The sequence below is a fragment of the Littorina saxatilis genome, linkage group LG1, assembly GCF_037325665.1.
Source record: "Littorina saxatilis isolate snail1 linkage group LG1, US_GU_Lsax_2.0, whole genome shotgun sequence".
Lineage (NCBI taxonomy): Eukaryota > Metazoa > Mollusca > Gastropoda > Littorinimorpha > Littorinidae > Littorina > Littorina saxatilis.
In genome coordinates, this window is record NC_090245.1 from 78,467,027 (window position 1) to 78,608,569 (window position 141,543).

Sequence of the window (141,543 nt, forward strand, 5' to 3'; positions counted from 1 at the left end):
GAAAGCATAACATGTGCCCCACATAATTTTTGACTCACATGCGAAGCAAAAGTGAGTCTATGTACTCACCCGAGTCGTCCGTCCGTCCGTCCGTCCGTCTGTCCGTCCGTCCGGCCGGCCGGCCGTCCGGCCGGCCGTCCGGAAAACTTTAACGTTGAATATTTCTTGGACACTATTCAGTCTATCAGTACCAAATTTGGCAAGATGGTGTATGATGACAAGGCCCCAAAAAACATACATAGCATCTTGACCTTGCTTCAAGGTCAAGGTCGCAGGGGCCATAAATGTTGCCTAAAAAACAGCTATTTTTCACATTTTTCCCATTTTCTCTGAAGTTTTTAAGATTCAATACCTCACCTATATATGATATATAGGGCAAAGTAAGCCCCATCTTTTGATACCAGTTTGGTTTTCCTTGCTTCAAGGTCAAGGTCACAGGAGCTCTTCAAAGTTGGATTGTATACATATTTTGAAGTGACCTTGACCCTGAACTATGGAAGATAACTGTTTCAAACTTAAAAATTATGTGGGGCACATGTTATGCTTTCATCATGAGACACATTTGGTCACATATGATCAAGGTCAAGGTCACTTTGACCCTTATGAAATGTGACGAAAATAAGGTAGTGAACCACTAAAAGTGACCATATCTCATGGTAGAAAGAGCCAAAAAGCACCATTGTACTTCCTATGTCTTGAATTAACAGCTTTGTGTTGCATGACCTTGGATGACCTTGACCTTGGGTCAAGGTCACATGTATTTTGGTAGGAAAAATGTGTAAAGCATGTGAGTCGTATGGGCTTTGCCCTTCTTGTTAAGTTTGAAACAGTTATCTTCCATAGTTCAGGGTCAAGGTCACTTCAAAATATGTATACAATCCAACTTTCAAGAGCTCCTGTGACCTTGACCTTGAAGCAAGGTAAACCAAACTGGTATCAAAAGATGGGGCTTACTTTGCCCTATATATCATATATAGGTGAGGTATTCAATCTCAAAAACTTCAGAGAAAATGGGAAAAATGTGAAAAATAGCTGTTTTTTAGACAACATTTATGGCCCCTGCGACCTTGACCTTGAAGCAAGGTCAAGATGCTATGTATGTTTTTTGGCGCCTTGTCATCATACACCATCTTGCCAAATTTGGTACTGATAGACTGAATAGTGTCCAAAAAATATCCAACGTTAAAGTTTTCCGGACGGACGGACGGACGACTCGGGTGAGTACATAGACTCACTTTTGCTTCGCATGTGAGTCAAAAATGACAGTTTCATCATGTTTAGGTGTCCAGGCTTTAACTGTCATTTAAAACAACAGATATTTAACTTTGTGATGTACAAAGTGTGACAGGCAGCTGCTCTGCATTGACAGAGTTGTTTCCCTGCCAAAGCGTTAGCTTTTGTAGCTCAACGCTTTTGGTACGTCGGCAGACAGCACATACGTGAGATGTGGAGTAGCTGTTCGTGATGGGGTCTGGCTGCTGTGGTCACCTGGTGCACTCTTGCGAAGCTTTGCGTTCCCATAGCAGTTTTTTTATAGGGCTATTAATTTAGCTCTAAAATCTCAATCCTTCTTGACTGGCTTTGCCTCCAAAGATTATTCTTGTGCTTTGGGCACTGTTACACAAGGCAAACAGAAACGGACAAGATCACCAGAAGAACTCATCCCTTGGTTTTAAATGTGCAGGTGCGCTGGCAAAAGGATGATGCTGACAACAACATGAATTTCTTCTCTGTGTCTTCAGACGGCAGGGTTGTTCACTGGACCATTGTAAAGGTTAGTAGAATTGTATTTTATTTCCAAGGGGCAAAACTCTGGTTATTTTGGTAATTTCATAAACTATCTATGCACACAATTAATATCTGCACACTTCAGAAGAAAGAAACGAAAACAGAAGAAAAAAAACATGGGCACTTACACCCACACAACTCTTTCAATTCGCATTCACAAGGATAGAATCTACTCTTCACTTTGTAGTTGTACACATGAAACCTTTCTGTTGCAGAATGAGATGATCTTCCAGGACGTGATACAACTGACACTTTCGGACGGCCCCGCAGAAGGACCGGACGGAATCAAGGTACCAACCACAGGTATGGTCACTTTTGCTGAATACTGGCTTATGTCACTAAAAGGGAATGTAATGTAGAAATTAAAAAGATAAACTTTCAAAAGAAACGTGGTATGGAAGTAAAATAACTTTTTCACTACAGGAGCAGATGAAGATCAGACTGTACGTCACACCAAACTCTGGAACAGCTTTTATTTAGAAATTAGAACAAGGAAGCACTGTAATGGCGTAGGCTCATCATGACTAATTACACATTTTGTAGCAAAATAGAAATTCCCAAGATTTATCCATTCACTGTTGCATTCTCCAAGCTTGAAAGTTAAATAATTATCTTTTCTTTGTCGGTTCTTAGGTTGTGGCACAGCTTTTGACTTCCACAAGCAGAAGGATTACCTGTTCCTGGTTGGAACAGAGGAAGGCAAGGTTCACGTCTGCTCCAAGGCCTACACCTCACATTTCATTGACACCATGGACGCTCACAACATGGCTGTTTACAAGGTGAGTAGCAAGTCTGAAATTAACCCTTACACTGGTGCAATTCTGTAACACATGTTACATAGCCACTGGTGAATTAACAGAGAGAAAAATAAAGAAAAACGGTCATATAGGTTTTCGCATCCATGGGAGGTTATCGGAACCGACCAAACAGACTGAGCCAGTAACGCGACATATGTCGTGACAACCAGGTGACAGTACACGTAAAGTAGCGCGACATATGTCGCGACAACCAGCCTAAGGGTTAAGTATGCGGTGTTCATGCTAGCTGTTTTGTTCACTGATATTACCGGAAAAATAAGTGGCACGAAAGAGTCAAACGAAAATAGGCAACTCACACAGCAACAAGTCAAACTAAGAATCACAGACTTATTCTGACAGGAAAAAAAAAGCTGTCAAATGCAGTCAAAACTGATAGAAATAGCTGGCCATTTTTTCAGATTTTTATCCGGTAAAATACCAGAATTTCCATTTATCAAGCACATTGGTATGTGTAGTGTCTTTGTGTCTCTATATATTCTGAGGACTTGAAATATACTTTGCAAATACAAACCAAAAGAGAAGTCAATCAAAAAGAAGACCTCTTCCATGTCGAACCAAATATTCTGAAGAGCAAAAGATGAGAAAAATATAAAATCAATCAAACTGTATATTTTTCAGTGTTTTGAAAGAGGGCATATCGAGTTCAGTCCCACCGTGGCCTATTGTTGCAACTGTCATGATGGCATTATCATCACCTAGCTTTGATTGTACATGCGCAGCTCGACTTTTGTATGTCTTTTTTTCTTAACCAGGTTGCATGGAACCACTACCATCCCAAAATCTTCTGTACCTGCAGTGCTGACTGGAATGTCAAGATCTGGGAAAACGGCGGAAAACCCACTGACAATGCTGAACCTACTTCCAAGTAAGCAAATCTTTGTGAAATACTCTGGAGAACAAAAATGCGATAGTCAGGTCACTTTGTATCTCTCTTTGACCACTGCTCAATGTACGACCATATTAGTACTTCCTTTTTTTATCAAAGAGTGTCAGACACTGATACAGAAAACATTCTTTTGGTAGGATAGAGAAATGGTTATAATGTTATTCTGTTTCTGCGCACATATGTATATTATTAAACAGCAAACCAACAAAACTCTACCAGTACAAGAGAGAGGGTGTCCCATATCCTGTAAAGAAGCTGAATGCTACCTGACCCCTCTGGATTTTTTTCAGAGCTAATACTATTTTGAATTGCTCTTCATTGGAAGCATCTGTTTATATTTGCCAAAACATTCTCACACTACTATTGTCATACTTGGTTTGTTTGTTGCCAGAACCACAGTTATTTTAGGTCCAAAAGCACTCACATTTTCTTACATACTTAGCTCATGTTTTGCAAGTTAGCCTCTATTCACATCAATGTTCTGCTGGCATAAATATGTTACTAAACTAAAATGAACTGGTCATTTTCTGTTTTTAGGAAGCCCCTGTTCTGTTTTGACCTGAACAATTCTGTGGGCGATGTTGCCTGGGCGCCTTACTCTTCAACAGTCTTTGCTGCTGTCACTGCTGACGGAAAGGTAATATCTCTATACATCATACAAAGTTATATGATTATCAGTTGGTGATCTGTGTAAGATACCAGAAAGCAGACAATACTATGATCTATGATCAACAAATACAGGTCAGTAAAGAATGAAAGAAAGTGACAGTATTTTGTCTAATTCCACTAACATCTTAAATAATGATCAATATTGCAAGCCATGCTGCATTCCTTCTTCAACCACATCTGGACACATACACACACACACAAATGGGGGAATATGATAGATTGCAGGTACATGTAGTGTAATAAAACGTTGAGATTATGTAGTTATAAACTCCAGATTAAGCCTATAATTAATTGGGTGAAGTGCACTTTTCATGAAGCAGACATGAAGGTTTGATACTTAATTTTTGGTAAAAAGTCTTTGTGAAGTCGACTTCGGCTCAATTTGAAGACAGACTTTATACAATGAGATTTTTTTATGGCAGGTTTGATGGAGCAGATTAGTCGGCAGCTCTTTCAGTCTTTCGAGCTCATGCAGTTGTAAGGATTGAGATTACAGTGACATTCCTCTCTACAGGTGTACGTGTATGATCTGAACATCAACAAGTACGAGCCTCTGTGCGAGCAGATGGTGGCCCAGAAAAAGAAGACCAAGCTCACTCACATCGAGTTCAACCCCACCTACCCCATCATCATTGTCGGTGATGACAGGTAAGACATATCTGAGAGAAAAGTTTTAGTGGAAGCCCCTTTTTAAGACCTAATAAAGTCTGAGAAAATCTTGTCTTATAAAGGAGAGAGTCAAATTGACACAGGTTATGAACAAGACATCTGAAAAAACAGGGTCTTAACAGGGAGGGAGTCTTAAATTGTGCAGTCTTAAAAGGGGATTAGGGGCGGGGATGTAGCTCAGTCGGTTGCGCGCTGGATTTGTATCCAGTTGGCCGCTGTCAGCGTGAGTTCGTCCCCACTTTCGGCGAGAGATTTATTTCTCAGTCAACTTTGTGTGCAGACTCTCCTCGGTGTCCGAACACCCCCGTGTGTACACGCAAGCACAAGACCAAGTGCGCACGAAAAAGATCCTGTAATCCATGTCAGAGTTCGGTGGGTTACAGAAACACGAAAATACCCAGCATGCTTCCTCCGAAAGCGGCGTATGGCTGCCTAAATGGCGGGGTAAAAACGGTCATACACGTAAAAGCCGTGGGAGTTTCAGCCCATGAACGAACAAACAAACAAACAAAAGGGGATTCCGCTGTACCACCACATCTAGACAATAAACCGAGCTGAAGGTTTTCCCTGAACATGGTTTTGTCTTGTCTTTTGAACATGTCTTTCTGACCGTTTCTCCTGAAGCAGTTATACCAAATCAAAGCTTTATAATTTCTTGACTTTTACTGATTTTTGTTAAGTTGTGGAGTCTGCACCATGCCTGATGTGATCATGTGGTAGACAAGAAGAAATTGTTTAGGACTAGGAGGCAGCCACAGCTGTGTATGAAGTTTCTTTTGGTCAACAACAAAATCCTCACAGAGATACCATTGATTTGACAAACTTATGAAAACTGATCTCTTCGGCTTTGCTGTGAATTGAAAAACAAAAAAACAAACATCATGTGTATATTCGCGCATTTGGGACTCGGCCATATCAACAAACCAGTGTCTGTTACTTGGGATGACATTATGATAATATTATAGCATGTCCACTTTTTCTTTGCAGGGGTAATGTCACCAGCTTGAAGCTGTCCCCCAACTTGAGGAAAATTCCAAAGGTAAGAATTGTGTTCTCGCTCACAATAACTCAAGCAAAAAGAGAATACATCTTCTACTTCGCCAGGTTCAATAAATATTGAATCCGGCATATTTGAGAAACAATGATTCTTTTAGTCTCTGATGAGAGGAACTCTACATTCTCCTTTGCTGTTTGTGTGATTCTTCAGAAAGCTGCTTGAAAGCTTGCTTGGTCTGTCCCTAGATGAACATTTAATTAGGTGAAGCTAAAATGGCTTGTTTGAGTTCACTAGTCTTTTCAGAAGTCTTAATTACTGTCCAACACACCAAAACTTGCGAGCAGAGTCCTGGCCTGCTGACACACCGATGAGGGACAAACTCTATGGACCCATGGAGAGCCTCCGGCGTACAGCAGCCTTCATCAGGGCCTCCGGAGTTGCTGTCTGAGCAAACGACGAAGAAGAAGTCTTAATTTTTCTCAAAATAAAATGCCAATCTTTTTTTCCCACCAACAGGAAAAGAAGGGCCAGCCTGCAATGGACACCGCCCAGAGACTGGAATTTGAGAACACTAAGCTGACCAAGATCCTCTCCATGGTGCGAGAGCAGCCAGACGTCACTAAATAAACTCTTCAACACTCTTTGACTGAACCTTACGACCTGCTGTGATAAAAGTACTCATGCAGATCATTGAACATTGATATAACCATTTGTATGATTCATGACAACAATGTTTGCAGCAAGTTCTAGGCACAGGACTGTCTGTCAAAGTGAAAGATTGGAAATGCTTTAAAATGATGGACTGTGATCATGTTTTCTTGAAACTAATTTTGATGTAGCATAATTAAGTTAGTTAGGAATGGTCTGTTTGGTTGAAATTAAATGCGAGGAGTAGACCAATACAGCTGCTGAATTCGAACAGCTGAGGTTTTTTTTTAATACAGCTGAATGTCTGAAGTCAGAACATCTCAAACTAGGATAAAAATAAGACCAAAAGAACAACAACGGAAGTTTTTACTCACAATGTTTCATTTCACAAAGAGTTTGTCTCTGAAATAGTGAAAACTGTGATTCTTATTTGCTTTTCAATTCCAACGAATCTTTCATTGTGTATGTGCGTTTTGCCAAATCAAGATTCACAGATTGACTAGAGCATAGATTTTCTTAAGTAAACGATGGAGAAGTATTAAAGTGATCTATGATATTCTGCAGTCTTGTTTTGTGTTTACAGTAGCTTATTATTCTGTTTTGGGAGTATTTTCCCCTGTGATAGGTTTTATCATGACAAAAATACACCAAATGTTTAGACAGCACATGCATAGTATCAACATGTGACAAATAAATGGAAAAAAATGAATAATAAAAAAAATGCAATAAGGATGTACATTTATGCATAGAACCACAATTTATAAATTACACTCTTTTCTCTCGTCATTTTGTATGTTGCAAAGTTTTGTGTTGTTTATCTTGTACATGTATATGTTGCATCTGTGTGAACATCATCTCTGCATTAACTCAGCTTATTTTTGCATATGCACGTTACCATTCTCATAAAAAATGTAATTACTGATGTAAATGTACCCAGTATTTTCTAAGGAAATGTTCTTATTTTATTTTATTAAAGTTTTGGTTTGTGAGTAACTGCAGACTTTGGTGACTGCATTTTGATACTGTATTTTGTCTTGCTTGTGTCCAGCAAGTTATGCCTTTGTGATTGTGCTTTACATTGTAATATACAGGGTGACCCAAAAAAAGAGTACCCAAACAAAACGTCATAAATTGAACAAAAATAAAGCAATCTTCATAAAATTTATTTACACACACAAGTAGCCTCTGCATGATTTGCACAGAAAATTTTAGTGTTCTAGCTTGTCTTTCAGGAAAGTTATGCTCCAAATTGCCTCCGCGCCACTGCAGGCAAACTTGAACTCGCCGGGCAAAGTTATCAGCACACACTCCTGTTGCGAGATTCCGCGAATAGTTGTTGTGATGGCTCTCTTGAGTTCTGTGATTGTCTGTGGGTTGTTCCTGTAGACGTTGTCTTTCAGGAACCCCCAAAGATAGAAATCTGGGGGATTTAAATCCGGGGGAGGCCATTTGGAGCATGTTCTGTAGAATGAGCATAACTTTCCTGAAAGACAAGCTAGAACGCTAAAATTTTCTGTGCAAATCATGCAGAGGCTACTTGTGTGTGCAAATAAATTTTATGAAGATTGCTTTATTTTTGTTCAATTTATGACGTTTTGTTTGGGTACTCTTGTTTTTTGGGTCATCCTGAATAATAATATGCAATAATAAATTCAACATGAACAAATGACAAAAATATGGAATAGTTACTGTTTTGTTTTTATTCTTTTGGTCAATTTCTTTGTGTGTGTGTGTGTGTGTGGATTGTTTTCTTTCTAAAAAGTCTGTTTTCACAATTTCAAAATTGCAGTCCATTAGAAACTCAGTCTCACTAAAGCATTTGAATTGCAGTAAATACTCCTTTCCTCCTTATCTCTATCTATATCACACACACACACACACACACACACACACACACACACACACACATACACACACACACACACACACACACACACACAATTTTAGTTCTATACAATAACATAAGAGCTACACACTTACCAGAGCTGTGCACACAAAAAAGTTGACAAGTATACCAATCAATCACATTTCTTCTAAGAAATTTGATTTCCTCACCAATTTCTTAAAGGATTGTTCTATTTATACCAACAATACGATTACACATGAAAGATGATTTTGTGAACCTGCTACAAGTTCTTCACAAACTCTTCCACCTCTTGGCGATCCTCTGCTGTCAGACAGTTGGCCTGCAACAAGAAACACACAATGTTGTTTGTTTTGTTTTGAACTCCAAAATTGTTTGCCAATTCAGCTCAAGTTTTAAAGAAAAGAATAACAGAACAGATCTTTATCTTCATATGTATACCCTAGCAAAGGGACAATGAAATAATTAATAGTATAAAATGTGAGCATGTAATACACTAGCAGTACTAGCATACATGTACCTTTCCACAAAACTCATTCAGACACGAGTGACTAGGTGCTAAAAGTATAAATTCTTGTAAAAAGAAACACCTTCAAAACAAAAGGTAAGAAGTGCTCACATCTTTCCTTTCCCACAGACATATATATCTGAGGGAAGAAGAATCGAGTGGTCTTATGACAAACAAGCAAACAAACAGACAGATAGACACACACCAACACATGTCATTAATATTTATATATGTATATCTTTACCCCAAAGAATAATGCGGCAGGTCTTATGACTGACAATCAGACAGAGACACACTGCACACACACATTAGTATTCAAAACATGCACACCTTTCTCCAAGTGTCCAGGTGCTCAATCATGGCTGAGCGTGACTGCGTCAGTTTGGCATGTTGTTTGTTCAAGTTGCGTTGCAGCAGAGTGTTCTGGGACTGCAGCTGATCAAAGACTTTCTGCAGCTGCTGCAGATGCTGGCGGTAAATTGGCTGAGTGTGAGCACTGATGTCTTCAGCTGGGTCTCCACTAGGCCGCCTAAAAATAAATAACAAGTAAACATATGGTATAACTTATAAGTTAGCGCGAAACATGTTTCATTTCGGTACTGTATTTGTTTCTCATTATCCATTTTGAAAAAACTGCTCCGTAAGGTGCTAGCAAAATCGAAAATTTTAATAATAAATTTTCATTTAATTAATATACTTACCCAATTCACATAAATGGCATTAACTTCAGTTCATTGCTAAGATATTGAAGTAGTACTCGACCCTGGTAAGGGGGGAAGTAACTCCCAAAGAAAAACAATCCGTAGTCAAGGACGGGAGTCACCTCCCCTACCGGTAACCCGCACATGCGCGGTCCTACTACCGGCCGTCATTCCCCCACGGAAACACACACCTGTAACACATATAATGTTAGCGGGGATGGATGGGAGGGTATAAACGATGTGAGTTGAGTAAGTATATTAATTAAATGAAAATTTAGTTTTGAAATTTTCGATTCAATCACATATTCTTACCTCAACTCACATAAATGGCAGATTGCACATAAAGGCGGTGGGATACTCACATTAAACTCTTGAAAGTATCTGGCCTGCGGCAACCATGGCTGGGAGGCAGCTGGTACCGTCCGGGTGAGTGCTGGCAATGTCCCGGAGGTAGTAGCTGAGGAAGACATCTTGAGACGTCCAGTATGCAGCTTTGAGGACGTCTGACATCCTTCCAGACTTGAGGACAGCTAAGGAAGTTGCCCACGCTCGAGCCTCGTGCGTCCGAGGTGATCGAAGAGGAAGGACTGACTGCCCCCCCCCCTTGTGTCTGCCACCACTGATAGGCATGCCTTATAAGTGTGGAAGACCATCTGGTAAGCGTGGTTTTTGCAATGTCTTTATTTCGGGCTGTATTAATCGAAATAAACAACAACTTCTGAGCTGATGCTCGAATCGGAGCGGTACGCAACAAGTAAGCCTTAAGCGCGCGTACCGGACAGTTAGAAAGATCCGGATCGCCGGGGGCTAAAATGTCCCGGAGAGGCCGAATGGAAATGATCGGTGAAAGTTGGTCAGGTTTTTGATTTTTGGCGAGAAAATCGGGACGGAAACGCAGTGAAACCGAGCCGTCTCTTTCGAAAGTGATATCACGGTCTAGACCTGAGAGGCCGTGGATCTCGCTGCCCCTCCGCGCGGAAGCGAGCAGTATGAGCATGAGAGTTTTGCGCGTAAGGTCAGAAAGACTAGCGTCTTGTAAAGGTTCAAAAGCACTAGAACGGAGAAATTCGAGTACTAGCAGAACGTCCCAAGCCGGAACAGAAGTTCTCTCCGTTGCAGAACTGAGGGCCGCGCCCTTTAGCACACTCGCGATGACTCCCCCGAGGGAGATGGAGCGACCAAGTTGCTTAAGAGTAACTGAGATGGCTGAGCGGCGAACGCGCAAAGTGGACGCGGCGCGTCCCTGAGCGGAGAGCCATGCCAAGTGGTTTGCGACCTGCATTGATCGCGGGGCAACCGGGACAACAGAGTTGACCGCACACCATCGAGTCCAAGCCAGCCAGTGCGACGAATAAACAGAGGAGGTGGAACGCCTGTGAGCCTTCTGGACTAAGTCCAAAGTAAGATCTGAGGCGCCTGAGCGCTTCAGTGATCGCCGAACAGTCGCCAGGCGTGAAGATCCAGGAACTCGGGGCGATCGTGAAGAATGCCCGTCCTGGGCTGTAGAAGCTCCCCTCGCCGAAGGCTGAGCGGAATTGGCGGGCCGCTGGCGAGCCGCAGGAGGTCCGGGAACCAATGCTGACTGGGCCAGCGCGGTGCCACGAGAAGAAGACGAGGCCGCTCTAAGTCGGCTTTTCGCAGGACCCTTCCGATGAGTGGAGTGGGAGGGAAGGCGTAAGCCACTAGCCCTGTCCAGCTTATCGTCATCGCGTCGATCTTCCACGCTTCCGGGTCCGGAAACGGGGAAACAAAGATCGGAAGGCGACGCGAAAATCTCGTGGCGAAGAGGTCGACCATCGGTCGCTCTACCTGCGCCCAAAGGCGGAGGAGCGCCTGATGTGCGATGGTCCACTCTGTGTGGAGGATCTGAGAGGACCGGCTGAGGGCGTCGGCCAGGACGTTCAGGCAGCCGGGCAGGTAGCGAGCCGAGACCAGAATCTGATGGCGAGCGCACCAAGAAAGGATCTCGCATGCTCGGCTGGACAACAGTTGAGATCGGGAACCGCCCTGTTTGTTGAGGTAGGCAGCGACTGTCGTGTTGTCGGTATGAATCAACACATGGGTGCCCTGGAGGGCGGAGAGAAAATGCTGAAGCCCCAGAAAAACCGCCTCGAGCTCGAGGCGATTGATGTGCCAAAGCCGCTGCTCTTGTGACCACCGACCGGACGTCGTGTGTGTGTCTACGTGAGCCCCCCAACCCTTCTGAGACGCGTCCGAAAAGAGATGCGTGGAGGGAGGAGGAAGCGCTATGGGCACTCCCTGCAGAAGCCAAGGGGTGTTCATCCACTGAAGCGTGGTCTGCTGAAACCAGACCCCGAGCGGAACTAAAACGTCCCAGCCTTGTGAAGTCGGATTCCAGACTGAACTGAGCGCCGCCTGAAACGGGCGCTTGTGGGATCTGCCTAGCGGAATAAGGGACGACATGGACTCCATCTGGCCCTGTACAGACGCAAGCGTCCGGGCTGGAGCTGACTGAAGCCCTAAAAGGGAAGACAGGAGAGCTTGCAGTTTGTCCACCCGGCGTTGAGTGGGACGGACTGTCCACTCCCGTGAATCGAAAACCATGCCAAGGTAAGTAAAGGTCTGCGACGGAGTCAGCTCGGACTTGGTGTGGTTGACTCGGAAGCCGAGATCCTGAGCCTGAGCAAGGACAAACTGGGTATGCTGAAGGCAGAGCGCTTCCCGCTGATGAAGGATCAGCCAGTCGTCCAAGTATGCCCTGAGCCGAACCCCGTGCTGCCGAACAAGGGCACAAAGCTGGCGCACCACCATGGTGAACGCCCAGGGAGCAAGTGACAGCCCGAAGGGTAGGGCCCGAAACTGGAAGATTCGGTCCCCCCACAGAAAACGCAACCACTTCCGGTCCGCCTCGTGCATGAGGATGTGGAAGTAGGCGTCCGTCAGGTCGACGGACGTCACCCAGTCGCCCGGGCGAAGCGCCTCCCTGACGGTCGCCGGCGTTTCCATGGTGAACCGAATTTTGCGCAAAAAGCGGTTCAGTGGAGAGAGGTCTAAGACTGGCCGCCACCCCCCGGAAGCCTTGGGGACAACGAAGATTCTTCCGTAAAAACCCAAGGAGGAGTGGTCGAGAACCTCCTCTATAGCCTGCTTCTGCAGCAAGAGAAGGATTTCTGCCTGAATTGCCTCCCGAGCGTCAAGGCTGGCCGGAAACTGGAAGTTGGCCGGCGCTCTGGACAAAGGGGCCTTGCCTTCCTGCCAAGGAAGGTGGAACCCCGATCGAATCACCCCCATGATCCATAGGCTGCTTGTCCGAGACAGCCAAGCTGGAAGGGCCCGGGAGAGGCCGCCTGCTACCAAAAGGGTAGAGGCTGGGGGGGTGACTGGATCGGGGGGGTCTCATTGGGGGTTGGGCTTGCGCCCAGACCCCCGCTTCCCAAAGGAAGGTTTACGCTGGTAAGGGCGGGAACGTGAACCACCCCTACCTGCCTGAGACGGCTTCTGCCCCGAGGCCTTGCCTGTAGCTGGTGCAGAACTCCGTGGTTTGTTACTGTGCTGCTTAAGAGCAAGTTCCGTCAGTTGCACCACATGATGGTCACGAGCCTCCTCCGTTTGCTGCCGGAGGGCATCCAAAGAGCGTGATCCCAGCAACGCACCCTCTGAGAAGGGAGAGACTCTCAAAGAGTCTATGGTGGCCTTATCCGTCAGGCGTGAGCCGTTAAGAAAAGCCTCGCGCCTCCAAAACACAACCTGAGAGTAGAGCCGAGCAGCAAGGGTCATCTGACTGTCAGTGACCTTCGCGAGAGCCGCCAAGAGCATGGCAGCATCAGCCTCAATGGCATCGTCGCGGAACCTAAAAGGCTCGATGGACGAAGCTATGGCTCTCGTGAGAGACCGGATGAGCGTTTCCGCTAAGGAGGTCAGTTCGAGGGAAGAACGCCCGCTCTCCTCCAGCCCGAGTAGACTCTGTTCCGTACACACGGCAGTCCTATCTCGGCTATAACCGTCCTGCCGTAAGCGAGCCAGTTCCGGAGTCACCGGAAGTGGAGCTGTGGGCAGCGAAAACGAGGAGAGAAGAGAATGTGGCCTGCTAGGCAGCCGCGATCTTCTTGAATTGGCTGGAAGGCCGCCGCCTGCCTGAGCCGAGGCTAACCAAGGCTGGGCAGAAGGAGGGGCTTCCCCATGAGCAGCCAAGAGAGGGTAGGGTGTGTTAGCGTCTGCCAACACCTGAGCCATCACAAACGGGACGGAAGGAGATTCAATGAAACGGAACTTCACCTTCGTGTCCCCCGCGCCCGCAAAATCTGCCAAAGCAGAAGGAGGGGGTGCGACCACAGTAGAATCGGCGGAGACACCCTCAGGGAAGTACCGTGAGGTTATCTCCGCAGCCAACTCCAGAGTAGGGCCCAGTTTATTGGGAATCCGTAAGGGGGTAACAGATTCCGAACAATCCTCATCCCCTTCCTGTTCCTCTCCAAAACCTTCCTGATCCCCATCAAAAGGAGGGTCCGGCAAACCGGAAACCCACCCATCGACGGAAGAGGAAGTGGCTAAAGTCGGTTGAACAATAGACGGAAGCGCCGCAAACTGTTCACCAACAGCACCGCCGACAACCGGAACCGCCGCGGCGGAACCGGAAGTCGGGGCCGGATGTCGATGCGTAACCAGGGACGGGATAGCAGGGACACTGCCACCGGAACCACTAGTCCGCTGTCCTCCACCGGAAGTGCCTGCCACAGCACAACCGGAAGTCGAGGACGACAACCCGCGGGCAGGCCCGACCGGAAGCCGCGAGGGGCAACCAGAGGAGCCTACCCCCTGCGAACTCGAAAAAGGAACGGCGGCAGCCGGACCAAGAGCTACAGGACGATGACCGCCGACAGAATCTTGCAGGCCAGAACTGGACAGGCAAGACTCTGCTGCCTGCCCCCCAGAGGCCGGGACAGCCGAAACTGATCCCAGGGGGGCAGGCTGGCGCGCTTCGCCGCTCCCTAGCGCACCCACCACGTGATGGACGGTGTACTGCCGGGGAGGAGCCGTCTGCGAACCCGGCGACGCAAGAGCGTAACCCGGGCCCGCAGGCAAGTGTGAGCCCCCAAAAAGATGGGGACTCCCACAAACGCCGCCCAACGCCGAAGCGCTGGAACCGGGCGGCGCTAAGGCCGCGAACCCCCCTGAAAAGGCAGGGGAATCCGCAACCGAACCAGAAAAATCCGGCCCGAGATCAGCCGACGTGATCGTCGCTGACGGCCGCAGCCTAGAAAGAGAAGCCACCCCCCCCACGCCAGGCGGGAGGGGAGCGACAGGCCTTTCCGCAGAATGTAAGGCAACTAGGTCATGCTTCAAAGTAGCAAACATTGCCAAAATTTCTTCCCGAGACACGGACTCGCTAGACCGTGGCGTCTGCGAGCGCGAGAGAGGAGAAGTAGAGCGTTCCTGCGTAGGGAAAACCGGTGACGGTGACGTAGAGTCAAGCGAAACCCGTTCTGTCTTCTTAGTCACCGGGTCAGTAACCAGAATTAAAGACGTAGCCTGTGACGAAGTTACAGAGGCACGCGTCTTTGATTTAGACTTGGACCTGTCCTTATCCTTCTCTTTCCCCGGTGAAGAGAGCAGAGAAACAAGTTTGCCCTTGCTTTTAGAGTTTTTGTCCGCCATTTGCAATATCGAACACGCGCACGTGGAGATAAATTACAACAGCGAAAATACTCAAACAAACGCAACGCGTAGCGAAGAGAAGTGAAACGATCTTACCTAAAGATAGCAACGCAAAGACCAGGGTCAAATGGCCTTCCACAAAAGGCCAAGGCAAAAAAGATGCCGGAGTACAACAACACGTCTGTGCAGTAGTGTTGAAGTGGGTGGAATGACGGCCGGTAGTAGGACCGCGCATGTGCGGGTTACCGGTAGGGGAGGTGACTCCCGTCCTTGACTACGGATTGTTTTTCTTTGGGAGTTACTTCCCCCCTTACCAGGGTCGAGTACTACTTCAATATCTTAGCAATGAACTGAAGTTAATGCCATTTATGTGAGTTGAGGTAAGAATATGTGATTGAATCGAAAATTTTAATAATAAATTTTCATTTAATTAATATACTTACCCAATTCACATATGTGACCCTCCACCACGAAATGAGTCGCATGTCACCTCGCGCGGTTCTGCGCTAGGCTTTAATGTAAGTCCGGAGAGTGTCTGGTAACAGTGTGAGGGTCACCTTAGTCACAGGCTTATAACTCAAACAGTTTTTGCTCTTTTCTAAAACGGGTTTCACCACTGGATAGAGCATAAAAAACTCTTTAGAAAAATGTAAAAAGATGAAAATCATGCAAAGGTGACATGCGACTCATTCCGTGGTGGAGGGTCACATATAGCAATTTAATTCAGTTTAATGCTAGAACGCTGAACTACGCTCCACCCTGGTAAGGGGGGAAGTAACCCTAAAAATAGAACGGCCTTGACGGTCACATGACGCCAGGTCAAGGCTACCTCCCAACATGCACTGCGCACGCATGCTCTCGCCGCCATCTTTTATTCATTCGCTTGAAGCGCCCTCTTATTTTTAGGGGATCTAAAGCAGGGTAGGCGGGAGGGATTTTACCATGTGAATTGGGAAAGTATATTACCGTATTTGACGGATTACAAGACGCACCGTTTTATAAGCCGCACCCCCGACTTTTAACCAAAAAATTGGGACGAGCCACGTATAGGCCGCGTCACTATATTAGCAGCCGTCGAAAAAAATATAATCAGATCGTGTCAATCAATCAAAACAACCAGGCAAACGAAAGTACGGTATTTGGCGAAATCGGCTCCGAGAATAAACAAGTGAAACAAAGAAGAAAAGTGAAAAAGTTTGAAGAAAAATATCACACACACAACTTGTAACCAACACACACATGTAGTCCCGCCCGGAATAAGCTTTTTTGGGATGATTTACGACTTTTGCGCACATTTCGAGCAGACGAAAACACAACATGGCGGCTCTCGCTCCTCCAACTATTGCGAGACACAAAAAAACGAAATCTCGAGCGCGTGAGATCCTGATACGTCCGGTGTTTCTCTGTACGCTATCTTGTCACGACGACTTGTTGACAAACGAAGATTCGCGAAAGAAAGAGAAAAGCGCCGAGTCTTGAGTAGAGAGCTAATAAAGTACCGGTAATCGCTAATCGAGCGAAATGAAAATCCGCGGCGACTTCCATTAGGTGAATGCTATTCAAGTTTAGGTAATGTTTTAGCCGCATCTTTTTATAAGCCGCAATGCGATTTTTTTTTTTAAAAAGTCGCGGCTTGTAATCCGTCAAATACGGTAATCAAATGAAAATTTATTATTAAAGTTTTCGATTTAATTACATATATCTTATCCCAATTCACATATAGCAGATTGCTTCCTGATTTTAGTGTGACAGGGAGACTACCGTCGCCCTTCACAGCAGACTCTGCAGAGTTGTTCACCTTTGAAGTAGGCAACACCTGTGGATTATAGAGTTCTGTTTGTGATGGGGTCTGGCGGTTTTTGCTCTCTGTATGTTCATGGATTCCAAAGGTGATTGTGGTGTTTCGGCACTCGGTTACATTTGGCGTCGTCGACAGGGATGGGACTCGACATGATATGTTCAGGAATGGCGTTATGGACACTGAATCATTTTTTGTGCTGTTCCCATTCCACGAACCTGGGAGGGACCTAAGCTTGGCGGGTCCATGGTTCGGAACTTTGGGGACAAAGTTCATTCAAACGGGGGCGAGTGTGACAGGGAGACTACCGTCGCCCTTCACAGCAGACTCTGCAGAGTTGTTCGCCTTTGAAGTAGGCAACACCTGTGGATTGTAGAGTTCTGTTTGTGATGGGGTCTGGCGGCTTTTGTCTCTCTGTATGTTCATGGATTCCTTTGCGAATGCATAACAGTTTTTATAGGGCTTAGAAATAAGCTCTAAAATTCACAATCCTGTTTGATTGGACTTCGCCTCCAAAGGTGATTGTGGTGTTTTGGCACTCAGTTACATTAGCACCAACTTAGATATGTCCTTATCTCTCTTTGTCTTCAAAGACGATAAGAGTAGCTTTTCTTTGTGATTTTAACTCCTTGTATGAGACAGGAAGGAGCATAGTGATCTAACTGGTCAGATTCATAAGACTTATGACTTACGCCTGTGGCGCGAATCCAATAAAGAGGAATAACTTAGACCATCGGAGATGGTTGTCCTGACTTCTGATTCTTGGCAAAGAAGTCTGGCCGGAAACGGAGTGAGATAGAGCGTCTGAATACTACGTCACCCAGTAAGCCGGAGAGTGCGTGAATCTCGCTACCTCTGTGTGCCGTAGCTAGAAGCAAAGTGGAGAGCGTTTCACGCGTCGGGTTTATGAAGGCGAGCGGACTGTAGCGGTTCGAAATCTGTGGAGCATAGAATCTCCAGTACCAAAAGACTCAGACTTATCCTGCTGTGACCCTTTGGTATGAACGCTATCTAGCCTATGGTCTCTCTGTTGAGGGAGACCTGTTATCTTTTACTGCGAGCTAAGTAAAACACGCTGATAAGATTAGGAAGCCTTCCAGTGGTTCGTGTCATATCTCTCTGAACGCTTTCAAAGAGTACAAATAGGTCAAAAAGAATCATCCCCTGTTCCCCTGAAGCACGGAGTACCTCAGGGCTCTGTTCTAGGCCCGGTTCTGTTTACACTATACACACAGGACCTATCTGACGTCATCTCGAGGCATGGCTGCGAACACCACAAGTATGCCGACGACACCCAAATAGAGGATTCTGCTCCCCCCAGTGATTTTCCAAAGTGGTTAAAAACACTGAGCGCTGCATTGAGTCAGTTAAAGACTGGATGATAGACAATAAACTCAAGCTGAATGACTCAAAAACTGAGGTGATGCTGTCAGGCTCAAGGCATGCTTTAAATCAGATTGACTGTACTTCCCTGACAATAGGCGACACTCAGATTGTCTCCCAAACCGCTGTTAAGGACCTAGGCGTGTACCTGGACTCTGCTCTAACATTGCAAAAACACATTAGTTTTGTTTGTAAATGTGCCTTTTTTGAGTTGCGCAAGATTTCCTCTGTCAGATCATTCCTGACACTCCAAGCCACTGTTCAACTTGTCTCCTCTCTGATCCTGAGTCGACTTGACTACTGCAACTCATTGCTTGCCGGCCTCCCCACTGAAGAACTTGATCGCTTACAGAGAGTCCAGAACAGTGCTGCAAGGCTCATTCTGCAGAAGTCTAAGAAAGACCATGTCACTCCCCTACTTACCACCCTTCACTGGCTTCCTATGAAGTATAGAATCGAGTACAAGCTGGCTCTGTTAGGGTACCGCTGTTTTGAGAAAACACTTCCCCCCTATTTGTCCCATTCCCTCAGTATCTACGAGCCATCCCGTTCTCTCAGATCCTCCTCTGAAAAACTCCTTCGCATCCCCAAAACCAGGACCAAGACCTTTGGTGAAAGAACCTTTAGGTACCAGATTCCGACCGTCTGGAACTCGCTTCCAAGTTCTATCCGTGACTCCAGCAGCCTTTCCTCCTTCAAAACACAACTCAAAACATACCTGTTTCGTAAAGCCTTTGCTTAGCCTGAGTTGACTCTCCACAACTCTATTCTGTTATGAAACTCTCTACCCTGTATGTGCTTTATGGTCTATTTGTCAATGGTATCTTTGTGCGTGCGCGCATGTGTGTGTGTGTGTGTGTGTGTGTGTGTGTGTGTGTGTGTGTGTGCGTGTGCGTGTGTGTGTACTTTTAAACATTGTACGCAAAGTTTTTGCTTAGTGCTTGGGTTCTTGGTGTTATGTCTCAGTTAAATGTATGTTTTGTATGCTTGTTGATTTGTGCTAGTTTATTCTATAATGAATTTGTAAAGCGCCTGGAGCCAATTGATGGGACTCGCGCTATAGAAAAGTTATTTATTATTATTATTATTATTATTAAGAAACATTGCCTAATTCAGGTAAGGCCTATGAGTAGGTCCATGTTCTATCTCGCACAGTCTGGAAGGAGCCCAAGGGAGAACTGTCCAAGTTACGAACATGCCCCCCCCCCCCTTTCCTTTCCACCTTGTCTCATAAGACTTATGAGTGAAGAGGAAGGCCCCGTTTACGAGAGTGAGACAGAATGTCACTGATCTTTTCAAAGAAAAGGATGAAGTTCATTCAGAGAGTAAATCAAGCTCCAGAGAAAACAACCGTTGTCCTCAATGGCTACGGGAGTGGTATCAGTGAGAACTATGTACCCAAGTCACTAAGCGGTGGCTTGAAAGAAGGGGAGGCAAACTCCTATGAAACCGGCAGTGTAACCCTCTAGGGAGCGAAGTACTGCTGATGTTGTGTTTGAGTAAAAGACAGTACAATAGCTGAAGCCGGAAGGCCGCAGCTTCAATGTTAAAGAGATTGCCCGCCAGGCCCGTGTTCCAAACGGTCACCCATCCCGGTAGTAACCGGGCCCGATGCTGGTTAACCTCGGTGGTCGGACAAGACCGTGTTGTTGCCTTGGCTGTAAAACGAGAAAGTCTATGCCATGGCTGCAAGAAGCGGGTATACTTTCCCTGTTGCAAAAGCAGGGGTGAAAAGTCGGGAGTATTGAAAACCTGATTGCCTGTTAGTTCTGTGTTAATCCAGCCCGCAATTGGGGAAGACACGTCTGGGTATCGGTAACCTGATCCGCTCCCAGTCTCAGACCACTATCAATTCCCGTCCCAAGGGAGGTGTGAGTGAGTGTCTTACGAGCTTTATTATCCCGATGACTGTATGGCTAGAGGCATTACGTGGAGCTAGTTCTGAAACCTTGAAAAATATCTTCAAGGGAAGAGAACTGGCTTTGGAATAGAAGTTCACTCTGTTAGAGGAGGCCGCTGTATAGCCAAGGTTCCATTAACTGGTACGTGGGCGGGAATGTAGCTCAGTCGGTAGCGCGCTGGATTTGTATCCAGTTGGCGGCTGTCAGCGTGAGTTCGTCCCCACGTTCGGCGAGAGATTTATTTCTCAGAGTCAACTTTGTGTGCAGACTCTCCTCGGTGTCCGAACACCCCCGTGTGTACACGCAAGCACAAGACCAAGTGCGCACGAAAAAGATCCTGTAATCCATGTCAGAGTTCGGTGGGTTATAGAAACACGAAAATACCCAGCATGCTTCCTCCGAAAGCGGCGTATGGCTGCCTAAATGGCGGGGTAAAAACGGTCATACACGTAAAAGCCGTGGAAGTTTCAGCCCATGAACGAACAAACAAACAATTAACTGGTACTTCAAGTGCTGGTAACCTGAAGTTCGATATCCCCGAGGGTAAAGGTAAGCTATATATATACCTTCTTCTGCCTATGTAACTCAGACTATAATGTCGCTAGAAACCATGCAGAGGGATCTGAGTATGTATCCGAAGCTGACTCCCTGAAACTGGAGTTTCGTGATTCAGCCTTCGTTGGCTTAATCTAGAGGAAAAGAGTACTATTTTGCGATGTAGGAGAGGACTCCTGGCGCAAAGTCAAGTTGTGCAAAATCCAGGGGCCACTGCTGGGAAGACTACAGTAAGAGTGTAGTTTGTTAACTCGCGCTAGAAAAGGCCCCTGAGGGGTGTAAAGCTGAAGTTGAATCACTGAACCAGAAGGTGTGTGTTTCTAACTGTTGTTGCCAAACAAACGCGTTCACTATCTTTTGCGTCTGGGAAAAAGATCCCTAAATGCGAAAAAGCTTTAGTGCCGAACATAAGGGTCGCCACATGATGGTGTCCTTAGTTCTGTTCGTAACACTTAATGTGAACATTTGGCAGGTTTGAGAGTGCTTCATGTTGTCCGGCAATAGTCGCTGATGTGCAACTGTGAAGCCGTTTATCCTTAAACAAAGAGGCTTGTACGTCTGAAGCTAGTCTGACGTAGAGTCCTAGATTGACGTCACCCAGTCTCCTGGTCTGAGTGCGTCTCTGACTGACGCGGGTGTCTCCATTGTGAACTTGATTTGTCTCAGATATCTGTTCAGAGGGGACAAGTCTAAAACTGGGCGCCAGCCCCCTGAAGCCTTCGGCACCACGAAAATTCTCCCATGGAAACCTGGGGAGTTGTGATCCGTTACTTCGTCTATCGCCTCCTTCTGTATCAGAGACAAGATTTCTGCTTGTATCGCTGTCTTTGCTTCCGTTTTGACGGGAAACTTGAACAGCGGTGGCGCTCTGGTTAAGGGAGCCTTCCCCTCCTTCCAGAGTAGCCTGAACCCCGAACGCACTATACCCACTATCCACTGACTGGTTACCCTTAGTAACCAATGTGTAAGGGCCCGTGACAGGCCGCCTGCCACCAAAGGCGTGGTGGTTGCATGGGCTAGTGGTTCGGGGACGCATCATTGGGGGTGTGGCTTGCGTCCCGACCCCCTTGAATTGCCGAAAGACGGCTTCTTCTTAGGGTAAGGCGCGCCTCTTCCCCGTCCTCGTGAAGAAGAGCTGGCTTGTGCTGACCTGCCCCTATTCGCCGAAGAGGCGGAAGGTTTAGGCGGTCCGTAGCTCTTGCTCGAGGCTTGGGAAAGCCGTGTTGCACTCATGGCTATAGCTAAATCCCGATCGTCCCGGGTTTGCTTGTGGAGCGCGTCGAGCGACGGCTGTCCTAACAAGGCACCCTCCGTGAAAGGGGATAACTTGAGAGCCTCAAGCGTGGCTTTGTCTTGGATCCTGGAACCCGAGAGAAACGCCGACCTGGAGCGTGTGCACTGCATGTGCATAAAGATGCGCAGAAAGACGCATTTGTTCGGCTGAAACTTTGGCCAAAGTAGCGAACAGCGTCGTTACGTCCTTTTCGCTCGCGTCCTGTCAAAACTCAAACGGTTCTGGGTACGTAGCGATAGAACGGGAGAGAGACCTGAGAAGTGTTTCTGAAAGAGACGCTAACTCTAAGTTGTATCTCCCTGTTTCTTCCAATGCTACAAGGGCTGACTCTGTATAAGGAACAGATCTGTCCTTATTGTAGCCATCTTCTCTGAGCGTCGCTAACTCCGATGTTACCGGAAGTGGCGCTCGTGGTAGAACTTCCAAATCCTTGGAGCGTAGTTCAGCGTTCTAGCACTAAACTGAAGTAAATTGCTATATGTGAATTGGGATAAGATATGTAATTTAATTGTAAATTTCTCCTTGCATCTGTTAAAAGATTTTTTAGACATGGTTGGGATTCTTACGGACTGTGTGACGGAATAAATGTATGAAGAAGTTCCACCTCCATAACAACAGAGCTGGTCTCATTCGCTTCCAAGAAAAGTAAAGTTATGGAATAATGAAAAATTTCTAAAGTAAATTTTGATTTAATTAATATACTTACCCGAATCACATTAGCATTGAGTCACATGAGATGCTTAGCACTGAAAAACGCTTACCTATCTAAGGGAAGCAACCCCATCACCAAAACGAAAGCGAAAGTAGCTTAGGTAATGAGCAGTCACACTGGGAGTTACCTCCCATATTGGTGTGCACACGTCACTTCCCATAACTCCACGTGTCTACCTACCCTCATACGGCTTTTACACAAACATCAAAACCATACGCGGGGCAGGCGGGAGGGAATCCAATATGTGATTCGGGTAAGTATATTAATTAAATCAAAATTTACTTTAGAAATTTTTCATTAAATTTCATATTCTTACTCCGAATCACATTAGCAGATAATCATCAAGAAGGCGGTGGGAAAGAAAAATCTAACTCACTCTAAAAACCTTGCCAGGAAGTAGCCCCATGCCAACAAGGCAGGGAGGGCTCGGTGGAAAGAAAATTCTAACTCACACTAATCCTTAGCCAGGAACTGGCACGCTGCCAACAAATCAGGAAGGGATCGGAGAAACAAACCTGATTGACAGCCAAGGAGTCTCTAATCAAAACTAGCCAAAGGAAAACCTCAGAGGGCTAGTAAGCTGTGCCCAAACCTTCGATCAATCCCACGGACAAAAAAGGGAAAAGGCACAGAGAGAGACCAAAGCTCTGGATTAAATGAACCCGAGCTAAGTAGCGGAGGGGGAAAGACAATCTGCCACCCCCCCCCCCCCCCCCCTTTCTTCTTCTAGGAAGGAAAGTTCAACCCAACAAGAAGCGTGGACAAAGAGAGGCAGCTCAAAAAGAAGGGCGACCAATCACCACGTAAAGGAAAGAGAGAGACGTCCGAGTACCAGGTACCCGAGTCCAACTCGATGACGAAAACTCACAAAGAGCGTCAGCGTACATAAGTTCCAAGAACAAAAGAGTACGCAATTCAGTCTGCTTGTAGGAAAATCGAAAGAGAATCCAAACCCCAGACTGAAAGCGAGACTGATAAGCATCAAAAAACCGTGGCGCCAAGCAGTCGAGGAAATTCCTGAGAAAAAATTCTCCGGAAAAGCTGGAAGATACGTTCGTAGCCAAATCGAGAGAAAGCTGAAACTTGGACGAACCAACCAGAAAATGTCTGTCCGTCTTTGAGAGACGGAAGGCCAGACAAAAGGCAAAACCCTTTAGCCATTGTTGCCTGTGGTAGAAAGGTGACTGTAAAAGGAAACCCAACCCAACGGCAGTCGCTCTAACTCTCCTCATTTTAGAATGAGGATGAAGAAAGCGTCGGGTCCACAGACATAGGCACCCGAAAAAGCGAAGTCAAGCAGCTAAACGCTGCCGAACAACGCACAGGGCTAAGAGCCACAGAGCCCGTAACCCAGACGCCATTCCAAAATACCCGCTGAACACCGGCAAAGGAATGACTCAAAGGTTTCGGAATATTAGTTAGCCCTCTGCCGAGAGGAGAGGACTAATCAAAAAACTGAGAGAGAAGGTCAGCCACAAAGGATGATCGTTCGAACTGATATTGCCGAAGACAATGCCCCCTCAGAAAATCTGTATGTCACCTCCGAGGACGACTTAAGTGAAACTTAAGTTTGGACGAAACATCAGAACCAGTCCTTGCTCGAGAAAGGCAGAGCCTGACCCAGCGAAAGACCAACACCGGCCGCATAAATCAGTCATTGTTCCTAAAGCGCCGACGTAACCATGACGTCAGTAAGAGAACAACTCTCCGGCTAACCGGAAATGTGACCGGAACAGCAAATTGTGGCTGAAACGACTGTCACCCTGACCGCCAGAAGCCAGCATACCCGAAGGTCAGCCCGAAACCCACCGGAAGAGATCCCAGAAGATGCTCAAGCCGGTGGACTTAACTCGCTGTGTGAACATCGCTAAAGAGCGAAATCAAATCCCGTCGACACCCAAACGCGTGAGCGAGGTGAAAAGAGGATAAAAGCACCTGATCTTCGTTCACCCTAGGAAAGGTTGAACAAAGAATGAAGACGACATCATCGTATTGATCTACACCAAGTGTAAACAAATCAATATAATCCGTCCTGGACCGAAAAATATGATGAAGGTCTCCTAAAGATGCCAGATCTAACACGGACGTCCCATCTCCTCCTAAGAGAGAAGGATGCGTCTTGAAACAGCCACAACCGAGTCTCTCATAACTGGAAACCAGTAGAGGGAGCCAAATCCGGGTCCCCAGACAAGGCGACCGCGGAGAAGCAGAGGACGAGTGTCAGACGAAGCCCAAGTAGCCAAAACAAGCTAAGGCTAAAACTGTTCCGTAACTTGTCTTGAGGGACAGGAAAAAGGAACAGAAACGGCAGGAGTACCACTTCAGGTATGGGATGAAATAGCCCAAGAACCTGTAAAAAATGGTATGCCACAGAAGAGGAATCTCCAAACCGAAGTAGGAAAAACTCCCTCTTCCCAACCAAACGGAAGTTGTCATCGCCGTACAGGCACCCAAAGAGTGTGCCAAAACAGCTGACGTCCTTCCGGAAAACAAGTCTGTTCGCTAGCCTCAGACCCACAGTCGGGGTGGACAAGCAGGCGACAAAGACCAGTGGCATAAAAAAAAAACGATGCACGAGTAACCCGGAAACCGGAAACTCGCGTACCGGAGTATCACTTTGACTTATACTCTGACTGGAGTGAGAGTAAAGAAAGCCAAGTGAAGAAAGCCCGAAGGCCTATACCACGGAGGGCCCAGAGGCGGAAGGAAACACGCAATAACCGGAGACCGGAGCCCGTGTCTCTGGAAAACACCTGCTCATCCCTTGACTCAGAGGAAAAGGGTAAGAGGAGAGGCCATCCAACCACCGTGTCTGGAAAAGCGGAAGTCACAACACCCTCGGGGTGAAGCAAAAACTGCCCCGGCTGAAGCACAGAGTGCGACAATGCCGACCGCGTATCCAGCCAAAGCCAGAAAAGCAGCCCCTGAAACCACAGAATGCGGAAACGAGGACTGAATAGACTGAGGCCGAAGCCATAAAAGACCGGAGGCCAGTCGGCGGTACCGTACAGCACTTCCCCGTCGCCTTAGCGTACGCGTGCCGTAGGACCCCCTAATCCGGTGAGGACCGGAAAAAACGCAGCCGTCGCAACCGCAAAAGCGGAAATGAAGGCTGCATAGACTGAGGCCAGAAGCCATCAAGCCCGGAGGCCAGTCTGCAGTCCATCCCATCATCGGTGCAGAGAGAACGCATGAGGGAGGACCTATACTTCCGACCAAAACCGGAAATGCAGCGGCCGTAAACGGCAGCCACATCCAGTCCATCCCGTCACCGTTGTCCGAGCGAACGCATGAGAGAGGACCTATGCTTCCGATAAAACCGGAAACGCAGTGGCCGTAAACGGCTGCCGCTACTGTTCTGTATAGACCGTGACCACGGTGGGTAAGACGAAAGTATCAGAACAGGGGTTATGCTTCCGGTTGAGAACCGGAAACGCAGGAGCCATAAACGGCTGCCGTTACTGTTCTGTATAGTCCGTGACCACGGTGGGTAAGACAGAAGTATCAGAACAGCGGTTATGCTTCCGGTTGAAAACCGGAAACGCAGTAGCCGTAAACGGCTGCCGCTACCGTTCTGTATAGTCCGTGACCACGGAGGGTGACAGAAGTATCAGAACAGCGGTTATGCTTCCGGTTGAAAACCGGAAACGCAGTAGCCGTAAACGGCTGCCGTTACTGTTCTGTATAGTCCGTGACCACGGTGGGTAAGACAGAAGTATCAGAACAGCGGTTATGCTTCCGGTTGAAAACCGGAAACGCAGTAGCCGTAAACGGCTGCCGCTACCGTTCTGTTTAGTCCGTGCCCACGGTGGGTGACAGACGTATCAGAACGGGGGTTATGCTTCCGGTTGAAAACCGGAAACGCAGTAGCCGTAAACGGCTGCCGCTACCGTTCTGTATAGTACGTGACCATCGTGGGTGACGGAAGTATCAGAACGGGGGTTATGTTTCCGGTTGAAAACCGGAAACGCAGTAGCCGTAAACGGCTGCCGCTACCGTTCTGTATAGTCCGTGACCATCGTGGGTGGCGGAAGTATCAGAACGGGAGTTATGTTTCCGGTTGAAAACCGGAAACGCAGTAGCCGTAAACGGCTGCCGCTACTGTTATGCCGCAGTCCGTGCCCTCTGGGGAAATGTCGGTATTGGCAACAACAGGAGAATGCAAGGAGTGACCCTGCCCCAAAGAACTGTCTCCCCTAAGGGAGTGTCCAGACGTCTCACGAGGACTGTAGGACCAGTTCAACTTACCGGTAATGCCACCACAGAAGCGGCCACCGACAAGGCAGGAACCTGCTTCCCGGAAATGGAAGCATCCAACAAGGAAGCCAGGAACCGGACAACCACCACGGAAGGGAGCAAGACACTGCCGACCGCCGTGGAACGCTGCATCTCCTCTCTCCTCAATGCCGAACTCTGGGGCAAAGATAACACGAGAGAGGACACCAAAAAACCCCCTCCAACAAGAAGGGAGCACAGAAACAACGGACGTGAACGACTGCGCAAAGCACAAGTGCTAGAAGCAGAAACATGCACGGACAAAGAGGGGATTGCAGCCTAAACCACAACCCCAAGCTAAAAAAGGCGACGGCGGACGAAAGCTAAACTAGCCTTAAACGTCAGCCTAGCCAAAAAGCTAAAACCAAACATAGCTACTGATAACCGAAACGACGGACGAACTATCAGACGCTAAGAAAATACGAAAAACTTCGCACAAATTACTGTAAGCACGTAAGTCCAATGGACAGAAAACTTCAGTAATTAAAAAAGTTCAAAGAACAACAACTAACCAAGCTTGTAAACTACCCGAGTAAACAAGCAAAGGCGACCTACCAAAAACATTAAAGTCAGCAAAGCTAACAAGATGCAAATGGCGAAAAAACATACGGCTAAAATTACTGAAACACGCAAGCCGCAACGGCCTGCCAAGTCAGTAAACAAAATAATTCTCTAGAGAAACACCCAAAATAACCATGCTTGCCGAACCCAAAGGAGGCCCGCACGGCTAAATACCATTATAATGGAAGTTAGCAAGCTAACTGAACACACTAACAATGGCGACAAAGCAACAAGTCACTGACAAACAAGTCCGAACACGGACGAAAGTTCAGCAACAAAAGCGAGAAAGAGAACACAAAAACAGGAACGAGCTCACCAAACAGCAGTAGTGACGAGCAGACAGACAGGTAACATGGCCGGCAGGTGTCACAACAACACAAGAGCAGACCATAGGAGCGAAAAAATTTCAGTGACCTTTCCCTCAGAGGTGAAAAGATCGTATGAGGGTAGGTAGACACGTGGAGTTATGGGAAGTGACGTGTGCACACCAATATGGGAGGTAACTCCCAGTGTGACTGCTCATTACCTAAGCTACTTTCGCTTTCGTTTTGGTGATGGGGTTGCTTCCCTTAGATAGGTAAGCGTTTTTCAGTGCTAAGCATCTCATGTGACTCAATGCTAATGTGATTCGGAGTAAGAATATGAAATTTAAACAAGCATTAAGGACAATCCATAACAAATTCTTCTTGCAGGGATGCTGTTTGGCGTCGGTAAAACCTAAAAACGTCTTTCATATCACGCCAAATTTTGCTGTCATCTTAACAGATCCGCGGATATGTTTTGACAATGGAGTAAGGTGATGCCAAGGACAATTGCATGACATTTGTTGAAGGAAAATATCCTATCGACATCCCTGTTCATGGTTTCTGTTGTAAAGTCACCAAGTTTGAAACAAGTACATGTATACAGTGACAAGATACAGCACACATAATTAGACGACATTCGGAAATAACTCTGTCAAGTCTTTAATGTGTTGTGGAAGACTCCCAAGAGTTGTTATCCTACAATGTCACGTGTAACTTGCCTCAGTGTTTCCATGCAAAAGCCACAAAAAAACAAGGGGCAACAACTCTTTCATATCCCATAAAACCTAACAGAGTTATTTCTGGAATTTGTCTTTTGTTACTAACCAAGCTGTGATGTCTTCTGTAATCTCATCAGCCTGAGCTTTCATCTCATCCAATTTGGCCATGAACTCTTCAATGTTCTCCTCTTCAAACATGACAGATAATTCTTCCTGCAACACACATGGACAGAATATATGTATACATGTATGCCGGACATGACTTTTCAAATATTCATGACACCTCTGCTTCTGAAATAATATTATTTGCTTGGCCTTTGACCAAAATTGATAACTCATTAAGTTTAACTGCTTATTAAATGAGCTTCACAAAGAAACAAATATTAATTAAGTAGAAGTGCAATGCCAAGGCACTGCATACCCCTAGCGAAGGACAAACCGGCTCTCTCTTTCTCTCTAACACACATGCACCCGCCCACACACACACATGCGTGCATATGCACACTCTTTCTCTTCTCTCTTTCTAACGCACATGCACACACACACACACAATAACACATGTGCACACAAACATACACCTAATACACACGCCACACGCTCGAGGGAATGGCCCAAAAGGGGATGACGTCACGATGCATTGACGTCAAAACATCTTGACGTCGTCAACTTGTGCGAGCATCATGTTGTAGACTCGGAATTTACACCCGCTTAATGCGGCTTTGGGTGGTGTTTTATCAAATATCGAATCCGTAGAGAACCACCACTGTGTTTAAGTTAGTATGTTCCCAAAGTTTGGTGAACTTCTGTTCCCAACTGTAGCCACAGTTTGGCAACAAAGGATGCTTCTTTATCATGTATTATCGGGAAGAAAATTTCTCGAGTCGATCTCAGTATGCGTTTGTGCATAGCTGCCAACATTCTCAAGTCAAAATCCAGGGTCCAGGGGGACTGTTTAGTCTTGAATATGAGCAGGGAGAAGTTGTAAAATTTGGGAGATTACCGGAAAATCCGTGAGGGTTGGCAGCTATGATTTGTGGGATACCTCCAACTTCGCTGGGATTATCATGCAGGGATGTGGAATTACATCCACATGTAGGCAGTTTTTCATTTCAAATTTACGGCAAAACAAATTCTGTTGCCAAAAACATCTCTTACTTGCGTGCTTATTCAATTGGTTTGACTGATTGTCTCATCCTTGGAGATGACAGTGTTTACACAAAGACTATGGAACCGTTCTAAGGGGGAAATATTCAAATACAAGTATGTTGGGCAAATAAACATTTCATGGGTGAAACTGATCAGAATTGAAAATAAGGAAAATGAGGCCGGGGTCCAGGGGCCGCCCAGGCCCTGGTGGGGTGCAGGGGCAAAGCCCCCCGGAAGAAAACGAAAAATCAGGCTTTTAAGGGTAAAAGTAGGCCTCTCCTGGTATCTCAAACACACAAATTTGCACATTAAACAATGGTAATAAATGCCAAGCTGTAGCCCGATAATTCGCGCGCTTAGTGAAACAAAGACTAAGCGATGTCCAGTCACTGTGTTTGGGGAAATACGGATCGGATCGCCAGAAATTTATTTATTCTTTTTTTCATTTTTTTGTTTAAAGATTTTAAAAATAAGGAATTCCTTATTTGACCAATTTCATTTGGCGGATTTCCGCCCTGAGGCGGAAAAGTTTCACCCATGACATTTCTGTAGGCTAGAGAATTTAAAAAGTAACTCGCCCGTTGGGCCAGTGGAACTTCCAAATCCTTGTCAGTGTCATTGTCATGTAACAATGTACAGATGATTCAGCACAATAAAACACATATCTTTCTTGGCAATCTCCTGATTTAGCCCTGTGGGGGCTTAATTGTCTTCACATTGAATAAATGTATGAATATTTTCACTCTTCTTTCACCAAATGTGACCTCACTTCCACAGGGGTATATCTGGGGATATAGACTCTTTCTCACTCAAACAAATCATCCAAAATTATCAGCGAGTAAAGGAGTTGACACTGTTTAATGTTATCAAACTGGATGGACAAGCAATCACAACCAACAGAATAATATTAACAGATTGTGTCTATCCACAGTAGCATTTTACTGGCTAAGAGTGAGACTGACCAGCAAAATCACAGTGCACTCAATTACCTCAATGTTTGAAGCAAGTTCTGAGACAGCCCCTTCATGCAGTTTCTCAAGAGTCTTGGGAGCCTTCTTGTAGATTGGCTCCAACTGACGTCTGAATAATGAAAATCTGAAAAAGTGATAATTCATGAATATAAGTGCTTATGCAGTTATACAAATTTATGACCATGTAAATCCAAGGAAGGGCGGTTTTTTTTCTTCTTTTTTTCCCTTATTATATTTAGTCAAGTTTTGACTAAATATTTTAACATCGAGGGGGAATCGAAACGAGGGTCGTGGTGTATGTGCGTGTGTCTGTGTGTGTGTGTGTCTGTGTGTGTGTGTGTGTAGAGCGATTCAGACTAAACTACTGGACCGATCTTTATGAAATTTGACATGAGAGTTCCTGGGTATGAAATCCCCGAACATTTTTTTCATTTTTTTGATAAATGTCTTTGATGACGTCATATCCGGCTTTTCGTGAAAGTTGAGGCGGCACTGTCACGCCCTCATTTTTCAACCAAATTGGTTGAAATTTTGGTCAAGTACTCTTCGACGAAGCCCAGGGTTCGGTATTGCATTTCAGCTTGGTGGCTTAAAAATTAATTAATGACTTTGGTCATTAAAAATCTGAAAATTGTAAAAAAAAATAAAAATTTATAAAACGATCCAAATTTACGTTTATCTTATTCTCCATCATTTGCTGATTCCAAAAACATATAAATATGTTATATTCGGATTAAAAACAAGCTCTGAAAATTAAATATATAAAAATTATTATCAAAATTTTTTTTTCGAAATCAATTTAAAAACACTTTCATCTTATTCCTTGTCGGTTCCTGATTCCAAAAATATATAGATATGATATGTTTGGATTAAAAACACGCTCAGAAAGTTAAAACGAAGAGAGGTACAGAAAAGCGTGCTATGCAGCATAGCATAACCACTACCCCGCTCTTCTTGTCAATTTCACTGCCTATGCCGTGAGCGGTGGACCACGAGTATACGGTCTTGCTGCGTTGCATTGCGTTCAGTTTCATTCTGTGAGTTCGACAGCTACTTGACTAAATATTGTATTTTCGCTTTACGCGACTTGTTGAAATTGAAAACATTTGATTTTGTGTGTGTTACGATTAGTATTAATTACCTTGGCAGCACATAGCTGTGCATTCTTTGTTTCCATTGTAAATCACTTATACAAAAACTAAACTTATCTCACAAATTAGCAAGCTTCTGGGCAATTTGTCAGATAAGTTTATTTTCTGTACTGTAGCCTATTTGTAAGTGTTTGTCTCAGTCTGTCCCCTTAAAATAAAAGGCCCGCTGGGTCAAAGATCAGTGAATGTGACATTTTGTTTTGTCATAAATGAAACGTTCCAACAACAATAAATTGAATAATTAACAATAAGATACCTTTCTTGCTTTTTTATTCTGAATTTTGGAACTGATTGGCAGTATATACTAGCCTAATATTATTATGTATTATTTGTTTTTGGATTCTTAGATAGAAAAACGTCCCTGAGTTTACTAAAGTTCAACATAACTCTCCACTCTTTCATTCTCTAGATGTTAGGCTGCTAAGCCTTAAAATGTTTTTTCTTGAAAGAAAATGTTTTCTATGGTACAACTAGTTAACTACACACTACAACTTGAGAGTAGTGCAACTATACAGTACAACTACAAGTTCAAAGTGACTTGCACTTGCAGGCCAAGATCAACAATATAAGTTAAGTTATCCGATACAAATGTGTAGGTTTCTCATTTCATAAACGCACTTGAATGACGAAACGCATTTTCCAGTTGTTTTCTTCAGTGCCCTCTGGAGCAACTGCATGTGAACACTTTCATCTGATATGGGGGTGCTGGAATCTTTTGACTGCATCTTGAATTGCCCGCCTTTTGCAAAAACCGAAAATGAAACGAACAGTTTACAAACTCACACAAGATTCCAAACAGGAATTAATAACCTGTTTCTCGAATGCAAACTAGGATTAAAAAAAAAACTGAACTAAATAATCATAGGATGGGAAACACAGACGTTACTCTGAGGCATTTCTGATTATGAGATTATATCTTTTGCATTACCAGGTTGGTCAGAGTAATCTCCCCCTCGCAGCAGAAGACGCATTTGAGATGGTGGCCCCGAATTAGCTATCGTTCATCTAGTAAATAGTGACAAGCGCCTCTATAATGTAACAGTATTAGATGATAGATCTCAAAAGTGAGTAACATTCAAGTCTTATTGTTTCTTGAATACAGTCATTTCGCAGTATGCGGAAGTATAGTAACATCAACATCCTCCTCTGTCTCTCCATCTGAGCATCTCTCTGTCGGCTACCAGTAACTTCGTCACACGGTAGATTCGTCACCGGTCCCAGTAACTTCGCCACAGTAGTCCGAGCACGGCTCTCTCTCTCTCAGTCTCTCTCTCTCTCTCTCTCTCTCTCTCTCTCTCTCTCTCTCTCCCACCTCCTTCCACCCCTCCCTCTGCTCACATTGAGTTTCTCTGCCTCCTTGACAGTGAGGTTGAAGTCGTGTGTGTGTGTGTGTGTTAGTGAGTGTGTGTGTGTGCGATGGTGTGTGTGAGTGTTTGTGCGTGTGTACGTGCGTGTGTGTGTGTGTGTTTTAGTGAGTGTGTGTGTATGTGCGATGGTGTGTGTGAGTGTTTGTCAGTGCGTGTGTGTGTCGTGTCAGTGTGTGCGTGCGTGCGATGGATGTGGGTGTATGTACGTCCGTGTCTCTCTCTCTCTCTCTCTCTCTCTCTCTCTCTCTCTCTCTCTCTCTCTCTCTCTCTCTCTCTCTCTCTCTCTCACACTACAGGCTGTTGAGAACTGCTCAATGAGTAGATCTCGGGTTGAGAACTGCTCAATGAGTAGATCTCGGGTTTTAAAATAACAACACTCGGACTGTGTTGTCTGAAAACTGCTCAGTTGAGAACTGCACAATGAGTAGATCTCAGGTTTTAAAATAACAACGCTCTCTCTCTCTCTCTCTCTCTCTCTCTCTCTCTCTCTCTCTCTCTCTCTCTCTCTCTCTCTCTCTCTCTCTAAAAAATGTGAATCTTGAATCTCTCCCACAAATCAAACATCTGAAAGCATAAGCTCTTTTGCATAAACACCCGCCCACCCCTGCCGGTAACTTCGTCATAGGTGACGAATCTACCGTGTGACGAACTTACTGGTAGCCTCTCTGTCTTGTCTTTCCATTACTGCCCACAATCAACAGTAGTGATTATTTCGGCACTTGATGGGATGTTGCGCAAGTCCAATAAAGTAGCGTTTCCAGCATCCAAAGTCCATTAAAATTCACAGGTTGGGGAGTATGGGGGGGAGGGGACATGAGTCTCTCTCTTAGTCTTACCCTCTCCCTCCACTCTGTCTCTGTCTCTGACATAAATACCCGCCATTTGCAGTTGTATAAATTACAAGCATTGAACGGTTGTACATTAATGGCACCGCATCGCCAACACCTCATCATCCAGGGAGCTGTTCTCCATCATGTCCTCTCTTCTGGGCTCCTCCCCCACTGCCCCCTTACCCACTGCTCACCCACCACAAGATATCCCGGAGTTATTCTCGGAGTTCTTCAAGGACAAGATTGACAAGCTTCGTAGAACACTCGATCAGCAGCCCTTCGTCCCGTCCCCACCCTCACCCTCCTTCTCCGGCTCCCCCCTCACGTGCTTTCAGCCCGTCACTCAAACCCCCGTCAAGCGACTCATCACCAAGACGGCCATCAAGACCTGCGAGCTAGACACTCTGCCAGGCTTCCTCTTCACCAAGTGTCTGGACAAGCTCCTGCCGTCTATCACAGATATCATCAACATCTCCCTGGCCACAGGCGTCGTTCCCGACTGCTTCAAGTCTGCCGTTGTCCGCCCACTCATCAAGAAGCCCGGCCTTTGACGTCAACGAGTTGAAGAACTACCGTCCTGTGTCCAACCTGCCCTTCCTCTCCAAGCTTCTGGAGCGTATCATCCTGGAGCAGTTGAGCGCCCACCTGTCTCGGAACTCGCTGATGCCAGTGTACCAGTCAGCGTATCGCCCTCACCACAGCACTGAGACGGCGCTCCTGCGAATCACCACGGACCTCCTGAACGCAACAGATAGCGGTCTCGTCTGTGCCCTTGTGCTGCTGGACCTTTTCGCGGCCTTCGACACGATCGACCATCAGCTACTCGTCGATCACCTCAGTTCCGCGTTCGGCATTCACGACACCGCCCTCTCTTGGTTCCGGAACTACCTCCAGAACCGCTCTCAGACTGTCACCACTGATTCGTTCTCTTCTCAGCCTGTCCCTGTCCGCTTTGGCGTCCCACAAGGGTCTGTCCTCGGCCCTGTCCTTTTCACCCTGTACACCTGTAATATCTTTCATTCGTCCGCTATCAGTGATAACAGGGAATCAACACAGCTCGTGTGTTTTGTTTGATATTTATTCAGGTTTGGCACATGGTTGTGAATGGTGGTTGAGTGCTGGGCGGAAGTGCTAAGACTCCCAGGGTGCAATATACTAAATAGTATGTATAAAACATGGATCGGAATACGATCGGAATAATAGGGTCATGGACACAACATTCCTCCTCAACTTAGGATTACAAAGTTAATTGGGATTTTACAAAAATGGAGCATTCCGGTCATAAGCAGATTTGGGTATACTCAGACAAATTTTCTAACTCTGTTTTTGTTTGAGCAAACACTTGACTTGATAGAAGTCTTCGGAAATTTAGGTAACACTAACAGTTTTCAAAAAAACAAACATTGTTCTTGTAAAGCACTTTGTTTCAAAAATATTGTTCTTGTGAAATTACAGTTCTTTCTTTTCCTCTTCGGTAGAAAATGTCCACAGGCTAAACACGTTTTTTGTCTTGAAAACTTTAACGCAAATGTCCAGAGAATAAAACTTCAGGAACTTCTACAGTGTCACAGTGTGTTTGCATGTGCTTGTGTGCATGAATATCTGATAGAATTAAATCACACATATACTGTTCACTGTCCACTTGTGTCGTCATATGTATGTCAATACTCAGACTGTAGTGAGAATGAATGAAAATAAGAATGAAAATAATGATTGTCAGCACATGAAAATGATCGTCAGCAAATTATGTCTAGGTCAAGTCGTAGTCTTTTAAGTGTGTAGGTGCATGACGTTGTCGGGCAGGCCTGGATGCAATGCCGGACATCTCGGCTGTCGATGGTGTAGCTCGGACAGGCGAGGGCGTTGCTGCAGCGGGCTGCGTTGTTGACAGGCGTCTTCCTGGAGATGGCAGATACTGTGGTGGTCCACTGGAGGGTGTGTAGGGTGGAGCAACGGACGGCGGGGCGTCTTCTTCCTCCTCTTCTTCATCCTCGTCTTCAGGAAGGGGACCAGGCTGGACCTGCTTGAAGTGTGACGAGTTGCGGGTGATGAGATGTTGGTCACCACGCTGTGCAGTGATCATGCTGCCCTTTTTCTGGATTATGGTGTAGGGACGGGGATGGAAGGGGGTTGTGAGAGTGTTCTTCTTTCTCTGCTTCACCAGCACCCGATCACCAGGTTGGAGTTGTGACGGACTTGTGTGACGGTGGATATTGGCATATGAAGCCATCTTCTGCTTGCTGACGTTGTCGTTGTGGGCAAGTCGGGCATGTAGAGGGGTGGGGTTGACAGGTGCAATGTTGGGAAGGCCAATATTCATTTTGCGGCCATGTAGCGCCTCAAAGGGAGAGACCTGTGTTGCACTGTGTGGTGTCCCTCGGTACAGACGGAGGAAGATTTGGAGTTGCTTTTTCCAGTTCAGATTTTCTGCTTCTGAAGCTCGAATGTTGGCTTTTAATGTTTCTATGAAGCGTTCAGCTTGGCCGTTCGCCTCTGGCCACAGGGGAGTCACCTTCCGGTGCTTAAAACCACACATGGACGCGTAGTTGGAGAACACTTGTCCCTGGAACGGAGCACCGTTGTCCGATTTTACGGTTTGGGGAAAACCTTGCCTCGCAAAGATCTCGTCCAGCTTCGCGATGACAACTTCAGCAGATGTGGACGTGATGATTTCTGCTTCAGGGTATCTGCTGTAATCGTCGGTGACAACCATCACGTAATCACCTGTGGGGAATGGACCAGCAAAATCAATTGCTATGGAAACCCATGGTTCTGAGGGAAGAGGGGTAGGAATGACGGGCTCTCGGACAGATGGGCCAGGGTAGGATGCTTGACACGGGATGCATGTCTTCACGATTTCTTCTACCATCTTGTCGATTCCTGGAAACCAGACCTTTTCTCTGATCAGTTTCTTGGTTTTGACTATCCCTTGATGAGACTGATGCGCAATCTCAACGACTTTTCGTTGGAGACTTGCGGGAATGATCAGTCGGTGTCCTCGTAGTATCACGCCATCATGTACAGAGAGTTCATCTTTGAATCGGGCGTATTCTGTCAAGTTGCAGTCCCATCGTCCTGACTGAACTGCACACATCAGGTTTTCTAGCGTGTCATCCTGTTGAGTGGCATCTCTCACTTCCTGTACTGTCATTGCTTTGGGGATTGCGTTTCTGGTGACGTACCTTATGTACTCTTCTCCAGCGTTTTCCCGTTTTGGTGGCGTTTGAGGGTGGCGGCTGATGTAGTCTGCTGGATTTAGATCATCTCGTCCTGGACGATATATCAGGGTCATGTTGTATGGCATCAGTCGCAACCTCCACCGCTCAATTCTGGCTGTTGTCGGCTTCCGGCTTTGCATGATTCCAAGAAGCGGCTTGTGATCGGTGACTACAGTGAATGAAGATCCATGAAGATACAGGTGAAAATGTTCTACTCCGTAGACAACCGCCAACATCTCTCGGTCTGTCTGTGAGTAGCGTTGTTCTGTGTCTGTCAGTGCTCGACTGGCATAACAGATGACCTTGTTCTTCTGCATCAGAATAGCTCCAAGTCCAATGGGGCTAGCATCAACCAAGACTGTTGTGTCTTCCGTTTGGCTGAAGTACGACATGACAGGAGTGTTTGTCAAGGAGTGTTTGAGCTTGTCGAACGCTTGTTGTTCTTCTTTTGTCCATTTCCACACAGTCTCTTTTCTTGTCAGCTTCCTGAGGGGTTCTGTGATTGAAGCATAGCCGGGGATGAATCTTGACATGTACTGTGTCATCCCGAGGAATGATCTCACCTCACTGACATTTTCTGGTGCGGACGTGTTTGTGATGGTCTTCACCTTCTCAGGATCTGCAGACACTCCTTTCTCGCCAAACTTATGACCGAAGAAAGTCAGTTCATTCACAGAGAAGACACACTTTTCCTTGTTTAGTCTGGCACCGTTCTCTTCAAGTCTTTGTAGAGTTATTCGCAGACTTTCGTCATGATCTTGTTGTGTTCTGCCATGTATGATGATGTCATCTGACAAGTTTCTTGTGCCGGGGATGCCTTGGAGTAGACCAGCAATGGTGTTTTGAAAGATTTCTGACGCCGCATTGACACCAAAAAGTAGACGCTTGTACCTTCTGAGTCCAACATGGGTCGTGAACGTTGTGATGTACCTGCTGTTCTCTTCAAGTTCCAGCTGGTGGTAGGCGTTTCTCATATCAAGTTTTGAGAAGACAGTAGATCCATTGAGGTCTGCTACAAGATCATCCATTGTTGGCATGGGGTGTTTTTCTCTCGAAATCGCCTTGTTTGCTTCTCGCATGTCGATGCATACCCTCACGCCTCCAGTCTTCTTTGGAACAACAACCACTGGGCTGATCCATGGGGTAGGGCCTTGCACTTGTTCAATGATGTCGAGACGTTCCAATCTCTCCAGTTCGGCTTCAACATCTTTACGCACGTGGAATGGAATGCGCCTATGTTGTTGTGCCACAGGTTGAATGTTCTGGTCAATGTGAAGTTTCACTTTCACGTCCTTGATTTTGCCGACTCCATCACTAAACAGTGAAGGAAAATCATCAGCGATGATCTTTGGCGAGCTTGTCGAAAAAGCAAACTGGATGATTTTCAGCGCCTGGGCTGTCTCGGCACTCAGGAGATTTCCGGTACCTTCTGTATCCGTTATGTATATCTTGGCGTTGACGCTCTTTTGGCGAAAAGTTATGTCAGTCATGAAGAAACCTTTCATCGGAAGTGGTGTCTTGGATCCAAATGCATAGATGAGCGGACATGGATTGTGAAGTGTTGCTTGTGGGCGTAATTTGCTGAAAACGCTCCAGGAAAGAACATTCACTGTCGCACCTGTGTCGACTATGAAAGGTATCTGGGTGTCGCATATGGTCGCATGGACGACCGGTGTCTTATGAATCGCTGTCTTCTGTTTTACAGCAAAAACTGACTCGTCGCTTGACGTCTCACATCCAACTTCTCTGGAAGCTGTGATATCTTCCACCACCACATGTCTGACCTTTTGGCTTTTGCAGACACGTGCAAAATGTCCGACTTTCGCGCAGAGTTTGCATGTCTTCCCTTTCGCTGGACATCCTGCTTTATGTGGGAACTGTCCACCACAGTAGAAGCATGTCTTGCTGCTTGAAGCCGTGTTATGCGTGCGTTTGAAATCCTTGTGACCATCCTTGTGACCATCCTTGTGGGACTGTGAGTGTGATTGTGAACTGCGAGAGTGATGTGATCCACGACTCTGAGAATATCTTCTCTGCTTGTTGATAGAGAGCGCGTTGACTGATCCCTCAATTTCTACAGCACGAGTCTCAGAAAGTTCCAAAGCACGAGCTTCTGCTAACAGATGATCTAGGTCAAAATTGTCACGCAGAGCTCGTCTTCTTAGACGTTGTGAGTGACAACCCTGTAGAATCTGAGTGAGTATCTCTTGATCATTGTTGTGGAACTCACATGTAGATGCGAGTGCTCGCAGTCTGGTGTGGAATGTATCTATCGATTCACCCTCTAGTTGAGTCGACTTTCGAAACCGGAGCACTTCGTATGCAGTGTTTTTCTTGGGAGTAAAGTACTCGGTCAATGAGTCTCTGAGTGTAACATACTCGTTTGGTACTGCTCGTCCTTCAACCTGACGCGTAGCACCAGCTCCTTTCTTCTCCTCGCTGAAAGACTCTACAATGTTGTACACTTCGTCACCACAAAAATGGAGAAGCAATGCCTTCTTTCGAGCATCTGTTGTTATGTCAAGCGCACAGAGTAAGTTTTCGAAACGTGCTACCCACCTTCTCCACCTGACGCCGGCAGATTGTTCGTCAGAGAAAACGTTGAACTTCTCAAACGATGGTAAAGCAGCAGCCATTGTTCTCACTCGGATATCCTCGTCGCCAGTGTAATATCTTTCATTCGTCCGCTATCAGTGATAACAGGGAATCAACACAGCTCGTGTGTTTTGTTTGATATTTATTCAGGTTTGGCACATGGTTGTGAATGGTGGTTGAGTGCTGGGCGGAAGTGCTAAGACTCCCAGGGTGCAATATACTAAATAGTATGTATAAAACATGGATCGGAATACGATCGGAATAATAGGGTCATGGACACAACAACACCCAACCCCTCTCCCTGGTAATCGAACGCCACGGCTTGAACTACAACTCCTTTGCCGATGACACGCAGCTCCAGAACAGCGCCAAGCCGGAGGATGTTGACCATCTCCTGGGATCCATCTCCAGTTGTTTCACTGACATCAAGAACTGGATGACTGAGAACAAGTTGAAGCTGAACAGTGAGAAGACAGAGGCCCTTCTCGTTGGAACACGACAGAAGATTGCTTCCCTCACTGTGACCGACCTCCAGCTGGATGACGCGACTGTTCCATTCTCCCATGCTGTCAAGAGCCTTGGCATCTTTCTCGACTCCACTCTCTCCATGCAGACACACATCTCCTTCATCATCAAGACCTGCTTTTTCCACCTACGACGCATCGCCTCGTTCCGTCGCTACCTCACCCACGACGCCTGTGTCAAGCTGGTTGTCTCCCTCATCTTCAGTCGTCTGGACTACTGCAACTCCCTTCTGGCTGGCCTCCCCGCCTCATCCATTCATGGCCTACAATGAGTCCAGAACGCTGCTGCCAGGCTGACGTTGAGGAAAACGAAGCGAGACCACATCACCCCTCTACTTCGCTCCTTGCACTGGCTCCCTGTCAACACCCGAATCTCCTACAAACTGTCCACTCTGGTCTACAAGTGTCTCAACGACTCATGCTCCCGAGTACCTTCAATCCTCCCTGGACCTGTACACCCAGCCCTCCGACCGTCCCCTTCGTTCTGCTGCTGACCCACTCCGCCTTCACATCCCTCGCTCGAAACTCGCATCTGCTGGTCAGCGTGCATTTTCCTCCGCGGGCCCCTCCGTCTGGAACTCCCTGCTGCTTGAGCTTCGCCAGAGCCCCTCTCTTGACGCGTTCAAGAGTAGGTTGAAGACTCAGTTCTTCCCGTAGCTGGCTGCGACTTTCATGTTCGACAGTGATGTGTTGTGCCTCAAAAGACATTCTTGTGCTGTGCTCTGTGAGAGGTGTTTTCTTTGTGTTTGATATTATTTTGTTTGGACCTAGCTATTGATGTGTACATTGTTGTTAAACAGTTGTTTGTTGTATTTTTATCAGGGTTTGCTAGTGTGTGATAGGGTTTGTGTCCGTCTGTAGATGTTAGTTTCTTTGTTAGTCCTGTGTTGACAACCCTTCGACAAGCGCTTAGAACTGTACCCACGGAATACGCGCTATATAAGCTTCATATTGATTGATTGACACTGGGTTTCCGTATCGTGATTGGTTTGACGCGTGAATACTAAACGGCATTTTAGGCCTAAAAAAAAAATAGGTGTGGTTACGGTAACCCGACCTACCCTATTTTTAGGGGCCGACCCTATAACTTTTTATTACATTTGTCAAAAAAAACACAAAAAAAACACAAGAAAACGAGTGCAGAAAACGCAATGAAAGCGAAAGCGCCCGAGTCGCACACTTATTTCCCTGCCATTGTGTCAAGTAGGTTTAATTTGTACACATTAGGAAAAAAAAGTGATTGCCTACCTTCCTACCCTATTTTTGGGGGCTACGTTACCGTAACCACACCTATTCTTTTTGGCCTTATGAAGAAGAACATTTTTTAAGGTTTATGAATTGAATGTTTAACATTCACCGGATCATGCGTTGGACTAGTCACTACACTACGACCCATATGGAATTACGTAAGGAATTTTACGTTATTTATTTTTATTCGGATGAGGTGGGTCATGTACGACCCATACTTTCTAAAGAAGGATTCAACGTAAAAAGTATGGGTCTTGCACCACCGACGCCATCCGAATAGGGATACACGTTTTGCCACCTCTTTGCAGAGTATGAGTTGTACACAACCCACACCATCCGAATAAGGATAAACAACGTAAAATTCCTTACGTAATTCCATATGGGTCGTCCACGACCCACATCATCCGGACTGTGTAGTTCAAATTACGTCATCGTTTGTTTGTTTACAAAGATAATCTTTCAAAAGTTGGGCAATGGGAAGGTCGTATGGTGATTAGAGATTACATGAAGTCTCAATTAAAAATTCCAAATAGTTTCAGAGATAAAAACGATTTTATGAGGCTCTGGGTAATTGTCCACGAAGCACGGTGAAGGTTTACTCCCCCCCCCCCCCCCCCCCCCCCACTCCCTATTTGTAATCCTTATATATTCTTCAACTGTGCATAATTTACATGATTTGCATTCCGGCGGCAATTGGCAAAATTCTTTTCTTACACTGCAGATGGCGATTGGGACACGGCGATTGATTCTAGTTGCTCTGTCGGTCAACGTCCTCTTCATAGTCTTCATGGCAGTTCAGCAACATAAATACATCAGTGACAGCAGCTTCAGTGTTAGTGGCAGGCAAGTAGAGCAGCAGCATCAGAAGGAACCTGCTTCCCATTCCCCTGAGTCTGTAAGGCAGCGTGTCACTGTCATCATCAGAGATTTTGAGTCTTTTGACAATGCTGTCGTTGAGACTATCAGGGAGCTGTATACAGTCTTGAATGGAACAAAAGTCATCATCGTGGGAGATACAGTTCCATATCCCCCACTGCAAGTGGATAAAAAGTGGGATGTGGAGATAGTGAGCTTGAACCCCAACTTGATGCATAACTATTCCAGTAGTCGCCCAGTGCATATGATAAAGACAAAGCATGTTTTGGTTCTCCCCGATACAGCCAAAGTCAAACACTGGAAGCATCTCCAGACAGCAATCATTGCACTCGGAAGTAAAGGAAGGTTCAGAGCAGTTGCGATCGGAGTGGGAACAGAGCAATTAAAATGCATGTCGATGGATGTGGATTTAAAACGATGGCAGATGACTTTAGGGCTTGCTAATGACAGTTCTGACCATTGTGACATGTGGACTGGTGATCAAGCTCTGTTCATGCTGACAGAAGACTTTCATTCTCTAGCTGAACCTTTTGCAAGACCCTTTGCACAAGCTTTCTACATCCAAGCCAAACTGCGACAGTGGAGAGTGCGATATTTTAAACGATATCAGATGGCAAGGGTAAAAGACCTTTACTCTGAACCCCATAACAAATGGAAGCACAAGCGTCTGGAAGAAGAGAGGTTGTCCAGTTTTTATAAACACTGGGGAATAAAAGCTGTGGTTCACTCAGATGGAAAAACTGATTACTATGGCTGCACAAAGACAACTCCCCGATGTTTCGGTACCATCATTGATGACATGCCTGAGTATTTGTATGAAGGAAAGTGGACCCCTCCATGTTGTCTGAAAGCTTTACGAGAAACAACCAGACACGTGTTCAGCATTCTTGAAAAGGAGAAAGTGCGGTACTGGCTGGAAGGTGGCAGCTTGCTCGGGGCTGCAAGAAATGAGGACATAATTCTTTGGGATTATGACGTAGATGTGGGGATATACAGAGAAGACATTGAGAAGTCTCCTCACTTGAAGGACGCAAAAGTAGGTAGTTATGTTGATGAAGAAGGCTTTGTGTGGGAGAAAGCCACAGAGGGAGAGTTTTTCAGAGTGCAGTATAGTGAAGATAATCACTTACATGTAGACTTGCATCCATTTTATTCCAAGGATGGCACGATGACCAAGGATACTTGGTTCAAAACTCATAGACAGGACACAGAGTTCCCAGAGCGCTTTTTGAAACCTTTGACTAAAATTTCCTTTGTTGGAATCATGGCCAGTGCACCTAATAATGTGAGAGAGTTTCTGGAGTTTAAATTTGGGAAAGGTGTAATAGAACAGTCCCGCTTTCCAAACTTCAAAAGAGTGCAGTGATCATGGAGGTTTTGTGATTGAAAGTGCATATAGCGCATGTCAATATTATCATTAGTTTCTTCCCATGCTGAAAGTTTGCGCCGAGATCCTGAATGTATAGTTATAAGGAACTATGATTTGGAAAATGCTAAATGGATCCTGTCACAACAGACTTGCCATCCTCTCTTTCTAGCTATCTGCAGCAGGGATGATGCTAACATGTTTGTTGAATCGGACAAATGTCCTGACCTCATCAACATGAATAGGGACTTCAGGAAATTTCACCGGCTTCGAGAATTTAAATCGGACATTTTTACGTGACCACATTGTTGTCATCCACATCATCTGCTGGCAACTCTTCTCTCTCTGTCTTCATTTCTTTTTCTTTTTTTCCTTTATTTGGGTTGCACCCTATATAACAAAGCGCCTTATAGTCCAGAAAATACGGTACCTTATAATTATTTGTTGTTGTTGTTTTTTTATTGAACTACAAACCTAGGCAAGCATGAGGAAAGTGATTTTGGAGGACATTTTGATAACAAGTTTGCCTGCTTTCATTTTAAGCAATCCTTTTTTTTTTGGGGGGGGGGGGGGGGGGGGGGAGAGGGAAAGAGGATGGTGATTGGAGTTTCAGACTAATGTCAAGAACAATGCATTCATGACCCTTGCATAGTCTTTCTATCTTTTTTTCTTAGGAGTGAAAGACCTTCAGGTATTTGAAGGCTTTGCATTGAAAGCATAAGCTTAGTACTACTACTACTATAGTAGGCAGAGATACAAGACAATGACAAAACAGGAAGCAAGATTGTTTGTGTGTGTGCTCACATGTCTGAATAAAAATGAATGCACTCACATATATATATGTCTGAATGAAAATGAATTTTAAGGGAGTGTGTGCGTGTCTGGTGTTTTTAACATTCATACAGTTTTGAAGGTTATGTACGACATGTATTAAATGCACAGTGTTTCTACTCTCATCAAACTCCACGGTATGAACCATCCTGTGCAAGTATACATGTGTGTGAGAGTGTGCTAAGGGCTTCCATTATTTTGTTCCATATAATGTGCAATATGTAATTTATGCATGTTTGTGTTAAAAGTGTGTATGTGTGGGAAAAACAAAACTTAACTTGACGAAATATGCGGCCGCTAAATTCGCTTGCGATTTCCTAGCAAGCGGCCGCACATTTCGTCAAGCTAAGTTTTGTCTACTTATTGTTTGCCTGTGCACTTAAGACCGTTGGGTAGACATATTTGTGAACGTTTTGTTTTGTTATGTCAAATTAAACGTCCCAACAATTTACGTTTCTTTTTTCTTTTATTCTGAAGGTGAAAATGAAATGATCCCGGAATTTCTTCTTTTGTATTTCAGTGTTTTTTTAAAATTATTTAATTTTTTATCTCGCTTTACTTTTGCGTCTTCCTAGAGTATGTATGCGAGTGTTTGTTGTAAGTGGTCTCAAGCGTGTGCCATACATTTTCAATCAACAGGCATTCATTTAACGCTTCAGTCACACATACATAATCATGTAATCAGGACTAGAAAAAGGGTGTGCAACACAAAAGACTCCAGAAGGTGGCGTTCACACGAACAAAACAACCAACACCAATTTTCTAGTTCTGCATTGTTTATATCTCATTAAATCAGTCATCCATCACATTGATACTCATTCATATATATGGCCAAGAATACTATCTCAGGGTTTTTTCCTTGCGCTGCGGCCTTGATTCCCGTTTGCTCGCCAGCGATTCTTGTCAAGTATGGGGTGATGGAAAGGAAGGGAAATATGGGGTACAGGGATACAGGTTACCGGTTTCGTAGAGGTCTGGGTTTATCTGGTTGGAGGGTTCTCCATCCAGGTTCCTCTGTATCTCGGTACCATCTCGCCACGGTGCATATCAACCAGTGTCTGGGATCTCGCACGGGGAACCCTGATAATTAAAATGTAGCAGTTTTCCTATTATGTTATTACAGTGGACGCCGCTTAATAAAACCGCGGTTAATAGAGCCAGCCGCTTATAAAAGCCGATTTCAGACGGTCCGGATTTATCACTATATCTTATGTATTAGAAAAAGCCGGTTAATAAAACCAACCCGCCGCTTATTAAAGCCAGTTTTCTCAGAGAAATCACGTATTTTGTGACTAAAACTCACATTATCTTGTTCTGATGTGGAAGACGACCAACAAACAAACACTCATAAAATCGTTCTTCTCTGCCGAGTAATGATTCGTGACGGTGATAGTGAAATTATTGATGTACCGAAGTGATCAAAGTACACGTACATGTACATAATTAAAACAAAAGTTCAACATCCTTCGTGAAGTTTTGCTTAGATTCAAACAAGTGTAAATGACGAAAGAGAAGGTGGTTTTTTTTCGAAAATGACGTATTCCTGGACCCCCGGTTAATAAATCCGCCGCTTATTAAAGCCATTTTTCGTCAGTCCAGAAGTGGCTTTATTAAGCGGCCGAATGAGAACAGATGCAATGTACATAGTGACTGTGTGTGTATAGGTTACAACACGAGTGGTTTTTTATATGGCTTGTATTTCAGTCAAGACCCAGCGGATGAATATCATCGGGAGACACGAGCCTCTGGCGAGTGTCTCTCGATTGATATTCCCGCTGGGTCTTGACTGAAATACAAGCCATGTAAAAAACCACGAGTTTTGTAATCTGTATATCCCATTCTACCATCAAACACAAAGTGTAGACTACTAGCGGCACTGTTGCGATCTGTGCAGGGTAAAACTGTTGCCAGCGAGACTTAGCCCTTTTGCAACCTTAAACTAAGTGACCGTCGCTGAAAAAATAAAACGAATGAGTGCATCGATAAGTACGCGGTAACACTACTTTCAGACCATTTAAAAGCTTTAAGTAAAGGTTCATAAGTTGCAAGAAAGTAATGAAGTCGAATAGAAATTAGTTTAGTTGAAGCGCACAATTCTTTTGTTTTGCGTTTCAGGTCGGCAGAACGGGCGAAACGGGTTTGGGACCCATTTGGCTTACTCGATTCAGAATTGATTCCACGTTGTTTTTCTCGAACGTGTGTAATTAGGCTTATTGACAGAGAAGCAAATCTTAGGGAACAAATATGTAGGTTTAGATTTAACCATTTGCTCCCTATTTGAAATGTATCTGCGAGTGTGTTTGCATGGATGAACTTAAACTGGTATGGGTGAGAGGAAAACGCGACCGACACGTCTGTCACCGCCGATTGATTGCATTTTGAAGGAATATGACTGGATTACGGAAAAATATGTGGACTTACTGCAGAGCCAGGCAAAAGAGTAGACTTGCTCGCAAAACACGTGAAACAGCCGATGTTTGATAGCTGAAGGCGCACACCGGCAAAACACACTACCGACAGATTCTCAAAAGTCGTCTGCTAACGATGCAAGGGGAGGGTACTCGTGTTTTTGTTTTGGTTCGCTAGCATCTGGTTATCTTGTAAGTTGAATGTTCGTTTTTTTCGACCTGCATTGCTTTCATAATGAAAGAAACTTTTGCTTATTGCATCTCATACATCAGATCAGTTCTGAGATTCATTTTTGCGTGCAACTGATACGGTTTTCTGAGCCGTGCAATACGATTTTAGAACTTCATACAAATGTGTCACATTGTTCGGCGCGAGCGAGGTCAAAGGTCGGGAGGAAAGTAGTCCTTTGCCCAAATCGGAATCTGCACTATCATATATTTTTTGGAGTCCATGATGTATTTATTGAGCTATAAAAATACAACATATATACCCATACTGAAGTAACAGAGACAAAGAAGGGAGGTCATGGGATATACACATATATATCCATACCTGGTCAGATAGAGCCATATGAGTGGGTACGGATATATCCGTACCTGGGAGACAAGGAGTTAAGACCACATCTGAACTGAGGATTTAGTCTCTCCATAATCAAACGCTGAAGAAGATTTCAGAATGAACTTTGTTAGATAAATTATCAATCAATCAATCAATATGAGGCTTATAGTTATATCACGCGTATTCCGTGGGTACAGTTCTAAGCGCAGGGATTTTGTTTTGATTTTTTTTTAATGCAATTTATATCGCGCACATATTCAAGGCGCAGGGATTTATTTATGTCGTGTGAGATGGAATTTTTTTACACAATACATCACGCATTCACATCGGCCAGCAGATCGCAGCTATTTCGGCGCATATCCTACTTTTCACGGCCTATTATTCCAAGTCACACGGGTATTTGGTGGACATTTTTAGCTATGCCTATACAATTTTGCCCGTCGCGATATAACCTTCGTGGTTGAAAACGACGTTAAACACCAAATAAAGAAAGAATACAATTTTGCCAGGAAAGACCGTTTTGTCAATCGTGGGATCTTTAACGTGCACCCCCAATGTAGTGTACACGAAGGGACCTCGGTTTTTCGTCTCATCCGAAAGACTAGCACTTGAACCCACCACCTAGGTTAGGAAAGGGGGAAGAAAATAGCGGCCTGACCCAGGGTCGAACACGCAACCTCTCGATTCCGAGCGCAAGTGCGTTACCACTCGGCCACCCATGCCGGTTGTTATGATCGCCACATTTTAGGTCCCCCCCTCCCCCCTTTTCAAACTTCCCCGCTTTTAAGACCTTACGTTTTTGGATTTTCTGTTCACAACCTGTTGTGCATTTACCTACATATTAAGCAGTGTTTCTTGTATAGAATATAGTCAATGTTTGTAAAGATTTTAGTCAAGCAGTATGTAAGAAATGTTAAGTCCTTTGTACTGGAAACTTGCATTCTCCCAGTAAGGTCATATATTGTACTACGTTGCAAGCCCCTGGAGCAGTTTTTTGATTAGTGCTTTTGTGAACAAGAAACAATTGACAAGTGGCACTATCCCATCTTCCCCCTTTCCCCTATCCCATCTCCCCCTTTTCCTGTCGCGATATAACCTTGAATGGTTGAAAACGACGTTAAACAACAAAAAAAGAAAGAAAAGAATTCATCAACGAGTGATTACTGCCTCACCACAGCAGTTAGGCCAGTCTTACTAACTCTTACTTTTATTAATGTGTTGTGATGCAAAGACGTTGAGCAGTTTTCAGATGTTTATGAATCAAGGGCTTTCAAAATTTACTGACATGTTCGACTCCATGACATCCAAACATGAAGTTCAGTTACCCCTTTTCAACTTTGAAGGTCACATTGTAGGCGAATTTTTAGCAAAAAGTTGGAACATTGGTGTGACTGTTCTTACTCACAAGGGAAGTGATTTAGTTATTTACTGATTTTTATTTTGTATGGCCTTCTTTCACCCATTTAATCATTCATAAATGTTCATACCCAAGGGAAGTAATTCACATATATATCTATGGCCAATGTTTTTTGTCAGGTCGATTTTAGGGGTGACCTTGTTTGACAGGCTGTCACGGGATGCCTATACAAAGTACCATCAATCGGACAAATGATATGTACAGCTGACATAATTACCTTTTGGGGCATATAATGTTCAACTAAAATAAATTGCGTTTTAATGCTTTTCTTAGCATGCAAAAATTGTTGCAATAATTTTTTGGCCAAGTTTATTTCAAATTCACAATGTACTTTACTTTCATTCAAACATTTTACAAAACAAACTTTGGATATCTCGCTAACATGATATGGAGGTGGGTTAAAAGTAAATAATTGAAAAAAATCTAATATTTGCAGACCAACAAAGTGAGAGAAAAAAAGTCTTTTGAGTTTGCACACAATGCATGTAAACTGTTATAAATTTCATGGAACATGATCATTGTAATAAGTACATCTACTCAAAATAAATCAAGAAAACATTGCTGCATAACGAAAATGATCTTGGTGGTGTATAATGCCACAAGATAAGAATGAGCGTCTACAGCAGGGTACAACCACACACACATGCATACACAAGTGTGTTAACAAGACCGCTGGGTCAAAGATCAGTGAACGTGATGTTTCGTTTTTGTCATAAATTAAACTTCGCAACGACGGGCGCAGTGGCTGAGTGGATAAGAAGCCGGCATCCCAAGCGAAAGGTCATGGGTTCGAATCCCGGCCGCGCCTGGTGGTTTAAGGGTGGCGCATATATACATACACAAGTCATGACCTTAACAAAATGTATGCCTGAACTGAGTCTGGTAACTCGAAAACTTATCAATATTAGTCACTGAACTGCCTCATGATTTTCTCCTATGTTTTCTTCTGTCGCTTTTCCCTCGCTGACTTCAGTTGGCCAAATAAACTTTCCCTTTTCTTTCTTTTTTCAGAAGCAAGCTTTTGAATTCGGCCTCCATGTTCGCTGGACTCGGAACCATTCTCAGTTCCATCACTGTCTTCACCTGATGTTGTACTTTCAGAATAACCTGTATCAGAGCACTCCTTCTTCCAGCTTTTATTGGAAGAAATGTTCTGATTTGTGCTACAATTTTGGTCCACTGGTCTGGTTTGTGCTTCACTGCTGGTTGAAGCTTTTATTTCTTTCTCATCTTTTGTTCCATTTACATCCTCATGAGGTAAAGGCTTTTTCTCTCCAGTATCAGTGTTATCATCGCTGTCAGAGTCTATGGCAGGTTTCGTTCGTTTTCTTGGCATCTTTACTGCTTCCTCTGAGCCTTCCTTCTCAGAAGCATCAGAGCTTTGATTTTCACTGTCAGATTTGAACACTAGCTGTCTCTTGTTGTTTGATTTTCTAAGGATCGAAAGTGTAGCAGCATCTCCAGGTGACATGTGCTCACTAAGATCATCACTGTCTGAATCTAACACTGATTTCTTTCTGGATTTTCTTGTGCCTTTAAGTTTAACAACTTGTGGTTCTTCTCCAACTGTGACCATGCTTCCTTTCACTGCGTTCTGCAAAGGTGTTTCTTCGCTTAGTTCGTTTTCCTTCTTCACATGAGGTTCTCTGTTTTCTGTGCTCTTCGTTACTGGATTCTGTTGTTTCATCAGATTAGACTGACCGATACCTTCCGTTTCATCCTCACTTGAATCAGACAAGTTAGCAATCCGAGGTCGGTAACCTTTGACTCTATGTTGCCTCTGAAACACATGAAAGAGATCTTGATAACTAATCCACACAAAAACATGGCAAAAAGTTGAAATACAGAAACAGACATATTTAACACTGGATCTGTTTTTAAAGATACACCAACAAAGCAGCAAAGATGTCAAAACCTTCAATGGTTAACCCTATTTGGACTACATTGCCTCACATCTAAATTAAAATAAAAACCGCTCATATTTGGTCAACACACATGCCGGAAACCAGCAAACAACATTAACGGCCTCGGCATTGAAAACATGGATCGGGTAGAATATAGTGGATAGTAGCAGGATTTTGGACGGGAGCAGAGTATAAGGTGCTGAGTGATACATTTCGCAACCGGAAAAAAGCAGTATCCGTCCAGAAAGAGTTAAATAATTATGGTAGGTACAAATGCTCACGGGTGGAGAGCAGGACAAAGAAAAATCTCAAAACAACAATTAGACGAGTTCCAGAAATAACTTTTGCTGCGGAAAAAAAGAGGGCAAACAAACCCGCGTGACAAAATAGGCCAATCACTATTGAGTTGCGTGTCTTACATGTGCTCGCGACAACGTGTAGCAACACGCCGCTTGCTAGTGATTGGCCTATTTTGTCACGCGGGTTTGTTTGCCCTCTTTTTTTTCACAGCAAAAGTAATTTCCAAACATCGTCTATCATGCAATCGTCTTCTTAGTCTTATAATTCATCAAGGTACCCAAACAACTCTAATATTTGCAAGTTTTATAGAAAGCAAACAAGCAACTCCAGGATTTACTAACTTTGACTAAGATTCTGTTAAAATCACTTTGTTCACAATGAAACACAATATGTACTCACCTTAGTGTCTGACTGTGGTACTGCTTTAGTGGAGCTGCCATCTGTGTCAGTGCTCTCTGACTGGGAGCTGTCTGTATCTTTGATGAATTCTTCCATGGATTCCTCACCACTCACTTCAACGAAATCATAGTTGTAGCGATGTGTCCTTTAAATGCACAGAAAAGAAAACAAGAAACTGGTGAGCATCCCTTTCTACAGCTGTTTGTGTGCATGCAATCTCTGTGTGCAGTATTGTCTCCTGGAAGTTTAGGAAAAAGTATTCTGTTATGCTAACCAAACAAAGTTTATACATAGCTCTGTTAAAAAGGTAGAGAGAGAGAGAGAGAGAGAGAGTGTGTGTGTGTGTGTGTGTGTGTGTGTGTGTGTGTGTGTGTGTGTGTGTATACATTTGTCTGTTTCTCCTAGTGTTTTTGCCCATTTGTCTGTGAACATGAATGCAACATTCTTACTCAGAAGTGCACACAAATACACATGAACTACAATAAAAACAATTATTTTATTATGTATATTAAGTCATCATGCAGGAATGATTATCCACAATGAAAAGAAAATTCACATTACTTGTGAGCCGTGGAAAAGTGCTCACATGAAGAGACATAAAGTAAAACCAGAAAGTGCAGATTGAGATCTTTTAATACTTGCACTCTAGTGAAGTCATTGATAAGTTTCCGTGGCTTTAGATGAGACAAACGGGGTGATACTGGAGATGTAGTAATTGCGTTCCGCTGCTCTTCTCTGCTTGGCATACGAAACCTCTGCTTTCTTTTTCGCTGAGAACGACGTAGTCCACTCGTGCCAACCTGCAACAGAAGTAAACACAATATGACTAAAAAGTAGGTACATGTAAGGCCACCAAAAAAAATAGGTGTGGTTAAAAAAAATAGGTTAGGAAGGTAGGCAATCACTTTTTTTTTAAAACTTTTTTTTCTAATGTGTACAAATTAAACCTACTTGACAGGGAAATAAGTGTGGGATTCAAGCGCTTTTGCTTTCATTGCGTTTTCTGCACTCGTTTTTTTTTATTTTATTTATTTATTTTACAAATGTAATAAAAAGTTATAGGGTCGGCCCCTAAAAATAGGGTAGGTCGGGTTACCGTAACCACACCTATTTTTTTTTAGGCCTAATTATTTATCATGATTATTTTGCAGCAGAAGTGCATTAAACTAGAAGTAGCTTACCACCATTACATCCAGTCAACGCTTGGTGATGCCCATTGGGATTACCCCAAAAGCCGATGTTACTAAAAATAGAATAAGTAATTCTGGAAAATCGTTCATCAGAGGTACTCAATAATTATGCAACCCATTCGATCTTCAATACATCACTCGCCCGGTAGCTCAGTTGGTAGAGCACTGGACTTATGATCGGAAGGTCGCAGGATCGAATTCGGGCCGGGACGGACACGGGTCAACTTTATGTGCAGACCCAGAGACGGAAGCCATGTCCCACCCCCGTGTCATCACAATGGCACGTAAAAGACCTTGGTCATTCTGCCATAAGTGCAGGTGGCTGAATACACCTAAACACGCAGACACCTGGGTAGCGCGACTCCGTTGCTGCTAGCTTTCCACTGGGAGGAAGCGACCCGAATTTCCCAGCGATGGGACAATAAAGTAATGAAAACAAGTCGCGTAAGGCGAAAATACAATATTTAGTCAAGTAGCTGTCGAACTCACAGAATGAAACTGAACGCAACGCAACGCAGCAAGACCGTATACTCGTAGCATCGTCACTCCACCGCCCGTGGCAAAGGCAGTGCACGTGGAATGGACAAGAAGAGCGGGGTATTCGTTGCGCTGAGAAGGATAGCACGCTTTTCTGTACCTCTCTTCGTTTTAACTTTCTGAGCGTGTTTTTAATCCAAACATATCATATCTATATATTTTTGGAATCAGGAACCGACAAGGAATAAGATGAAAGTGTTTTTAAATTGATTTCGGGGAAAAAAATTTGATAATAATTTTTATATATTTAATTTTCAGAGCTTGTTTTTAATCCGAATATAACATATTTATATGTTTTTGGAATCGGCAAGTGATGGAGAATAAGATAAACGTAAATTTGGATCGTTTTATAAATTTTTATTTTTTTTTACAATTTTCAGATTTTTAATGACCAAAGTCATTAATTAATTTTTAAGCCACCAAGCTGAAATGCAATACCGAACCCCGGGCTTCGTCGAAGAGTACTTGACGAAAATTTCAACCAATTTGGTTGAAAAATGAGGGCGTGACAGTGCCGCCTCAACTTTCACGAAAAGCCGGATATGACGTCATCAAAGACATTTATCAAAAAAATGAAAAAAACGTTCGGGGATTTCATACCCAGGAACTCTCATGTCAAATTTCATAAAGATCGGTCCAGTAGTTTAGTCTGAATCGCTCTACACACACTCACACACAGACACACATACACCATACCCTCGTTTCGATTCCCCCTCGATGTTAAAATATTTAGTCAAAACTTGACTAAATATAATGAAGAAGAAAATGAAAAATGAAAACCTTTGTAATTAATTAAAATGAATAAAATACAAGCGGTACGAGTTGAGAAAATACAAAAAATGTGGAAACAAGTGTTGACCATAACGGGTCAATACGCCACCAGGGTGTGACATGGGGGTGGGACATGGATACTGTCTCTGGGCCAGCTCAAACAGTTGGTCCGTCCCGGGCCGGATTACAATCCCGCGACCTTAAGTCACGCAAAACTGTTTCAAACCATACTCAGAGAGAGAGAAGTCACTGACAGAGAGGGGAAGATAAGAGAAAAAGAATGCCTTTAGATGAAATATATGCGTGTTTGTGTGCAATCAGCCAGCTGCACTTGTGGCAGATTGACCCGAGTTCTTTAAACGTGACATGGGGGTGGGACATGGATACCGTCTCTAGGTCTGCATATATGCAGTTCCCCCTTGTCCGTCCTGGGTCGCGGATTCGATTTAAGTCATTTTCCTCACGCAAAACTCTTTCAAATCACACACACGCGCACGTACACACACACCCACACGCGGGTGTGCGCGCACCAATTCCAATAAGGTTATGGTTGCACAACTGTAAACCAGTTTCGGGAATTCCCGTTATGAGCTGATCTAAAAATAAAGGAACCATTATTATTTTTAGATCAGTGTGTGAGAGTGATTGTGGAGTTTCAAACCAAGAAGTACGCGTGCACCTTCAATTGAAAACGTTTTTGAAAACAGCTCAAACGGATTGAAAAATATATAATCTGACCAGAGACATATCTATGTCTCTGATCTGACTAACTTTACACATCCATGCTTCGTGAAAACACCCATGCTGTGTGAATAAAGGTCGCACAAGCTGTTAATGGATTCTTAATTGCTTACTGCACATTTCTTCTACGTCAAGTGTTAGGTATAGTGTGACTGACATTATGTTGGTAGTCCAGCTCCGAAATGCATTGACCAATCACCGAAAAGCGCCGAGAAATTTTCCAACCAAGAATTCCAAACAGTCTAGGAGATTTTGAAAACTTAGTTTGGGACGATGACGCTCTATGTGCGGTTCATTATATAAAGGGAGGCAAGCAGTTAAAAACGGGCATCCACAGAGCCAATAAATGGGGATACTAACTTGTATATATGTAGGTCATATATACCTGTGATTCCTATCATCATGCTAATACAAATGTTGTTGATATTGTTCTTCAATTGTACTGAAGTCAGAAAAATGTCCTCCAAGCGAAATCATCTGTGGGTAGCTGTTTTACTTTTAGTTGAAGAAATCATACTGAAACTGAAAGTTTGCCAATGTTTGGCAAATTTACTTAATGTGACAATTGAATACCACAAAGTGATCAGGAACTGCCGGTTTCCTTTTTGTCTGGGGTGATGACTTCCTTGGCTGGTTCAAAATTGGGTATCCGGGTGCATTAGTCATTACATGTTAAGCACTAGTTTCAAATCCTAGCTTAATTAATTTGTTAATATGGAATGGAAACTACAGATAGAGTGGGAGAGATTTGCATTGGTAATTTCTCCGTTTTTGACTTACGTCGTTTGGTGTGCCGCTGATATGTTTAACGTTGTTGTCTTCTTCGTCGGAAGAGGAAACAATATTATTGGTAGTGGACTTCTTTTTCTTAGAGTGAGCTATTTTCTCTTCATCACTCGAACCATCTGTGGAGGCTGCCATTATGGGGATTGTTGTTGCGACCCATCTCGTCATCGGCGCTTTTCCGGAAATGACCTGCGCTTTGTTGGAATTCCAACAATGGCCGCCATTGTAGGAATTCCAACTTTGCGCTACGCGATTCTAGAAATGTACCGCGCGCATAGTGAGAATTCTGCTCTTTCTTAGAATGCGATGTAAAATGATACACGTCATGATAGCCTGTGATGATCCTTGTGTTTTAAAGTGATCAATGCTTAGTCTTGAAAAAGCAGCGATGCATTGTATAACGCACCAAACCAACCGAATTACAAAAAGCAAAAACACTTTTGATGATAACTTCGACGGGCTGTAACAACACAGTTCAACGATCCATCCCACTCGACCAAAACGCACCAATTTTACGTAATTTTTAACGTTTCAGATCTTACATTTTACAACTACAAAAACACAACAAGAGTGTTCCGATATTACTTTTCACTGGTAACTATCGATTGTAATAAGTTTTTTACTCAGTCTTAACTGATTACAGTAGTACCTGCCATATCCGGTCACCCATTAGTCATTGCAAAGGTGACCGCAAATATCAGGTGGCCGTCCATTACAGGCCCCCTCCTCCTCCAAAAAAAAACCAAAAACACGATCAAGTTTTCATGAAGAAAAGAAAGCGATCATCCATGAGCCGCCGATTCATTGTCTCTGTTAGTTTTGCTTTCGTTTATACATCTTAATTATTTGCGTGTTTAACTCGATCGTCCTGGCTAAGCTACTGTTTCGTATGTTTCCATGTGTGTTGTTTGGATTATTATATATGTATTTGAGTGTCAGATAAACAAGTGTTTCAAACTCACATCAGCTGTGATCGATCCGGAAGTGACTGCCGTAAATGTACATGTATGCGCATGTCTGTATTTACAGTTTGCGCATGCGTAAGTATTCATGTCGTCTGCTCGTGCTGTGCCGTCTGTGCACTCAACACACATACACACACACACACACCACAGGCGCTCGCCCGCGAAAGTGACAAGTGGCCGTTAAGTGACCGCTCCTGTCGAGTAAGAGGGGCACCTTAGGGCAAAAATCAGTGACCGTTGACCGCGTCAGACAGGTTAACGGCCATTAAGAGTCAATTATAGAAGGAAAACTCATTAGTCATGGGAAAGCTAGCCGCTCCGGGCAGGTTCACGCCCACGAAAGGGCCGGAAATGGAAGGGACTACTGTATATATTAAACTCACACAGTCTCTCTGGGCTGCATCCCGCAGTGGGGCACTGCGGTTATGAAATTAAAGGCCCCTCCTGTTTTTGGAACCGCAGGAGCTTTCTAGTTTGCTGTTAGGTAGATTTTTGGTTCCTCTTTCCTGTCATGCTCTCTTTTTCTTCATGAATTCTTTTCTTTTTTCTGCCTTCTTGCTCATTCACCTGTATTTTTTCCAAAAATCTCTTCTCTTGCCGCTTGTCTCGCGATTCATGTATAGTTTAATCTGTTAGTGTTCTGATGTAAGTCCAGCAGTAGATAGGTTAAGCCTATTTTAACATACTGGAAACTGGTAATCTTCCAGTAGGTATTAATTTAGTTTTACTAAAGCCTGCTGGGACACAAGTAATGGGTTAGTGCATTTGTAAACAGGAATCGCTTGACAAGTGGCCCCCTTCATCCCCCCCTTCCTCGTCCTGATATGGCTCTGCGTAGTCGGCTGGACGTTAAGCAACAAATAAACAAACAAACAAACTCTGGGCTGCAGAGACAGCATTACGTCCCTTTACTGAGTAGGCTCTTGTCACTGCATGGTAATCTAGGCTCTTAAAACGTGATGTGCAAATCTGTGCGCTATATTGATGTGATTGATTGTTGCAAAATGTTGAGTTCAAATTAAAGATGATTTCAGCCTGTTGTAACAAACTAACACTCTACTCTGAGAAAAAAAATCATTGTGTTCAAAATAGATCGAGACAGCAGCAACTACCTAGCTGCATGCGCCGAGTGTCACACCCCCCCCCCCCCCCCCCCCCCCCCCCCAATTCAAGCCTTCCCCTGTATAAGACCTTGCTTTCTCGTATCTCTACTTTTTCATATACCTTATTGAGGGCCCCAAAGGGGGGGTATCATCACGATCACGGGAAGGGAAATTTTAGATTTCACCATCACAGTTACCTTGATTTTTGTTTTCACGATCACAACACCTTGACGAATAGAGGATCATAAAGTGATACAGCTGTGAAAAATGTACGTTGAAAATAAAATGGTTTGCAATAATGCCCATCACGATCACGAAAACAAATGACGATCACGATCACGAGACTTGATTTTTTTGTCATCACGGATCACGGGCAAAGTCCCATCACGATCACAGAAATGGAAATTTCGGCAATCACGGTCACAGAAAGGTCAAAAAACGCCAATCACGATCACGATTTTAAACCCTTTGGGGCCCTCCTTATTCATGACCTGTGAAAAGGGTATACTTTTTTTTATGCCAGTCGAAGGGTTGCCATTTCTAGAACGAGGCAGCTCGTTTTCGGAAATGCGGCGCTTTGTTGGAAATCAAATGAGGTTTCGGGAAATCCCGATTATTCCAACTCGGCCCCAGATTCTTACTTTGCGCCCAACATTGTTTTGCTCAGTTAACTCCCCTTGGAAAGCTCTTCTGTGAGAGTCTGGAGAAACCGACAAGAGCTTCAGCGTAGTCAACATGTTTTCGGCGAGCAAGCGACCGTTTTTGCGAACTGTGAGTACGAACTTATGAAAGATCTTCCACCTTTAACATTGGAATTGATTAACATTTCCATTGCTTTCGACAAACCATTTGGAATGTGTGTGTTTCTTTTAATCAATAGCCAAGTCAGCATCGATGAAGTGGAGCATAAGTTGAGTGGTGCATACAAATTCGAGACTAATGGCGTCGGCAAAAGGTTGACTGAATAATTCAAAATTTCTTGTTCTTGAGTAAGTATTTTACAGTGGAACCTTTACTGATAGTTTCACGGAAGACTTTTAGTGCGTCTGCTCTTTGTCAACGTTCAATAAACTTCTCTGCTTGGTCGTTTGTCGAGTGTGTTGCACAAGTGGTAGACTTTGACCCTTAGGTGTTAACCTTGTCGTCTGCTACAGCAGGCCGAGTCGGTAAACACTACATTTTACCAGTATTTCAGAGTACTGAAAAGCCCATTACGCGAAATAACTTAAACACATTGTTCTTTACAATTTCTTGGAAAATGTTATTTGTCAATACTAACAATATTATATATCATAACCTGCAACATTTGATACATTTCATATTTTAATCTCAGTTCAAATTCTATCAAACAACAATTTTATCTGTCAGATCAGAAAGTGACCTCAGTCGTGTTTTCAATGTTAACTGGTTATGTACCTTTTTCTCACTTAGTTGATGGGACATATTATTAAGTAAGTAAGTTTCATCGTATTCTAATCACTCGACAATTGTATTGAGGTCTAAGAAAGCCGCGGGCGCTGCCGCGATCATTGCGCAGACGACACTTCTAGACCGCCAATATTTTTTGTGCGCATCACGTGCTCCACATAAATCGGCCGGAAACGAAGCAATTGGGAAACCTGTATTAATTGAGCACATCAGAACTATATCTGAGGAAGAATGTTTTTATGAATCCCACATGCACTACTGACTAAGCACATGTTCTTGCCAAGATACATAATAAGGAATTAATCTTTGTTGCCAAATTGAAGGTACAAGTTTGGGTGGAAGTTCACCAAGAATGTAAACATAATAACTTGAACATGGGATGGAGTCGACCATGCAACGATTCAAATTTTGATCCAAAACTTCCCAAGGCTACTGTAAACAGGTGGAGTGGCCAAAATCCTCTATGTTTTATGTGTAGCTGCTTCCTTTGAGTCTGAGACCAAGTCTACAACCACTGCATGCGCAAATAGATGACGTCAAAATGTTTTGACTTAAAATTAAATGCATCCTTACGTCATTTCTCTCTCTCTCTCTCTCTCTCTCTCTCTCTCTCTCTCTCTATGGGGATATGGATAGCCTTGGCAGGTGGATGACCGTGCCAAAAGTATTGCACTTCTACTTCATTAACAAAACTTCAACTCTATGCCTATGGAATGCCCTCACACCAACTGTAAGAAGAGCACCAAATGTTAATTTCATTAAAAAAAACAAGTCGCGTAAGGCGAAATTACTACATTTAGTCAAGCTGTGGAACTCACAGAATGAAACTGAACGTAGTCCGCCGCTAGTGCAAAAGGCAGTAAAGTGACGAGCCTGTTTGGCGCGGTAGCGGTTGCGCTGTGCTTCATAGCACGCTTTACTGTACCTCTCTTCGTTTTAACTTTCTGAGCGTGTTTTTAATCCAAACATATCATATCTATATGTTTTTGGAATCAGGAACCGACAAGGAATAAGATGAAAGTGTTTTTAAATTGATTTCGAAAATTTAATTTTGATCATAATTTTTATATTTTTAATTTTCAGAGCTTGTTTTTAATCCAAATATAACATATTTATTTGTTTTTGGAATCAGGAAATGATGAAGAATAAGATGAACGTAAATTTGGATCGTTTTATAAAAAAACGTTGTTTTTTTTACAATTTTCAGATTTTTAATGACCAAAGTCATTAATTAATTTTTAAGCCACCAAGCTGAAATGCAATACCGAAGTCCGGCCTTCGTCGAAGATTGCTTGGCCAAAATTTCAATCAATTTGATTGAAAAATGAGGGAGTGACAGTGCCGCCTCAACTTTTACAAAAAGCCGGATATGACGTCATCAAAGACATTTATCGAAAAAAAGAAAAAAACATCCGGGGATATCATACCCAGGAACTCTCATGTAAAATTTCATAAAGATCGGTCCAGTAGTTTAGTCTGAATCGCTCTACACACACACACGCACATACAGACAGACACACACACATACACCACGACCCTCGTCTCGATTCCCCCTCTACGTTAAAACAAAAAAAAAAGTGGCTAGACGCACATGACAAAGTTTTAAGAATGACATTTGAATTGGACGAATGAATCAAATTAAAAGTACAAAATGTACATATATATATATGACTTGTGTCTGTCTGTCTGTGTGTGTGTGTCCGCGATGCACGCCCAAGGTTCTTGATGGATCTATTTCAAATTTGGTGGGCATATTCAGGTAGACCCCGGACACAACCTGCTCGATGAGATATTTCAACACGTGCTCTCAGCGCGCAGCGCTGAACCGATTTTGGTTTTTCTCTGGATCCATTCCCAGTAACTCTTCCTTATCTTCTCCAGTGTTTTCAGCATTTATCTCCCTTCCTTCGTGTGGCGTCAATCCATATTCCCGTTACTATGTTACTATTTTTAGAATGTCACTGCACTGTCCAGAACGCTTTCATTGCACCCGTAAGTTGTCCTTACTGTAAAAGTGAAAAGGTCGAATCAATTTATAGCCACGCGAAAAATACACTTTCCTCTATCTCTATATATTTATAGATATACATATACATATATACGGCTTCTGTGTGTGTTTGTGTGTGTGTGTGGGCAACACCTGTGGATTGTAGAGTTCTGTTTGTGATGTTGTCTGGCGGCTTTGGTGTGTCTGTATGTTCAGGCCTTCCTTCGAAAGCCATAACAGTTATTCTCAATTCCGTTTGAGTGGACTTCGCCTTCAAAGGTGATTGTGGTGTTTCGGCACTCAGTTACATTTGGCGTCGTCGACAGCGATGGTACTCGACATGAAATGTTCAGGCTGCTGAATCATTTTCGTGCTGTTCCCATTCCACCTGGGAGGGACCTAAGCTTGGCGGGTCCATAGTTCGGAACTTTGGGGACAAAGTTCATTCAAAGGGGGTCGAGTGTGACAGGGAGACTACCGTCGCCCTTCACAGCAGACTCTGCAGAGTTGTTCGCCTTAGAAGTTGTGGGCTTTCCTTGCATGTACCCTTAAGTTGTCCTCACTGTAAAAGGGCAAAGGTCGAATCTATTTATCGAAAAATCCACTGTCATCTATCTCTATATATTTATATATATAGATAGATATATACAGCTTCTGTGTGTGTGTGTGGAGGCAACACCTGTGGATTGTAGAGTTCTGTTTGTGATGGGGTCTGGCGGCTTTTGTCTGTCTGTCTGTTCTGGCATTTGAGAAGCCATAACAGATAATATAGGGCTTAGAAATAAGCTCTAAAATTCTCAATCCCGTTTGAGAGGACTTCGCCTTTAAAGGTGATTGTGGTGAACCGCCACGCTGTCTGTCTCTGTCTCGCGATTCACCCCGGCGAAGTCGGGTATTCCTCTAGTGTATTATATATATATATTTATATCTTGAATTAGTGAAAATGCAGACCCGTAACAAACGTTGATGAACAATGATGTGATGCTTTATGGGCCTCATGGCCTACTGCATTACTGTCCCAACAAATTTAATTAAACTAAATCAAAGAGTGAGTTTTGTAGTCCTACATTTGTTTTATCAGCTTAACAGGGTACATTTTAAGTCGACTTATTATACACGGACACTACAGGCCACAAGTAACGGAAGGAAGATGTTTGTGATGTATTGCACATCTCCCAAAGACGATGCTTTAATGCTGTAAACTTGCCTTTTGCAGTTCATTCTTTTGCGGCGGTACCAGAGTACCCTGGTTATTGCTGAACATAACAATGGGAAACTTACACCCATCACACTCAATACTGTCACAGCCGCCACCAAGGTCGGTGGAGAGATCTCATGTCTTGTTGCCGGTAGCCAGTGTGCAAAGGTAAGTGGATTGATGGGCACTATTTGTACAGAGGAATGCTCCTTTTCAGACAGCCGAAAATAAGGTCTTAAATTAACACAGAGTGGAGTCTTATCGCTTATGAACAGAACTTCTGGGAAAAACATGGTCCTCAAAAAGGGGAGGGGGGGGGGGCTCTTAAAAGTTGAATTTAGGGGTCTCTAATGGGGTTGTTTCACTGCAACCAACTGATGTTTTGGTCATATACTTTTGGAGACAAGAGAGACGCCTTTTAAACCCTTGCACACTTTAATTAAATTTTAAAGACATGAATGATTAATGACACTGCATCTCAGAACCAGGAGGCATCTGTTTCATGACTGAAACACACTTTCATTGTGAATGACCAGGAAGAGTGTTCAGGTACAATGTTGCTGACTGCTGAGTGCTGTGTTCTTAACAAGCTACAAAAACTGTTCCATGCAAAATCTGATGATCATCATTATAGTGATTAAATTATCTGGCTGGCTCATATTAGCTCTCTAGAAAAAGAAAAAATAAGGGCAGGTTATTACATGTTCCACTTTACTTATTTGTTGGTAGTGAGATTTATTTCAAAAATTCAGTGTTTTGTTTTTTTGACAGATGGAAAATGAATTGTGCTACTGGAAAACTTGTATAGGAAGTAGACATTGATATACTTCATTTTATGGCAGATCGTTTTCAGGTTGCATTTTATGCATCATTTTGGGCTTATCGTTTTCAGGTTGCCGAAGAAGTGAGCAAGATTGCTGGTGTCAAGAAAGTATTGCTTGCAGACAATGATGCATTTAAAGGATTCCTCCCTGGTAAGGATTGAAACACTACATTATGCTCACAAGTACCATCATTTCGGGACAAAAAGATGATTCGTTGTAAATACACAACCCACACTTTAAAGGTTAACATGAGAAAAATCCGCACAATAGGGGCTTCCATTATATTGCGTGCAAGTCAAAGAAAATACAGAGTGAAAATTTTTGTTTGAAGTGCCGCAAAATTAGCTTGTTGGTCTTGTAGGCTCAGGTCAATGGCCAATATTTTCACCTGAGACCAGCTGCCTGCCCTTGTTTACAAACACACACCTTCTGACCCCAGGTTAATGACTGAATTTTCAACTATGAGACTGATGCCTTTGATATCTGAGAGGAAACTTTGCCAAAGTCATAGTAGCTGAAACACGCATATATATAATCAGTGTATCACTGCAGAAGGAGTGTTATGTTCCTTTGTATAGCGATGTGCAGACCTGGGAACCCATACGATTTTGTCGTAATTTGTACGCATGATTGTCGAGAATACGATCAGTACGGTCGTAGGGAAAAAAATACGATGAGAAAAATTCCTAGACTACTTTTCTTCACAAGTCGATCCCGAAGCCGATTCAGTATTTTGACACATGATTACAGTTTTAGCCAGTAAACATTGAAAAAAGAATGTGTTTGAAATGTTAGGTAAACTTAATTAACTGTGCGACGGAAGCGTTTGAAGCATGTTTGAATCATGGATGTTCAAATGCTGCGTGGAGTACGCTCATTTTTCTGAAAATACACCAAGTTTATTTGAGAATGCTCTTAGTCCAAAACAGGGGTTTCCAGGTCTGGATGTGGGTACATGTGTACTCTTCTTTTGGACACACAGGAGGTGTTACGGGTCAATTTTCCTCATGGATTATAGTCCCAAAAGTATGGTACTGGAATGATCAGTATGTGCACCAGGCTGTTCCCTGGCTGGCGTTTTACAACATAACAAAAAAAGCACCGGTTACTTTGGCCTTTGCGCAAAAGCCCGCGAAAACTTTCCGTACTTTGTTGACGCACTGCTACCGCCCGCCTCAGTTATTGAACTTTTATGTTTGAAAGTAAACCAGATTGCACAGATTGTGTTACAAGTTACATTTTCCTGTTTGTCTCAACAGATCAATTTTTTTACAAATTTAAACCATATAATACATGTATATATTTTTTTTCTTCAAAAAAGGAAAAATTGGTACGTTTTTGTACTAAAAACTCTGATTCTAAAAACAGAATTTAATGGCAAACTTGGAGCTCAGATGACACCAGATTGCACCATCTGGGTTCTTTGGAGAAAATTTTTGTCCGGGGGGGCATGCCCCCGGACCCCCCTAGTAAGGCTAGGCGCTTCGCGTCGTCGACTTGACGCTTTGCGTCTTCAGTTATAAATTTTCCGCCTTTTTTACAATTGTCAATTCCCATGCCTGAACACAGTTAAAAGTCAGATGTAGGGTGGTTTACAAGACAGATAACTAAGGAAAGAGGTTGTCTTTTTATTAAACTGATTTGCGAATACAGTATTCTAACATGATTTCTTTTCTTGGTCCGTTTTTATTTACTTTTGGGTGTGTGTCAATACATGTACTTTTTCATCAAACCCATTGTAAAATGAGAGTTTTGATGTTGTTTACAGAGGCCATCACACCCTTGGTCTTGGCTACACACAAACGGTTCAACTTTACACACATCATGGCTGGGGCTACAGCCTTTGGCAAGGTTTGTGCTACATGTTATAATTTGAGATGTGGGTGTGTGTGCGAGAGAGAGAGTGCTACCACTATGCTAAAATATATAGGTTTCACACTTCGGAGTCCAGGATAGCCGAGGTGTGTGTGTGTGAGAGAGAGAAAAAAGTGTGTGTGTGTGTGTGAGAAAGAGTGTGTGTTTGTGTTGTAGGCTATATGAGTGTGTGCATGCACATTTGTAAAATACTCAGGCAGTAAGTATTGAATTGGTGCATCTCTCGCTTCAAAGCTCATAGTTTTGATCACATTTTCACAACTTTCATTGTATAAGGTAAAAGAACCTTCTTGTTGTTTCGTGTTCATAGCTTTCATTATTAAAAATTCTTTTTGTGCAGTCTGTTATCCCTCGGGTGGCAGCCAAGTTAGATGTCTCTTCGATATCTGAGATCATCGGTGTCAAGGATGCTAATACCTTTATCAGGACAATCTATGCAGGTATTTACTAATTAGAAATAGTTCTCGAATGAGATTGATCGTACCTCTACACATGGATGTCATTTGGCGTCAGTAGTCGCCAAAACTTATTTCAAATAGCTGAAAGCTTTGCAGTCACTTGGGCAGGATTGCACATCTTTTATTTGGTATGGAGGAAAGGTAATGCCACCACCTGTCAGAAATGTGCAGAAGAAACATCCCTTTGAAATAATGTACACCTTTCCAGACTGTTGGGAGTACATTTAGTTGTCGATTCATTGCACAGTCTGCTATACTATGAATATCTTAACTCTTTTGTTTTCTCAACAATGTTTAGAATTGGTGTGAAGTTTTAAAGAACGACATTTTTATTATCCTTGCGCTGTGCGTAGGAAGTGCTGTGCAGACGCTGATTTCAGAAGACAAGGTCAAGCTGATCACAGTACGAGGCACAGCTTTTGAGGCAGCCGCTATGGGAGGCAGTGCCGAAGTTGGGCAAGGTACGTGTACACAACTAAGAAGCAAACATATACTGTGTTCAAGAGATGTTATTTTACATTTGTTCACAATAATTGTGTGGTAAGTGTGAGGCCCCTCCAATGAGAGGACACCTGGTGCTGTCCCCTTGTCTGTTATCTCTCCCAAATGATACCTGTCCTGACTGGCACTTGTAAGGTGCTGGTTCCCCTACTCTTTTATCACAGGTACCACTGCATTCAGGTTTGTACAGTTTCACCCAAATACTCAATATTTTCTGTTACCTTTCCTTGTATGGGGTTAATCGAGAACAGTGAAACTATAGTCAACTCTTATCCATTACTTTGCATAACGTTGAAATTGTTGATGTAAAAAAGAAACCACCGCAACAGACCGAAGAAGGAGAAATATCACACTATGGGCAATTCATGTTAAAACACACGGGTACATGTACCAAAGTGAAATTCTAAGACAAGGGGTTTTAAATCTTGAGTTAAAACTAAAAACAATTTCAGGAATACTGAACCTATGATAAACGTCGCGATATAACCTTGAATGGTTGAAAACGACGTTAAACACCAAATAAAGAAAGAAAGAAAGTAGCAGATTGACAAAGGTGTCGCCTGCAAAACGAATTGTACAAATAATTCCAACTCTGAACATGAAACGGCTTCAAGTTAAAAGGATGCTCACATCCTGTGTAAAAGCCAGAAAAGAAATGTGATTGCTCATACGAGAAGGAATGTAACTGAAAATTTGTTTCTGATATGTCCGTCTTTTTCAAACAGCCCCAGCAGAAGGTGTGAGCAACGACAAGTCATCCTTCCTTGGCCAGGAACTGAGTAAGAGTGACCGACCTGAACTGACCAGTGCTAAATGTGTCATATCAGGAGGTGAGAGCTTTTTGTCTCCGGCTAATTTGTCTTCCTAGTTGGCTTTGTTTGATACAGATGACTTGAAGACCTGGGTTGCTCCTTTATTATTTAGGTTTGCTCAAAACGGTGCTTTGACATAACCAGTTCCAGTTTCCATCCCTGTTGTTCCAGTGGTAGTAAATGCATTTATGATAGAACAAGGTAAAGGGTAAAAGTTACACAGTAAACCAAAAGGGACTGCTTTCTATGGGTGTTTCTGGTGAAAGAACGGGTGTATGTGAGAGTATTTGTGCATTTTTGCGACACCAATTTGTGTAGTAAGTTACCTCCCCTTATTTGCCCGATTGGCTTCCAAATATCCCATACAGTACATGGTTGTAGCGAAGAAAAAATATGGAAATTAAAAAAACGTTTTATTACATTTACAAACTCAAGTTTCATGGTAAAGTGCCTGTTCACCGATTGTTTTTCTAAATGTGCAATGAATGACTGTCCTCAGGCCGAGGCATGAAGAACGGGGAGAATTTCCAACTTCTGTACAAACTGGCAGACAAGATAGGAGCTGCTGTGGGTGCATCACGTGCAGCAGTGGATGCTGGCTTCGTCCCCAACGACATGCAGATCGGACAGACTGGCAAAATTGTAGCACCTGTAAGTTGTATACGCAGTTGTTTTTACGCTGCATAAACATTTGTGGTTACAAGATGGCCTTCTCCTGAAATAGTCCCATAAAGTGATGTGACATACTGGAAGAAGCGCGAACATTCAAGAGGAGCGGAAGATCGGTAGCGGCACTAAACCAGTTATCGCTTTCGGTGTTGGTTTGACCCCCACGTTCAGCAAGGTATTTAATTCCCAGAGTTTCACAGGGAAAGTCTCATGGCTTGGAAACATGAACACATGCATGCAGGAGAGAAAAAAAGGGTTGTGCTGGTCTGTTTTGGCAGCTCACTTTCCCCAGGAAGAAAGCAACCTGAATTTCCATGAGTAACCTCACAGGACTATGTATCTTATCCACTCAGGCGGACAGTGAGACTCACAGGTGGCTAATCAGGATATTGCAGACCAGTCTGAGTGTAGTTTGGTGAAAAGGGGTCAAACACTATAGGTCCTGATACCTGGTTGGGAACTATTACAAGAGAAATGTGACCCATGGGTTTTAGACATTGATGCTTTTGGTGATTGTTGTAGGCTTATTGTGGGTTTTGCATACCATTTTCAAGCACACATGCACACACACACATGCACACACACACTTCAAAGCACACACTGTAAAAGTTGTTTGTAAAGATTATAGGTCTGTGCAAGCAATTGTTCTCAAAATTGTGTGTCTTGATGGACATGAACACTTACACAATTATCAAGGCAGATATTGTCGTAAGTCCCACCTTGCGTTCAAGTTTTATCCGATGTACAGTATTTTAGAACTCATGGTCCACCCGTATCCTCTTCCGCCTACCCCCTTCCCCCACACCAAAATTTTTGCATTCAATGTTTTAAAAAAAACCCAGTGAATAAGAGGTCTGAGATTACTAGCACGCCCCAGTGGCAGCACTGCAAAATTGAACGTTTTTGTTGTTTAGTTTGTGCATTTGCTAATTTGGTTGTTTGCAGGATCTCTATGTGGCAGTGGGTATCTCTGGCGCCATCCAGCATCTGGCAGGAATGAAGGACAGTAAGGTGATAGTGGCCATCAACAAGGATCCAGAGGCTCCCATCTTCCAGGTTGCCGATTATGGCATTGTACAGGATCTTTTCCAGGTAATATGCTTTGCTGACATCAGTTTCTTAATGTTGATTCTGTGGATTCCACAAAAGAACTTTGGCTCATTGCTGTGAAATTTGTACTCTTTCACAGGATCCTGCAGTTTTTATTTAGTTCTAAAAGAATCTCGATGGGGGAAATTGTGACTTTGTCAATACAGTTTGAACTGATGGTGTAAGGATAATTGATTGCCTGTGTGTAAAGCTGAAGATACTAATACATGTAATTGTCCGAATTATACTAAAGTTAATTTTTCCTTGTCAAACTTCTATCATTCTCACACGTACATGCAAGAGAATTGCCCACACAATTCAGATACAAATTGCGCTGAGATTGAAATGCAAAATAGTTTATTACAAAAGCTGATGCTTCAGATATAGAATTGCTAATTTACTACAGTAGAACTCCCCCTTAGCGACCCCCCTGTTTACGACCACCCACTTTTTACGACCGATTTTGCTACCACGGATGCATTCTACTATATAATGAACCCCCAGTGAACGACTCACCCCAAAACGCGACTTACGACCGAGCTTTTGGGGATGAATTACGACTTTCGCGCATTTGTAGTCGAGCAGACGAAAACAATACATGGCGGCTCTTGCTCCTCGAACTATCGCGAGACGGAAAAAAAACTAAATCTCGCGCACGATAGAATCTGCGGCGACTTCCTTAGGAGTCGGGAAGACGCAAATCCTGTGTATCGTCAAGGATAATGACCCAAAACGCGACTTACGACCGAGCTTTTTGGGATAATTTACGACTTTTGCGCATATTTCGAGCAGACGAAAACACAACATGGCGGCTCTCGCTCCTCCAACTATCGCGAGAAGAAATAAAAACGAAATCTCGCGCGCGCGAGATCCTGATACATCTGGGTTTTTTCTGCACGCTATCTTGTCACGACGACTGTCTTGTTGACAAACGAAGATTCGCGAAAGAAAAAGAAAAGCGCCGACTCTTGAGTCGATAGCTAATAAAGTAATAGCTAATCGAGCGAAGTGGCAATCCGCGGCGACTTCCTTGGGAGTCGGGAATACGAAAATCCTGTGTGTCGTCAAGGATAATGACTCGGTGTTATCTAGATGGTGAGAAGGATAGCGAAGCGAAAGTACGCAAAGAGAGGAGCCTGTACGAAGACCTCAACGATCGTGGTGAAGTTTAGCGATGCAAGGCGACGAATCATTCATATGAGCGGAAAGATGATTCGGGAGAAAAGTCGTTATGCTTTCTATCGAGTTAGGACATTCGGATTTTACTGGTTGCGCCACAATGTCAAATGTGCTTCACTCAGCGGGGAGCGAGCATTACGCCATGAGTAAATTTTCTTTGAAATTTGAGTTCAAGTTGTTCTGCTGTAATGTGTTTGGGTGTGTGTGTGTGTGTGTGTGTGTGTGTGTTTTGATATGACAGTAAACTGCAACTGTGTGTTTGTGTGTAAACATGACAGTACATACACTGCAACCAAATTCATGACCGACCGGCCAAAAACTCAAACCCCCCTTTTAAGACCCCCCCCTTTTTACGACCTAATTTTCAAGTTTTTTCCAAAGTCGTAAACAGGGGGTTCTACTGTAGTATGTGTGGGTTTACCAGCATTATTTAAGGCATTTGTTTGTAAATATTTGTGCCTGAACAAAGTATTTTCTTCTCTGTTGCAGGCTGTACCAGAGATGACAGAGTTGGTGGGGAAAAATTGATGTGATGAAGAAAATAGACTTTATACCTATGGCATCGTTTGTGTAGGATACCGTGATTCTGTTGAAAATGGGGAACAGAACCAACAATCATTGTGCAGTGGACCACCTGTGACGCCATAGCAGAAAGTTCCCGGCACACAGCTGTTGTAGTCATTGTTCGGCATGATCTTGTTGATTTAAAACAATTAAAGTTGCGTGACACTATTGTCATTTTCATCGCCATTGCTAGACCGCGTGAGCAGTGCAAAAATTGCTCTCTTCGCACTATGTGTGAACAGTAGATTATTTAAGGGATCTGGACATTAAATTTAGTCTGAATGTTATCAGGCCTGGAAGTGGTATAAGAATTTCCACTCCATAGCTAGTCCTCAGGTTCATCCATGTTTGCTGTGTGTCAGTGTAACATCCCTTGAACAGCCATCACTTTGGAGACAGCATTAAAATTTGAACTGCTCAAACTAAATTATAGTTTTCCACCTCTAATTTAACCTGTGACAAATTCACCAAATCAGATGAAATCGAGGGGACTGTGAGATAATTACAGTGGAATATAGGGTGTCCTGAAATTGAATTACTCATTGTCTTGAGTAATAATTATTATTCAAAATTGTCGGTGATCGGGGAGGTTACTATTTAACCCTTAGGCTGGTTGTCGCGACATATGTCGCGCTACTTTACGTATACTGCCACCTGGTTGTCACGACATATGTCGCGCTACTGGCTCAGTCTGTTTGGTCCGTTCCAATTACCTCCCATGGATGCAAAAACCTATATGACCGTTTTTCTTTATTTTTCTGTTAATTCACCAGTGGCTATGTAACATGTGTTACAGAATTGCACCAGTGTAAGGGTTAACATGTTCCATAAATGTTGTGTGTGAATATTAAAAATAATAAAATATCTAATGTAAAAAAAATCGCTCTTCGAGTCTATTATGGTATGATTTTTACGTTTTGTTTTGCTTTTTATGAAGTAGCTTATCATTTTGTATGTGCACATGCATACGTCCAACAGCAAGCACCCACATATATATGTCACGGTGGAAATGAGAATCCAGTGAGATTCCGAATCGCACTACAGTAGTGGAGATTGGAATTCTAGTTTGCACTAGGGCAAACTAGAATTCTCATCTCCACTGGATATTTGTTAGTGAAGATTGGAATTCCAGTTTGCCCTTGTGCCCCCCGCGGGTTAGGGGGAAGAATTTACCCGATGCTCCCCAGCATGTCGTAAGAGGCGACTAACGGATTCTGTTTCTCCTTTTACCCTTAAGTGTTTCTTGTATAGAATATAGTCAATTTTTGTAAAGATTTTAGTCAAGCAGTATGTAAGAAATGTTAAGTCCTTTGTACTGGAAACTTGCATTCTCCCAGTAAGGTAATATATTGTACTACGTTGCAAGCCCCTGGAGCAAATTTTTGATTAGTGCTTTTGTGAACAAGAAACAATTAACAAGTGGCTCTATCCCATCTCCCCCCTTTCCCCATCGCGATATAACCTTCGTGGTTGAAAACGACGTTAAACACCAAATAAAGAAAGAAAGTTTGCCCTAGTGCAAACGGGAATCCAGTTTCAGTGGAGATGGGAATTCCAGTTTTCACTAGGAGAAATAGGAATTAGGGGAAATGTGTTCAAAGGTTTATAATTGTTGTTAAAACCATTTCATCTTGAGTCATTCATGACTTTAAGGCTTACTCATTGCAGGTATTGAAATGCAGAAATGAAAATAAATATTATTTGATTTCTGCCCATGTTTTACCACGTCCGGAATGTCCTACATGTCCATGACATTTGAAAACGATGTCGAAAAGTCTGTCTTGTGTGATGACGGGCTTGTTGGATTTTTTGCAGTACACAATGTTCCTTGCACCAATTTCTTCCAATTTGAACTCCAGTGTTTGAATTTTGCTCCATGTTGGAATTTTTATCTGGGGATAGAATGCAGACACGCTTCAATCTTGTACTTTTCTTAGTTATACAAAATGCAAGATTCAAGATGCTGCTCTAAAAGAAAATACATTTTTTCCTTTTGCTCCATGATCCACTCTCTGAGTCAGTTTAGCAGAAAACGAACTGCAGCAAGTCAAAATTTCTAACTGAGTGGAGAAGACTAGTGTTCACTCTTTCTTTAGGACTAAGAGTTCACAAAAGAAGTGAGAAGGCCAGACAGATAGACGAATGAGTGAACGTTCAGTAGTCGTGATTTTACAATACAATAATACTGTCGGCTCTGATGGCCATCTCTCTCTCTCTCTCTCTCTCTCTCTCTCTTTATCTCATGCTTCATCTTATATAAACTTTTAACTTTGTGATATGATATTGATAAAAAAAACTTATTGTGCGCAATTATTCTGTGTTGTTCGATTATATCAATTCAATAATATTTATTTTCATTTATTTCAATACCTGCAATGAGTAAGCCTTAAAGTCAAGAATGACTCAAGATGAAATGGTTTTAACAACAATTATAAATCTTTGAACACATTATTTCTCCACTGAAACTGGATTCCCGTTTGCACTAGGGCAAGCTGGAATTCCCATCTTCACTAACAAATATCCAGTGGAGATGAGAATTCTAGTTTGCCCTAGTGCAAACTGGAATTCCAATCTCCACTAGTGCGATTCGGAATCTCACTGGATTCTCATTTCCACTGTGACATATACATACGCACATGAACACTAAAAATACACCACGAGAAGAGAACAATTGTTCATTTTAGTATATTCAACATTTAACAAATCAGTCAGTTCAATGACAGTTAATTCTCCAAACTGGGATACTCCACACATAAGCACGGTAACAGTCCCCCAAAGCTGCAGAGCTGAGCTTCTGCACAATTAAACTAAACAGGGTATTTAAAAAAAATAATCAAATCACTTGAGACAAAGGCTCATAATCACTAGCCTTCTATCTCCAATTCTTAAATAGAAACAAACCATTACTATGTGAATGAGATTTCTTGCACATAATGGAAGAAGCCATCTTTTCTTGTATCATGCACAAATAGTTGCAAAAAGAGGTTACTGGCAAAATGACCACATCTATTACAAAGCGGATTTGAAGTTTCGCAAACACAATACACAACCCACATCACCTGGACTATGTAAAGTGCAACACACTTTTCAACTAATACGTTTCGGATGGCTCCACAACTCTATATAGCTACAACGTGGATTGCGGATTTGAATAAAAGTGTCACACAGCAGATCAGAATAACAACCGATATTTTCAGACGGAAGTGTCAAAAATCTCACTTATCCAGCATAAGAAAAAAACTGACAACCGAGTCTCTAGATACCAAAGATTTACGTCCAGATATCATTCTGACATTGATGGAATCATAATGGTTATGGATGACACTCCAAGCATGTGTGTACTAACGAAGGTACCGTAATACCTCAAGAACCATGAACAACATAAAGTTCCTTCCAATGAGACCAGTGCACACAGACGCTTCAAAGTTTGCAGATTTGAAAATGCAATTATTTTCCGTGGGTCCAGTTCTTCTCATGTTCCCCAACACAGTTGTCTCCATGTTTTTACAAGAGATCAGAGCATCATTCAATTTAAACGGATGTCAAAAACCAACAGCCTGACTGCTTCTTGTACAGACTGGGAATATTTACATTGAAATAATTTTGTGAATAACACCTGTGGCAATCTGTCAAATAATTTTCACAAAAACCTGGACACATCTGCGGTGAGGAACATGATTGTTTACATGAGAAGGATGGTATCTTTATTTGTGAGAAACCTGAAAGTATAACACTTGGACTTTACATGAGAAGGATGGTATCTTTATTTGTGAGAAACCTGAAAGTATAACACTTGGACTTTACATGAGAAGGATGGTATCTTTATTTGTGAGAAACCTGAAAGTATAACACTTGGACTTTACATGAGAAGGATGGTATCTTTATTTGTGAGAAACCTGAAAGTATAACACTTGGACTTTACATGAGAAGGATGGTATCTTTATTTGTGAGAAACCTGAAAGTATAACACTTGGACACCTGTGAGTACAGAGAATTAGAGCCACAACATTAGAATTAGAACAAACTTTTTCTTATAATGCATGGCTTGAAATGTATGCCAGCATTCACCATGATTCTCTATTGTTAAAATTATAACTTCTATTAATAACCGCAAGAAATCTAAACCATTAATTTATGAGGAAGATTCTGAGTAAGAAAACCTGTAATTAAATAAGAAAGGCAACTTAAAACTGTCAACACACAAATTCAAATGTCACATTGGAGCAAATGTTGTCATCAGTTTACAACATTGAGGCAATGTTATGGTTACATGTATTCATATTTATAAAAACTTCTGATCACTGACACTTGTTCCAAAGTGATGCAATGGACTCGGTTTGGCGTGCACACACAAAACTGAAAACCTGAATGGAAGCCGCATGGCTGAAACAACTAACTAACTAAAACTAACTAACTAACTAACTCTCTATATCTCTCTCTCTGTCTCTCTCTGTCTCTCTCTGTCTTTCTCTCTGTCTACGTCTCTCTCTCTCTCTCTCTCTCTCTCTCTCTCTCTCTCTCTCTCTCTCTCTCTCTCTCTCTCTCTCTCTCTCTCTCTCTCTCTCTCTCTCTCTCTCTCCGCACATACACACAAGCACACACAGAAATATCACTTAGTTTCAATATTAAGACAGGTATAAAACTGCTTCAAAAGCAAACAAATACTTTAGTACTACATGTACATTAATAATGGTCACACACACAAAAATAGAATGCAATAAATTAAATCAGCTGCTGATGAAATACATAAAACATTTTAGATAATCATTCAAAACATAAAAAACATCCTCATTTTTGTCCAGCTTAAACATAAGAAAATAGTTACTAAATCAGGACAATGTGATGATATAAAAACCTGCTTCTCATGTAATCAGTCTTTTTTTAAAATTATTTATTTGAAATTTGCACAAAAATGGATAAAAAAAATGTTCTTCAATGGCAAGCTCACTATCAACAGACCGCATAAATGCACAATGAAATTGAATGAAACAGCTTATCAAGTTCCAATTTAACGAACTGCATGTATACATGCATGTGAAACGGACATATATGCAAACGCACCTTGAGCAACTAATTTTCACCACCTTACGCCTACCATTTGCTTTGCACATGTGTCTCTATGTCATCTCTGAATCTATCTGGATTCCCTTATTCACATTTAAGCCAATCATCACAATAAAACAGGTTACTTCCAGATATTGCTTGGAATTTAAGCCAACAGTTCTGCTGATGAAGATACAATAACATAATTTTAATTCTAAAAAACAAAAAGATAACAACAGAAACCTGTTTTGGTATAATCTTCATTGATATTTTGTCAGTCTGTCGCTGACTTCTTCAGGATGCTAATGACAACTAAAGAATGAGGGCACGTGATGTAGTGTCATGATGGATTTTACGTCATTATCTTTAGCGCACGTTCTTTCTTTCGCACTCTCTCACGTTCTGTTTCTGTCCGTTTCTCTTTCCTCCACACACACACACCCTCTCTCTCTCTCTGTCTACCACCAGACAGCCACCCAAAACATACAGAGATCTAGCGGTCTCTATAAGGAGGCGTTAGCTGAGAATGATCCAGCTAGTCCTTGGAGTTGAGTCATAGGGGATAGATCTATCTCTGCTTCGTCATCCAGAAGAATTCCCGCTTTCTGTGTTGTGGTGCATTATCAGGATAAGCTTTCTTTCTTTATTTGGTGTTTAAAGTCGTTTTCAACCACGAAGGTTATATCGCGACGGGGAAGGAGGGGGGGGGGAGATGGGATAGAGCCACTTGTCAATTGTTTCTTGTTCACAAAAGCACTAATCAAAAAATTGCTCCAGGGGCTTGCAACGTAGTACAATATATTACCTTACTGGGAGAATGCAAGTTTCCAGTACAAAGGACTTAACATTTCTTACATACTGCTTGACTAAAATCTTTACAAACATTGACTATATTCTATACAAGAAACACTTAAAAAGGGTAAAAGGAGAAACAGAATCCGTTAGTCGCCTCTAACGACATGCTGGGGAGCATCAGGTAAATTCTTCCCCGTAACCCGCGGGGGGTATCGGGATGAGACAGGATCTGCTTGATCACTATGCATCTGAGATCGTCCACCCCATGATTTCTAATTTGAATTTGAATTTTAAAGTCTAGATCAAAGATGGAGTTGGTTATTTCCAACCCAAATTGACTATGATATATGTTGCGAGATCCCATACTCTCTAAAGAGCAATACAACAATTACTCTAAGCTAAATGGCTATGAAAGACACTCATTTAAAAAATATGACCAAAAAATGTTGGTCATCCAAGACCACTGAAAAGGTAATTCGTCCGTCGGTGATAGACCAGGTCACTGACAAGCCAATATTGGTGACTATTCAAATAGAGCAACTACTCATACAAAGTCACAGTCACCGGTCACAATCATACAGACTGTGTAACTTCTTCCAGTGCAAATGATAACAAGTCGCGTAAGGCAAAAATACAACATTTAGTCGAGTAGCTGTCGAACTCACAGAATGAAACTGAACGCAACGCAACGCAGCAAGACCGTATACTCGTAGCATCGTCACTCCACCGCCCGTGGCAACGGCATAGGCAGTGAAATTGACAAGAAGAGCGGGGTATTCGTTGCACTGAGAAGGATAGCACGCTTTTCTGTACCTCTCTTCGTTTTAACTTTCTGAGCGTGTTTTTAATCCAAACATATCATATCTATATGTTTTTGGAATCAGGAACCGACAAGGAATAAGATGAAAGTGTTTTTAAATTGATTTCGAGAAAAAAAAATTGATAATAATTTTTATATATTTAATTTTCAGAGCTTGTTGTTAATCCAAATATAACATATTTATATGTTTTTGGAATCAGCAAATGATGGAGAATAAGATGAACGTAAATTTGGATCGTTTTATAAAAAAAATTTTTTTTTACAATTTTCAGATTTTTAATGACCAAAGTCATTAATTAATTTTTAAGCCACCAAGCTGAAATGCAATACCGAAGTCCGGGCTTCGTCGAAGATTACTTGACCAAAATTTCAACCAATTTGGTTGAAAAATGAGGGCGTGACAGTGCCGCCTAAACTTTCACGAAAAGCCGGATATGACGTCATCAGACATTTATCAAAACAAGAAGAGCAAACGCTCGATCGAGTCACTTTCGCAGTTCTGAATATTATATGAGGCATCAGATGGACAGGAAGAAATTGCTATTCACAACACAATGAGTCACGTTCACATAAAATTTGAGCCCGGTCACTTTTATAGTTTCCGAGAAAAGCCCAACGTTAAGTTGTGTGTTGCCGAACAGAAAAGGCTAGTTATCTCCCTTGTTTTTCTGATAACGTTCGTAAAAGGCTACAGATGTAAATACTTTGATGTAAAGAATAATCCTACAAAGTTTCAATCACATCCGATGAACTTTGTCAAAGATATAAAATGTCTAATTTTTCCTTTGACGCTGACCTGTGACCTTGAAAAAGGTCAAAGGTCAACGAAACCATCGTTAAAGTGTAGAGGTCATTGGAGGTCACGACTAAACAAAATATGAGCCCGATCGCTTTGATAGTTTCCGAGAAAAGTCCAACGTTAAGGTGGTGTCTACGGACGGCCGGCCGGCCGGACGGCCGGACGGACGGCCGGCCGGACGGCCGGCCGGACAGACTAACACTGACCGATTACATAGAGTCACATTTTCTCAAGTGACTCAAAAACCGTCCCGGGATATCATTCCCAGGAACTCTCAGGTCAAATTTCATAAAGATCGGTCCAGTAGTTTAGTCTGAACCGCTCTACACAAACACACACACACACACACATACACCATGACCCTCGTCTCGATTCCCCCCTCTACGTTAAAACATTTAGTCAAAACTTGACTAAATGATAAAAAGACAAAACGAGAAAATCTTTGAAAAGTGGTTAAGATTTGCATATTTAATAACTTCTAGCTCAAGTTTTCTTAAGAAGGGTGTCACGGCAGCAGAGTGCCAACAAAACCCCAAAAAATAAAGTGACACACAACAATAATTCATAACAGTCAACTGCAGTGGCTTGATGAAAGCACTAGACATTATTTATGGCAGTTGTTCACCAGTTCTGCACAAAAAACTTACAATAAAAGCTTGACAAAAACACTACATGCATCAACTACAAGCGCTGACAAGAATACTAAATCAATTCCAAAACAAAGTCACTGCACAAGAATGTCATTAATTTAATCATAGCAAATAATGCAGACTGGTACTTATCTCATTATGATCAACTCATGGTACATGTACACTCATCATCTTATGACTCAAACACAACATGATAAACTAACACAAAAACACACTTGAAAGCAGTACTTGCCCACAAAACCTGCACTCAAGCACCCATACATAATGCTTAATAAAAGAACAAAAGACACACTGTTAAATAAAACAGAATGCATTTAAATAACTGAGCCAGACTCCATTAGAACTGAATTTGAATACTTCCAAAGACCTTCAACATGAGCAGGCCATCAGCTGCCTACAAACTCAAGAAACAGCCTCAACTGTAAAACTTCAATGTGAAATCACCTGTTTTGAAAATTATGCCTTTTTGAACTATGCCTCTGACTTCCTTCAAGATCATACACAGCACTGTTGCAAAAGTGAGAAGAAAAAAACGAGCATGAACTTTAGTTTCACCGTTTCTATCTCAGCATCTTACTGTCTAACACTCCTTTTTGAGGGTCACCATGGGGGGGTCGGTGCACGCGCACGTTGAGGCCAAAAGTGCCATGCACGGTGCTTGTTACGAAAAAGCTCCATGCACGGTGCACGACCAACAATTTAAGCTAAAATGCAGTTATAACATATTATGTGCTGTTTGCAAAGTAGCAAACTAGTGGTTTGTTCTGGCATTTTGACCTTTATTGTTTATGGCGATCCGACATATAAAGCTACAGAGAGGAAGAAGAAAAAGAAGAAGAAAAGAGAGAAGTATGTCACTACGTAAACATTTCCTCGGAAGGCTTCCGTGATGTTCGGTTGTTTCCGGCTTTAATTTTTTTTTTAATCAAGAATATCTACACAGATCTACACAGAATACGAAGAAAAGTGATTGAACGATTGTCAACGATACAAAAGTATTCAATTTATCAACTGTTTAATGCTGTCAGCCCATGCACGGTGCACGCAGAATATGTCTATGCACGTGCACGTTAGGCAATATTTCGCCATGCACGGTGCACGCCGGACCTCTGTGAACGGTGCACGCTACGAGAATTTCCCCATTCCCATGCACGTTACGTCCAAAAAGCCCATTCCCGGTGCAAGTGGTAAAGCATCACCCCCAACTACTGGACCGATCTTTATGAAATTTGACATGAGAGTTCCTGGGAATGATATCCCCGGATGTTTTTTTCATTTTTTCGATAAATGTCTTTGATGACGTCATATCCGGCTTTTTGTAAAAGTTGAGGCGGCACTGTCACACCCTCATTTTTCAATCAAATTGATTGAAATTTTGGCAAAGCAATCTTCGACGAAGGCCGGACTTTGGTATTGCATTTCAGCTTGGTGGCTTAAAAAATAATTAATGAATTTGGTCATTAAAAATCGGAAACTTGTAATTAAAATATTTTTTTTAAACGATCCAAAAACAATTTCATCTTATTTTTCGTCATTTTCTGATTCCAAAAACATAATATACATATGTTATATTTGGATTACAAACAAGCTCTGAAAATCAATAATATGAAAATTATGATTAAAATTAATTGTCCGAAATCGATTTAGAAACAATTTCATCTTATTCCTTGTCGGTCCCTGATTCGAAAAACATATATACATATGATATGTTTGGATTAAAAACAAACTCAGTACGCTAAAAAGAATAGAGATACAGAAAAGCGTGTTATCCTACTCAGCGCGACCATTACCGCACTATTCTGGCTTGTCGATTTCACTGCCTTTGCCACAAGCGGTGGACTGACGAAACTACGAGTATGCAGTCTTGGTGAAAAAATGCACTGCGTTCAGTTTCATTCTGTGAGTTCGACAGCTTGACTAAATGTTGTTATTTCGCCTTAGGCGACTTGTTATTGATTATCTGCATGCTCTAGCAGACGAAGCGACTAAGAACCATAGGAAGTAGTGTTTAAACGAGTATTAGTTATACATGTATCTCAAGAGGAAATACTTATAGCAAATTCTCCCATTACCCTGAAACTAAAATAAACTTGGCCAAAAAATTATTGCAACAAATTTCAAACCCAAATTAAAGCATTAATCCCCGTGTCATTTCATTATGCCAGTTAAGACCGTTCACTTAACCTCCAGGATCACCTTTTGGATTAAATATTTCTTTTACAGGGATCACGTGACCGCCGCTCAAGTAAGGGTACCCTCAAAATCGACCAGACAAAAACGGAAGAGCCGAATGAAAAATTGACAAGAAATCACAATAGGCATAACTTTGCAACTTTGACATACGAGAAGAAAGTCAAACCAATTATTTACCCTGAATTGATTGTTTTGTTACCTTGCGTATTTCGCGTGCTATGCTATTTCTACTGATGCAGGTGTTGATCGCAAGAGCGGGCAAAAACGGGACTTTTTGCGTCATTTTTTAGGGGAATCACGACAAAAAAGTCTGCACTTTAGCAATGATTTGGTGGATTGCTTTGAAACTTTCAGAATATTTTACCAACATACTAGAGATACTTCGAGCGAAATTATGGATTGTTACAGGTGTTTGTTAAAATGTTATGCAATTTTTCAAAAGAAGTTTTTAATCTCGTCATAGGATTGTTCCCTTGGGTCCAAAAAATTCATGACTTTGCATGTCTTTAGAAAAATGATTGATACACACACTGCTAAAGTTTTATGTGCGTGTAAGCACTGACGCAAATTTGCTGGGCCTGTAAACACGCTACATATTTAAGCGATGATTCTGGTGCCACAGCGATGCCCAGCCAAGCGTGAACGTAGTATGTTTTAAGAGGCACCCAGCGATAACAGCTATAAACGCGAAACAGCGTGAACGTTCCATTTTTTTCTCATGTGTTTGCATGACTAGCAAACGCCAGCGGCTACACGCAAATGAAACTTAGACAGAATCTGTATCAATCATTTATCTGTGGATATTCACAGTCATGAATTATTTTAAGACAGGTGAACAATCCTATGACAAGTTTAACAACATTTTCCGAAACATTGCGTCACATCTGGATAAACAACCGTAACGATCCAAACTTTCGCACGAAGTATGTTGGTAAAATATTCCGAAAGTTTCAAAGAAATCCACCAAGTCATTGCTAAAATGTAGCGCTTTTTGACATGATACCCATAAAAATTGATGTAAAACGTTCAGTTTTTGACCGCTCTTGCGATCGACACCTGCATCAGTCGGAATAGCATAGCATGCGAAATATGCAAGGTAGCAAAACAAAACAATCTGTTCAGGGTAGATAATTGGTTTGACTTTCTTCTCGTATGTCACAAAGTTGCAAAGATTTGCCTATTGTGATTTTTTGTCAATTTTTCATTCGGCTCTTCCGTTTTTGTCTGGTCGATTTTGAGGGTACCCTTACTTGAGCGGCGGTCATGTGATCCCTGTGAAAGAAATATTTAATCCAAAAGGTGATCTTGAAGGTTAAGTGAACGGTCTTAACTGGCATATACAGTTTAAATGAAATGACACGGGGATTAATGCTTTAATTTGGGTTTCAAATTTGTTGCAATAATTTTTTGGCCAACTTTAGAATCGAACAGAATAGATTATCACATCAGCTTCGCCACCATGCATAATCACACTGCATGCCTGCATATGAGCTTTAAAACATCTGTCTCAACATTTTTGTGAGCGTCTAATACAAAGGCAAATCTTTCACTATTAAATTGAATTTAACATGCTCAAAGAGTGCCTACGCTCGATAATGTGTCTAATTATGCCTCGTGTAAGATCACAGTTCTAGACCTGTCCCTGAGAAATGTCAGTCATTTTCAGCTATGATTACATAACATTCTTCCTCGTGAGAATAATCAATGATGAAAATCTATTTCTAGCAGATCATTATAACATTGTAACAAATTCTCCCAGTGCTGAAAGACAGCAGCTAGCTTGGTCCCCTACAGGCGGTTTGAATTATTTGTGTCATCTTTTTCACAATGGCTACAAGATACTTTTTCAACTGAAAACAAAATAGAAATAGATTGTAGAATTCCTGTTCCCCAGGAAAATTCATGGCACACCAGAACAATTAATAAGAATTTGAATAATGGCTGAAATCAGAATCTGGCGAGATTCCGTCCAGCCTTACAATCAAACCCACAGAACAGCTGGATTAGGTTGGAATTCCGATTCTATCCAGCGTACCTGCAATTCTGATTCTATCCAGTAATCTTTTGGATAGAATTGGAATTCCGATCTCGGCCAGATGAGGAGAATCAGTATTTTATGACCAAAGATTCTCATTTCATCTGGCTGAGATTGGAATTCTGATCTCAGCCAGATGAAATCAGAATTATTCTGATTCTATCCTGCTAGATTTGGAATCTAGCCAGATTCCAATCCCGGCCATGACGTTTATGAAGTGATTTAACTGAAATGAAGAGAAATAATATGGTGAAATCTTATCATATAATATCTGATTAGCCTTTGCTACCTTCCATGCATTCAACTCATTTCATTTTTGCATCACATACTTTTCTGCCACCTGATGCAGATATGAAAAGGAAACCAGGTAGATCATCTCATGAACATTCTGTATTTATATAAAATATTTCATGAACTAATTTTTGAGTTGATTTTTAAAAGTTTGTTTTCTATTTGTTGTGGATTTCTTTGATATACCGTTTTAGGCTATGCTTCACTTAAAGTTATTATAAAATTACCGGTAGTATTATTCTAAAGTGTTTTAATTTTAGACATTTCAAAAGAAAAAAATCAGCACACACTTTTTTCCCCAGAAAAGCATGAATGACATCACATAAATATATGGGGACATATATCTATCTTCACTTCCCAAAATATCCAAGATTCATCATCCATCTCTCAAGCATTGGTCAATCTCAAAGTACTTTCTGCAAACATTCTGAACAATGACCTGTATTATAAATCACATTAGTTGGCAAGCAACAAATCGCAATCACACAGTTAATAACAATCTATGATACACAAAACAAGCTGTACCATTGAATTCAGTGCAAGCTAATAAACTCTTCCAAGAAACTGGGCACGAGGGCTTTGTACATGATGCTATGGTCTTTGATTGTTTTGGCAGCCAAGCACTTGAGTGACAGCTGATTATGCTGACGTAGGATGACTTCGGCAACACCAGTGGTGGTGCACTGGACAGGGGTCTTCCGCTCATGATTGCAGATGTCCATGTGAGCTCCTCCTTTAATTAGCACCAGCATCACTTGGAGAAGAGTGTCAAAATCGTTGATGGGCTCAGAATAACGCACAATGATATGCAGAGGTGTGTTGCCAAGTTGGTCCATGGAGTTTACATCTGCACCGCACCTGACCAGCATCACAGCCAGATCGGAGTTTGGGAACTTGACAACATCGTTGACGTGAAAGTCATCCACCAACGTCGCACTGTCTACCGCCATGTGCAGTGGAGTGTAGCCATTGCGGAGACACGGCCGCTGCTTGAGGAAGAAGTAAACCAGCCTGTGCAAGCGCTGGACCTCGTCGTCCTTTTTTTCAATCTTAATGGCAATGACCAGCAGATAGAGACAGGTGTGGATGTTGGCCTGGTAAATTTCAGTGACAGTATCTTTGTCATCATCATCTTTGTGAGCACGCTGAATGTCACGCTCCAGTTCTATCACTGCATGCTGAAACACACTTTCTATGTGGCTGAATTCCAGCTGAACCCCCAAATGCACCATCTGAGCAAACACCTGGGAGAAACGGAGCAAGTCTTTTGAGATAGTGCGGTTGTTTCGCTGTCTGAGCTGCATGGCATGCATCCATAAAGCTATGCAACGATCAAAACGCCCACTGTCTGCAAACACTGCTCCGCGAAATATGACAGGATGGGGGACCTCGGGATTGTCCGGTCCAAGTATGCGTTCACGAATCGCCAGTGATTCCATGTGAAGAGCAGAATTATTATGCTGTATCGCCTCCAGTTCTGCTAATGTCTGGCACTCTCTGCGATTTTCGTAGGCTTGAACGGGTGGATACTCAGGTTTTCCAACAATTTTGTGTGGATTTTTGTGTCTCTCTGACATGGCATAGTGAAGGTAATAAAAAGCTCTCTGAAGGTCATAGTTCTCTTTGTCGTTGGCATACGATGCCCCAAGAAGTTCTAAGGCATCTATTTTTTCTTCCTGCGTAACATCTGGGAGAGTGATGAAATACTCTACAACGTCTTCCTTGCCACATTCTGCTGCGATGGTCAAAGGCGTCATGTTGTGGTCATTCTTCAACATAGACCCACCAAAGCGGTTGAGTTCTTTCACAATTTCAAGGTGGCCACATTCTGAAGAGAAATGAAGAGCCGTGGCACCACAGTGAGCCTTGCAGTCTGGGTTGGCCGCCTTTTGCAACAGGTATGTCACTACTTCTCTGTGGCCTTTGTAACATGAGATCATCAGACAGGTGTTGTTGTACTTGTTGGCGATGGTCAAGTCTGCATTATGCTCGACCAAGAACCGAACAATGTCTAAGCGACCATCAAAACAAGCGGCACGGAGCGGGGTGGAGTTGGTGATGGTCGGGTGATTTACATCAGCACCATGTTCGATCAGACAGCGAACCACCCCGAAATGACCCGCACCAGCTGCGCACCATAAGGCTGTGGCACCTTCTATGACGTATCCATCAAATTTCACAACCCCAGTCTGTTCTATATTCACGTTGAAATTACTTAACAGTACATGAACCACCTTTTCTTCACCGTTGCGAGCTGCGATGATCAGGGGGGTTGTCTTTTGTCCGTCCTCTTCCGTGTGATGCTCCAACACTTCGTTGACAATATGCCGGTCAAGATTCCACAGCATGGCAAAAATGCTGATGGCCATTCCATCACGGGCGGACTGGTGGACTTTATTCTTGAGAGAAGCTATCATCTCTGGTGTAAATTCAGACGACGCCATCTCCTTGAAGTAAGCAACACCACTCATTAGAAAGTCAGAATCGCGAAGAAGCTGTCGCCATAATAATTCACCCAAAAGCGCATGCGCAACGCTGTAAGGCGATAGAGTTATGTTTCTTGGCAGAAACCGAAAGTACAGCTTTCGAACTGGGACACGCCCCCTTTACACAAGGTTGTTTCTCCCGTCTTGTTACCCTGCTAAAATAATATCTAATTAAACGCAGATGACACGAGATTAAATTTTAATCTCTTTTGGAACTCTTTTCTTTTCTATTCGACTCTGTGTCCGTTAGAACTGGTATTGTCGGTTCGAGCAGTACTGCCACCCGCGTGAGTCACAAGTGCCGCTTCAAGGACACGGATGAAATGTACACAGCAAGCGTACACACGCAAAAGGAATAAGTCAAACATTACACTTTTTTTCTTGTCTCCTTTTGAAGAGTAAGTAACATAGACTAGGTTCTAAATTAGACTAGGTGCATAAATTAGTCCAACCCGACCCGGCAAACACTAACTGAAATTCATCGAGGAAAAACTTTCCAATCAGTCTACGATCGAACAATTACTGGCTAATACCTGTATCAGTTCAGATTGCTGTTACCAGCGCAGTCCTCATCACGGTAATTATTGTCATTTTTATAATCGTTTAGTTTCTTTATCTAATTATTCTAGTTCTTACGATTGTCTCATGTGAGTTGTTCTAATTATTAATCTTATATTTAGATTCATATTACGTATATTGCTTTTATCTAACCGCTGAAAGTGCAAACATGCATAATTATGGAATATACATAAAGTGCATTTTAATCACTCGAAAAATACTTGATTACAAAAATAATTCAACTCAGAAAAAATGTACAATCAAATCAAATATAAAAAGAGCAAAAAACACAAATTGCGTGACTCAGCCACGCATAGGCTACTATTTACCAATATATACGAGCGCACAGCTCAACTAACATGCACGCGATCTAGAATATTGCTCGATTGTTTGTTTGATCATCCATTCGTTTGGACGTTCGTTTGGTTGGTTAGTTGTTTGCTTGCTTGCTTGTTTGTTTGCTTGATTGCCGATCAGTTGTTTGCTCGATTACCCGTAGTACCTGAATAGACATAACGACTGACTGATCCATCATATCCTTTATTCAATGTTCGCTTATTTGTGTAACTCTTATGGAGTAATTGTTTTGAAAGTACAGTGTAAAAACGGAAGTACAGTGTAGTGAGTATGCCTTCTACACAATACGTAGTTATGTAAAGCCCGGGGAAGAGCTGCAGAAAAGAGCAAAGGAAGCCTCGTGCATGTTTCACACACACACACACACACACACACACACACACACACACACACACACACACACACACACACACACGCACACTAAAAATTAAAAAAATCCCTGCGCTTAGAACTGTACCCACGGAATACGCGCGATATCAGCCTCATATTGATTGATTGATTGAACCCCCCTTTTTACCTTCCCCGCACCCACCCCCGCCCCCATCCTCCCTTTAAAGACCTTGCATTTTTCAGACTTTAACATAAAATCTGTACATTTACTTTCCATTTTTAAGTCTTAACAGTGGGGTTCCACTAATACTGTTTTGGCCGTTGGATTGTTTTGGATTCCCATGTCTTCCTGAAGTCAATGAATTGTTTTCACCGACTGCCATTTTGACATAAGCTAGGATATATAAAACGCGCAGGGAAAATTGTGGTACAAATCCATAACTGATTTAGGTGATGTTAGTTCTTGCTCATTTTGTAGATTATTAGACGATGGAGGCTTGCTGAGTTAATGTTTTGCTTAGTTACGTTTTTGCTTGCTTGTTTATTTTGTTTTGTTGTTTGTCCGGCTGTTGTCAGACATGCACTTTAATGCAAGGTCCTGAACAAGTTGAGTTAACTGATTTTGTGTTAAGAGTTGTACTGAGGGAAAACTGTTTTACTGAACACACACACACACACACACACACACACACACACACACACACACACACGCGCGTGCGCACGCGCGCGCATACACACAATGACATACATATATAAACGAAATACACGGACATACACACAAATGACAAGAAGCAAAATCAGCCTTCAAACTCCATTTGAATATTATATACTGATTTTATTTCTCTATGAAGTCGACACTCAGATCAGCAGAATAATCAAGTAAGCTTAACATTCAACGTAAGCTGATTCCTTCTTCTGTCACCCATGCTAAAGAATATTTCGACAAAAGTAATGTTTCGCTTGTGGTCATGCATTTTTGGGGTAACTGTGGACATATGTGCATGAGGCATGACATTATTAAGAAAGTGTACCATGACACACCCCATAATGACTACAACGAATTCGTTTAACTTCGATTCTTAAAGAAAAAAATACTTTCAGCAAATCAGAGCATATAAGTTCAGGAAACATATTTCCAGAGAAATGACTAAGAGCTCACAATGAGTACACGCTTACCACGCATGCATATTCATTGGTTTACATGCATTCGAATTTAATTGTGCCTCATGCATGTACTTCAATATCGAAACAGGTGTGGAATCCAAGTTTCTGCCAACAACAAAACAACAGATTTTCCGTAATGATTCATCATTCAGTCCTAGTAAGCTGACATAATCATATAAGTAACAAGTCGCGTAAGGCGAAATTACTACATTTAGTCAAGCTGTGGAACTCACAGAATGAAACTGAACGTAGTCCGCCGCTAGTGCAAAAGGCAGTGAAAGTGACGAGCCTGTTTGGCGCGGTAGCGGTTGCGCTGTGCTTCATAGCACGCTTTACTGTACCTCTCTTCGTTTTAACTTTCTGAGCGTGTTTTTAATCCAAACATAATCATATCTATATGTTTCTGGAATCAGGAACCGACAAGAAATAAGATGAAAGTGTTTTTAATTTGATTTCGAAAATTTAATTTTGATCATAATTTTTATATTTTTAATTTTCAGAGCTTGTTTTTAATCGAAATATAACATATTTATAAGTTTTTGGAATCAGGAAATGATGAAGAATAAGATGAACGTAAATTTGGATCGTTTTATTAAAAATATGGGTTTTTTTTTTACAATTTTCAGATTTTTAATGACCAAAGTCATTAATTAATTTTTAAGCCGCGAAACTGAAATGCAATACCGAAGTCCGGCCTTCGTCGAAGATTGCTTGGCCAAAATTTCAATCAATTTGATTGAAAAATGAGGGTGTGACAGTGCCGCCTCAACTTTTACAAAAAGCCGGATATGACGTCATCAAAGACATTTATCGAAAAAATGAAAAAAACATCCGGGGATATCATTCCCAGGAACTCTCATGTAAAATTTCATAAAGATCGGTCCAGTAGTTTAGTCTGAATCGCTCTACACACACACACACGCACAGACAGGCAGACAGACACACACACACACACACACACACACACACACACACACATACACCACGACCCTCGTCTCGAATCCCCCTCTACGTTAAAACATTTAGTCAAAACTTGACTAAATGTAAAAAGTCACGCTGAGTAAAGTTTTACCCCGCGCAGGCTCAGTGACGCATTCACAAAGGTAACTTGAAGTTGATCTCGAGACCAGCAAATTAGCCTTGAGACCGAAGGATTTTAAGGGACGAAAGCGATTTGTCATATTTTAGAAGGAAATTTGAAATGCAAGTTACGGACCCAGACCATAATAAATAATGCATTATTTAGATCAAAACAACAAACATTAATTTCCGGCTTTACAAACGGATTGCCATAAGACCAAGGCTTGAAAACATTTGACTGTTCTTGCTCTTGAGTTCAAGGTGCTACCAGGGCAGGACAGTTCCGTCATAATTATGAAGCAAGCCTGACGATTTCTCTGTCATTCCCGTGATGGCAGACCACACGTTCTGCGTTGTGGTCTTCGCGTCGAAGTCAGCAGAGGCTCCACCCATGTCCGTCTGTGTCCACCCCGGGTGGATGGCGGCCACCAGAATACCCGAGTCTCGCAGTTCAACGGACATGAGTCCGGTGAGCATGTTGAGTGCGGCTTTGGACGATCGGTAGTGATAAGAGTTGCATCGGGATTTGGATACTGAAGTTTGTATGGACGCCATAGCTGTTGACAAGTTGATGACCGCTGCGCGTCGATAGCTCATCGGATGTGACTTATCCTTCTCTGCAGCCTTCTTGAGGAGCGGGAGGAGCTTCTGGGTTATCAGCACAGGCGCTGTTTAGAAAGAAAGAGACAAAAACCAGACGAAATGAAAAAAAAATGACTGAACTTTTGATTACAGTAGGCCTAGTGTGCAGTCGTCGAGGGGTCTGCCTTTAAAGATGCACACCCGGTTGGGCTCTCGGACCTTATTCACACACACATACACACGCTTATGCACACACACACACACACACACACACACACACACACTGACACGCGCGCCGGTGCGCGAACAAAAGAGCGGAGAGACTAAGACAGAGACAAAGACAGGCAGGCAGGCAAGCAGACTGACAGACCGGTAGAAAGATAGACAGGGCGTCAAACATTGCCATAGCTAGGCAGTCAAAGCAAACAACCGGAACTGGTGCCACTTGCACATATAACAACAATGCAATGAATATTTCAGTGTGTAAGCTTAGCGGACATGGAACACACTGATATCTCCGGGTTCCGGGCACAGTTAACTAACACTGTGTTGCAAGAATAAAGATAACCCCTCTGTCTGTCTGTCTGTCTGTCTGTCTGTCTGTGTGGGCGCCGCGCGCGCGCGTGTGTGTGTGTGTGTGTGTGTGTGTGTGTCTCTCTCTCTCTCTCTCTCTCTCTAGTCTCTCTCTCTCTCTCTCTCTCGTCTCTCTCTCTCGTCTCTCTCTCTCTCTCTCTCTCTCTCTCTCTCTCTCTCTCTCTCTCTCTCTCTCTCTCTCTCTCTCTCTCTCTCTCTCTCTCTCTCTCTCAAGTCAAGGTTTTAGCTTCCTGCATCTCACTGTTATTCCGCGCTTCGTGGAAATAATTATTGTCTCAAGTCTATTAAGAGCAAGAGGTAAAAGCTAGTACTTCTGCGCACTGACTAGCTGAATCATTCAATGTCTTGGCAAAAGTGAAGACAGGAAAAGTCTTTCAATGAAATGCAACAAAACAGACAAAAGAATTTGAATGGGGCGGAGGGTTTTGTTACAAGCACACCAAAGCTAGAGCATACCCGCCATGAGTGTCATGAATAATTAAGTCAGCCGTGAATGTTTTGACACTGTACTGAATAATGAATGCTATCGTTGCTTCTCCGGGGGAAGACTTGACGGCTGAGATAACTGTTTTCTGATCAAGATAGTTCTGTGGTACCTGTGGGATCCACCCGAGGTCATAATACCCGGACGATCGCGGAGGATTTTTTATTGTTATTGTACAAAAATTATGTTTGATTTATATTAAAACATGTTTTTTTTAATAAATAAATAAATAACAACAACGGTTAGTTATTGGAACTTTTGATTGTAGACAAAACGAAACCTTCACTTGTACGTCAACATAGCGTTGTTTGAAGTGGACGGACACAAAGGAAAAAAATGAATAGAAAATGGACTTAAACTAGAGCAAACTTAGTTCCCAACCACAGTAAAATGTCATGTTTTATTTTTTTATATGTGTGGCAGGGCCCAAATGTCTATAGTGTTTGTTTAAGACAGACATGCAATAGAGTTTGTTCTTGCGGTTCAGTCTTGTTCTTGTAATCTTACAACGGGCTGCTACGATGCCGGAGAGGCCATCTCCAGTATAAAAGACATTCTTCTGCTGTCCCTAAATATTATCAAAATATCTGTCGTAAAAGGGCGATATATCACTTATCAGTACTTTCACTGGTAAAAAGTGGTAAAACTAAAAGGAAGTACCGTGATAACAATAATAATAACAACACATGTATACAGTGCTTCCCTAACAGCACGAAGAGCTTTACAATGCAAACACTTCACATGTATATCCAGGTAAAATAAATGAATCATTTGAAAAGAAATTTGAACTGAACATTGCAAATCTCACCCGTGGCATTGACATTGAAGTGAGACTGCATCTGATCCCGCGTCACCCCCTCTCGTAGCGAGCACCCCGACTGGTCAAACACACCAGAGTTGTTGATGAGCAGGTTGATGCCCTCTCCGTCACCGAGATGAGTCGAAACCTCTTGGAAAGCAGCGTCAATATCACTGTCTTTGGTCACATCCAGTTTGACAACTCTCAGGCAGGTGTGTTGTTCTGCAAGCTTTCGCAGCTCTTCAGCTTTTGAAGGATCTCGGCATGCTGCAAAGAGATGTTTCGGGGATGTTGCTTGAGAGAAGATGCGTTTGACGAACTCCAGTCCCAGGCCCCGGTTGGCTCCCGTAATGAAGATTGAATCAGGATTCATTTCGTCCTTCAGTATCTCTACCTGTTTTTCTCCTTCAGTCTCAGTTGGAAATAGCGTAACAGATAAATTCAGTTTCTTGTTTTTTCAGCTGTAGTGGATTTTTTTTTTTAGTTCAATTTAGACAAAATCGGCCAATGCACAACAATATGGACCCGTGCGCGTTCTTTGAAAAATAAAAGCCCTGTTAGAATTTGTCAATACAATACTCGTTTTGCTGTGAGCGGGGTTATTTTTTTTTTAAATGTGTCCACTACCTTAACTAATGTAGATAAGCAGAATCTGAACCAACTGTCTGTGTCTGAATGCAGTGAAAGTGAAACTAAACGACTGCATACAACGGTGTGTGTTTCAAGAATTTATACTGACGAACGTATTACACAATGACTCAGCACAAGCACATCCGTTATAAAAGTAAATAATAAAAATCCCGGACCTTGCTGCCCGGTTCGACGAATGTTGCACCCGGTTGGGTCCTACGACACATCTTGAAGTGGACCGTAGCCTCGTAGGACTGAGCAAATAAATTGTCCAACAACACAAGGCCCCGAATTGAAATGGAACTGCAGATTTGTTGTTGTTGTTGTTGTTGTTGTTGTTGTTGTTGTTGTTGTTGTTGAGGTTGCGATATATACTAATTTCACTGAATCGCTTTATCGATAGGCCACAGTATTGTTTTCAAATGCATTCGGTCGATTCAGGAAGACGGCTGAAGAAGCTCAAGCGGAAATGATGTCATTCAACAACGTCATTGTAAACATAATTATTACATAAACATTTATTTGTGTCATTAGAATAAGAGAACACGAGTGAAATCGAAAGTAGAAATCAAAAGTCGACAATACCTAAGAATCGAGTTCAATTAACGTCACGCTAAAATAAACATCACCATGTTTGGGGGCTGCTACTACTCTCCATTGTTTGTTTGTTGGTTTGTTTTATTAGTTTGTTTGTTGATGAACGAGCGAGCAGGACTGGCAGAGAGAGAGAGAGTGTTGAAGACGGATGCACCTATCTGACTGTGACGCCGGGACGGACATCGCTATCACACAGTGACACACACAAACACAGACATGTATACTAGCATACAGAGTATGTCTGTCTGTCTGCCTGTCTGCCTGTCTGTGTCTCTCTGTGTCTGTGTGTCTGTGTTTCTGTTTGTCCGAGTGTCTCTCTCTCTCTCTCTCTCTCTCTCTCTCTCTCTCTCTCAGTCTCTATCTCAGTCTCAGTCTCTCTCTGTCTCTCTCTCTCTCTCTCTCTCTCTCTCTCTCTCTCTCTCTCTCTCTCTCTCTCTCTCTTTCTCTCTTACCGTGGGCCCCTCAATGGGCGAGGCCTGGCCGGATGAAAAAAAGTATGTTTGCATTATCATTCTGTCACCATAGATAAAGAATTTTCAATTCAATTCAAATCAATTCAATTCAATTCTCTCTCTCTCTCTCTCAAACACACACACACACACACACACACACACACACACACACACACGCACACACACTGTGACACACACACACACACACTGACACACACACACACGACACACACACACACACACACACACAGTCAGTCAATGTTAGATATATTGCTAATTCTCTGGACATTTTGTATTTACTGTAAAGAAATTACAAAAGTATTTGTCTCAGTTTTGGCTGTTCCATATCCCTTCCTCTGATTATTATTTCTTTTTGTTCACGCTTTTCTTGTACTTTTCAGTACATGTATTTCAAAATGTCTTTTCTTTCAAAAAGTCTTTAGTCACTTGCTCAACTAAATTCTGGGATAATTACATTTTCATATATATTTTTTTGTTTTTAAATTTAGGTGTTTTTGTTTTTGAAGTTGGGAAGCAATAAAGAGGTCTTCCATATCAAAACCGCTTCTTCTTCTTCTTCTTCGTCGTTCGCTCAGACATATCAAAACCGCTGATATCGACGTTTGCACTGAGCTCAATTTTGCCCAATTGACCAATGGAAATCCACGTAACTTATGAAATAGCAATATTGAACGGTATGATAGACTTCTGGTTGAAGTCATTATATGTGTCATTACTGAGTGTTTGTCTGTCTAAAAGGCCACTGGGTTGACGTACTGTAAATGTAACGATTTTGTGCCAACTGATAATGAAACGTTCCAATAACCAAAACCAGTCTCGTTTTGTTTTTTTCTCTGAATTTTGGAACGTTAGTAGTCTATCTGGTTTTTACATTTAGTCAAGTTTTGACTAAATGTTTTAACATAGAGGGGGAATCGAAACGAGGGTCGTGGTGTATGTGTGTGTGTGTGTGTGTGTGTGTGCGTGCGTGCGTGTAGAGCGATTCAGACCAAACTACTGGACCGATCTTTATGAAATTTTACATGAGAGTTCCTGGGATTGATATCCCCGAACGTTTTTTTCTTTTTTTCGATAAATGTCTTTGATGACGTCATATCCGGCTTTTCTCGAAAGTTGAGGCGGCACTGTCACGCTCTCATTTTTCAACCAAATTGGTTGAAGTTTTGGTCAAGTAGTCTTCGACGAAGCCCGGACTTCGGTATTGCATTTCAGCGTGGTGGCTTAAAAATTAATTAATGACTTTGGTCATTAAAAATCTGAAAATTGTAAAAAAAAAAATAAAAAAAAAATTAAAAACGATCCACATTTACGTTTATCTTATTCTCCATCATTTTCTGATTCCAAAAACATATAAATATGTTATATTTGGATTAAAAACAAGCTCTGAAAATTAAAAATATAAAAATTATTATCAAAATTAAATTTTCGAAATCTATTTAAAAACACTTTCATCTTATTCCTTGTCGGTTCCTGATTCCAAAAACATATAGATATGATATGTTTGGATTAAAAACACGCTCAGAAAGTTAAAACGAAGAGAGGTACAGAAAAGCGTGCTATCCTTCTCAGCGCAACTACTAAACCGCTCTTCTTGTCAATTTCACTGCCTTTGCCATGAGCATGAGCGGTGGACTGACGATGCAACGAGTACATACGGTCTTGCTGAAAAATTGCATTGCGTTCAGTTTCATTCTGTGAGTTCGACAGCTACTTGACTAAATGTTGTATTTTCGCCTTTACGCGACTTGTTTTTATTTATGTTGGTTGGTAAGTCTGCATCCGCGACAGTTCAGTATTGTTTTGTATATATGTCTCATGAAAAGGTTGCTACTACCCCGAATAAGTCAGTATAGCGGGCAAAAGCTTAGTTGCTAACTGGATTTTGACGTATTTATTCATCCTCTCTGCACTCCCCCACCAGACAAAGGAGCCGTTTTAAACAAACAAAACTCAGTCATGCAAAAACCACTGCTCACGAACCGTAAAAAACGCCTAAACTGGAATCTAAAAATAGTTTCGGCAATGGGACGATGCGTATCACATGACCAATGTCTCGCACCTGACGTCACTCTGGAGAATAAGTATGGCGGACAGTCCTGTGTTGTGAGAGACAGTGCGATTTCTTTGCTGTTTCTTTAAAGGATTTTACATTTCTGTGTATTCACAAGGTACGGAATCGTTATCGCAGGTTTGGATATAACCTCATGCTCGTGTATTACTGCCGTAGTCATGTGGAACCTGACTTTCATTGGTGTGTCCTACTCGTGTTCAAACTCTCTTTCAACTTGTGCAAAGTGTGACACAGACAGTTGGTTCAGATTCTCCTAGAATTGTGGAGTGAGTCATAGCAATACAGACACGTACAGTTGTGTCATTTATGCCGACATTGACGTAATTAAAATGCTGCTGTCTTCTTGTAAGAGGACTTTCCCTTGAGTTCTGTGCATCAATGTCAAATAGAGAGGTCTAGCAGACGTTTTGTTCTTGCATTTCCGGGGTCCAGTAGCCGAAAGTAAATAAAGCAGAAGAGCAACGTGCTTGGCGTACGAGATGTTTTCAGTTCAGGTAGTCTGGTCGGGGTCACTTGCCTTGATTTTCGGCAACTGGTGGTAATGACCGGACTGGCCCATTTCGTGTCGGTCCACTGAGCAGATTATGTAACTTTGCCCTCAATCATGTCAATGGGTTGGTAAGGAAGGTGTTTGCTAGTACTACTACTAGTAGTGGTATTGTACAGGGTACACTACTCTTCTCTCACATTAGACAGTGGGCTGGGATTTGATGGTCAGTCCTTTCCTCTTCTGAGAACATTGGATTTGGACTTTACATATATATATATTCCCCCCCCCCTCCCCCTATAAAGTATTTTAGTTTACCAAGAATGTGTGGTAGTTTCATATTGATACCGTGGCAGATGGTCTACTGAAGACATCTGGATACATTTTTATGTGCCAACTAATTATCAGTTGTACACTGTTGGGGACGCTGAAGATTTGATTGAAAGTGTTTGAAACAACATCAGAGTCAAGTCATGAGTCTACAAATTCTAATCTTAATTGATGACATGTACTACATGTGGTTTTCCAAAACCCATACTTGTACAGTTTAAACTTGTGCAAAAGATTTTGAAAAAGCATTAATTTGGGATTTAAAAAAGGAAAAGAAGAGTGAAGTGGTACTGGTAGGATTTAAATTTGATCATGATGTAATTTGTAACAGCAAAACTGTTTTTTTCAAAAATAATAAATGCAGTGGTCTGTCAGTGACAAAGTCATTTGACATAAATTTATTAATACTTGCTGGAAACCCCTTTCCTTGCCTGCAATGTAAGGCTACACTAATATTATATAATGTGCTTGTGCTGTTTTTACAGACTTACTCCATTTGTAGAATTATATCAGCTCCCATTTCTTTGAAAGTGAAACAAAAGAAAATTGGAACAGGTAATGAGGTATGGAACTTGAAAGTTAACAGTTATTTTTTGAATGGGCCATGGGTTTTATATGTATCATTCAATATGATTAAAATTCTGATTATGATATCTTCAGCATTTTTCGATAACTATTGCAATTCTGTACCATAATAATTACACACTTCTAAAATATTTTCTAAGCATCTTAGTAAAGAACTGTTGGCTTGCCAAGTTTTGGATCAAGAAAAACCCCACCGCACATGCGACCCTAAGGTAATGTTAACCTTTGGATTTTGTGGCTTTTGGTGAGATCTGTCATGATCAGTCACTTTGACAGCAAGAGTTTAAAAAAATGTTATGATCAATCACTATGACGTCAGTTACACGATGAACGTAACAATGTATCTATAGAGGAAAAACTAATGTGGTAAAGAAGGAGTCAGTGTTTAGGGTTCGGGTGGGATGGGAGCAAGGAAGAGGGGGGATGAGGGAGTCATGATAATTCACATTGCTGTCACTCGGGAGTCAACCATCATACATACAGTATTGGCGTTAACCAATAATTACAGGTATTTTACCGGTTAAAACAAAAAAATACCGGGACAAAATTGGCTGCCGGTATGACCTACCGGTTGATTTTTTTAACAACCAGTTTGTTTTCGCTGGTGGAACAATAAAACCAGTACTCTGAGTTGGACTCTAACTGGTTCCAATGACCAGCCTACCAGTTTTTTCTGGACTGTTTGCATCATAAAAGTTTTGTACCGGTTTAAAAAAATACTAGCGCCATCTCTGACATAATGACACATAATATTTCTTATTCTTTTTCTGTTTCCCTTTCAGCCTGTGCTGCTGTGGGTCATGACAAGACAGTGACTGTATGCAGACCACAGAAGACGGAGAATTAATGCACGTGAAGACTGCCCTTGGACTCGGTCAAGCTGGCTGCCAGTCTTCAGATAGCACACAGCCCAGCGCAGCATATGAACCACACTCTGCCTGCGCGGCGGTAAACGCAGGTCAGTAGCGAAAATGTGGTGGAAGAAAGAAACGGGATGGTATTTCATTATAAGTACACTAAGATAAATACACTCAGTTAGTGTCACATTCAGGAGAAAGGAACATGAATATTATATGTGCACAGCACAGCATGCGAACCATGCACACACTGCTGCCACATCGATAAACAGAGGTCAGTGCCAAAAATGTGGTTGGCATGGAATACATGTATGTGCATGAGACAGTTAATGTGTTATAACTTGTACATAAAAGTCAGACAAGAGTCAAGACCCAGTAGAAACTTCACTGTTGAAAGTGCTGTTCACATGGCTGATTTTCAAACTGACTTTTTCATCTAGAAGTTGCTCCAAAGTTGACAAAGCATAATCAGTGAGAAGTTGGCCCTCAGTGAACAGTTCCCCTTATTTTCAGCTGACTTACCAGCCAACTATCATCCAGCTTGAAACCCCAGTTCAACTTTCTATGATTCTAGCTAATTTGGAAATAACATCAGAATATCCTGACTAGCTCTCTGGTTTTAAAGCTGACTGTCATGTTCTTTCATAGACTGGCTTTGTTATACCTCCTGGGCCTAGGACGGGATAAATATGATGACAATCGGGGATCCACTTAAACTGTTAAAGTCTTTAAACAAAACAATTCACACATCTAACTTTCCAGCGGGTTTGAGAATGGTTCAAAAGTCTGTTGAAAGTCGGAAGAAAAATGTGAGAACAGCACTTTAGTATTTAACACAAATTAGTACATCTACATATTTTTTGGAGTGTAGGTAGAACTATGCACATATATATGCCGTTGTTTTGCGTGTTGGACTGAAAAGTAGTATATATATTTGTATTAGTGTTCGATCTGGAAGTTGAGTGCTCTTGCTTCTTCAAGTTCTTGCTTGGCAGGCACTAAATTTGAACTGACTGTATGTAAATTGTAATGTATAATTATTAAAGACTGTTCACAATATTTCATTTTGTTATTACCACTGACGGAAATAACAGTAGGTTTGACCATTTTTAATGTCAAAATTAATCGGAAAATGTCATATGACTGGACTAGATTTTATTTTTAAATGATAGGGTTAAAAAGGAGCCTCTTCTGGAAATGAATGTACTGGTTTCTAACTGGAGCAGAGCGTTTGGAATGCGGGCTATGTGTATGGAATTGGAATCAATAACGTGTAGCTACTCTTAATCAATGACAGATTGCCAGTGTCTGTTTATGGCGGGTACAAGTTACATGCCAGGCTGTATTGATTCTCAGCATGCTTGGAATGATTGAAACAATGGCCAGTGGGTTTATTGGAAGTCATCCGTGCGTGCAGTCAGTCCCAGATCAGAATAACACTGGCTATACAATAGTGTTTGTGTTCATGTTGTTTCTTGATACAAGTTCTTTTGTGTATAAATATATATATCATGTCTGGTGATCTGTGCAAATGTTTATGATCAGGTAACTGCTGTGTATTTTGAAACTGGTTTGTGCAGTCCTTAACGGATTGGGTTTACATTTTTAACACTATGTATAATATGACTATGTCCATTGGACAGATTTTATACACCATTTTTCGTGCTCTTGCTCTCTTTTAGTTTCTGCAAATGTTGATGATCAGGTTACTGCTGTGTATTTTGCAGCTGGTTCTGCGGATTTCAAGTGACCGTACTGTTATTGTTAATATTGACAAAAATTGCTGTTTGTGGCAGGAGAGTAGTTCATCCCTTACGCACCCAGTGCCATCAGGCGTGCACATGACAGTTAATAGGCAAAGTAACTTGCCCGTGTAGGTAAACATTTATGTAAGTAGACATGCAGCGCAGACTGTGCTAACTAATGCTATGCAGGCTTTTGCATCTCTCTGTCAATACAGAATCCAGTTTCACAGTTTCACTGTTTAATTAACAAAAAGGCAGGTACAGCAGAATATGTGCGTATGCAAATGAAAAGTAAGGCCATCTCCAAATTGAAAGCGGCAACCTAGGATCATGTATATAAATTATTTTAGCAGAAGAGGGGATTGCGCTGTTAACGCTCACCATAACCCTTTAGAATAGTGATCGACAAGAAGAAGAAGATAACCCTTTAGAACAAATGACAAGCACAGGTAATGTTTGTGTGCTTAATGTTTGCAATTTAGTCAGCTTTTATGACTAGCAATTGCAGAGTCAACAAGGAACTTAGTCGATAAATATCGACAGGGGGCCGACAAATGGTTTAAATGGGAAATGTGTGTATATGGGTGTGGGTTTGAAACAAACAAACAAACCAACCCATGTGAACCCCGGGCCGCAGGCCTTCGATGTAGTGATTGAAAAAAAAGGATGTTCTCAAATGGTTCAATTCTCATTTGGTCTGATTCTCAAATGGTACCGGTATACTCCCCCCCCCCCCCCCCCCCTGGCCGCAGGCCTAGGAGTAAAATTTTATAGACACTGACCTTCTTCCCAGGGGTCATTGACCCAGTTTTAGCTATGAGAGGTGGTTCGCCCAGAGGCGGTCTCTTTGATGTCTTGAGAGGAAACTTGGCCAGGGTAGTACATGCACCAGAACTGGTGGACACCAAGGACAAACATGAAATCGAAGCAGTTTGCTTTCAGAGGGAACGGTCGTCAGCAACTCAAACTTCTCTGTTTTCTTTTTTTAAGAAAATCTGACTTTCTTTGTGGCCCCCTGACTCCGCCCCCCTTCCTCTGTAAGGACCCCCCTCCATAAGGACCGATTTTTGTCAACATTTTAAAGGTCGCTAGAGAGGGGTTCCACTGTATGACCTAACCGCTACTGGCAGACGGCCTCAATCTTCACGCGCAAAGACGAAATTAATAGGTGCTCGGTTTTGGTATTTTGAATTACATTACATTAAACCTTTGTTGGGTTTCATGGTCATGGCAACAGCCATAATAATATTACATGATGTATAATATCATATTTCAGCATATGTGAATTACATGTCATCATACCAAACTGTCATACATTTTTATTCCTACATTATTCTGATTGATCACAACCAAACCTACTATCATTGGACACATCCAAATGCAAGCGCCTGTTCTTGACAATTTCCCTCTGATCTAAATATAAAATCAGTGCAATTTCCTGGGTCGGGCTTTGCCAGAGACACTCACGGTTTGGCCTGTAGGTAAAATGTACAATGTATTTTCTGATTTGTGCACAAAAGCTTTTTTTCTTTTTTCTTTTTTTTTAACATAACAATGTTTAATGTCACTGTATGTTTAAAAGACCATGGTCATATTTGTAAAAACAATGTTAAATTAGAAAATAAATAACATTTTGGTTCATGATTTTTCCTACACCTGTGCTGAAAATAAGAAATAAAAATGTCGGTATATAAGTCGCTCAAATACAAGTAGGTATGAATGGCTCGGTTTGAGTTTGTTGCAGTTGACCCTGCACAATGCGACCTATCATGTTTTTGCGATTTTGCCGTCACCCCTCCCATAGGGTGACGTATTTCACAACTTCCTGTGTTACACAAACTCTGTGATGACTCACCAATTTTGACTTCACTCCTCCCATAGGGTGACGGATTTCACAACTTTCTACAGATGAACAATGTTGCCTCCACCCCTCACATAGGGTGACGGATGTCACAACTTCCTGTGTACACAAACTGATGACGTATTTCACAACAAAATGGCGCTGCCCATGGTCAACCTCGAAACTATCCGTATAGAATGGGGGCGTCCTCGCCCCCATAACAACCATTGCTTTTTTTTTTTTACCGCAGCACATTGCTCTGAACTGACTGGCCTAAAATTCCAGCCAGTTTTGTCTTGTGGTGCTTCCAAGAATTCCTTTTTATTCAGACAATTAATAGGCTAGCACAATAAGGCTTTGAATTCTTTTGGAAAAAGAAACTCTGACTTGTGCAAACCATGTGTGTTAGGTTATGAGGACAGTGATTCAAATAAAGTATTATTTCTTCAGGTTAGTGGGGCATGTGTGTGTGCGAGAAAGAAGTGTGTGCATGAGAACGTGAGAGAGAGAGAGAGAGAGAGAGAGAGAGAGAGAGAGAGAGAGAGAGAGAGAGAGAGAGAGAGAGAGAGAGAGAGAGAGAGAGAGAGAGAGAGAGAGAGAGAGAGAGAGAGAGAGAGAGAGAGAGAGAGAGAGAGAGAGAGAGTGTTGTATATGATTATATATGAGAGAGAGAGAGAGATTTGTATATACATGATTATATATATATGCATACCCCTAACCTTCAGAGAGAGAGAGAGAGAGTCTGCATACTAGCCTTCAGAGAGAGAAAGCGAGATGCAGAGAGGAGCTGGGTAAAGGGACTGACTGAAGTAACTGTGTGTGCTTTGAAGTTTAAGGGCAGTTGAGGACTAGGGAATGTGGACATTCTGTTCTACAACCTCTATGTCCTGTGTCTGTCTGGATGTGTCTTCTGTGAGTGTGACTGTCTGAGCATCTGTTCAAAGAAGAGAGCAGGGAAGTTAATAGTTCATTGTGTGTGGTGATTGGGAACCAGAGAATGTGTGTAAATTATATTTCTCCTGTCTGTCTGTGCGTCTGTTAGTGAATACATGCATGTGTCTTGTGTGGTCTGTCTGTATGTGTGACTCTGTGTGAATGTGAGAGAAGAGTAGGGGACTCACAGGGGAGTTTAATTTTAGTTGAACAGTTTATTGTGTGTGGTGATGGGGAACCAGATAATGTGTTAAATTATATTTCTCTTGTCTGTCTGTATGTGTCTCCTGTGAGTCTCTGTGTGCATGTCTTCAAATGGGATCAGTAGGGAACTCCAAGGGGAGTTTAATGGTTCAGTGTGTGTGGTGATGGAGATAGCAGTTCAGAACCAGGGAATGTGTGTGAATTATATTTCCGCTAGCTGACAGTGTGTCAGAGACTCCACGTGAAGCCTCATGTATTATTCATAAAGCCTCAAAAACTGCAGGGTTTGCACCAGGTAGGGTCAAACTGGAGGAAAAAATATGTCTGATTCTTAACAATTACACCATGTGTAGAGCATGCTGCTGAAATCTTCACTTAGTATTTTGTGATGCATTAGGTTGTTGATTTTTGAGTATCCACCCCCCCCCCCCCCATCATATTATGGAATTGCAGAAGAACTGTGTGTATGCATGTACATACAAATGTGCAAAACCAGGAAGATATATATATATACAATTTATTTAGTGAAAAAACAGCTAGTGCAGGCGTGTAAAGGTGTGTATGGGTTTTGCGACAGGAAAAATTCAGGGTTTTATGTGTATTCATGCACATACTTGTAGACAGCAGTAAATATGATCTGTGTTCTGAGAATAGGATATGGTTTGCAAGAAGTACAATATAATACAGTAATTTCAATTATGGAGACATTTGCAAAGAGCTATGCAAGTGATTCTGAAGTCATTTTCAAATGTTATTTGTGTTGTTTATCGTGATGACAAAGCTTTGTGACAATTCTGCACCATTATTTTACAAATTAACCTATGAAACTCGCATAGTTGTGTACATTGCATTTACACATGTAATAAATCATTTAATTTTGTCAGAAACAAGGAGAAAACACCAGCTGTTTCAGTGTAAAACTTTCATTTTGTCAGCAGGTGTTACTTGTTAGCTTGCTGAATAGAGACAAACTGAGAAGTAGTGTTGTTTACTTGTAAACTTGTGTGTGTGTTACTAAGGTTGTTCAAAGTACGGTTTGATAATAAATAGTATCAGCTACTTAAGTGGTGCATGTAGGTTAACAACTTCCCTGTGTGTTATCAGTAAATTTATACAGTGGAGTCTGATGACATGGATGCTGTTATATCTATCACGCAAACACATCAATCAAAGTGTTTATTGTCAGTGTCATGTTGGCAGGCTTGTTGTGTCAGACTGCTTTTGCTACTGTCCTGCAGAGGATGTTGCATTCACTACCATAACTAGTGACTATGTCAGTATGTGTGTAATGTGGTGTCGGGACGCCTGTGCTCTTTTTGACTCGGCACTCTACTTTTAGGTTTGTTTGACTTGGCATTTTACTTTTTGGCTGGTTTTGTGGCATAAGGACCAGGATAGTAGAAGGAAGTTAGTTTAGGGTGTGTGGTTTGTTCAAACAGAAGGAATAATGCATGCACAGAGGCACATGGTGAATCAATTATTCCTTAAAAGCTGCAGACTCAGAGGCCCTTGAAAACAATATGTATTATCAAGATTGTTGAGAACCACAACAGCTGCTGACTAAAAGAAGCTCAGGGACATTTGGTTTTAATGTTATAAATGTGAGTGATTGAGTGGCAAGGATAAGAACTCTGAAAGAGAAAGCTCACCCATCTGTTACTTGAGATTTTATGTCTGATATTAATGATATTTGCTCAGCTAGGATTTAAGATTTTAGCCTTTATTGAGTTGTTAACAATTTATTCAAAATGAAGTAGTCAAGTAAGTTTGCTTAATTTGACATTTTAGTGATGATATCCAAAGCAGCGGTGCTGAAAACAGCGTAGGTATGCAATGTTATTTCAGACCACTTGTTGGTATTTTGGGCCAAGAAATCAATTTGGGTTATTGACTGCAATTGACTCTGGATTGTGGAGTCTCAGTTTAATATAAGCACACAAATTGCCAAAAGAAGTAAGAATCTCCAACTTCTCAAAAGTTTAGGACATTGTGTTGCATGACTTTATTACTCCAAGTCAGATACCTGTTTTCCAAACATTTCTGGTGATTGAATGAAAACGTCCATTTAACAAAGCTGTTGATCATTAACAGTTCATATGAAAGTAGTGCAGATTCAGTGAATTGTCAGAGGTTCTGGTTAAACATCTGCAGCGCTGGATCCATGAGATATGCAGGGACTTTTTTGGTCTTTTTCTGTGCAGCTTTCCCCCCCTCACCCTTTGCGGACTCATAGACATAGGCCCATATCTGAATGAGACAGAGACAGCTAGGGTTTAAATGTCCGTGGTTTTGAGAAGCTGGTGAAAGACACTGACCGTGGTATTGACTTGGTTGATTTATGACTGTACTTACAACAAGAGGCGAAGCCTTCAAGGCTCACGTAAGAAATAGACAAACAGTAACACAAACTAAACCCACAGCTACGGCGTGGTACTTTGACCCCAACATCGCTTCTCGAATTTTGACATGCGAAGCTTCGCCGTAGCTCGCAACGAAGTTGGTTTTTTTTGTAAGAAGCGTGCTTTTCGATTCAAGATGGACGATGAAATCAGACTCAATACCATAGTGAAGAATGCATTTATCGACTTTGGTTGACCCAAAGTACAAGAACTAACCTCCTACCTGTATTATTTCATACTGCGATGCATTGACATGTCGAATGAAACTCGAAATCCCAGCGCTCACGCCAACTGGTCCCGGCCGTGCTCAGTCAACGAAATAGAACACATACAATTAACTTACGTCATTATCAAGTACGTAAAGTACAATTTGTGACGTAAAATACTCAGAAAGAAGCACACCACGCGCTGGTCGAGACTACGTGCATGCGCTTTCTGACTAATAAGATTTGAGACGCCAAGACATGAAAAGAAAAAGATTATAACTGTTGCCTTCCAACTAGTCTCGGCCCGCTCAAAACCGAGACTTTCAGTAATTCCTTCGCGTGACGTCTAACCCTCTTACGCCATAATGTGACGTCTTCAAATGACGAAATGTTAAAGTTTCTACCACAGACATACACACGCACAAACACACACACACACGCACACGCACAAACGCACAGACAGACAAAGTTACGATCGCATAGGCTATACACTTACGTGAGCCAAAAACCTATGAAGCACATGCATTTTTGCAGACACTTTTGTTGTGGTTGCCGAATTGTGAAGTTTCAATTGAAACAAAAATGTGACTCAGACACTCAGGAAACTTTGAAACAAATGTTGGTGGTGTTTTGAATGAAAATGTTGGCAATGTTTTGAATTATGAGAAAGTCAGAGATGATTGTTGGTCAGTCTGGAGGAAGGAAGATAATGATCAATAGACATGTGTTCTTGATGTTTCAATGAATATGGAGTGGTTGAGTGAGACTATAGCTGCCAAAGATTTTGCTGTTATCAAAAGTTTGAGAATTGTGACTCAGATGGCCCCTTTGTAGGTTTTATGTATTTTTACCAGCATAGTGGAATTAACCTCAATTATAGTAAATATAGGAAGGAAATGAGCAAACAAGTAAGCATGCAAGCAATTAAACAATGCTCTGAAGAAGAATCTAAAGCATGCGTGCCAGGAGGAATCCAAAGTGTGCCCATAATGTAAAAATCCTTGAAAGCAATGTACTTTTGAAGTATTAAAAACTCAAGAATGTCCAGGCCAATTGAGTGTACATGCGACTGTCTGACCGGAGTTGTTACCCAGGCAACACAAGGAATGGCTAGATTGGCAATTAGGGACCTTTTAAATCAATATTGTAAATTAAACCTTAGAAACTAATATGAACAGGGCTTCCAAAATGTTGATCATGACATCACATCTGTGTCAATAACTGTTTTGTAAATGAAAAAATCTGTTGATGCAATTTAAGAATCCATGCTGCACTGTGAAAGGATTAAGGAACCTTGCTTCTGGTCGAAGCACTTCAGTGTCGCAAACTGTGTTTTGAGACTGTCCAGAGCAAATTTTTGCTACCTGCTTGCTCAGGGAATCTTTAAATGGAGGTCATTCTCTCAATTGGCCAAGTTCTTATCCGAAAACGACATGCATCGCATTGGAGCAGAGTCATTAATATAGGCTGTCGTCAGGGGATGCAATGTTCATTGAAGTGTTTCGATGAATGTATTGATAAGAGGCAAATGGCGACATACTGTCAGGTTTGACACAAGGGTTTTTTTGGGTTTTTTTTTTTTGGGGGGGGGGGGGGCTTTTCCCCCTGTATGTTGCTTCTATAGATCATAGATAATCCTCCTTTCTTCACAATGATTGATGATTCTGAACATCATGTTCAAAGACAGTCTCCCAAACCTCCCATTCATCACTTGAGTTTGAAAGAAGATGGGGCATGAAAAAAGTACTCATGACAAACTGCTGCAGGGACAAGTTGCATAATTATAAATCTTGCAACACGTTTCCTATTTGTGGCTACTGGGAGTGCAGTATGTCCTCAGGGGTTTCTTCTTCCTTTTCGGTGTATAGTCGTTTTATGTTCAGTTGCCGACAGCTTTTATTGCTTATAAAGCGATGTGTGGAAGATTCTGTAAGAGGACTAGAATGTATGGTTACTGGCAGTTTATTAGTGAAAATATATTATTGAGAAGGGAAAGTGTTCGGGGGAGGGGGGGGGGGGGGGGGGGGAGAGAGTGTGTGCATTTTGTCTAAATGTGTGTTGTAATTTCTCTCTAAAGGCTGAGGTTGACTTCGCAAAAGTCTTTTTACCAAAAAATTCAGAACCAAAGGTTCATTCAGCAAGCTTAGTGAAGTAGACTTCCCTAAGGCGTTTGCCCAAGTGGTATCATGTCAGGCTTTTAGACTTATTTATCATTTTTGTGTGTTTTTGTTTTTCAGGACCAGTGCCGATGGCGTTCAATCCTGTTGAAGCCCCCGTCTATGTAAGTGTTTGTATTAATCACACTAATAATGAAGAATTCAGCTTCTGCCCCTGTCTCCTTCCTTCATCCTACCAGTTCTATCATCACTCCCTTGGTTTTCCTCTTCCTCTGAATTTTTTTCTCTCTTCTATGTGTTTCGTTTCTCTTCCTCTCGTTCTTGCTCAGTAGACAATTTCCCGAAATAACTGTCAGGTTTTTATGGGTTGTGGAAGAGTTGCTTTCCCTTGTTTTCACTGGCTTTTCCATAGAAACACTGAGGCAAGCTACACGTCACATTGTAGGCGTGACATTGTAGGCTTGCGTCAGTGTTTCTATGGAATCAAGGGAAAGCAATTCTTCCCCCCCCCCCCCCTCCTTTCCCCGTCGCGATATAACCTTTGTGGTTGAAAACGACGTTAAACACCAAATAAAGAAATAAAGAAAGAAAGCAATTCTTCCAAAACCCATAAAAACTTGTCAGAGTTTATAAGTTATTTCCAAAACTTAGTCAAGTGGAAGAGAATTAACAAAAGTTTCAAACAATGATCAATGATCAAAATGAATTCAGCAGCATTTGTGTGTTTACCATTTGCATGATTTAATAACAAAGACATCTGCTTTTAGCAATATTTGTTTTTGTGTCTCTATGTACTTGACTGTCTGCGTAATTTTACAGGTCTAAATCGTGAAAGGTATAATCCTTGGCAAAGCTGTACCCGTAAGGTGGGGCTAAAGTTCTCTTCAGCCTTTTTTAACGAGCTACTCCTGCACTTGACTTTGACAAGAAAGCGTTGAGTGTTTTAAAGTATGTCTGAATGTTCACTGAAAATGTGTGTTCACTTTGCAGGGCGGGGAGCTATTTGTGATAAACCTGGGTCACCCACAAACACCAGGCACACCCGAGGAAGAGGAGGAGGAGGAGGAGGAGGAGAACAGTGGGATAGCTAGCGTGAGCGAAGAGGATGAACTGTACCTGGTGCTGGAAGGACGCATGCAGACACACGTGGTCACCATGAAACACACACAGAACCTGGTGTGGCAGGCTCCCATTCCAGGTAAGTCCAGGGACAAATTTTTTGTTGAAGTGTCAGCGTGATGGGGTGGAAAGAAGTTAGGTGACTACTTGAAGAAATTAGACTGAGTTAGCCACAAAATCATGACTGCAAACCATTTCAACCATTTCAAATTAAAAAAAAAAAGATTTCACCCATTTATTTTTTTAATGTATGTTTATTTTATTTTTTTACAAGTCTTAATTGTTTTTGTTGTCTTGTTTTTATTTTTTTTATTTTTTTATCTTCCTTTCTTTTTGCTTCATTTTTTTCCTGGGATGCTGATTTGGCCTATTATGGTCCGCTGGACCCGAAAAGCAACAGCTAACTAACTAACTCTTATCTGTTAAAGATATAATGCGCAGATGTGATAAGAAGTTGAAGTTTTAGTTCATTTTAAATAATCAATTGGTTTGTTTATACTACCTGTCATATAGTACTAGGTAGATATGTTAAAGTGCAGATCTTTGTGATGAGGCCGTTTATGGTTAAACCAGTTATATTTCTGAAAAGGCCATCCATACCCCTACAATATTCAGCAAACAGATTGATTTTACATTAGGTAGTGTATACAATAGAACCCACAACACAGACACCCCCAACAATCAAATTAGCAAAAACAAGCATTAATTAGCATGTTTAATTAGCATGAACATTAAAAATAAATCAGAAAAGCTCAAACGCAACAAGTTTTGCATGTCATTGGAAAGAACACTCACATTTATATTCAAAACAGTCAGTTTTGTTCCCTTATCATGTCGAACAATGACTTTTTGGCATGGTGAACGATGTAGGCGTCGTTCTTCAATAAACAGTCTCATCACAAAGGTCTGCACTCAAACCATGAAACGCATCTACCTTATTTTTTTTATGACGTGTATTATAGAATTTCAGAATCAGAGTGACAAAGCATAGTCTAAATTCTTCAGGCTCTTTATCTCTCTTCTGGGCAATACAGGTGAATTCGGTGATCTACCTGCAATTTGCAACAAATCAGTACATGTAGCTGTCAAGATGACAGTTTTAACACACACGCTTCACAGACAGGTTGGCAGTGTAGACTGTAGATAAAATGTTCAACCCCCTGCTGCTGAAGCTTACTGCTAAATTGGAAAAAGCCCCTGAATAATGCAGTATTTTTTTAAGCAGATGGCTATTATTTGATTGTGAGATAATGTATACAACACTATAAATATGGAGTCTCAGATAATGTCAGAATGGCATGCAAGCAAGCCCTGTTTTCTGTGGTATAGAATAAACTATGTCACCTGCCCCCTACCTCTTTCTGTGTTTCTCTTTCTGCATGCAACCTGTTGCATTGAGATCATGCTGCTTTGTATACATTCGTGGAAGGTTAGTCATTGTGGGTGTATGTCTGTTAGTTGTCGACAGATGTCATTACATGAATAATGAAATGGATCATCTTTCCACTGTGTTAGCGTTGTTAATCTCTGTTGTTTTCTGTTTTTTCCTGGAAGTGTGTGAATGTGATATTTTTAGTGAACATAATACTCACATAAGCGTCGTTGGCAAAACCCAGCTGTGTCAGAAGCTTTCCTGGACTGGATTTCATTCTTGTTTCTCTGCGTCTTTTCTAAATACTGAAGTTTACATGTGGCAAACACTTTGGTTGAGCATATTTTTTAATTTCATTGTTTAATCTTTTCCATTCCTTATTTTTCGCTCTTTTCATATACACAGGTTTACATACAAATTGCATTTGCTGAGATGCTGTTTTCATATACACAGGTTTACATACAAATTGCATTTGCTGAGATGCTGTTTTCATATACACAGGTTTACATACAAATTGCATTTGCTGAGATGCTCTTTTCATATACACAGGTTTACATACAAATTGCATTTGCTGAGATGCTCTTTTCATATACACAGGTTTACATACAAATTGCATTTGCTGAGATGCTCTTTTCATATACACAGGTTTACATACAAATTGCATTTGCTGAGATGAAACATGAAATCATTCCAGCACCACTTTGAAACAGCTTATCCTCAAAGGGAGAACAGTAGTGCGTGATTTTAACAGGTTCCCTCATAAATCCATCTGCAACTGTGTGAAAACTCTTTTGACATCACATGTCATCTTTTTTATTTTTTTTTTATTGAATGGTCCTTAACCTTAATAAAAATTTATGACCAAAACTTGACTGATCTCGTTTCAGGTCATGACTGTGCAGAGAGGGTGTACCTTTCCGTGATTCGTCGCTCAACGGCAGAACATTTTGACTGCGTGGCGGTAGGGGACTTTGAGTATACCTGCGACTCGGCCTACTCTTTGGCTCAGTTCCTCCTCAACAGTGTTAATGATCCCAACTCTCTGGAAGACGTGGAACTGATCCGATCAGATGAGTTTGACCTGGCCAATGAGATCTTCTCTACTTTAGACCAACGCCTGTGTGCTGCTTTCAGACACATCCAGTTCCCTGAGGGTTGGCATCACCTTGGCTTGGATATGGAGCAGGGTAAGTTGTGAAATCGCAGGAGCTGGTAATCAGCAGGAGAAAGAACTTTCAGAAAGGGCTTGCAGGAGAAAAAAATTGATGCAGAGAAGTGGGTACACAGTGTACCCCCCTCCCCCGCTTAACGATTAACAATCTGAGAAAACAAGGGATTGAAAGAAAATGTGTCTATAAAAGGGGTTTCCACTGTACTCATGGTTTACTGTGTTTTTAAATGTTGAAATGAGATTCAAGATGGCCAACATTAGTGTGGTACATGTAGTATGAAAGACTACAAGTTGGTTGATATGGGCAGAATCAGCTGGTTCTTATTCATGTTTTTCATAGATATTTTGGAACTGCATACCAAGCAACAAAATAATTTCGCATTATATTCTTGTTACACATATATATTGTTTTGGATTGCTATACTTGCTGTAGTTTTGGTGTCAACAAGTTATCTGCCGCCAAGATGAGTGACCAGGATTTGTATATGATGTTTTTTGTTTTTAGAAAGATTGATTCTAAATCATTAAATGAAAATAGCCAAACAGGAGGCATTGTAGAGTGTACAACTACAAGTTGAGGCTAGGCATTATTTGCTTGTCTCTAACACATTACAGGGGGGAATAGGGAGAGAGGGGCTCCACAAAAAGTCACAAGAGGTCTTTTTCTTTTTTGACTTTCAGACGACAGTGAGCCAGACTGTCGAGAAACACTGTTACATCTGGCCGGACGGCTGGGTCTGCATGACACAGCACTCTACCTGCTAGGTAAACCCGGCAGCGAGGATGCACTGGGTCTTATCAACCACGAGGGGCGCTTGCCCTGTGCTGTAGCTGCCGACAACAGATTTGACGATATTGCAGAACTTTTTTCAGGGTGAGTACAGTGAAAACTTATATGATTATCCCTCCCTTTTTACATTTAGTCAAGTTTTGACTAAATGTTTTAACATAGAGTGGGAATCGAGTTGTGTGTGTGTCTGTGTGTCTGTCTGTCTGTGCGTGTGTGTGTGTGTAGAGCGATTCAGAGTAAACTACTGGACCGATCTTTATGAAATTTTGCATGAGAGTTCCTGGGTATGATATCCCCAGAGGTTTTTTTCTTTTTTTCGATAAATTTCTTTTACAACGTCATATCCGGCTTTTTGTAAAAGTTGAGGCGGCACTGTCACACCTTCATTTTTCAATCAAATTGATTGAAATTTTGGCCAAGCAATCTTCGACGAAGGCCGGACTTCGGTATTGCATTTCAGCATGGAGGCTTAAAAATTAATTAATGACTTTGGTCATTAAAAATCTGAAAATTGTAAAAAAAAATAAAACTTTATAAAACGATCCAAATTTACGTTTATCTTATTCTCCATCATTTGCTGATTCCAAAAACATATAAATATGTTATATTCGGATTAAAAACAAGCTCTGAAAATTAAATATATAAAAATTATTATCAAAATTTTTTTTTCGAAATCAATTTAAAAACACTTTCATCTTATTCCTTGTCGGTTCCTGATTCCAAAAATATATAGATATGATATGTTTGAATTAAAAACACGCTCAGAAAGTTAAAACGAAGAGAGGTACAGAAAAGCGTGCTATGCAGCATAGCGTAACCACTACCCCGCTCTTCTTGTCAATTTCACTGCCAATGCCGTGAGCGGTGGACCACGAGTATACGGTCTTGCTGCGTTGCATTGCGTTCAGTTTCATTCTGTGAGTTCGACAGCTACTTGACTAAATATTGTATTTTCGCCTTACGCGACTTGTTTTGTTTTGCTCAATCATTCTCCAGAGCTTGGGTCCAGTGGGTTCGATGTTATATGAGTATTTCAATTTTCAGCAGTCCGTTTTTACCACAGAAATTGGATTTCATCAATCAATACCGTTTGCAAACATTTCCCTGACCATCAGAGAAAGAACTTAAAGAAATACTTGCACAAAATACAAGTACAGGTACTATGGAAAGCAAAGGATGTGACATGGATTTGAATAAAGAAAATAAATAAATAAATAAATACATTCAAAAAATAAAAAGAGAAAATAAATACGATTTTAAAAAAAATTTCTTTTGTTAAACAACTGAGGTTATATAATGACAGAAATCAAGAGAAGACATTCTTGTTGCCATTTACTGTAGGCAGGTTTCACGGTATTGATTTCAGCCATTTCCCATTTTCTCACACTTCCAGTCAAACATAAAACTGTGAAATACTGTGAACATGGATGTTATTGTAATTAATTAGGATCAGTACCACACAAAACAAAGAAAACATTTATACGCAGAGTCTTATTTTCCATAGAAAATCAAGCGAAACGAAAGTTGCCCCCAAAACGTGAAAATCTATCAAACAAACTTGATGCAAGCCTGACTCCAGAAAGAAGACAGAAAACCACTAATACTAAATGATTTACATAAAGTTTAAACATATAACAGATTTTCACAACAAAGTTCCTTGCCTGAGGCTGTCTATATGTTTGCATGATGCTGTCCTTGATCAGAACGCCATTTTCACCTAAACCGGCCGGCGAAATGTTTTTTTTCACATTTCAAGGTCTCCATACACTAACAAAAGTCACATGTTTTGAAAGTGTATTTATGTGTGTACAAGATAAAAACAGATAAGTACTTCTTTATCATTTTTTTAATGGCAGAAATAAACTTATACTATCGATACCCCCTAATTTAGAAAACGGCAAGAAGAGCCAAGATACCTGTTTCATTAACAAGGAACACTTTTTTGTTCATAAAAAGACACTCACTCATTTTGATATAAAATAATAATCAATTGCATACATATATGAATACAGAATGTTAAACAAATCTACTTTTATTTTAAGTGGAAAAAACACACACCAAAAAACACGCACATAAGTGACGCACACAAACTGAAGGCTTGCCACCAAAGACTGTGGGTACCCTAACTACTCTCCTCACATAGGCAGGGGGGAGATAGAAGGATCTCTAAACAAAGCATGCCTCAACACGACTTTAGTAGGTAGCCGTGCCTGCTTGGTCATCCAATTATGCCGTCGAAAAACAGAAACAAAGAAGAACAAGTCGCGTAATGGTCTCATATACGAATTTTCGGAAGTGTCGGGGATAGTTAAGTCGGCTAGGTCGGAAGTGTCGGATGCAAATTCGGCTCCAAATTTCACTCCCGACCTGTCCTTACGACTGATCCGACCATGTAGCCGACAAGCAGACGACAACCACCCGACTTTAGGGCCGACAAATCCGACATGTGTCCAGACACTTCCGACTGCAGTAACGACAGGCCCGGCTGAAAAACTTCCGAACAATAGCCGACTCTCACGACCAGTGTAACGACTAAACCGACTAGCTAACGACTGTCCTGACGACAAATCAGACTGCCCTTACGACTAATCCGAACGAAACTATGCTACCGACAAATCCGACCACCCTTACGAGTCTTCCGACTACCGTTACGACTAATCAGAATCGCCTTACGACTAAACCGACACGCTTACGACAACCACCCGACAAATTTCTATTCGTCTGAGTCAGGAGGCTCTTCCAACTGTTTTGAAAATTTCAAAACAGTCTGAACGGCCTTCCGAACTATGCGACTTTTCAAAAACAAAATTGCTAATTCTCACGAACTCTCCGACCTCTTCCGACTTCCAGCCGACTACCTGAAGTCGGGTGACATTCGTAGATGTGAGACCGAGGCATAAGGCGAAAATACAAAATTTAGTCAAGCTGTCGAACTCACAGAATGAAACTGAACGCAATGCAATTTTTCAGCAAGACCGTATACTCGTAGCATCGTCAGTCCACCGCTCGTGGCAAAGGCAGTGAAATTGACAAGAAGAGCGGGGTAGTAGTTGCGCTGAGAAGGATAGCACGCTTTTCTGTACCTCTCTTCGTTTTAACTTTCTGAGCGTGTTTTTAATCCAAACATATCATATCTATATGTTTTTGGAATCAGGAACCGACAAGGAATAAGATGAAAGTGTTTTTAAATTGATTTCGAAAATTTAATTTTGATCATAATGTTTATATTTTTAATTTTCAGAGCTTGTTTTTAATCCAAATATAACATATTTATATGTTTTTGGAATCAGAAAATGATGAAGAATAAGATGAACGTAAATTTGGATTGTTTTATAAATTTTTTTTTCTTTTTATACAATTTTCATTTTTTTAATGACCAAAGTCATGAATTAATTTTTAAGCCACCAAGCTGAAATGCAATACCGAAGTCCGGCCTTCGTCGAAGATTGCTTGGCCAAAATTTCAATCAATTTGATTGAAAAATGAGGGTGTGACAGTGCCGCCTCAACTTTTACAAAAAGCCGGATATGACGTCATCAAAGGTATTTATCGAAAAAAGAAAAAAACGTCCGGGGATATCATTCCCAGAAACACTCATGTAAAATTTCATAAAGATCGGTCTAGTAGTTTGGTCTGAATCGCTCTACACACACACGCACACACACACATACACCACACCCTCGTCTCGATTCCCCCCTCTACGTTAAAACTTTAGAAGACACTTGTAAGGCAAATTTTCGCGCCGCGGTGCCGATGACGCAAATAACTCTCGCGACAAAACGATTGGTCCGTAAAGTCGCGTCATCCACCGGTTCATGAATGGCCCGTGTATGAATGGCATTCCTTCTGTTGTGATGACGTGCGCACCTCGTCATTAATGTGACTGGGAAAATCGGTCGGATTTAGGTACCCCCAAGATCTTATGTCGGAATTAGATACCTTTACCCTACCGATCCAGAACTGCAAAGGAAACGTTAATCAAACTTCTATAATCATTGAAAAAGCTAAAAATCTGATCGAGCATGAAGAGGTAGCGATCGTGTGGTAGCGATCGTTGGCTGACAGACGGCATAATACTCGACAAAAAGGCAACAAAAACAATAAAATCTCACCTGAAAAAATAATCACAAATCACGCCTTCGGCCTCAACTGTGAAAAGTGTGTAATATGTCACATACGGCATAGGATTGCCCGGAAATGACAACAAAAGTGAAAGTAGCGATCGTTGGAAACCCAGGACAGACGACGGTCGGACATTCCAAGAAATGGACACAGCGCGGAATTTCGCGAAATTTCGGTCATTGTAAATGCTTTCCTATGAAGTACAGACTATAAAGGTGTGTTTTCAATGTCAAAATAAAATCATGTTATCATTTCTTGTGGTAAAATAAGCTTACTTGGTTTATCTGTGAAGACTTAGTTTTTCGGACAGACAGCTTCCAGTTCTCGATTCGATTTTTTTGTGTGCAAAATATGTAATGCAAAATTCATATTTGTGCTTTTGTTTTTGTTTGTATGGTTAGATATTGCAGCTCTGCTATCAAATATGACCATTCAGTGTGAATTGAGTGCCTTTTCGTTTCAATTTTCACATCAATGGTTGGCTTCTGTCATGCAGAAGGAAATGGCGTCTGTCAGGATTCACACGATCGCTACCAAACACATGTGCATAAAATGCCAACAAAACAACTCAAACGATTTTTTTTTCAGAATTGTATTCAAAATGACACATTTGTGAATTGCATATAAAAAAAAACACTGAGAAAATTGGTTCAGCAAGTTAGAAATCAGAGCACATTGTGCAGTCAATAGAATGTCTCAATACCGTGAAACCTGCCTGTACTCAATAAAGAATTTTTAAAAACCCACTGTATTTCATGACACAAAGTCGAACCGGCTCCATAACTAGACCCTTGTTTGTCTGTTTGTTGTTATTGAGTTGCTGCATGTATGCATATCTTCCCAAACCAGCTGACTGCAAATGTTTGTCAGTAAAATGCAAGGGCAAATATGGGCGGGAGAATACCTTTAAAATCAGTGACATGCTGTTTACGTCGCAGGGTAAAAAAAATGGTGCAGCACGCAAAACTTTCACCATTAGAAGTAAAATCTTGGGAACATGAAGAAGAAGAAAAAATCAGGAATAAAAAGAGTGATTTTATTTTTGGAAGCTGAGAGATCTCTGAAATAGCTTCTGAAGATCCTCATCCGTCTAATTTATGCAATGAACCTTTTGTTTGATGACCCTGAAAGATGGGGGAAAAAATACTTGCAAAGGAAAGATGCCTTAAAATGGAGATAAATTTACAGATTTTAGAGACTTTATGTGTAGAAGATGTTGAAAATGGAGCTCTCAAAACAAATTTTGTAAGACAGAGGGTTCATTTTATTGTAGTTTTGGTTTTGTCATTCTAACTTTAGTGAAAGACTGACCTCAGTAGAAATATTCCCTTCGATAATCAATGATGCATTTAGAAAATGACCTTTAGACAAGGAGCCAACTTCTCGCTGGAGGCTCTTTTCTTCTTCTTCTGCGATTTGTGGCCTGCAACTCCTGTGTGCAATGCTTTGTAGTTGGTGTTTGTTTGCATGAGTGGGATTTTACATGTATGGCTCCCCCCCCCCCCCCCCCCCCCCTCGCTGTTCACGTTTAAAATTGCTTCTAAAGAAACTTTGCCATGACAAGAAATGCTTCTTTTGTTTGTTTCTTTTCTGTGTGAGACGTAAAAAAAATCACTAATAAGTAGAGACAGCCACTGCAGAGAAGAAAAAAATTCCCACCATGATGTGCCTTGTACTTAACCTTTTTATTTCCTGTCACCTACTTTCACCTGAGGCAAAAATGTGTCAGGGCGTTTTTCACGTATTGTTACTTTTTATAATCAGAACTTTTTTTTCTTCTTTTTTTGTCTCAGTCCAGACTTTTAAGTTCGACGGAATTTTTAAGGCTGATTCAGCTGAAACTGCATTAAAAGAAAAATCAAGCACTGTATTTAACCTGGAAACTATTTTCAGTTAAAACTTCAAAGTTTTGGAAACAAAGAGAGACTCACAAACTGACTGACCGCACTTCATTTTACAAGGATGAAAGGTTGAAGAGATCTTTTCTGCTCTGCTGATTTTGATACTGCAGTATACCAGGCTTATTTGGTGTTTCAAGTCCCTAAATAGATATAAGCAGGTCTAAAAAAGGGCAGAGAACTTGATTTGAGACAAGTTGGATGAATGGATGTGATTGCCTCCCCTATATTTGATCTGATATGCTGTGAAGATGCAAGATGCCATCCTGACCTCAGGTCAAAATGAGTTTGGCTCATTCTCTCCCTGACAGGATGACTTGAGTTTCCTTGTCTGGCAAGGAAACCGATTTTTGTACATATTTAGAGCTTTTTGTAATGTGTTATGGATGTAAGCAGATTCGCGATCGTCGATAATGATTTTTCATGGTGTTTTGTAATTTTTAAATTACAGAGGAATTTTTATTTTAGACAGTTTCAAGCGAGCTATTTTTCGCGGATGTATTTACTGTGCAAACAACTCTAAATATGGCAAAAGTGTCACGTGATAATCAACCCGTTTGGTTTCGGCGTTCGCTGAAGCAGACGATTTTTGACTCACATGCGAAGCAAAAGTGAGTCTATTGTACTCACCCGAGTCGTCCGTCCGTCCGTCCGTCCGGACGTCCGGACGTCCGTCCGTCCGGAAAACTTTAACGTTGGATATTTCTTGGACACTATTCAGTCTATCAGTACCAAATTTGGCAAGATGGTGTATGATGACAAGGCCACAAAAAACATACATAGCATCTTGACCTTGCTTCAAGGTCAAGGTCGCAGGGGCCATAAATGTTGCCTAAAAAACAGCTATTTTTCACATTTTTCCCATTTTCTCTGAAGTTTTTGAGATTCAATACCTCACCTATATATGATATATAGGGCAAAGTAAGCCCCATCTTTTGATACCAGTTTGGTTTACCTTGCTTCAAGGTCAAGGTCACAGGAGCTCTTCAAAGTTGGATTGTATACATATTTTGAAGTGACCTTGACCCTGAACTATGGAAGATAACTGTTTCAAACTTAAAAATTATGTGGGGCACATGTTATGCTTTCATCATGAGACACATTTGGTCACATATGATCAAGGTCAAGGTCACTTTGACCCTTATGAAAAGTGACCAAAATAAGGTAGTGAACCACTAAAAGTGACCATATCTCATGGTAGAAAGAGCCAATAAGCACCATTGTACTTCCTATGTCTTGAATTAACAGCTTTGTGTTGCATGACCTTGGATGACCTTGACCTTGGGTCAAGGTCACATGTATTTTGGTAGGAAAAATGTGTAAAGCATGTGAGTCGTATGGGCGTTGCCCTTCTTGTTTGACAGTGGTGCAACCATATATTACGGTCTCCTTCCGGCAGCAGTCCCAAAATTTCGACTTGTTTTGACCTTAGAACGATGTCTTTATCATAACTGTGAAGAACAGAACGGAGACAACTGTCGAAGTCGGCCAATCTGCAATCATTTTCGTCTCGCGAACACTGCTAGCGAACAACATATGGGAGATAACTCTGTATTCTTCTTTTGATAGATTCGCGTAGGACTGTAGCGTCCGGTCAGAGGGACTTAAAGCGATAGCGTGGAGCGATGATGAATCAGAATGGCAAGATGCATGTTTGTAGCGTAGGAAAGAGGCTGTTGTTTCAGGATGGGAGAGAAGGGGGAGTCAGAAAACTCTACCTTATAACCAAGTGCATACAGGCAAACATTTGTGTGTGTTTGTGTGTGTGTGTGTGTGTGTTTATTTGTGCATGTGTGTGCGTGTATTTGTGCATGCATACACACATGCACACACACACACACAGGGACACACGCACACACGCACACACAAATGCACGCACACACAAATGCATGCATGCATGGACAAATACACGTGCACACATGCACAAATATACACACACACAAATACACACAAATACACACACACACCGACGTGCTCGCGCTCACATAGGAAACAACATAAACGATTAAATCCTTACTGCTTTTGTGTTAATGTATAAGAAAAACAACTAATGATTTATTCATAATTATTAGCGTTTTCCCAAATTTGCACTAGCACAACAAAAGATATCAATACCGGCTGTAGCGCAAAATATCTAAATGTAGCAAGACAAAATTGCTTCCTTTCCTGATCTCAGTCAGCACAGTCTACAGTATCAAGCAGCGTCAATAAGGCTTTTGGCTGGCAATGTCTAATTTATGTCCTTATTGTCGGCAGCCGACATGACTTATTGAGCTGTATTCTGCTTTGATTACCATCATTTGTATTGTGTCTTGATCAGCAGTTTTTTGGATGACAATGGCTAGTATTACTTGAACTAGTATGTGTCCCCAGACTGCAATGAGGAATTGTGGTGGGGAGGTGTGTGTGTGTGTGTGTGTGTGTGAGAGAGAAAGAGGGTGAGAGTTAGTCTGTGTGCATGTGTGTGTGTCTCTGTGAGTTGAACCTGAATGTTGCTATGGTTTCTGTGGCTGCTCTATCTGTGACTGCTAGCATGTAGCTCACATCAGAGTTGATATGCTGCCATTTTAAGGTTTTGACAGGAGGCTCTAGGCTGCAGGCTGTATTGACATGCGGCAGTTGCAGTTAGGCCATCTTCAAAATTTGACCTTTTCTCCTTGTGTCTGTCACATTCTTTTTGTGTATCACTGTCTCTGTCTCTCTGCCGCTGTCTCTGTCTCTTTCTATTCCTCTTTTTATTTTATTTTTTGCTCCCTTCCTATTCGTGCCTTGCCCCTCAGTCTCCCTCTTTCCGTCTCTTTTTGAAAGTTTGGTTGTTTATAAAAAATAATGTTTTCTTTTGATTGTATAGGCTCTATTACAATTTCAGCTCACACTGCTGGGTTATAGGGTAGAACCCCTATTTGAAGAAATCTTGTTTTTAAAACTGCACCAACCCCCTCCCTATCACATCCCCACCCTCTTTGAAGAACATCAGTTTTTCTGTTCAAAACATTGGTAAATTTATCACTATTTTTAAACTCCATCACTTTTCAAACCTAATTTTCCAGGTCTTTCTAGGTATAATTCAATGTCAAGGCCTGGTTCAGTGGTTGGATTTTGTCATCTGTTGAAATTTAGGGGACAGGGGATCATTTTGAGAGAAAAAAATTCAGTTCGACTACAGACCATGTTCTTCCAAAGAGAAACAAACAGGAAACAAGTCGCGTAAGGCGAAAATACAATATTTAGTCAAGTAGCTGTCGAACTCACAGAATGAAACTGAACGCAACGCAACGCAGCAAGACCGTATACTCGTAGCATCGTCACTCCACCGCCCGTGGCAAAGGCAGTGCCCGTGGAATTGACAAGAAGAGCGGGGTATTCGTTGCGCTGAGAAGGATAGCACGCTTTTCTGTACCTCTCTTCGTTTTAACTTTCTGAGCGTGTTTTTAATCCAAACATATCATATCTATATGATGTTGTGACAAAAGGTCGTGGCAAAAAGAGTAGAAAAATCAAAAATCAAAAAATATTTTTTGACACAAGTGCATTTTTATGCTGAATGTTTCATATTTTCATTACATAAAATAAAATAGGAAAAGATAGTTTGGTCAGCGGGTTCTGTAGAATAAGCATATTTTGTTAACAATCTGACAGATGTTGGTCGTGATGCTGGACATACCATTTGATTGATTTACCTCCATAAATGAAACTTCTGCAATCCAAATACCTTTTATAAATCAAAAGAAAGTACAACACCAGTGAATTACACGCAAACAATTCCAAAACCAACTTACATTATTTATTTTTTTATACATGATGTTATGTCCAACATCACGACCGACATAAACATCACGTTTCCGTTTGATGTGTTTACAAAATAAATGACAAAAGAACACTTCTGTCAGTTAAAATCAAGGATATGTAATTCCTTTTACATAAAAACACACACAAAAGAGCTCACAAACTTCAAATTACCATGATCATGGCACTTTTTGAGTCGGTTGTGATGATTAGGCGATGGACAAACTTGATGCTTGTCATTTCATTTTCAACAAAAGAGAATACAAAAAACAATTTTGGGGGGCTATTACCTTAACTACTACAGATCTAGTATTTGCAAAAAAACATAAAGGGGACTGGAAGAGCCTTTGTTACGATGACTGTGCTTAATCTTATGGTCGGTTGTGATGACATAGCGATGGACAAACAAAATTAAACATAACACTTAAAGTTAAAACTAAAAGACAGACAACTCTTTTTCTGTCTTATTTTGCATTCTCTCTCTCTCTCTCCATATATAATACTAATAATATGCAAAACAAAACCCATAAAGAGGACTGGAAGAGCCTTTGGTTTATGGCTTAGCATGTTATCGTAGCGAACGTTCGCAAGCTCTTTCCTCTGTGCAACTCACGACAGGCCTGGAAAAAGTCATAATTAATTTGTAGCTTAAGTTAAATAAACTGAAAATGGGAAAATGCTGTAGAGTGGGAAAGCATCTTAAATGCACCTTCATCAGCGATGATCAGGACTCTGCAGTAATCTGGACTACAACATAAATTGTTTAGGCTACGTTAATTCAATATAAGTAACTAAGCCCATAACTATAGCTTATGTAACTCTGTAAGCAATCACACACACACACATACACACACACACACACACACACACAGAGCCTGCACTGACAGTGACACCCAACATTTTTTTTTTACTTAAAAGTTAAACTGAGTTTTTAGGCCATGACCTACTGGTAGGCCTACTACAACTAGTGTCGTCTGATAATCAATTGACAACTGACCTACTTCTTTACTACTACTTTAAAAGAAGGGAAAACAGCTTACAACAACAACAAAAATTCCAAAAAATATACCAAAGAAATGTAAGGTAAGTTGGTTATGACAGTGAACATAGCAAGTTTGTCTCCTGGAAAAATCATCACAACCAACATAGCAAAGACAGTAAACTATGTGTGGATTGGAAATATTCATGCAGAAATTCATTCAGTTGCTTGTCGTCAATAATTAGCTGCTGTACAAAACATCGAACGAACATTTTCAAATTGTTTGCTTTCTCGAAACAGCCGTGAATTACATTTCGTATGTCGGTCATGTTCGGTTGTGACTTTGGACATACAAAATAATTTGTCCTCTCTCAGCTTTTTACCTATCGCACTCATTCGATGAGCGCGAACAACAAACAGAGAGCAGTGTGTCGTATTTTGATGCGCTCTGTTTCGTTTGAATAACATGCAAATTCGAAATGAGTTCAATGAAAAATTATTTCTAACAGATTGTTTGTCGGTTGTGATGTAGATGTCGGTTGTGACGTCAACTTGTAATTCAGAAAATACGGACAAACGAAGCTCTTTTACCTTCCCTTCTTCGACGCGCCATTTCCAAGAAAAACAAGCCTCGGTTTGAAATCAGTTGGGAGCGATGCTATAAAAACGTACGATCGGAAGTCAACGGAGAGTGTCAGTTGTTGAAAAATTCGTGATTGCTCGGTTGTGACGTCCGGACAAATGATTCGATGCTTAGCAAATTATTCGGAATATCTCTGTCATGTTTGTAAATTTCAAATGCCCAGCGATCTCAACTAATACATTAATTCTTTTTGTGTTCTGGAAACTGCAAAAGTTCGGACCGGAGCATAGATGATACATACACACGATGTCAAAACATCGTTGTCACTTCGGACAAACATCGTCACAACCAACAACCTGAAGTTAATTTCTCCGTTTCTAATTAAATATTTTTATATAGAAGCAGGTTTGTTTACACACATATTGATTTATTATTCTTATTTCCAGATTTACAATGCAGTTTGGTTTTGTGCATTAAAAAGAGTGTTCTGGGTTGATAACAAAAGTATGAGTTCATACTTATTGGTTTCGGCGGGAAATTTTTCCGCAGTTTTTCACTTTCATCGTAGATTTAATTCACAAAGCTGTTGTTAAAACACACAATTTTATCGTAGGTATCTCTTCATCCTATTTTCAATCCAACAAACAAACACAGACACATACATGTTTTTGATAATGTTGTTTAATTGCTTACAAACACACATGGGGTCTGGAGCACGACCTTTTGTCACAACATCATATATTTTTGGAATCAGGAACCGACAAGGAATAAGATGAAAGTGTTTTTAAATTGATTTCGAAAAAAAAATTTTGATAATAATTTTTATATATTTAATTTTCAGAGCTTGTTTTTAATCCGAATATAACATATTTATATGTTTTTGGAATCAGCAAATGATGGAGAATAAGATAAACGTAAATTTGGATCGTTTTATAAATTTTTATTTTTTTTTACAATTTTCAGATTTTTAATGACCAAAGTCATTAATTAATTTTTAAGCCACCAAGCTGAAATGCAATACCGAACCCCGGGCTTCGTCGAAGATTACTTGACCAAAATTTCAACCAATTTGGTTGAAAAATGAGGGCGTGACAGTGCCGCCTCAACTTTCACGAAAAGCCGGATATGACGTCATCAAAGACATTTATCAAAAAAATGAAAAAAAACGTTCGGGGATTTCATACCCAGGAACTCTCATGTCAAATTTCATAAAGATCGGTCCAGTAGTTTAGTCTGAATCGCTCTACACACACACACGCACGCACACACGCACGCACATACACCACGACCCTCGTTTCGATTCCCCCTCGATGTTAAAATATTTAGTCAAAACTTGACTGAATATAAAAAAGAAGAAAAACATGGAAGAAAGAAAGAAAAGCTATCCCTACCTCTGTGCCCTGTAGTTTTATTGAACCGAAATGACACCTCTACCACAGTCTTCTAGTGCAATACCAAAGAGGGTAGAGAGAAAGAGGGTGTGTGTGAGAGAAAGAGGGTGAGAGTTAGTCTGTGTGTATGTGTGTGTGTCTCTGTGAGGTGAACCTGAATGACACCTCTACCACAGTCTGCTAGTGCAATACCAAAGAGGGTAGAAGCGTATACCTCGGCCTATGCTACCCCTGCATTCCCCTCCCTCCATCTCAAGCCATTTTGTCCCCTTCTTGACTACATGTACAAGTAATAGCGCACGAACACGGCAAGAATTGATCTTTGCCTCCTGTGCAAGCTCCTTCCAGCTTCAAGTCTGGTTGCAAGAATTCTCTCTCTTTCTCTCCCTCCCTCTCTCTCTCTCTCTCTCTCTCTCTCGTGCGCGTGCTCTCTTGCTCTCTTTCAGCTTGCCCCGCTCCCTCTCTCCCCTTTACTTCCCCCTCTCTCCCCTTTACTTCCCCCTCTCTCTCTCTCCTTCTCTATCTTTCTCTCCATCGCCCCCCCTCCCCCCCCCCCCTCTTCTATCTCCGTCTGTATCACTCTCTCTCTCTCACTCTTTCACACGCTCTCTCTCTCTCTCTCTCTCTCTTTCTCTCTCACACACACACTCTCTCTCTCTCTTGTTCTGTCTCTCTGTGCATGGTCTGTGCCTCTGTCTCTTTCTACCAGCGTATGCTTTTCAGTCGCTGTCTCTTCTCTATTTCACGGCCTTCACATAAACTATCGGTCAATAAATTTGTCTATCAGATTCTTGAAATTGCTTTAGGTAACTTTGATGAGATAAGTGTAAGAGCCAGGTCAGGCATAAACTTAAATAGACCAGGTTTGTTAGTTTAGTTTAGTGTGTTCTTTGTTGTTGTTCGTTTTGTTTTTACATTTAGTCAAGTTTTGACTAAATGTTTTAACATGGAGGGGGAATCGAGACGAGGGTCGTGGTGTATGTGTGTGTGTCTGTCTGTCTGTCTGTCTGTCTGTGCGTGTGTGTGTGTAGAGCGATTCAGACCAAACTACTGGACCGATCTTTATGAAATTTTACATGAGAGTTCCTGGGAATAATATCCCCGGACGTTTTTTTCTTTTTTTCGATAAATACCTTTGATGACGTCATATCCGGCTTTTTGTCAAAGTTGAGGCGGCACTGTCACACCCTCATTTTTCAATCAAATTGATTGAAATTTTGGCCAAGCAATCTTCGACGAAGGCCGGACTTCGGTATTGCATTTCAGCTTCGTGGCTTAAAAATGAATTAATGACTTTGGTCATTAAAAATCTGAAAATTGTAATAATTTATTTTTTTTATATAAAACGATCCAAATTTACGTTCATCCTATTCTACATCATTTCCTGATTCCAAAAACATATAAATATGTTATATTTGGATTAAAAACAAGCTCTGAAAATTAAAAATATAAAAATTATGATCAAAATTAAATTTCCGAAATCGATTTAAAAACAAATTCATCTTATTCCTTGTCGGTTCCTGATTCCAAAAACATATAGATATGATATGTTTGGATTAAAAACACGCTCAGAAAGTTAAAACGAAGAGAGGTACAGAAAAGCGTGCTATGCAGCACAGCGAAACCACTACCACGCTGAACAGGCTCGTCAGTTTCACTCCGTTTTGCACAAGCGCGGACTAAGGTCATTGTGAAAAAATGCAGTGCATTCAGTTACATTCTGTGAGTTCCACAGCTTGACTAAATGTAGTAATTTTGCCTTACGCGACTTGTTTGTTTTTCTTTGCTCTAGATAGTGAAGGAATATCAGTCAGTCAGTCCAGCAGTCCTCTGACCCCCCCTCCCCCCCCCCCCTCTCTCTCTCTCTCTCTAGCTCTCTGTTCCTCGCTCTCTGCCTCTCCACACACACACACACACCTCCCCCTTCTCATTCGATCTCCCTCCCCCTCTCACCCACCGATATATCCTTCTTTCGCCTATTAACTCTCGGTTTTAGGTAGGCCTACTGTAGTTCCAGACAGCGGGAGAGTTGTGGGCGATGGAGAAGGAGAGAGACTGGCTGCGTCTGTGACTTGGAGAGTTAGAGCAAGTGGGCGATGTGATGGATCGCAAAGTATTGAACTGGTGGGAACGCCATACATCGTACCACATTCCTTCTTCCTTGTGCTCAGCAGAGCGATTCGGGTGGCTGTAGTCACTGATTTAAACGTGCCGATTTAAACTCTATTGGTTTCACGTTTAGGACTTTTTTTGACACATTATCTTTTTCTTCTTCTTCTTCTTCGTCGTCGTTGTCGTCTTCTTTGGTTGTTTTCCTTGGAAAAGATTGTCAGCTGTTTGTTTGGAGAGGCTGCGGGTGGATTCCGTTAACCACGGTAAGGTTGAGCAGTTTTGAGATTTGTGTTTAGGCTTTTTTATGCTTCTTGAGTTTTGGTCGATTATTCGTTTATTTCGCGTGCGTATATTTATTTATTGATTGATACTTAATTCCCCCTTTCGTTAAGTAGTTATAACTACTTACTTGACTGTTCACTGTTATTTAATTACTTGAATATTTACTGTAGTTTGTTTCTTTCTGTTTTTCTTTCTGAATGTACATGTATATCTCTTTCAGATTAAAAAAAATGATACGAGTATTTTGTATGTTGGTGGCAAAGTTGTGTTAACATATACCCTTCGATTTGGGCTAATACAAAGAAGAAGAAATGAAAAGGGCATTTTTTAGAGCGCCAGACAATACTTTAAAAAAAAAAGAGAGATAAAAAAGTACAAGCTTCATCTGCACGGTTACAAAAATAGGAAAACTACTTAAACAAAGGCAATCCACCCCCCTCCCCACACAAAAGAAAACAGTTTTGACGAAGAAATTGTTTTGAAAAGCGAACCAAAAAGGTATTCACTTCTATTTTCTAACCTGTGTTTATGGAGCGTTTGCCAGCGAGAAAGAGAAGCAATAGCGCTGAGAGAAGAAAAAACAAGTCGCGTAAGGCGAAAATACAATATTTAGTCAAGTAGCTGCCCTTTTTCAGCAAGACCGTATACTCGTAGCATCGTCAGTCCACCGCTCATGGCAAAGGCAGTGAAATTGACAAGAAGAGCGGGGTAGAAGTTGCGCTAAGAAGGATAGCACGCTTTTCTGTACCTCTCTTTGTTTTAACTTTCTGAGCGTGTTTTTAATCCAAACATATCATATCTATATGTTTTTGGAATCAGGAACCGACAAGGAATAAGATGAAAGTGTTTTTAAATTGATTTCGAAAAAAAAATTTTGATAATAATTTTTATATATTTAATTTTCAGAGCTTGTTTTTAATCCGAATATAACATATTTATATGTTTTTGGAATCAGCAAATGATGGAGAATAAGATAAACGTAAATTTGGATCGTTTTATAAATTTTTATTTTTTTTTACAATTTTCCGATTTTTAATGACCAAAGTCATAAATTAATTTTTAAGCCACCAAGCTGAAATGCAATACCGAACCCCGGGCTTCGTCGAAGATTACTTGACCAAAATTTCAACCAATTTGGTTGAAAAATGAGGGCGTGACAGTGCCGCCTCAACTTTCACGAAAAGCCGGATATGACGTCATCAAAGACATTTATCAAAAAAATGAAAAAAAACGTATGGGGATTTCATACCCAGGAACTCTCATGTCAAATTTCATAAAGATCGGTCCAGTAGTTTAGTCTGAATCGCTCTACACACACACACAGACACACACACAGACACACGCACATACACCATACCCTCGTTTCGATTCCCCCTCGATGTTAAAATATTTAGTCAAAACTTGACTAAATATAAAAAAAGATAAAGAAAAGATGAAGACGAACAACAATCTTGGTCGTTATCTTTTCTTCAGACTTGCTTCGCGACAATCCCTTTTTTTTCTCTTCTCAAGCTAATAAGAAAGCTAGAAGAAGCAAGAAACACCACTGTATTTAATTCACGAAAGATGTAAACATTTCTTTATGAAGAAGCACGGAAAGAACGGACCTACTTCCTGATACCAGCTTGCTAAATAGATCACGAATCATGGAGATAAAATGTAAGAGAAGAACAGAATTCACCAAAATCGAGTTGGAGATTATTATGTAAGAGAAGAACAGAATGCACCGAAATCGAGTTTTCTTGTTAGGCAAGTGCACTTTCGCTTTTTACAGTAAAATCATATTACTGAAAGTTTAGCAAAAGAGAAGCGGCATGATGCTTTAGAAACAGACACAACAGTAAGTGAAGATGAATACATTTCTAACGTCACTTCTCTTTCTTTTACGATGTAGGTTATTGTTTTCTCTCTCACATTTGCTTGTTCTCTGATGAGTTTTTGAGAACTATAGACTTCGTCGGCGTCACTTAAGATTTATCTGTTGTTGTTTTGTGGTGTTTTTATGTGTGAAAAATAGAATCACATATTGACATTATAAAAAGGGATTACATTTTGTTTTAATTAGTAGTTTGTTTACCTTAGCAAAAAAAGCATTATGTTGTAGTTAATTTTTACATAATTTAAAAAGCGTTGTATTCTTTCGTGCTGCTTACATTTTCTAAAAAAATTTCTGACGTAGAATGTTTTTTTAAAGAAAGAATGGCTAACAGCCAAGTCAGCCAGGAAAAAGGCGTGTATGTTGGTTTTTTTAAATTTTTATAGTTAGTTGTGTGGTTTTTTTAACGGAAATTAATTATTTCCCGCTGAATCACACTATCCTCTAGCAAACCAGAGAGACTAAAAATGACATTTCCAAAGCGTCTCCGACATTAAACGGTCAATATTCTTGATTGTCGCCGTGTGTGAGTATAGTTGAAGTGAAGGAGAGCGCTGGAGAATTTTTACAGTGGTTTTAAACATGATTTTTTTTTAAAGATTTTCTTGTGAATTGAAAGGAACTAAAAATCGAAAAGACTGGCATTTGATATTTGTCTGTGAAAATGCAAACGCATTTAATATTTGGGAGCTGTGTTGGCATGACAAAAATAGGTATTCTACCAGGAAGAAAGTGCTGAGAGAGAGAGAGAGGTAGAGAGAGAGAGAGAGAGAGAGAGATCCCGAAGGCAGAGACAACGAAGGAAACAAAGAAAAGAACGGAAAAGCAATCATGTGTCTTGGTGGCATTGTGCGGGCTTTCTTTAATGTCAAACGGAGAGTGGTCAAGGGTTTTTGCACGCAGGCAGCCATCACACATTATGGAAGGCAAGATTTGGCCACCCCTTGACATTTTGCCACACTGCTGTTGAAGCAGGGTTTTCAGGCATGTTTTCTTGTTTTCCCTTTTTGACTCACATGCGAAGCAAAAGTGAGTCTATGTACTCACCCGAGTCGTCCGTCCGTCCGTCCGTCCGTCCGTCCGGAAAACTTTAACGTTGGATATTTCTTGGACACTATTCAGTCTATCAGTACCAAATTTGGCAAGATGGTGTATGATGACAAGGCCCCAAAAAACATACATAGCATCTTGACCTTGCTTCAAGGTCAAGGTCGCAGGGGCCATAAATGTTGTCTAAAAAACAGCTATTTTTCACATTTTTCCTATTTTCTCTGAAGTTTTTGAGATTGAATACCTCACCTATATATGATATATAGGGCAAAGTAAGCCCCATCTTTTGATACCAGTTTGGTTTACCTTGCTTCAAGGTCAAGGTCACAGGAGCTCTTCAAAGTTGGATTGTATACATATTTTGAAGTGACCTTGACCCTGAACTATGGAAGATAACTGTTTCAAACTTAAAAATTATGTGGGGCACATGTTATGCTTTCATCATGAGACACATTTGGTCACATATGATCAAGGTCAAGGTCACTTTGACCCTTATGAAATGTGACCAAAATAAGGTAGTGAACCACTAAAAGTGACCATATCTCATGGTAGAAAGAGCCAATAAGCACCATTGTACTTCCTATGTCTTGAATTAACAGCTTTGTGTTGCATGACCTTGGATGACCTTGACCTTGGGTCAAGGTCACATGTATTTTGGTAGGAAAAATGTGTAAAGCAGTTCTTAGTGTATGATGTCATTGCTAGGTTTAGTTATTTGACCTTGACCCTGAAGGTCAAGGTCATGTCAAGGTCATGTCAAGGTCAAGCATGTGAGTCGTATGGGCTTTGCCCTTCTTGTTTTTTTTTATACCTCCCTCTCTTCCTCCTCTCCTTCTCTTCGTCGCTTTCCCCATATGATTTTTTCACGCAAAAGAGAAGCAAGAAAACCATCTGTTGGTTTCAGCATTGTTTTTTCTGTTTGCCTCTGTCTTCCTATCCCCTTCATCCGCCTCTCTCTCTCCATTTCCTTCCTCATGTGCGGGTTTTCAAGATTTGATTCTTGGCACAGAAAAGAAGCGAACAAATTTTATTTGAAAAAACAAAACGAAAGAGATGTTTACTTACCAAAACAAAGACAGCACAAATTCGTCAAAGTTTTCGCCTGTGAATGCTTCTTCATGATCACATTGAAAAGGTAATCCAAAAAACAAAAATGCGAAAACATTGTTTGTGGGTCAGCTTGGGGTTTCAGTCATGTTTTCTGTTTCATTTTCCCCCTTCATTGTCATTACTTTTTAATCTCATCGCTGGAAAATCGGATCGCTTCCTCCCAGTGGAAAGCTAGCAGCAACCAGTCGCGCTACCCAGGTGTGCGCGTGTTTAGATTTGATCAGCCATCTGCACTTCTGGCAGAATGACCGAGGTCTTTTACGTGCCACAGTGGTAACACGGGGGTGGGACTTGGATATCGTCTCTCTGAGTCTGCACATAAAGTTGATGCGTTTCCGTTCCTGTCCGGATTCGAACCCGTGATCCGAGTATCACATGTCCAATGCTCTACCAGCTGATCTACATCTCCCTCCCCTTTGTCCCTTCTTTCTTTCCTTTACCATCTTTGGTCTTATGATTTGATTCTTGATGCCCAAACAATAAGATGGAAGCAAGTAACTGTTGGTCAACTAGGAGTTTCAGTCATGTTGTCAGTTTTCCTCCCCTTTCCCCACCCCGCGCCCATCCTCCTTTACCCCCCCCCCCCCCTCCCTCCCCATCGTCATGCTTATCGCCGCTCTACTATTCCTTCTCCGTCGTCAGAGTCATGATTTGATACTTTATTGTCTGATTTTACATTTTTGCTTGAAGAATCATCGGTTGATGAAGTAGGTCTCAGGAGTGTTTTCTACTAGCCTCCTTCTTTCTCTCCCTCCCCCCCCCCCACCCGTCTTTCCTTCTCCATCGTGTCTCCTAATGATTTGATTCATAATGCATAAAACAAAAACTACTAAAACACACGGGGGAAATTGTCTGCCCTTGAAGTAGGAGCTGCAGCCATGTTTTCAATCTTTGTCATGTTTCAGCCTATTATAACCCTCTTACCCTCCCTCCCAACCCCGCCTCTCCCATCTATCTGCCTCTCCCCTTCATGATTTGATTCTTAATGCCAGAACGAAGAAAGACAAATGTTGGGGAAAACCCTCAACAGAGTGACAAGGTCGTGCTAAAAATGAGAAAATATAGGAAGAAAAAGATTGTCGACAAAGTGAAGTGATTAACATGGTTGTGCTAAAAACGAAAAAAATATAGGAAGGACAAGATTGTCACAAAGGTGAAATGAAAGTGGTCTTGCTTATAATGAGAAAATAGAGGGAGGAAAAGATTGTCACCAGTGTGAAGTAAACATGGCTGTACTAAAAATGAGAAAATAGAGCGAGAAAAAGATTGTCACCAAAGTGAGGTGAGGTTTGTGCATGCAACGCTAGCTTGTTCTCAGCAGCTGCATGCAATGGGTTCTCTCCTCGGTTGCACAAATATTGCACAGAGCAACACTCACAAGCCAATAGCTTGTGTTAATCCTGGAGCGGAGAAAAATGAATGCCAATTTCCGCATCAATCTTTTGTGTTGGTTTGTCAAAAGCAATAAGCCCCCGATGTTGGCTGTTTGTTGTGGTGTGTGTGTGTATGTTATCGACCTCCATATTATGGATTTTTGGGAGAGAAAGCATGTCGCATTTCCAATTTTCGCCGACAGTTTTTGGCGGCGGATGATCGTTGTGAAACACTTGACAAGAAACGTCAGTTAGCGACGCCCCTTAAATTGTGCGCGGCTGAATATTGCAGCGACATCAAATTGTATGTGATTTGCAAGATCTAGCGCAGTGATGGTGAAACGCACATTGAAATACGATAATGCCACAAGTGAACACAGCTGCTGATAAGTCTACAATGCTATAAACAAATATTTATCTTTTCTGTATATAAGAAATTGAGAATACGGCGGCATAGAAAATGTGTGAGGTCACTTATTCAGGTCATGATGTTGACGATCTGTTTACGATGAACAGAAAAAAAAAGTCAGCGATAAAGAGAAAAATGATATGCGCTGAATTATTAATCCGTGGCGAGAGATCAAATGTTTTGTAAATTTGGGAAGTTTTCGTGAAGCGCGAAGATATCAAACCTCAGAGGTGAAATTTTATATTTTTCATTTTCATACTCTACTTTCTCATTTCTGGGAAATTCGTATTGCTTCCCCCCTTGCCATCAAATGATGAGAGAGAGAGAGAGAGAGAGAGAGAGAGAGAGAGAGAGAGAGAGAGAGAGAGAGAGAGAGAGAGAGAGAGAGAGAGAGAGAAGGGGGAGAGAAGGGGGAGAGAGGGAGGGAGGGGGTATATGAATGTGGGTGTGTGAGAGGGGGGGAGGAGGGGGTAAGAGAGGGAGTTAAAAATGAAGAGAGAGATGCATTGGTTCACAGATACACAGACAGGCACATGTACAATCATGCACAGACGCACGTATATGTGCACACAGGCACATGCAAACAGCGACAGGCACAGAGATCTACACAGAGAGACACACACAGGAACTATGCGAAATGTCCAATCGTCTCACCTTTTCTGTGTACTTAACCTTTCTCGTGTTTCATACTTGTCCAGACTGTGAAGGCTGAATGGAAGTTTCGCAATACGTGTGACAAGAAAAGACAATCACATTGCAATCATGCATCGAAATTTGATATCGCAAGGCTCCGTAGCACAGCAGTGAACGTGTGGGGTGACCCATTCCTGTGGACTTTTAGTTGTAGAATAAATGACATTTACTTTACAGTACAGGGAAGATATGATCTTTGTTTTGATGGACAATGCGTGCAGATATGATACTAGCAGATCACTTTAAACTTGGTTGAAACAGAAATGGTCGACGAATGCCCCGGGTTCAAGTCTGAGTTCGAAGCCCCCCCCCCCCCCCCCCCTTTCCAACAGCAAACGCACCTCCGCACGCATACAACCACACACACACACACGATGGTAGGTGTGGATGTGCGTGCGTGCGTACGTGCGTTTGGTGTTGGGACAACAAGACGAATACTTGATGTTTTTGCTAAAAACAACAACAAGAAAACCCGCAAATTAAGTTTCCTGTTTACATGGTACCAAAACAAAGCGCTGTCTCGGTCGACTGGTTTCGGTCAGCCAAGACTCAGTCTCGGTGAAGATTTTTCGTTTTAATTTTAGTGTTTACGCCGACATGTTTACTCGATGTTTTAATATCTCTGCGCTTTTTTTTTTTTATATACACGGCAATCGGGCTTGTCTCTTTAAACCAGCGAGCAGCCAAGCCTAACAGGTTACATGTGTTGTAACTTCCAACTAATGACCTGATCAAAACACACACCCACAGGCGCATACTTTTCACCTTCCTGAAACGTTTAAGAAACCAAAGGCAAACCGCTGGATTCTTCGAACTCTTTTGCAAGGACTACAGAATGTATTGGTTTAAATTCATCCTGTCTTGAAAGAAAACGGGGAATTGAACAATGTGTTAACAACAGCAATATGAATTCTATTAAAAATTATGTTGTAATAAATACTATTTATTTGGAATAGACGAATCAATAATTAATGCACAGACATCTTTTATTGAGTGTAGAAAAAAATTCATATCGTTATTGCTTGTCAATCACTCAGAGAGAGAGAGAGAGAGAGAGAGAAAGAGAGAGACAGGGGGGGGGAGAGAGAGGGACGGACGGACGACAGAGAGGGGGGAGGGAGGAGGGGGAGATAGAGGGGAGAGGGGGGGGGGGAGAAGAGTGTGTCGAAGTGTCATGATATTGTGCTAGGGGGATCCATGTATGTTGTCACTGACACAGCGAGCAGAATCAACACCAACGCCGAGGTGTTCTGTTTTAACACGTGGGTCTTAGATCCCCCCGCGCTTGTTTGTTTTTGCCTTACTTTTGCGCCGAAGAGAGCCTGACAGAACGAAAACGTGTGAAGGAAAACGGTTAATTTTCACCTTTTTGTCATTTGTTCACGCTGTACCTGTGGCAGATTGTGGAATGTAACAGGCCGGTAGAGGTGTACTTTGGTGAAGTTTTGTGTAAGCTTTTAGAGTCAACTTACCGAAGATATAAATTGGGGAAACCAGTAGCAATAACATGATGGCGAAACACACGCACGCACGCACGCCGACGAAGAATCAAGCGAGCAACGTGCCACGTAAACTGAAAAACAAAACGATCAAGCACTATGTACAACAAAATAATGCAGATAAAAATCGATAAGAATGAAAACAAGAAGTAAATTAACAAGCGGTAAATTTTGAGTCGGGGATACTGTGATGTTGTGCAGGTACGAGAAGGTGGAGGGGGGGGGGGGGGGGGGTTGAAGGAAGAACTGAGGACAAAGAAATGTGAGATTTGTGACCGTAGACAATTGACAAAAATATCCAGTCAGGGAGCTCCAGGTTATCGTTTTGACAGCGAAAATTGATGCGTTTGCGAAGCGTAAAATAATGAAAGGCGTAATAACATAATATCACGGGCAATGGAGATAAAAAAAAGATAGATGTATCATCATTAACATTGGACAATGCACGGCGATCAATTGAGACAAAGCAATAATGTGTGGATCATCGACCAGAAGAGAGTGTTGATATTGATTTAAGAAAGACATCGGAAATCCAGACCAAAAGGCTTTCAGTAAGAAGGGAATGGATCACCAAGTACCTTCTATTAACCGCTGAAAGACTAGACGGATTTCTCTTCAGGGATTTGGACAGGGCTTGGGGAGGCGGAGCACAAAATACATTTAGATATTGAAGAGGTTTGGTCACAAGATCACACACACACACACACACACACACACATTCACGCACGCACGCGCGCGCAAACACACACATAAACACACACACACACGCGCGCGCGCGCTCGCACGCACCAAGTAAGGACAGGTCACGGGGTAATGCACAGTACAGGACTGAAGACTGCAAAAGAAGTAGGAACAGGAGGCAAACAAATGGTAGCCCTTGGAACATCACAATTACCGTACCCACGGGAGCTTCTGCCAAACGGTGGACTGTTGTGGAAACCTGCAGTCTACTTGCTTAGTATGAAATGAAAGTGCTATTTTTTCACCAAGAGATAAAATGAATTTCGAGTGTGACCTGGCATGATTAGTGCATGGACATTTGAACTCGTGTGACCATAATTATGATAGTGCCTTTGATCTGTCATTCAAGATGTATTCCACGTCACAACCTCGGCTTATAAATTATGGACATTATGTGCATTTTTAATTTAATATAGGTAACTTTTTTTTAAAGTAGATGGAAAGGAAAACTGTGTGGAAAATGTGGACTTTTCTGCAAGAAGGAAATAACACTCCACCAATAGCACATTCCAACCTGATTGAATGGACGGAAAAACGCAACAGCGGCTCAGAACTGAGATAAGAGAAGTGATGGCATAATCTGTCAGATTCATAGGTGCTTGGATGTTACCAGGATTTATTTTGTTCGGCAAATTTGCCGAAATGGACATATCAGTTTCGGCAAGTTTTCGGGAGTCCTTAAAATTCATTGGACTTGGAGTCACCGTTTGCCCCAGAATGAAATGATGTTTTCGGCTTGTTCATATAAGTTTCGTGTTTGCCGACTGCCGACGGCAAACAACATCCCTGTATGAGAAACACTTGTTTAGGTTTTGTCAAGGTTTTAGTACTGTGAACTGGAGAGACAAAAAAGTTTGAGAGAAAAACAAAACGCACAGTGTAAATTAAAGAAGTCTTTTTGTGAAGACGGTAACACAATTCTACAAACGGCACCTTCAATATGGATGGATATATGTTGGGGGGGGGGGGGGGGGGGGTAAAACTAACGACAAAATGCACACGGCTGCGACAGTTTGATTATGCGTCACAGTATTGCACGGGGCTGTTGCAAACATAACAATGCCGGTGATTATGACGGACAATGGTACAACTATGGCGAACGCGAAAATACCGGTTGATTAAGCTAGTTGATTAGCGGACAAAAGAGAGCAAGTGGGCGTCGGCCTGATGTTGTTGGAACGGTGGGAACGATGCGGTTATTGTTCGGCTGAATACCTTATTATGTGCATGGAACATTCTTCCATTACCTGTGGAGTGATCGAGGGGGTTGGTGTTAGTGTTAGGGTCCTGGAGAGGCCGTGAGGCTGTCCGCAACAATTGGTGGTAAATTATGTGTTGGGCTTGCTGTCTTCTGTGGCTGAAGCTGTCTTGTTGGTTCAAGAGCTACAACAGAACTTTGTGAGTCGCCAGGAATTGTTTTGTTTTGTTTTGATTTATTTTTTAATTTTAACCAAGTGAAGCCAAGCGCTAATGATTTGTTTGATTTAACAAACAAAGGAAAGTTAGCGCTCTAAATAAAGAGCTCTTAATATATTTGGTGTGTGCTTTTGTGTGTGTGTGTGTGTGTGTGTGTGTGTGTGTGTGTGTGTGTGTGTGTGTGTTTGTTTCTTGCAAAATGTAATTTGCATAAACTAAAGGTTTTGCCCCTATTTATGAATTTTTTTCTCACTGCGAAGTTTCATCAATGTCATGGCTCTCTCAAGACTGATAATACACACACACGAATTCCATTGGTAATCTTTTTCTTTTGTTGAATGCGGAAAAATGAAGCATTTTATTGTGTTTTTTTCATTGTTTCCCAAACATTTTTCAACCACATGTCTAAGACATTTATCGTTTAGTTTCTGCATGGAAAGGGCCATGGTTATTCGTAATTAATGTATCAAAAACCATGGCTATTTGCAGGAGGCCTAGAGGCATGTATCATCTGACTATCTGAGTATCTGTCCTTTTTACATTTAGTCAACTTTTGATTAAATGTTTTAACTTAGACGGGGAATCGAAACGAGGGTGTGGTGTGTATGTGTGTGTGTATGTGTATGTGTGTGTGTCTGTGTGTGTGTATAAAGTGATTCCGAGTAAACTTCATGAAACTTTATATTATTACACGAGAGTTCCGAGACGTTTTTCTCTCCATTTCTTGGATAAATGCCTTTGATGACATCATATCCGGCTTTTTGTGAAAGTTGAGACGGCACTGTCACACCCTCATTTTTTAATCAAATTGATTGACATTTTTGTCAAGCAATCTTCGACGAAGTCCGGACTATGGTATTGCATTTCAGCTCGGTAGCTTAAAAAATAGTTAATTAGTTTGCTCATTGAAGTTGTCATTAAAATCAAATTTTCAGAAGCAGAGTAAAACAAATGATCGCATTTTACTCCTCATCTTCTCCTGATTTCAACAATATATAGATATGTCATGTTTACTCTACAAATTTGCTCAGAATGAAAACAAATAGGTTCAGTAAGTACTACGGGCGCATGCTTCGCGGAGACGAGCGTGACCCATCTCGGTCTTCGGTTAAGGTTAGCCGAGACTATTTAAATATGACTGGTTTGAGGTGTTGATCTTTTAGTTTGATACCGACTGACTAAATGTTTTTATATCGCTTGACGCGACTTGTTTTTATTTAACATCTGTTTTTGGAAAGGTTGTCTTTTTGGTATGCTTTTTCCACCTTCGATTTGTTCTTTTATGAAGAAGAAGATAATACAAAACTGTTGGTGAACTGATTGTTACCAGTGGAAGCGATATTTTTTAACTACACATGTCGTTCATGGATCTCTTGGAGTTTGGGGAGGTTAATTAAACTCCGATCTCTGATGGTACCGCCGTAACAGTATGATTGTAGTGTTTTGTTCTAATTTTTCTTTCTGGTGATTGATTCTAAGAGTTAACATTTTTCGTTGCTGTCTACAGCTATTATTATCGTGGATGTTTGTTTCCGTCTCTGTTCAAGCAATTCAAAGTGCTGTGGTTCTTCGCTCTTTGCTTGTTTATTGTTTATTGCTACGCGTTAACTCAATAGACGAATTCCGAAAATAACTCTGTCGGGATTGCATGGGTTGTGACAGAGGGAATACCTGTGCTTTTATTGAGACAATTGTCGGAGGGACCCCTCATTAGCGAGGGGGGTGTCTGAAACACGTGGACAGGAGCCGCACGTGTGAATTTACTTGTCCAAGAAAAAACAAGGGTTTTCACTCTTTCACAACCCATTGAAAACACACAATCAAAAAACAAGAAAGGTAGGTTGTTGGAACGTTTGTTATTGACAACACAATACATTCACAAATTGAAAACACGACAGTTATTTCCGAACATGATCTATTGTGAAGGCAGTGAAACACAATGGTGAAAACAGTGTACATGTAGAGGTAGCTGCTCCCATTTTTCTTTTTCTTGGCCTGTCGACCACTTGATTGTTTTGAAGTACAGGCGGAGGGAGGAAGGAAGGACGTTGGAAGAGTGAGTAGTGGGCTCGTGCCAAGAGCGGGGGCAGTGGCATCAACAATTTGATACAACCGGCCTTTCTTTTTTTATTGCCCTTGGCAGAATTAAGAGGTCATCTTCAAAAAAACACAATTCTCTTTCAAGGTAGATTTGGGAGCATCCCAATGAAGTCGCAAGAAAGAACATCGATCAACACGATTGATATTGGAGTTAAGACTGTGGTTGAAATTGCTGCGCTGAATACAGGTCTCGCTTTTGTCCCTGACCGTGTTTACCCCCACGAGAGAAGAGGCTGTAGGGATTGGGGGAGGGGGTGAGTAGGGGACGGGGGTTTTGGTTTCCGGAGGGGGGGCTTCTCAGATGTCCCGAGCTCGAGTCAGCTGGACCAAGTCAGCAAGACTCCCAACCATTCTTTTGGTGTTTGTCTTTGCTCTCTCACTCCTTCTTCCGACCACCCCTTCCCTCTTACAACCTGTTGACTTTGCTGGTAGTTTTGGGGACGAGGGAGACGACGGGGAGAGGTTGGGCGCGGGGGGAGGGGTAGGGACTAGAAGTAGAGACAATCGAAGGAAAAGAAACAGTTTGGATGGGAGTGGGGGGAAGGAGGGAGTTGAAGACTGATAGTTTGAGGCGATCGACGATCGAAGACAAAAAGTTGGGGGGGGGCGGGGGCTCGAGGACAGGGGGGCCGGGAAAGGACGATGCCGATTTCTGTCATGTTGACATCCCCCTCCCCACTCTCCCCTGTCCCCTCCCCTCCTGTTTTTTTGCCACCCCCCCCCCCCCCCTTTTCCTTCATCTTCCACCAACCCTCCCCTTTCTTATTGACGGGCCCTTCCCCTTCCCGTCCCTACCCCCTCGGTTGGTTCCAAGCTGGCCGGTGTTGATCGGTGGGGGGTGGAGTGGGGTGGGGTAGCTTTTCACCGCTGGTTCGTCACATACAACGACTTGAAACAGAAGCAAGACTAGGGCGACGACGGGAAGGCGAGATGACGGTCGTGTTATGGCCCCCGTGTGGAGCTCTGTGCTGCTGGCTTACCTGCCTTACTGTTGTGGCTGAAGCTGCTCTGTGCTGCTGGCTTACCGGGGTTACCGCAGCTTGTCGTAGTTGGTGAAACGTTGGTCACTGTTGGACCCGCTGATCTGCTGCGTCTAGTCCCGTTGGTTAGAGACCCTAAGGAGGGGCTGGGGAGTAGTTGTGAGAGAGTGAGGAGTGACTTGTCGCGGGAGGTGTGGTGGTGTGGTGATTTTTGTTTCGCTGTTGGTGAGCCTGGGATTTTTGAGTATTGTTGTGGTTTTGTTGTGATAATCAGGCCTGTATGATGTAGATTATAGTGTTTTTGATGGCTGCATTGTATTGATGTGGCGTTTGAGATGTGCTTGTTGCCAATGTGGAGTGCTACAGCCGTGGAAATGGCCGGCGTATGTATGACTGACAGTCTCTGAAGTCAGGAGTATGTGCGAACATGTTGGAATTTTTCGTTCCGGTGGCCAGTTGAAGGACGTATTAAGAAACTGCGGTCACTGGGCTTCTCGGGTCGCATGACATTTAGATTTTTGTCTATCTTATCAGACCTGAGTTTTGTAAGTTCTTTTTCGTGACAAAAAGGATGCACTAGTTGACAGTTCAAAGCAAACAACATTGTGTTTATTAACGGTGCTTCGATTTGGATGTTCCTCGAACTTTCGCAAAAATAAAACCACAGTCCGTGTCATTTGTGTTTCATGGTTTAAAGTTCTTAGGGATGTTAAGTCAATCGAACTGATGTAACTCGAGTAAAGGGAGAGGGGGGGGTGGAGGTGGTGTGTGTGTGTGTGTGTGGGGGGGGGTCATGGGTGTCAGATAATCAATTTGTTTCGAGCGTTGCCAACGTTAGATGTGTTCTAGCCCACAGCAAGTGTCAACTGTTCAAGTTTATTGAGGGCGGATATCTGATTTGCTCCTTCACTGACGGGAAAAAACACATCACACCACACACAAACACACACACACACACACACACACACGCGTACGCGCGCACGTACGCACACACATAAGCCAAACACATTGTAGTTGATCTCTTAAAACAACAACAACAACAACAACACCACGTTCAACGACAACAACATGTTGATGTAGAAAGTTTACATGAAAGGGAGCAAGACAGTTCACTGACTGGCGGGTGAAATTAAGCCGCGTTTTAAAAGTACACTATGCCCTGTGGGGTTACTTATAAGCAGTTGGTGACAGTCTATTACTGGACTGTTCAAAGTCACATTTGTTTCGCTGACAGAGACAGCTTGGCTTATCTACATAATTATATACTGGTCTGTTACACATCGAGCCAAATGTGTAAGGTCAGACCGGACACTCAAAGTGTGTGGATTATGTGTAAAGTGCGTGAACAAAAAAGTTGGACTTTATCAGGGTTGTTGAGCTTTTTCTGGTTTCGTTATTTTCTAGTTTCTAGTCTTTGGCAAATTTGCCGAAATGGCAACACAGGTTCTGCAAATGTACGGAAAGTTTGGGCAGTCCTTTTGGCATTACATTTCGCCCACTGTGAAAAGTTACGCCAATTTTGCCGAAATTACGTCAATGTTTTCGGCGATTTGAAGTTAAGTTTCGGCGTTTCGCCCACCAAGGATGGCGAACGATAACAATGCTGGGTGTGAAGGGTATGTAATGGAGATGCGGATATTAATGAGTGTGTATGACTTTTCGAGGGATACTTTCACGTTATTGTTTGTCTTAATCTGTTCTCC

At 41.9% G+C, this 141,543-nt stretch overlaps 8 protein-coding genes and 1 long non-coding RNA gene across 11 annotated transcripts in view; 4 read left to right on the top strand and 5 right to left on the bottom strand.

Annotated features, from left to right (window-relative positions):
* The window catches only part of LOC138980384 (dynein intermediate chain 2, ciliary-like), a 24,701-nt gene extending 17,667 nt beyond the window's left edge, over positions 1-7,034 (top strand). For both annotated transcript variants that reach the window (XM_070353251.1, XM_070353258.1), the window contains 8 exons: positions 1,685-1,774; positions 2,004-2,091; positions 2,422-2,567; positions 3,359-3,471; positions 4,030-4,129; positions 4,676-4,809; positions 5,818-5,869; positions 6,344-7,034. In XM_070353251.1, the coding sequence (XP_070209352.1) occupies positions 1,685-1,774; positions 2,004-2,091; positions 2,422-2,567; positions 3,359-3,471; positions 4,030-4,129; positions 4,676-4,809; positions 5,818-5,869; positions 6,344-6,454 (834 nt within the window). In that variant the 3' untranslated portion in view covers positions 6,455-7,034. The remainder of the gene's footprint in view (positions 1-1,684; positions 1,775-2,003; positions 2,092-2,421; positions 2,568-3,358; positions 3,472-4,029; positions 4,130-4,675; positions 4,810-5,817; positions 5,870-6,343) is intronic.
* Positions 7,035-7,786: 752 nt separating this feature from the next.
* LOC138980401 (polyamine-modulated factor 1-like) lies at positions 7,787-32,710 on the bottom strand. Its single transcript, XM_070353271.1, has 5 exons — positions 32,554-32,710; positions 30,803-30,908; positions 28,774-28,880; positions 9,178-9,376; positions 7,787-8,661 (listed from the first exon to the last, which is right to left on the bottom strand). The coding sequence occupies exons 1-5, from the start codon at positions 32,658-32,660 to the stop codon at positions 8,602-8,604; spliced, it is 579 nt and encodes a 192-aa protein (XP_070209372.1). The 5' UTR covers positions 32,661-32,710; the 3' UTR covers positions 7,787-8,601.
* A 171-nt stretch (positions 32,711-32,881) lies between these two features.
* On the top strand, positions 32,882-44,534 carry LOC138980410 (ribitol 5-phosphate transferase FKRP-like). Its single transcript, XM_070353281.1, has 2 exons — positions 32,882-32,999; positions 42,439-44,534. Exon 2 carries the CDS (start codon positions 42,439-42,441, stop codon positions 43,957-43,959), a length of 1,521 nt encoding a protein of 506 aa, XP_070209382.1. The 5' UTR covers positions 32,882-32,999; the 3' UTR covers positions 43,960-44,534.
* Positions 44,535-48,538: 4,004 nt separating this feature from the next.
* Positions 48,539-56,116, bottom strand: LOC138980420 (uncharacterized G-patch domain protein DDB_G0278987-like). Its single transcript, XM_070353291.1, has 4 exons — positions 55,797-56,116; positions 52,420-52,577; positions 51,778-51,922; positions 48,539-50,954 (listed from the first exon to the last, which is right to left on the bottom strand). Exons 1-4 carry the CDS (start codon positions 55,968-55,970, stop codon positions 50,109-50,111), a joined length of 1,323 nt encoding a protein of 440 aa, XP_070209392.1. The 5' UTR covers positions 55,971-56,116; the 3' UTR covers positions 48,539-50,108.
* Positions 56,117-58,537: 2,421 nt separating this feature from the next.
* On the top strand, positions 58,538-71,334 carry LOC138980427 (electron transfer flavoprotein subunit alpha, mitochondrial-like). The gene is made up of 10 exons (XM_070353305.1): positions 58,538-58,641; positions 62,502-62,651; positions 63,376-63,457; positions 65,076-65,158; positions 65,523-65,622; positions 65,994-66,101; positions 66,867-66,971; positions 67,453-67,604; positions 68,568-68,714; positions 70,380-71,334. The coding sequence occupies exons 1-10, from the start codon at positions 58,606-58,608 to the stop codon at positions 70,416-70,418; spliced, it is 1,002 nt and encodes a 333-aa protein (XP_070209406.1). The 5' UTR covers positions 58,538-58,605; the 3' UTR covers positions 70,419-71,334.
* A 1,789-nt stretch (positions 71,335-73,123) lies between these two features.
* On the bottom strand, positions 73,124-74,871 carry LOC138980431 (uncharacterized). Its single transcript, XR_011460324.1, has 2 exons — positions 74,410-74,871; positions 73,124-74,173 (listed from the first exon to the last, which is right to left on the bottom strand). It is a non-coding gene; the product is annotated as an uncharacterized lncRNA (long non-coding RNA).
* A 7,269-nt stretch (positions 74,872-82,140) lies between these two features.
* LOC138980438 (protein fem-1 homolog B-like) lies at positions 82,141-85,582 on the bottom strand. The gene has a single exon (XM_070353322.1). The coding sequence runs from the start codon at positions 85,549-85,551 to the stop codon at positions 83,614-83,616; it is 1,938 nt and encodes a 645-aa protein (XP_070209423.1). The 5' UTR covers positions 85,552-85,582; the 3' UTR covers positions 82,141-83,613.
* Positions 85,583-87,631: 2,049 nt separating this feature from the next.
* LOC138980448 (C-signal-like) lies at positions 87,632-92,296 on the bottom strand. The gene is made up of 2 exons (XM_070353329.1): positions 91,524-92,296; positions 87,632-89,723 (listed from the first exon to the last, which is right to left on the bottom strand). Exons 1-2 carry the CDS (start codon positions 91,885-91,887, stop codon positions 89,320-89,322), a joined length of 768 nt encoding a protein of 255 aa, XP_070209430.1. The 5' UTR covers positions 91,888-92,296; the 3' UTR covers positions 87,632-89,319.
* A 2,986-nt stretch (positions 92,297-95,282) lies between these two features.
* LOC138980488 (A-kinase anchor protein 13-like) lies at positions 95,283-111,655 on the top strand. Of its 2 annotated transcripts, XM_070353371.1 has the most exons (6): positions 95,283-95,382; positions 97,470-97,645; positions 107,109-107,152; positions 107,979-108,186; positions 110,367-110,666; positions 111,332-111,654. In XM_070353371.1, the coding sequence occupies exons 2-6, from the start codon at positions 97,507-97,509 to the stop codon at positions 111,526-111,528; spliced, it is 888 nt and encodes a 295-aa protein (XP_070209472.1). In that variant the 5' UTR covers positions 95,283-95,382; positions 97,470-97,506; the 3' UTR covers positions 111,529-111,654. The 2 variants fall into 2 exon arrangements, with proteins under 2 accessions (XP_070209472.1, XP_070209477.1); XM_070353376.1 differs by lacking the exons at positions 95,283-95,382; positions 97,470-97,645 and adding an exon at positions 103,484-103,605 and having other exon boundaries at positions 111,332-111,655.
* The last annotated feature ends 29,888 nt before the right edge of the window (positions 111,656-141,543 follow it).

Excerpts from the sequence above, each read along its gene's own strand:
- LOC138980427 (XM_070353305.1), top strand. The coding sequence starts at position 58,606 with ATGTTTTCGGCGAGCAAGCGACCGTTTTTGCGAACT. Across the intron at positions 66,972-67,452 it reads TAAATGTGTCATATCAGGAG|GCCGAGGCATGAAGAACGGG; the intron begins GTGAGAGCTTTT and ends GACTGTCCTCAG. Across the intron at positions 68,715-70,379 it reads TTGTACAGGATCTTTTCCAG|GCTGTACCAGAGATGACAGA; the intron begins GTAATATGCTTT and ends TCTCTGTTGCAG.
- LOC138980438 (XM_070353322.1), bottom strand. The coding sequence starts at position 85,551 with ATGAGTGGTGTTGCTTACTTCAAGGAGATGGCGTCGTCTGAATTTACA.
- LOC138980410 (XM_070353281.1), top strand. The coding sequence starts at position 42,439 with ATGGCGATTGGGACACGGCGATTGATTCTAGTTGCTCTGTCGGTCAAC.
- LOC138980401 (XM_070353271.1), bottom strand. The coding sequence starts at position 32,660 with ATGCAGTCAAAAGATTCCAGCACCCCCATATCAGATGAAAGTGTTCAC. Across the intron at positions 30,909-32,553 it reads AAATGCGTTTCGTCATTCAA|ATTTTCATTATTCAGACGTC; the intron begins GTGCGTTTATGA and ends TCACTTTTTCAG. Across the intron at positions 28,881-30,802 it reads AACTTGCTTCAAACATTGAG|GAAGAATTATCTGTCATGTT; the intron begins GTAATTGAGTGC and ends TGTGTGTTGCAG.
- LOC138980420 (XM_070353291.1), bottom strand. The coding sequence starts at position 55,970 with ATGACGAGATGGGTCGCAACAACAATCCCCATAATGGCAGCCTCCACA. Across the intron at positions 52,578-55,796 it reads TCAGCGGCACACCAAACGAC|GTTGGCACGAGTGGACTACG; the intron begins GTAAGTCAAAAA and ends CTTCTGTTGCAG. Across the intron at positions 50,955-51,777 it reads TACCACAGTCAGACACTAAG|AGGCAACATAGAGTCAAAGG; the intron begins GTGAGTACATAT and ends CATGTGTTTCAG.
- LOC138980448 (XM_070353329.1), bottom strand. The coding sequence starts at position 91,887 with ATGAATCCTGATTCAATCTTCATTACGGGAGCCAACCGGGGCCTGGGA. Across the intron at positions 89,724-91,523 it reads CTTCAATGTCAATGCCACGG|CGCCTGTGCTGATAACCCAG; the intron begins GTGAGATTTGCA and ends CTTTCTAAACAG.
- LOC138980488 (XM_070353371.1), top strand. The coding sequence starts at position 97,507 with ATGCAGACCACAGAAGACGGAGAATTAATGCACGTGAAGACTGCCCTT. Across the intron at positions 108,187-110,366 it reads GTGGCAGGCTCCCATTCCAG|GTCATGACTGTGCAGAGAGG; the intron begins GTAAGTCCAGGG and ends ATCTCGTTTCAG. Across the intron at positions 110,667-111,331 it reads TGGCTTGGATATGGAGCAGG|ACGACAGTGAGCCAGACTGT; the intron begins GTAAGTTGTGAA and ends TTTGACTTTCAG.